Here is a 121,896-nt window from a genome sequence, read left to right on the forward strand (position 1 = left end):
GGCAGGCAGAGGGAGGGGGAGAAGCAGGCTCCCTGCAGAACAGGGAGCTTGACACCAAGCTGGATCCCAGGACCCTGGGATCATGACCTAAGCTGAGTGCAGATGCTTAACCCACTGAGCCACCCAGGTGCCCCATGCCCTTTGGTTTTTACCAAAGATTTTTTTTAAGTATTCACAAAAAACCCAGTGTAGATGGCAATTTCTTTTACATCATAGATCTATTTTCCTACTGTATATTTATCGTATGATCATATCATATGAAATGAAGTATTTCGAATCATTCAAGATTTACAGCAATGGCAATCGACAGATACTTCAAATGCTTCTAATTTGGTTGCGTACTTTTTAAAAAAGTGGTTAAGAAATAAAAAACACCTGAAAATATGCATCTTAGCCTTTAAATGGCATCTAAACCTTAGAGGTCAAATATTATACCCAATATTTAGAAAAGTAATTGCAAAAGGAAGACTAGTGCAACCACAGCATAATGTAACCATGTAACCATGGGCATATGATAACCCTAAATAGCAACTTAACAGCAGAGCCACGAGTTAGAATTACAACAGTTCTTAGATATTGAAAAGAAGGTGCAGTGAGCCAACTCTTAAGCTGGCCCACAATAATCCCCGCCTCCTGGTATTCACAATCTATGACCAAGATGGCAGGCCAACTGCCGCCATCTTGGTCATAGACTAATTTACCTGGACTGAAATGATCACTCCCACGGAGCTGGCAGGACCTGTGATTTACTTCTAACAAACCGCATGTGGCCCAGGTGAGGGGCTATCACTTCCCTGATTAGATTACCAAAGGTGGTGGCTTCCATCTTGCTAGCAACCTCTCTCTCTTGCCGGCTTTGATGAAGCAAGCTGTCCCGCAGGAGAGGTGCCTGGGGCTGGAAATGGAGAGCAGCCTTTAACCGACACTGCCAGAGGAACTGAATCCTGCAAACAACCACGTGAGTTTAAGCTTGGAAGTGGATCCTAAGCCTGGGAGATGCCTGTGGCCCAGACTGATGACACATAGCCTACAGCCTTTAAGAGACGCTGAGTGGAAGACTCAGCCAAGCCTCGCCTTCATGCCTGACTAGAGACGGTAAGATCACAGAGTGCGTTACCATAAGCCACTAAGTCTGGGGGTAATTTGTTACACAGCAATAAAAACCTAAGACAGAAGGGTAATTGCTTTGCATTTTTATTATGCTGGTGAGCCGGGGCTTAACATCCGTTAGTACTGTTTAATGGAATCAACATACAAATTGTTATACCGGGAATTGTTTTCGGTTAAGACTACGTTTTTCAGACTTTGCCAAAATAAGCCTTCCGCCTTGGGGTTGTCGGGCCATTGAAGGATGGAGCTCTTGCAGATCCTCTGCCGCAGCCTCAAATACTGAGAATGCTGTAACACGGGCTCCAGCAGAATAAATACGATCACATCCATGTTCTCTTCCATGAGCCGCTGCAAGGCCAAGTAGAATGCTGTTTTGAAGTTCCAGTTTTGGGCATATTCTTTGGTTAAGACGAATATAGTTTTCTTGCTTTGGTTTATGCTCTGCATGAGGTTATCGATGATGGCTAATCCGGGGTCCCAATCCCTCTCCTCTAAACACAGGAGCACATTTTTCCCTTCGCTCTCCTCTAGGTGGAAACGCAGCTCATTTATCACCCAGTCTGTAACCGACGCATCTTTGGTGTCATAAGAAACATAGGCATCATAGAAAGTTTGGGACGTGGAAAGAGACCTGTAGCCTTTTACCTTAGCTAGACAAACGTGGTAGATAAACCAAACATCCCAGTAAAACCAGTGGTGACCCAAGGCAGCCAACATCACGGTAATGGTGATTAAGGACGTGAAGAAACACAGCACTGCCGCGATGGTATCTGAAATACAGGTTGTTAGCTCCAGACTCATGATGCTCTTCCCTTTCTGATCCCCAGGACTAGAGCAGATCACATCCGTCAGCCGAGGGATGGTGACATCCAGATTTTCATCCATCCATCTTCGAAAATCTCCAATGTCACAGGTACAGTCAAAAGGGTTTCTATCTAGTTTCAAAATGGTTAAACTGGTGTTGGTCTTCGTTTGAAGCGTGGACTTGTTGATCATCTTCAGCAGGTTGGAACTCAAATCGAGGTGGATCAGACTGCTGGCTTCGGAAAGAAAGTTGGAGGGCAGGTGCGAAATCCTGTTTCGACGTAGTAGCAGCGTCCTCAGGGAAGGCGTGAATTTGGAGAGGCTATTAGTTAAAGAGGATAGCCTGTTTCCACTCAAGTCCAGCAAGTGGAGATGTGGAAAGTGTTGGAGTAATGTCCAGTTAAAGAAATTTAACATGTTATTATTTATGTATAGTTGGGTGAGACTCTGGGGCAAGTTCAGGAAAGCTTCATTTGGGATGAGATGAAGGTTATTCAAGGACAAATCGAGCCGTGTCAGGTTCCTGAGACTTGTAAAAATTTTCCAGTACTTGTCACCTTCAGCATTCCACAAAATGTCAAGGTGGTTTCCTCTGAAAACTAATTCTTCTAGGGACATGCTTCTCAGGTCTTGCTCTGTTAAAGTATAAATGCCATTGTGGCTCAAGTTTAAAACTTTCAGTTGTGTTAAATTTTGAATAAATCCCAGGCGGTGCGTCACCCCTGCTATTCGGAAGTAGTGTGCATTGTAGCTGAGATCTAGAACTTCTAACTCGGGTAGATCACTGAGAGCATTGTCATCATCAAAGTCTAATCTATTGTTGGTCAGATCCAAATATTTGATATGCGGCACAGCTGAAAATTCAGTTCCATTTAACACTTGACCATTGCCATTTGAAGACAGATTTAAGCAGGCAATGTCATGAAAAGCTTCAAACTGCTCTCGCCCAATGAAGAAAATACTGTTCAGACTTAAATCTAAGGCTTTGCCATAAACTGTGCATTGCGGCTTTATTAAAGGATGGGTATTATGATAAAAATTTGAATGTGGGTCAAACTCAAATTCTGCTGAGCGTGGCTTAAGGACATGACTTGGAGGGGAGTAACCATTTTCGTCATTTTGCTGGATATCATTTACCAAGGGTGATATTCGGTTTTCTGACAGGTAAATGATCGTCAGATTGGGGAAATCTTGGAAGAGGGTAAAATTAATTTGCTTAATAAAGTTGATGCCCAAGTTGATAGTCCTTAGATGTGGGAGACCCTTCAGGGGATGGAAGTTTTTTGCTGTAAGTTCCTGGAACACGTAACCTCTTAAGTGCAGCGCCTGGAGCAGCTTAAGATTAGAGAAGTTTTGGGAAATATTAATATATTTTGGATATTTTGCCATTTTGTAGTTAAAAGATAAGTCAAGTATTTCCAAGGAGGGCAGTTTCGTTAAAAATTCCCCAGAGGCTATTTCATCCACTAAGTAATTGAATTCCAAGTGCAGAACCTTCAGGTTGGGCATGTTCTCAAACCACGTTACGGGAATCTTCCGGAGAGAAGTGCTAGAGAGGTTTAGGTAGCGAAGTTCCGTCAGGTTTTGAAAAGCAAGAGGATGGATCTGAATTGAAGAGCCTCCTTCACAAGGTGTACAGGGAAATGGGGCGTTGAAACACCTCGGGCAGTTCCCACTTAAATCTAGGACTGTTAACTTTCTCAATCCCTTGAAATCTTCCTGACTGATGATTTTAATCTTGGCATTGCTGAGATAAAGTTCTCTTAGGGAGTCTGGCAGCTTAGGTGGCACATGGACAAGCTTATTAAAAGACAGGGACAGCACCTGCAAATTTGTAAGACTTTCAAACGTTCCGTCTTCTATGTCAAAAGTTTTATTAACACAATTATTGCCGAAATAGCAGTTCCAGCTCAAGTAGAGCCTTTCCAGATTGGTAAGGCCAGAAGTGTTCTTTTTAGTTACCCAAATTATGTTGTTTTTAATGAGACTAAGTTCCTTCAAAGACCCTGGCAAGCCACCAGGTACTTGGTATAACTGGTTGTCTTCAAGCAGTAACTGGTTTAAGTTTTGTAGGTTGAGGAACGCCCCATCTGTGATATTCATGCCTTTTTCGTTTGTATCAGGGTTTTCATTCAGGTGCTGTGGATTGCCATTGTGGTTTAGATTTATTTTAGTAAGATTCTGCAGCCCTTGAAATGATTCATTTGTTATGTGTGTAATGTAATTATCAGAGAGGTCTAGTGCTGTCACATACTTGCCCACGGTTTGGGGAACTTCTCTCAGTCGACGGCTGTTGCATTCTGCAATCACAGAGCCATTTTGTCTTTTCTCGTCACAAGGATAGCTTCTAGAATAATTTGCTTTGCTGAAGAACTCACAGGAATCAGAGATGAGCAGGAAGAGGCAGGTCAGAAACAAAGATGGGAGGGTCATGTTTTCCTAAGGAAAATCAAAAGTGGAGGCACAAGGTTAGAGTAACAGGGTTTACCAGGTAATTCATGACAAAAATAACAGCGCTTCATGACACTGCACATGTATTTTGAAGTATGAATTCTCTTAGCAATTAAACAAATTGTGTGAAGTTAGGTTCAGAACAATTTTAATTTTTATTAATTTTTTTGTCTTTTTCAAATTTGTATTTAAATTGTAGTTAGTTAACATATGTTGCGATATTGGTTTTGGGAGTAGAATTTGGTAATTCATCATTTACACACAATACCCACTGCAAGGTTTGGAACAATTTTAATTTGTCAGCGCATTCAGCTTCATGGTGCTCAAAGAAGCCTGGGAAGCTTTTGCAGAGGCCTTCATTGAGATGCCTCATCACCGTAACGGGTCTGATGCGGGCCTGTGGCTATGGTTCATGCTAGATCTGGAACCCGGCAAGCTATACATTCATAGCTTCGACCTATTAGCAGAACTCGCAATGAAAGTTGGCCCATCCCAAGGAGAGTTCAGGTCCACCTTTCATTATGGTATCATCTGAGATCTCCAAGCTAGAGTCACCTCTACCTTATCGATATAGCCATTGCTTGGCACAACCATATCTCTTATTGGCCTTCCCCACAGATGTTTGTTACCTCTCTAGTGGTACGTATCCGGATCTATTCTCTCCTCCTCTATCAACAGACACCTTCTGTTGATAATGATAACAAAGTATCAGGGAGTGTGCCAACCATAAACATTTTGTCACCCACATTAATGCCCAGAGCAACACAGTGAGATAGGTTCTATGTTATCCGCATTTTATCTTTGATATTCAATTTATCCACTCAAGACCCTTCAGTGGCTTTCGGAAGGATGATACGTCGTAGAGCTGGATTCCAGTCATTCTGATTCCAACAGTAGCCATGATGCTACACAACCTCACTTTGAAGTCTTTGTGTCAGAACAGCACCTCAGACGGCACTCAAAAAAATCTTGCGGATGGGGCGCCTGGGTGGCTCAGTGGGTTAAAGCCTCTGCCTTCGGCTCAGGTCATGATCCCAGGGTCCTGGGATCGAGCCCCATATCAGGCTCTCTGTTTCTCAGGGAGCCTGCTTCCTCCTCTCTCTCTGCCTGCCTCTGCCTTCTTGTGATCTCTGTCTGTCGAATAAATAAATAAAATCTTAAAAAAAAAAAATCTTGCGGAATGGCTACCAGTATTCCTATGTCCCTTATCATAGGAACGTTGGCATTAATAGCTATTCTTTGGCTGATGTTGTAAACTTCTGTAGGGAAGACATGACGTCTTATCTTTTCAAGCAACCTCTGTAACTCAGTAGAGCGCCTCAGTTTCTGCAGCTCCCTCTTAACAGACGGCTGGATGTAGTAGCTTTGGTAGCTGTACGATGCAATAAACACATTAACGTGATTGCGAGATGAGGGCTGTGGTCAGAAGAACTCTCCAAATCTTACTTCACCGAGTCTCAAGACCAACCTTCACGAAATCGTGTTTTTCACTAGAGCCGAACTCCTGTCCTTCTTGTGAGCTAAGCCAGGCAAGTGCCTCCTTTTTAAGTTCTTCTAAAGTTGAGGGTTAATGAACTAACAGTCCCTGTCATACCCTTAGTATGCGGATAGTGATTATGCTGAGGGTCTAGGATCACCGCCAGTTCACAGCAGTCGAGGAAGAGCCAGCTGCTGCTGAGATGAAAACTCAGGTGAAACAGAACTCCCAGGCATTTTCAGTTACTTTCAGTCATTTTCAAGTACAGCACTATCTAGGTGCTGCTGCCTGATGTCTTCCTTCCACAGAAAGCAAGCCCCACTTTACCTGGTTTGGTAGGCAGAATTTCCAGAGGGCCCCTCTGCCCTTTGCTCCCTCGTACTACTCTGTCATCGTGCTAGGTCATGTGACAAAAGGGAGATTATCTAGATGGGCCTCATTCTGTTGTATGAGCCTTTAAAAGCAGAGAGCTTTCTCTGGCTGGCAGCAGAAAGGAGAATCAGAGAGGTTGGAAGCAGGAGAATAATTTGACTCGCTCTTGCTGACTTAAAGGTGGAGGGGGCCACTGGCGAGGAAGGTGGCAGGCCACCTTCAGAAGCGGAGTGGTGCTCTGCTGACAGCTGGCAAGGGAACACCCCGTCCCCCATCCTACAACCACGAAAAACTCAAATTGCCTGGCAACCTGAATGAACTTGGGAATGGATCCTTACTCAGAGCCTGGAGTGAAGAGTTCGGCTTGGCCAATGTATCAATTTTAGCCTTATGCAATCAAGAGCAGAGAACCCCGGCAAGCCCACCTGGACTCTGACCTATAGAAATTTGAGCTGACAAATGGGTATTATTTGAAGCTTCTTGTAATATTAATCCGATGTGTTAAATTTGAGTTTGTGATCTTGCAGTGGAGATGTCCAGTAGGCTGTTACATATATGCCCCTTTGGCTCAGAGGAGAGTGCTCACAGAGGGATGGCCTTGGGGGTCGTGGCAAGGACAGCCTGAGGTATGAATCAGATCATGCAGGGTAGTGGATGCCATAAAGGACATTCCATACTTCAGTTCTATCAACAACGGTTTCCACATCTTTTTTTCTGGTAAATTTATGATTTCATTTTCCTACACTGAAATATCTTATCCCACTGGGATTGTTTTGGCATAAAACATGAGGTGCAGACCCACATTATTTTTTTCTAAATGGAGATCTGCTTGCCCCAACGTCATTCACATATTTATTTTTACTGAAATACGGTTGACACACAATGTTACATTAGTTTTAGCCATATGACATAGTGATTCGACAAGTCCATACATTATGCTGTGTTCCCTGCAAGTGTAGCTCCCATCTGCCATGGTACCACACTATCACAGTACCTCTGACTACATTCACTATGCTGTACCTTTCATCCCTGTGATTTGTTCATTCTGTAACTGGAAACTTGTACCTCCCACTCCCCTTTGCCCATTTTGCTTATCCCCCCCCCACCCTCTCCTCTGGGAACTACTAGTGTGTTCTCTGTGTTTATGGGTCTGTTTATTTGTTCATTTGTCTTTTAGATCTCACATATAAATGAAACCATACGGTATTTCTCTTTGACTCGTTTCATTTAGCATAATACCCTCTTGGTCCATCCATGTCACAAATGGCAAGATACCATTCTTCTTTATAGCTGTGGGTATAGACGCCATCTTCTTTATCTATTCATCTGTCGATGGACATTTAGGTTGCTTCCATATCTCAGCTATTGTAAATAATGCTGTAATGAACATAGAAGAGAGAGAGAGAGAGAGTGTGTGTGTGTGTGTGTGTGTGTGTGTGTGTGTGTGTGTGTGTGTTTGAATCCGTGTTTTCATTTTCTTTGGGTTAATAACCAGTAGTGAAATTACCACATCATGTAGTATTTCTAGTTTTTATTTTTTGAGGAAACTCTAGATTGTTTCTCACAGTGGTTGCACCAACACCAATTTACAGCCCCACCAAGAGGGCATGAGTGTTCTCTTTTCTGCACATCCCATCAACATGGTTTTTGTTTTTGATGTGTGTTTTATTTAGCCATTGTGACGGGTGTGAGGTGAGCTCTCATGGCGGTTGTGATTAGCATGTCCCTGATGATGAGTGATGTGGAGCATCTTTTCATGTGTCTGTTGGCCATCTGGATGTCTTCTTTGGAAAAATGTCTATTCAGGTCCTCTTAATCAGGCTATTTTCTTGGTGTTGAGTTGTATAAGTTCTTTATGTATTTTGACTATCAACCCTTTATCAGACATATCACTGCAAATATCTTCTCCCATGCAGTGGGTTGCTTTTCTGTTTTGATGATGTGCAAACATCACTTGTTGAATAATTTTTTGCTTCCCAACTTTAGGCTCTCTGCTTCATCAATCTGTTCATCATTCGCATGCTGGCACCACATGTTTTAATTATTACAGTTTGGGGGGATGTTAGTATCTGATAGACCAAGTCCTGCTCATTGCTCTCCTTTTGTGGATGGATTACTTGTATTTTACCTTCTAACAGGTCTTTGCTGCTATAAATTAAGACTACTGATTCCCATATATTAATTTTATACCAAATCACTATTCTAAATTTCTCTGGTTATTTAGAATAGTTGTTTCTCCATGTGATATTCTTGGGTAAGCAATTAAACCACCTGCAAATAGTGATTATCTCCCTAATACCATTTATGTAGTCCAATTTATTTTTATTGTCTAATTGCATTGCCTAGTTACTCCAGAACAATGAAAAAATAGATCAGAGGCCCAAAAAAAGCAGAGACTGGTCAGTGCAACCACATGCAAATTAAAATTATGCCTTACAAGGCGTCTGGGTGGCTCAGTGGGTTAAAATTATGCCTTACCAAAGAACATGGCAAACGATGCCAAAAGTGAAACAATAAATTAGGAAAAACTATTTGTAGTCCTTATCACAGATAAGGGAGTAAGAGATTTGACACGTAAAGACATTTTACGGATAAGTGGGAAGATAACCCAACAGAAAAATGGACAAAGACATATTAAAAGGCAGCTCAAAGGAAAAGGAAATACATATAGCTTTTAAACATAGGAAAAGATATTAACTTCACTCAAAAAATTACACAGAGATACCATTATTTTTACCAATTCTACTGTGTAGGTGAGGACATGGAGAAACAGGTGCTGTCGTATTTTGCTGGCAGAAATCTAAATTAATGTCCCCTCTAAGACAGTAAGAAATTCTTAACATTTATCAGAATTGGAGACATAGGGGCACCTGGGTGGCTCAGTCAGTTAGGCCTCTGCCTTCAGCTCAGGTCATGATCCAGGGTTCTGGGATGGAGTCCCCCATCATGCTCCCTGCTTGGCGGGGAGTCTGTTTTTCCCTCTCCCTCTGCCCCTCTGCCTGCTTGTGCGCATGCGTGCTCTCTCTCTAATAAATAAATAAAATCTTTAAAAAAAATTGGAGACATAGACTCGGCAATTCCTAGAAATAGATCCTAAAGATAGACCCTCACATACACAAAGGACTACACCTAAGGATGTTCAACGTAAGGCTGTTAGCAATAGCAAAAGATCGGAAATCGTTCGAATACCTTTGAGTGGTGGCCATACAGGGGAATACTGTGCAGCAATTCAAAAGCTCTATAGCCATTTACTCATTTGTTCAAAACTATTTATTAAGCATATACTTTACTTCAGGAATTACTTCCAAGCTGGGAATACAGCAAGGAACCAAATTGATTAAAATGCCAGCCCATTTGGAGCTTACCCTACAGGACAGTAGGTTAGATGGTGGAAATCACTATGGAGAAAAATAAAGACAGGGAAGAGGATGGTTATGTAGACTGTCCCTCAACTGGGATTTGACTGTTGTTTCTCTCATGATGAAACTGGGGTAATAGGTCTTAGGCAGGAAGACCACAAAAGTCAAGAGCCTTTGCAGCCCCATCACACCAAGGGCACAGAGTAGCAAGGTGACTCACTGTATGTGGCCCGTGATCACCTGGCTGAGGTAGTGCTTATTAATTTCCTGCTCTTGTTTTTTAATTATCCATTAATAAAACATTCCAAATGAATGTTTAAAAAGGCCCAGGAGGAACAGAAGGCCAGGTAAGGCCAGATCGGAGACTCTTCCCTTAGCGTGATGAACAGCTCTGTTGGTAGGAGAAGCATTTTTAGGTGGTTACTTGGGCAGGTCCAGAGGACAGAGCTGTCCTGTGTGGCCTCAAGTTAAGGCCTCCGCGTCTCATCTCAGAGGCAAGGTTCTCTCCTACAACAAGGAACAAGTGAGTGGAAAGGCTTCCAGGGGGCGCTAGAGACCAGGAGGAGAACTTGCTAAATTTCATTGTTTTTTTGTTTGTTTTGTTTTGTGTTTTTTTTCAGGGTGAAAATGGCCTCCCAGAGTCTGGGAGAGTCTGAAGCAACTTAAAGTAAATGTCGGGCCATGGACGGGATCAGCATATTCTGCCCATTTGTGAGTGAGGAGCTTGCGGTTCCTAACTCCACTCTGCCAAGGGTCCTGACATAAGGAGGTGACTTGATGGAGTGCCACATGACCTCGGTTTGAAGAGAAATACATGGCCGGGCAGGGTGGGAAGCAGTGAGCTGGCAGCTAGCCAAGGACTCAAGGAGAAAACCTGGAGCTGCCAAGCCTCTCCATCTGCCTCAGGACCTCATGGTGGTGAATGGCTATAAAGGCCCCGTCATCTTCCCAAGTGCCAGGCTGAGACTAGCTCAATGGTCCGACTGGAGCCAAGGAGAGAGGGGGGAGCCCCTGACAGCCCCGCAGGAGCTGCGCCTCCCTGGCCGAGACCCTCCTCTTGGCCTCCCCCAGGCCTCTGGCTACTAGGAGTCCAGGCTCCGGAAGCACCTCAAGGGCCACCAAGGAGAATTATGTTCACAAGTGTCACCAACGAGTCAAAACCATGGAGTCTGGCAGAAGAGAAATGGCAACTATGCAAATAAAATAGAGAAATGGCCACTCTGGGAATCAGATAAAGGAGGGAAAGGGGCGATTGTGCAAGTAAGACAGAAAGTGCAACTCTGCAAATAAAACCGAACCTGAGACAGAGAGAAGAAAGGACACTTACTTCTGCCACCTGTCCCCCTCCCCCTGGCAGGTCTGGAACCCCCTAAAGTGCGAGTCAAGGATGAGGTATAACAGCTTAAAATCTCTGATGCACTCAATAGTCAACATGTTACATAAACACAGAATCCAACCCCGCTCTCGCGAGGCCCCACGTCACTTGCCTCCCTTTGATCGTGGCTCCGGTGCCAATAAAACTATTCACCGAAAACAGGCAACTAGCCCGCAGGCCAGTTTGATTGTTTTTTCTAACAGAACATTAAAATATTGTTCATCTTAATTACGGGGCAAATTTGGGGCATCCTCCCTTCCTTAAATTTTGCCCCAAATGAGTGCCTCGACTCTCCTCACCCTGGGCTCAGCCTTGCACCGGGGAAAATATCCGCGATCACTCTGGCACACTCTGACCGAAAGCGACTCACGGCCATTCCTTTTGGGCAGAGAGACTCATCTGTTGGGAAGTCCTGTAAAATGAAGCTTCTCATCACTTATATGGACCCCGTTCCCCACCCCCACCCCCACCCTCCTCGCCTTGCGTAATAGAGAGTACCTGTCCCCTGAGCAATTCACCTAGCATGACAGAAATCAACAGAAACAGAAAAAAAAAAAATTCAGAAGCAGAGATGGATAGAATGAGGCCTCCGGCAACCAGGACAGTGGTTTAATACTTAGTCTCTTAAAGCAGGTCCTGTCCTGCACAGATTCTCGGTCTCCTCTCTGCAAGTTTGAAATCCTAAAAAATCCGAGCACCAGAGAACTTTGTTTTTTAGGAATTACTGGCCACCCAAACCGGACCTGAACTGACATAAGGCTACTATAATCTGTATTTAGCTAGTTAGCATGAGATTTCTCGTTTCATGGCAGAAATAGCCACGTGGGTGACTTGTACCTGTTGGAAGTGTTTTGTAACATATCATCTTGCTAAAATATGAATTCTAAACTCTCACGCCATACTGGCCCATGGGTTTCAGGTAAGGGATTGTAGATCAATACTCCTGTCTCCTAGGGGACCTTGGTTAAGCATCCGACTTCATTTCAGCCCAGGTCACGATCTCAGGGTTCTGAGATCGAGCCCCGTGTCAGGCTCTACACTCAGCATAGAGTCTCCTTGTCCCTCTTCCTCTGCTCCTCCCCCTGTGCGCTCTCACTTGCTCTTGCTCTAAAATAAATAAAGACCTTTAAAAAAATACTTCAGTCTCCTTCACTGGGGACATATTAGCAATTCTTGAATTTTCCTCAGCCTCTCTGGTAAATCAGAAAATAGAAGGTGGGGCCAAAACACTTCGGCCTTTGTGCGTTCCTTCGTCCATTAAGATTTAAAAAAAAAAAATAGTCAGAATTCTCTTTTACGACCACATTGGCATAAAGAGAAACACAATCCGGCCTGAATTATATGATTTTCCTGATTTTAAAGAAAATGAAAGCTTTCCTTAAAGTGTCACGGGCCCTAGGCCCTGTGGCTTCTAAGAACAGAAGAGCTCCCTAACGAGAAGCCGGCCCTGGTTGTCCACGGTGTCACTCCGGGGTTCAGATCAGGCGCAGGGGCACAAGGTGGGGAGACAGCCGCAGGCAGGGAGAGAAATATTGCAACGGGAGCAGCAAAGGTGGAGGGCGAGGGTCAGAAAAGGAGAATGTTGCAGGTTCAGTTGTAACCCCCCGAAAGACGAGCTGAACCTCTAACCTCTGTACCGGTGAGTTTGACCTGATTCGGAAGTAGGGTCCTTAGGCACGGAATCCAGTCAAAGCGAGGTCATGCCGAGTGAGGGTGCCCCCCAGTCCAGCGCCTGATGTCCTTAGAAGAAGAGGGAAGTTTGCAAGGAATGCCCAGGGCTGCTGGCCCCCACCAGGAGCCGAGAGAAGGACCTGGAACGTTTCCCTCAGAGCCACCAAGAAGGTGAGAGGATACAGTTCTGTTGTCTTGAGCCATCAAGTTTGTGGAGCCTGAGAATGGGCAGCGGGGACTGAGAGCGGCTGGTGGAACCCAGTGCCTGGACAAAGCCCAGCCGCCCGAGGAAGCCGTTGTTCAGACAGGCTGGTGAGCTCCCTGCCCAGAACGTTCCCTGAGGATGACTGGCTCTGCGTGGTCTGGATCTCTCACTGGGTGTTGCCTTGGAACACCCAGAAAAAGTCAGGACCCATTTCCTTAAAGAAAGCATATGAAACACACACACACATACACACCCCGCTAACTTCCCTCCCCGCCAAATAGCACCATTTCTAGCTACAGAGGAAGAGATTTTGCAACTGTTTTCCTATTTTCCATGCATGCTCTGTCCTTTGGTTGGGTCCATCGCTGACAACAGACCAGGTGTCACCTTTGGGTTAGGAAGGACCCAAACAGCACGAGAACAACTGACCCTAGTCCTACCTCACATCTGCCTTCTCCGCTTGGACACCAATGGACACCAAAACCACAATGACAGAAGACCAGGGAATTCTGAAGATGTGTTCAGAAAAGTCTGCCTTCGCTGAGGAAGCCGTGAGGGGCAACCCCCGGAACCCCTCCCGAGGGGGTGAGGGGCACCGGCAGGACAGAAACAGACGGTGCTGGGTGCAAAGGAAGTGCCCCCACTGGGCGATGCTAACCTCAATCCCGCATGTTTTGCTACACAATTTCACAATCTCAGGCAAAAATCATCTGGGGGTGGGGGGCAGGGGGCGGGGGCATGGGGGACAAACCTGCCTTCCTGAAATGAAACAGGTTTTTGTCTTTCTACATCCCCTTCCTAGGCTGCAAACTTTCTGCAACGAGCCTCCTTCCTTCTCCCTCTTTAAAGGCTTTCTTCGTCTCAGACCATCTCCTAAGCTGTACCCCCTTTCTCAGGATGGGTCCCACGGATAACCCAGGATAACACTAAAGAGTCAAGAGAACCTTCTGGTTCTAAAACATGGTCAGTTGAATTACTAAGCCTTTTGGGCGTGATGTGGTGTTCGACCAGACTTGAATTTTTGCCCAGTGGGACCTATTTATAATTTTTTATGGGTTCTGATTCACTTGCTGTTGAATCTGTTGCCCACGGAGACATTATGAAAGTAAATTAGTAAAGAAATGGTTGACAGGGTTTGTCAGCTTAGGTGAAATTTACAATTAATCAATAGATATTTTATCCTTCCCAAATCTGATGGATTTGCTAACGGCTTTGGGAGAGAAACCACTACCATGTTGAATCCGCATGTCAATGAAGAGATGGATCCCAATTTCCTGGCTTTTACGAGGATTAAATACAAAAACACATGACTTACACTGGTCCCAGGGTTTGCTTCCTGGCAAAGCACTCAAGTGCTCCCTACTGTATTTCGGGGAATTCAAATAGCATGATTGTCAGTATGGCAGGTGCTACTTTAAGACCCCATTTTACAGGGGTGCCTGGGTGGCTCAGTGGGTTAAGCCTCTGCCTTTGGCTCGGGTCATGGTCCCGGGGTCCTGGGATTGAGTGCAGAATCGGGATCTCTGCTCAGTGGGGAGCCTGCTTCCCCCACTCTCTGTGCCTGCCTCTCTGCTTACTTATGATCTCTGTCTGTCAAATAAATAAATAAAATCTTTAAAAAAAAGACCCCATTTTACAGATGGGGAACCTGAGGCCTGAAGAGGCTACTCAAATGGTAGGTGGCAGAGCTGCAGCTGAGCCTAGAGATCCCCGAGGAGTTGGCACTTTGGTAATTCTAGAAGCAAGCAGCTGTTTGGCAATGGTCTGGTTTGGACGGTCCACAGAGAACTCATAGCCACACCTGGAACGTTCAGGATTCAAATGCCGGAGGTGGTTGATAAGAGTTTCAAAAACAACAAATCCCTCAGCTCTGTTTAATAATGGGGCTGAAGTCAACACATTCCTTTGGAATGACAAGCCCCTCGGTGGACTCTGGAACTGACCCTAAGATGCCCTCACAAATAATCGCCAGCGGACTTGCAAAGACAAACCGTGAGTAACGCCATCCTCCCCTGCGCACATACCCTGATGTTGCTGAAGTGTGGGCTTTCCACAAGCCACATCCTGGGCTTTTCAGATGAGGCACACTCAGAGCCTTGACTTTGCTTTCTGAAATCCAACCAAGGGGCTAATGAGTGAGATCTGGGTCTTCCTGGAACCTTCTCACTCCCTACAAAAGCACTGTGCTCTTTAAGCAAATGACCGGAAGGCCCTGTGGGCCACTGTTCTAAGGCCGTGGCTCTTGGGCTCACCTTGAGAAAGCTGCAAGGTTGAGAAGCTATGAACAGACAGGCCCGGTCCCCAACATTCTGATTTCATCAGTCTGGGGGTTCCCCTGTGATTCTAATACGTGACCAAAGCTAACAACCTCTGCTCCGAGGTCAGGGGCCTGCGAGGTCCTTGACCTCTACCCATATCACCATTGGGAGGGAGGGAAGCAGGGCACGTTTCCAAGCTTAGTTTGAGTTTGTTATGATTCCATTTTCATTTCTTATAATACAATTATATTGGCTGTGGCTCGCATAGCAGCTTCACAGGCCAAGTAGAAATCGGATAACTTCAATCCCAGTTCCCCATGTGTCGGCGGCCCTGTTGGGCTGTTGTGGTCCGTGCACAAAGCATCATCAAACTGCGGTACGAACTTAATTCAAGACCTAAAATGGGCATCGCGTGGATTTCAAAATTAACTTCATTCAGCCATCGAAAAGAATGCAATCTTGCCTTTTGCAACCATGTGGATGGATGTAGACAGTATAACACTGAGCGAAATAAGTCAAAGACAAATACCGTGTGATCTCACTCATTTGTGGAACTGAAGAAACAAAACAGATGAGCAAAGGGGGTGAGGAAAGAGAGAGAGGCAAACCAACAAACAGACTCTTAACTCTAGAGAACACACTGATGGTCACCAGAGAGGAGGTGGGGGGGTGGATACAGGAAACAGGTGATGGGGATTAAGGAATGTGCTTGTGATGAGCACTGCGTTTTGTATGGAAGTGTTGAATCACCGTATTGTACCCCCGAAATTAATATTACAATATATGTTAACTAACCAGAAATTAAATTTAAAAATTTTTTTAAAGATTTTATTTACTTATTTGACAGAGAGACAGAGAGCACAAGAAGGGGGAACAGCAGGCAGAGGGAAAAGGAGAAGCAGGCTCTGCGCTGAGCAGGGAACCTGAAGCGGGGCTCGATCCCAAGACCCTGAGATCATGACCTGAGCTGAAGACAGAGGCTTAATCCACCGAGCCGCCCAGGTGCCCCGAAAATACATCACTTGTTCAAATTATAAATTTTGTTTTTCAGCCTGATCTTTCCCGACAGTAGCAATCACCGACCTCCTGACTACAGAATGCAATTGTAGAAACGGTAACAGGTTTACTTAAAAGTCCTGAACAAGAAAAGTAGCAACAAATATTGAACACGCCTTGGAGTATGCTAATTTCAGGCTTTGCAGAGGCCCTAGCAAGTGCCCGGAGCATGTGAGACGAGAATTTATCCTTCGTTTGTAGAGGTAGCGAAGGAAAAACACTTCCACCCCTCACTTTGCTTCCAACCGTTTGGTTCTAGAAGAGACTACTGTTTCTGGCAGGACCAGAGTGTAACAGTCAGCTCCTAACTTGGAATCTGCTTGTTGTCCTGTTCAAATCAGTCAGACCACTGTATTTGATTTTCAATGTCTAGTGCCCATCATTGAGAGGTGTTCTAATACTTGCTGGCCCCATTCATCCCTTTCTGTGTTTGCATCATTTGCCCCCAAGCCGCATTTTGGAGTCAATCAGAAATCATGCATTTCGTGGGAAAGCTTTGTTAAGAGAACAGAAGTGGCTTACCAGGCTCTGTTGTCCTAATTTCTCATCGGTCACCTGCAGCGCCAGGGAGGGCTACCCTCTGTCACTCGGTGTGCTCAGAGCAAAGAAACTGGCCAACTTCCTGAACTCAGCTCCTTTACCACCAGCAGAACCCGGCATGCAGTTTGCAGAAGTTTATGTGGGAAGAAGGGAACTTGTGATTTCTTAACTGTTGCCAAATCATTTCTTGACTCTGCTTTAAAATTTCAAAACTGAAATTCAGGGGCAGAACGTTATTTATAAAATGATTTAAATGAATGATACAAATAGAACACATATGGGGGGAGTTGTGGGTGTGCGTGGTAGGGGGAGGGGGAAGGCTACAAGGAGCCTCACCAAAATGTTAACATCAGTTTGCTCTGGAGAGTGGGATCAGGGGAAAAGGAGGGAGAGAAACTGGGACATTTCTTCGTTGACTTAGAAAACTTTGGTGTGAGGGGCGCCTGGGTGGCTCAGTGGGTTAAAGCCTCTGCTTTCTGCTCAGGTCATGATCCCAGGGTCCTGGGATCAAGCCCCACATCGGATTCTCTGCTCAGCAGGGAGCCTACTCCCCAACCCCCCTGCCTACTTGTGATCTCTGTCAAATAAATAAATAAAATCTTTAAAAAAAAAAAGAAAGAAAGAAAACTTCGGTGTGTTTTTATAAACTTCACCACACATTTGAATTCAGTTTAGGATTGCCCCAACTCATCTTTTGTTATATAAAGCAGAGAAATAACATTTGCATTCCTTCATCTGTGTTCAATGGCTCTCCAAAACAGCACAGAGCGAGGTGGGTGTGGGTCCCCCAGCAGGCTTGTGGTGCAGAGAGGGAGTCTCACCCCCAGTGTCCCTGCACCTCAGCCAGCACCTGGCCCTCGGTAGAAGCTCAGTAAACATCCAGCGGATGAGGGAATGGGTGACTGGAGGCGCACGAGCATTCACGAGGCAGGAAGTGTTAATTTCCTGATTGGGTCTGATGAGCGAACTGGATTCGAGGCTCTCAGAGCACCTCTGAAGGGTTAAGCACAGGAGTCAGCCAACTGCAGCACAAGGGCCAAATCCAGCCGGGGGAAGGGGGACGGGTGTGGGGGATGGGGGTGAAGAATAATTTTTACAAATAAACATTTGTAATCAATCTGATGCTAAGGAACGCTAACCTTGAACTCCAAATACACGAATGTGATTATCCCCAGAGAATGCCATCCTTGTCATTATTAGATCTATATTACAAAAAAGTGCACTCGATTACTATAGTTTGAATTTTATCAATTAAATAAGCATGAGATGTGTTTTTCTCTTATTATGTAAGTACCTACATCATGTCTTTAATGAGCCTCTTGGCCCACAGAGTCTAAAATATTTACTTCCTAGAGAACATTGGCTGACCCCTGGCCAAGAGATTCACTTGGAATGGGATAGGATGTGTTTCTTCTTGCCTGACATTGGGGACAGGGTGGGACCTGGGACATTTTTATGCACGCACGCGCACCCCCCTCCACACACATTGTATCATTACTGTTCCCAAGGGAACACACCCTGTGGCTTCATGGGCCCCCCAGAAGCCTTCATGATAGTGAGCTCAGAGATCTCATCTACCTGCTACCAGTCTCTTGGTTTCCCTCGAACAATTTGGTAAAAAATGAAGTTTAAAAAGTAAGTAAAGGGTCGCCTGAGTGGCTCAGTCAGTTAAGCGCCTGCCTTTGGCTCAGGTCATGATCTCGGGGTCCTGGGATCGAGTACGGCGTCGGGCTCCCTGCTCAGTGGGGAGCCTACTTCTCCCTCTCCCTCTGCCCCCCTCCGCCCCGACTTGTGCACTGTCGCTCACTTCTCTCTCAAATAAATCAATAAAATCTTAAATTAAAAAAAAAAAGAAGAAGAAGTAAAAAGGATTGCCAGTAGGGCTGAACTTCAGGCTGGACTGCTGGCCAGCCTTTCTTTTTTTTTTATTTAAAGATTTTTATTTATTTATTTATTTGACAGAGAGAAATCACAAGTAGACAGAGAGGCAGGCAGAGAGAGGGAGGGAAGCAGGCTCCCTGCCGAGCAGAGAGCCCGATGCGGGACTCGATCCCAGGACCCTGAGATCATGACCTGAGCCGAAGGCAGCGGCTTAACCCACTGAGCCACCCAGGCGCCCCTGGCCAGCCTTTCTAGAAAAGACAGACACACACACCCTGGCTCCCCGGCCACAAAGGGTCAGCCGATCACAGGCCAGTCAGCTGGGCTCCCGCCAAGCCCGGCGCATGGTGGGGCGACGCTCACGGTCTAGTCGGTGCTGTGCCAGGCAAGCTTAGGAACCTGGGCCACTTATTCAAATCAAGTGAACCTTCTCAGGTGTTTCCACGCAACCAGTAACCATGAAAGAGGGCAATGACATTGACACCAAGGCAGGATGATCACTGCAAACCGGAGGCTTAGTCCCATGCAGAAAGTGGCCAGAGTGAGCCGGCCCTCTACTTGAGCCTCACACCTGGCCCTCAGTAGCCAGCCCTGCTCTCCCTGCCCTGCCCCTCTCGCTCCCCTGGGCTGTGGCCCACAGCGGGCCCGGGGAGCCACGGGCAGGGTGCTAGCCGTGCTCCTCTCCTCTGGCCTCAGTGGGCCACCGAGCATTCAAAGGGCAGCGGGGGCTTCTCCCACATCCAGGCCAGCCACACAGGGAAATCCCGAGGAGCCCTGAAGAGGGCTCAAGACCTAGGACAGCCCCAGGAACCTGCCATCAGTTGTGTGTCCAAAAAAAAATTCAACATGGAGAACAGAAAAGCTACAGTGGAAGGAGTCATAGGAAAGATCCGCTTCTTAAGCAATGGATTTAGATGAAGGAATGCATGAGAGGATTCCTCTACACAAAACCATATCAGATGTGAGGTGCAGAGCTCCTGAGGGCATGGCTGCTGCGGGCCCACGTCTGGGAGCCCCAGTCAGCTTCCTAAGGCACCTCCAGGCCCGTGGCCCCTCCCTGGTCAGCACAGATACAGGTGATGTGGGCCACAGGACTCGGCCGCAGGTAGCAGCTGCTGTCCAGCTCATGGTCCTCCCACACCTGTTCCCACAATTCCATAGCTTTTCCCCTACTTCCTACTCCCCATTCCTCCCTCACTCCTGAGCCCCTTAACCCACCCTCCAGAGCACTCTGTTAGCACTCAGACTTACACCTGCCCTGTTAGGCTCATTCCCCACCAGTTCTTCTCCATTTGTACATTATTTCTCCTTTTATTTATTTATTTTTAAAGATTTTATTTATTTGAGAGGGAGCGAGCATGAGAGGGGAAAAGGTCAGAGGGAGAAGCAGACTCCCCATGGAGCTGGGAGCCCGATGTGGGACTCCATCCTGGGATTCCAGGATCATGACCTGAGCCGAAGGCTGTTGCTTAACCAACTGAGCTACCCAGGTGCCCATTATTTCTCATTTTAAACAAAAGCTTAAAGCACTAGTCTATACAATACTTCAATACCCATCAGAAAATGGCAGTCCTCTGGATGAAAAAGTTAGCTGAAGGCATACTTCCTGTGGCTTATGTAGCCCCAGATCAGAGCACAGAGCTAGGTATGAAGAAGGAGGGCTGGATTATAGCCTTACTTGGCAATATGGCCAACTACTCTTGAGCAGTGGATAACCTGTGCAACTGTACATGATGGTTCAGCTAAACAAATTGAAGTCTATTTCAGCATCATGAATAGGACTGTCTCCTTTCAACAGCATGTCTGACTGCACAAGCAGGGCCAAGGCAAGGTCTTGCAGTCCTCTGCAAATTCCCTTCTTGAGGCAGTCCCAGGTTGCAGGAAAACCTGGGTGTTTCCATTCGTTGCAACCCATTCCGATGTTTCCTGAAGCCACTGTCTCAAATAATGGGCCAAGACACCACAAAAAGCCATCGCACTTGAGAGCTGGAAGGGCCACCTTATTTCAGGGATGTGGGAACTGAAGGCCAAGGTCGAGGGCGGTAGTGGTAGAGAAGAGTATGGGAACCCACCACCCCACTTCTGCTCTGTGTGCTTTCAACTTCTCCCTTCGCAAATGCCCTAAGTGAAAAGCCAGACAGGATCAAGCCTCCTGTCCATGTTTTGCGAAGAGGATGAGGGTGAGTTTTCCAGCTCCCACTAACTCTGTGTTCTAATACCTCATCCACATCATAAAACTTCCCCCCCCACTGACGCACTGCGGGTACGCTGACGTTCATTCTGGCTGCTTCTGGTCCGCCAAAGCCAATTTAGGTGCTGACAGGCGTTCCCAGGCCAAAGGAGGTTAGGGAAACAGAAAGGCCTCGTAAGACATTTGCCAGTGAGAGTCCCCTCCCCCAACCCCCAGACCTTCCTCTGGTGGGAAGGGGGCTCTGAGGCAGTCACTGCTTCAGGGAAGGGTCGGTGTCACAGGACCCAAGAAAAGAGAGCAGTTGCAAAAGTTGCAGTCGAGTTCTAGATGTTTGAAATATATACATCTAAAATGGTATTTCCTCTCCCTGGACAAGGTTTAAGAGGAGGAGATGGTCAGAGAGGAGCAAGACAGAGAGGGCCAGAGATGCCAGCTGGATCTCAGACAAGGGCCTGGCCTGTGTGAAGACCAGGAGGAAACTCAGAAGCCCCAGATAAATTCTGGGAATCAGGAACAGGGGGAGCCTCCTCCTGATACCCCAGCTAGAATCAGGGGAAATGGCAGTGTCTAGAATTTTCCTCACTACCCTAGACCCGAGAGCAGTGGGGAGCATGGAGGCAGAGGGGGCTTGACAAGGCTGCCCTGGTTTGCTCTAAACCCCACAGCATCGTGAAGGGAAAGGCTTCTGAGGGGAGTGAAAGCTGGCTGACACAGCAGGGGGCTTTAAGGTCAGGTGGTGGGGACAGAGCAGGGGACGGCAGCCCGCACAGATGGGCCACAGTTGAGGGACTTGAGAGTGATGAAGCGAGACCATCCTGTGTGATTGTTCCATTGAGCCAGCGGTCACATGGGAAGGTGTTTATAGCTTGTAAAACTTCAAGCCTTAGCCATCCTTATCCGTGAGTAAAGAGGGGGGTGGCAAGGGGTTGGGGGGGGGGTGCTCCAGAAAGTTAAGATATAAAGGGGCTCGGTCAAAAATAGAGCTTATGGCGGGCCGAGGGGTGAGGAGGGTTGGGAAGGACAGAAAGGACCACGTGGCCCTGGGTTGCTTAGAGACGTCAGTGGGAACCCATATTTAGCTTAATAGATACTGACGGACAAATGGAAAACTAAGTTCACGGCTAACAGGTCTCCCTGATACGATGCATCAAGAATGGCGCTTGACCTCTGTAGCTCTCCCTCCTCAAAACCCATAAGCCCAGTCTCACCAGGAGAGAAACATCGGAAAAACCCAAACGGAGGGCTACTCTACAAAATCCCTGACCAGTGATCGGCAGAACTGCCAAGGTCATCCAAAACAAGGAAAACAAGGGACTGTCGCAGCTCATAGCAGCCTAAGGAGACAGGCCGACTACATGTCATAAGGTACTCTGAGCACTAGGGGAAAACTAATGGAACCCGAAGAAAGTAAGGGGTTTCACTAATAATAATGTATCAAGAAATGTAGCTTAGTCCTAGAAGAAGCTAACAACAGGGGAACCCGGCGGGGGTGGGGGGTGGGGGGAGGGTTCTCCGGGGACTCTCTGTGCTCTTTTTGCAACTATTATAGAAATTCACAGCCAGTCTAAAGTACAAGATGTATTTAAATACTACAAAGAAAAAGGACTCTATAAACTGAGCTAGGTTCAGCTTCTCTGCATATGCATATGGGCCGTAGAGATAGATCAAATACAAGGTGAGTGTTCCCACTTGAGACAAGGCAACAAAACTTTTTCCAAAGAAAAGCACAGGCAGAAGGTGTGGACATCGACGCTGTGTCGGTTCCCCTCCAAATATGCTAGTCGTGACTTTGTAATTTACAAAAAAAATTAGGACGAACCGAAATGTTGATCAATAGAGCTTCAGTAAGTGAAATGTTGCAGCCGTACAACTTCTACTGCAGAGCCATTGGGGGGGGGGGGGGGGCTGGGGTGCCGAGGGTGGATCCACAGATCCAAAACAGAGGGCTGGGTGGGTTGCCCCTTCCAGCTCCCCAGGGGCAAGCCCCTCCCGACCTAGTCCTTAGTCCTCCGTCTCCCCTCCCAAGTGCCACGCAAACCGCCCCCATGTCACCCGTCCACGCAAACTTGACTCCCTTCTGGGATTCCTCCAAGATTCAGTTTGGACTTCATCAACTCAGAGTGGCCTCCTCTAAACAGCGCCCTCACGCAGCATGTCCACGCCGGGCGAGGCCTCATGCTCTGAACTCCCAAAGGGCCAGACCGTCCTCTGTTTCCCTTTTCAAACTCTTACCTGGCGTTCACTGACCAGTGAGGGGAAAACTCTGATCAGTGTGTCTCTGAGGGCAGAAACGCCATCATTGTACCCTCCTTGCATAGTGGCAAGCTCGGCGGATGTTTCTGGAATAAAGGGAGAGAGGGATGGAGAGTCAGAGAAGAAAGCAAGGGCTCCCCAGCCGCAGCCAACCCTCAGGAGGGCTCACTCTGTGGCAGGATCGGCCCTTCTGGACTTACTTGCTCCTCCCAGGATCCCCTGATGGAGGGACTGTGGTTGTGTTCAGTTTTTATCGGAGGGAACTAAAGCACCAAGAGGTTAAAAAAGTCAGGTGACTCTGGCTCCAGAACTGTGCCCTTGACCACTACTGGATATTCCGACAACAGAAAGGATCCCAGGGACCTATAAAAAGTCGCCTAATGTTGAAACACAAGATGACCAACGACATTCGACAAAGTGGTTTTGAGAGCAGAAGAATCAAAAACCAAGTTAGAAGGGGTTTCTCAGTAGCGGGGGATGCCATTAGACCCTGTCACCTGGCCCACACAGCAAGGAGCCCAGCACACTGCAGAAGCTTCCAGAAGCTCAGCCAGAGCGCCAGCAGCAGCACGGCCCCGGGAGCGGCGATGCGAGCTTCTCTGCCATCTAGAGCCCATCTCTGCCCAATTCTCCCTCTCGGTATTCTCAGACCTGGTGTCCCAGGCACCCCTCCAGGGCCGTCTGCATTTACAGCCCACACTCAGCTGTATTGGGGATTACGGTTTCCGCTTTCGAGGAGGAAGCAGGCTTGCAGAGGTTCAGTAATTTGCCCACATGAACCGAGAGCTCTGGGCACCTGTCACGCCCTGCCCTACACTCCATTTTCCCAGGCCCAGTTTCCACGGTCAACCTTTGGAGGCTGAGCACTGCTTCTTTATCTGCGGATAAACGATGGGGACACCGCAAGGGAAACAGAGCATTAGATCGGTAAAATTAAGGGCAGTTTTTTAAATATATAAATCTTTCTTGATTCTAAGATTCCCACCTACTTCTAAACACTGCAATTCGGGAATGTATACCATAGAGGCTGAATGCCCTCCAAATTCCACCTGTCAGAGAGAACCAGTGTTAACAACAGGGTATATGATCTTAAAGATATTCTGTGTATCCTGACCTGGTGTTACAAGCAATGCTTTTGGAAAAATGGGATCAGACAAGTACCGCTCTGGACCGTTTTTCCACCCAGCCTTGTATTGAATTTGTAGATCCGTCTTATTATGATTTGTAATGGCTCTGCTGTGCACATCGTACAGCTGTAAGGTTTTACTTGATGAACCTCCCATTGATTGACATCTGGGTTAGTCCTCATTTTTTTTTTTTTTTTTTTTTTAATTACAAACAATGCCACGGCAAACATCTTTGGAAGGAAAGTAACAGAACCATGTTCCGGGGAGGTGAAACCCGGAAATGGAAAAGCGTGTTTGTACAACTCACAGGCTATTCCTGATGGAACAGGTTTTCCACGTTGGTAAAAGGCAAGGAGCCCTGAGCAGACTGGGTGGGGTTTTCACTTTCCAAGGGGAAGGAACCCCTAAGGGAGGCCCACCTCTCCTTGAGGAATAAGATAGGGATCTTGGTGGATGGGCTCTTTTGGGGGGGCAGAACCTCGTTTTTGTGCAATGGTGTGAAAGACCGTGACAATAAACATTCTGGTGTGGAGGGGAGGGCCTTGGAACGAGTGCATGTCGGGGAGCCTCCGGTGTCTTTGGGATGCAGGAGTGAGGTGGGATACTTGGGGGCGAGAGCATCTGCTGGGGAAAGGGGTCAATACCAGAGCCTGAAAACATGCGAGGAGATCTGGGGAATAATCCATTAATTCAAATAGGAGGACACGCTGAAAACTGGAGAACAGCCTGTTAGGTTGGAGGCTCAGGTCAGAAATTCTGGAAGATCCAGCCAAGGGCAAAGGTGTTAATAACCATCCTGCCAGCAGGTGGTGCTCCCAGCCCAGTATTTCGGACTTCTGACTAGCCGGACCGGCCGTTTGTGTGTGATAATGTATACAGGAGCATGAAAATTTAAATCGCTGTGAAAGTTCATACAAATCTGCGCGTGTATGTAGTTTTTATTCCTAGTTTGGGGGCAGTTTCCGTGACACCAACCCAAGTTTCTAAATAGAAAGAATTGTGGCTCACGATTTGGCCAATGGGTCTCAAAAGGGTTTAAGATTTAAGAAAAGCAAACGCTACAAAACCATAAACTTTTGTTCCCCCCATGTGAGAGTAGATAGAGGATCTTAACGAAGCGATGAGCTAGAGAAGGCTTAATTTTATACATTTTGAGCGATATGAAATAAAGCTCCGACTTCCCAGTGTATGTTCTAAGTCTACTTACTGAGTTTGATTTTTGAGAAAACAAAACCAGGTTAGGCAGGAAATGCAGCCAGGTGGAAAACGCTTAAGTATTGAACGCGTGGCTAGTGTACAAGGCGTGTCAGTCTGCCCACTGTGACGTGCGGAAAGAAACACTGATTTTCTAGGACTCGGGTTCTTTTCCATCTCCGAGCTTCTCCCTACCTGACTCTCCCAAAGCCTAACTCATCCTTCCAGAAGCCTGGGTGAGCCTTACCTCCCAGGGCTTGTGCACACAGTTCCTGGGTCTGATGTGGTGGTTTCAGAGTTGGGGTGTGTGTGTGTGCACGCATGCATGCTGTCCACTTCATAATCATTTTGCACATAAATTTGGCACATTCCCTCTTTTCTCAGCACCAACAACGGCCCTCCCTGGCCCATCTAGTCCCTTCCCTCTTCAAAAAGGGTGGAGAAGCAGTCTTTTCCCTGCGCCCTTCCTGGAGACCCAGATGTCCTCGCGTCGCTTTACCTCCCCAAACCCCCTTATGATCCCCTAAGACCAGTAGGCCCCTAAAGATAAAATCCAAATAACTTACCCTGCACACGTCCCCCAAGGCAACGTGCACGGAAGCTGAAAGTCACCTTGGATGGGAACAAAGGAAGACGGGTGAAGGGAAAGAAAAGGAGACATTCTCAATGACTCTGTCTCCTGGCGTCGTCATCTCAGTACCTAAAGCAGTAGATATAAACGGTGTCCCGGGGACGGTTTTGCAAAGACTGATCTTTATATCACTCGTTCGGGGATCATCCGGGTCTACTTAAAATGCAGACGTCGGGACTCAAATTATTGACCCAGGAGCCCCGGGTTTTCAAAGTGCGGTTTCCAGCCTGGCAGCATTCCGCATCACGTGGGTCCGGCTTGTTAGAGATGCAAATTTTCGGACTCAGCTCCAGTCCTACTGAATCAGAAACTGATGTGGGACCTGCCAGCAGCGAGTTTTCAGAAGACCCTCAGGTGAATCTGATGCACGTTCAAGTCTGAGAACAGGTTGTTCAACTTCGCCTGCGAAAGCCCTGGCTATGCCCCAGACCGATTCAATCACAATCCGTGTACGTGGGGCCCAGGCATGGGGGTTTTACAAGCTCCCTGGTAATTTCACGGTGCAACCATGGTTAAGAACCTACTGTGACAGGCGGGGGCGTCAGTATCTAAATCTCCCAATAAGTATGTCCTTCCTGCTGAGATATCCTGGTATGGTCCCCAGCCTGAGAATCTCTGTGGTTGCAACTGTCCCGATCGGTGGGACAGAGTCACCTCTCACCTGTGTGTGGGCGTGGACTGAAGACTTCAGCACAGCAACCGAAACCACAAAACTCTTTAAAGGAAACATAGGGGGAAAGCTCCTCGACATTGGTCTTGGCAATGATTTTTTTTTTTTTAACCCAAATCACAGGCAACAAGAGCAAAAATCAAGAAGTAGGAGCCCGTCAAACAAAAAAGCTTCTGCCCAGCAAAGGAAACCGGCAACAAAATTAAAAAGGCAGCCTACAGAATGGGAGAAAACTTCTGTAAACCACAAATCTGATTAGGGGTCAATATTTACAATACTTAGGAACTCATACAGTTCAGTAGCAAAAAAACAAACAAACAAACACAAACACCCACAACAAAACAAAAAAAAACCCCAATTTCAAAAAATGGGCAGGGCGCCTGGGTGGCTCAGTGGGTTAAGCCGCTGCCTTCGGCTCAGGTCATGATCTCAGAGTCCTGGGATCGAGTCCCGCATCGAGCTCTCTGCTCGGCAGGGAGCCTGCTTCCCTCTCTCTCTCTGCCTGCCTCTCTGCCTACTTGTGTCTGTCTGTCAAATAAATTAAAAAAAAAATCTTTAAAAAATGGGCAAAGGAACTGACGAGACATTTTTCCAAAGAGGAAACACAAACAGCCGGCACATATATGAAAAGGTGCTCAGCATCACTAATCATCAGAGAAATGCCAATCAGAAGCGCAGCGAAGGCTGGGGGCATGCGACTTTTTGCCCTTCACCCCTTCCTATGCTTCCCACGACCAACAGAGTGACGTCACGGCGGCCAGAGGGGGGAATGGTCACCGCTCCTGTTTGCTCCTGTCTCCCAGCTCTTCTTCTCTTGGAACCATCTGCCCATAAGGAGAGTGTACCCCGTCTTCGCTTCTGCTGCCCCGAGTTAGCCCTGTATGGTGGGGAGCCCACGCTCTGGACTGAAGGCTTGCATTTCTGTCTTTCCACCTGTATCTGGGTGGGTCGACTCAACGGGGCATCAAATTTGACAAGCGCTGGATCTGAGCCCCACCTGGCACGCGTGTGTCTTGCTCAGCTGCCGAGAGAGATCAATGCCCTGGTCCCTCAGACACCTGTGGTTCTGAAACCTGCAGACTTTCTGGGTGGGATTCGAATCGGCCAAGCGAGCTTCACCGAGGCCGGGCATGGTTCACCGTGGGCGACCAGCCCCTCTTCGGGGGAGATTAAACCCTGCACATCGCATCCTCGGAAGAAAGCACTTTATGCTTTTGGTTATAAACCTTGAAATGGTCTCTCTCAAGAAGGTTTTTTGAATGAAGTTTCATGAGAACAGACGATCAGGAAAAATGTAAACTCCAGTGTGACAATGAAGACGAAATTATGCCCAGAGTTAGGGCACATATCAGAATTCAATTCTGATTCTTACAGATAAGGACCATCACAGGGTTGGGGGATCTGGGTGGCTCAGGCGGTTAAGTGTCTGCCTTTGGTTCAGGTCTTGATCCCAGGGTCCTGGGATCGAACCCCACGTTGGGCTCCCCACTCAATAGGGAGTCTGCTTCTTCCTCTCTCCTTCTGCTTCTGCCCTTCTGGTCCTGCTCTCTCTCTCAAATAAATAAATAAAATCTTTAAAGTGGAAAAAAAGAACCATCACAGGGTTTCTTGCAAACCAACATTTGGAACTACTTCATACGTTTGGATGTTCTTAGTTTTCTTCTTGTAGGATTATAGGAAAAAGCAGAATTGGGGAAATATAAGAACTTGGATCAACAAAAAGGGACTTTCCTCAAATAAATCTTAAGCAGGAAGTGGTCAGCATTCTCATGGTTACATAGAAGATTATGGAAAATGAGAAATTATATTTTAAAAAAGCCCACAGAAATGAGGTCTGTGCATCTGAGACATTTCTGGAAAGTCTGATGGCTTTTACAGCCAAAGAAAACAAGAGTCGACCACACAGTGATTGAGACTAGGTAATGAAGGGAAGGGCGAACAAATTGAGTGTCATTCCTTACATGAAAAAATTTTAAAACAGTATATGAATATAGCACATGAAATGTTGAGCAGAAATGGTTTGTAGGAGAAAATTCTCAGACACTGTGTGTTTTAAAAAAGATTAAAAATATTCACTGTTCGAGGGGCGCTTGGGTGGCTCAGTGGGTTAAAGCCTCTGCCTTTGGCTCAGGTCATGATCCCAGAGTCCTGGGATCGAGCCACGCATAGGGCTCTCTGCTCAGCGAGGAGCCTGCTTCGTCCTCTCTCTCTCTGCCTGCCTCTCTGCCTACGTGTGATCTCTGTCTGTCAAATAAATAAATAAAATCTTTAAAATATATATATATATATATTCACCCATCGAGAATATAAAATCAATCCTATGTCTAAAGTAATAAGATAAAAATAATAATATAAGCTAATATTTATGGAGCACTTGGTAAATATGACACCCCATGATGAGTACTTTTCATGGGTTATATCACTTAGTTTTACAACTAACCTATGTAGTAGTTAGACTTAGCAAATCTAGTAACACACGTATACACACATAAACACAAACATATACGCACAAAACCGCACATACATATGAATGTATATAAACCGTATAGCGATAAGCGTGTAAAGCATTCTATCATCTTTGACTTGGTTAACTTTGCGGGAAGGGGGCATGGGGCACCCAGGGAATGTTCCTGAACTCACGGTTCCGTAGGATGAAAAAGACCACTAACTTTCAAACTATCAGATCTCAGCAGACTTCAAAGCTGCCATTTACGGACCAGTGGGGTGAGCGTGATGGCAGGAGACAATGGTTAGGGGTTAGATTTTCAGGATATGAGTGAGGGGTGTTCAGCAAGGGAAGCTGAGTGGGAGAGCCAGAGACATACTAAGAGGGATTCGATATTTGCTTAAACCCCAGGGTTAACATTAGGGAAATGCATGACCCTCCCATCTTGAGACACTAAGCCAAAGCAATGGAAATACATGCTCAAAACCAAGATTTGATAATCTATGGTCTTCATTTTTTATACTGTCCTCTCACCAATAAACAACATTTAACATATGTCCCGATATATTTCTGTATTAATGCAATGGGTATCTGATGAAATAGCCACATACACACTTTTGAAAAGATGGTATCTGTTTTTGTATTTTCTTCCCACACCTCACTTTGGAGACCCAGCCAAGGGTCTCAGGAAATGAACATCGACAGCCATGAGGTTCCGCTAGGTGGCGCTCTGCACCGTATCCGCAGAACCATGAATTCGGTCAGATACTAGGGAAATTCTAGCAAAGCGCCCTTTAAATTGTGAATATAAGCAGCTCTATTTGTCAGGACTTAAGGGACTGTGAATCCAGTTGGCCACTTACCCGTCTCTACCCAAATATGTCAGTGTTCTTGTCCAAATTGTCTTCACATTTTAGCCTCGAACAGAGCAGCCAATCCCATGTAAATAAAGTATATCCCTCCAAATCCAGTGCCGGGGCGGGGGGGGGGGTGCGCAATTTAAGCGCAGCTCCACTCGCTGGCAGTCGGGTAAGAGCGCGGAGAGTTATACGTGGAAGGAGAAAGAGAAACTGAGCACACCTGGGGGAACCCAGGCTTTCCTTGCTGAAGAGACCCATCTATTAACCGTCCCGGGTATCCCAGAGGAAGCTGAGGTCCTTCCCAAACTCGGCCCTGTGGACCAGCTGAGGAGAGGCACCTGGGCTAGTTCTAGAATGTAGACTCTTGGGCCCCAGAGATGGGGCTCGCTGGTGTGGAGGCCTGGAATGCACATGGTTTCCAAGCTCCTTAGGTGATTGTGGCCCCCAGTAACACTGGGAAACCAATCGAGCTGGTGGGACAGAGCTGGGTCAGTTTGGGCTGGAACCATTTCTGTGCTCTGTGACCTCAGGTAGCTGACCACACCCCTCTGCGTTAACCCATCCATCCTTAAGGCAGAGCTCCTAACACCAGCCTCACAGAGGCGATGTGAAGATTTAATGGAATAAATGAAGCATTAATTGGCATTTGCTGCTTAAGAAATGTGACTTTCTTCCCTCGTGCTCCATAACATTTCATAACAGTGTCCGGGGACCAGGAACTTCATCCTACGCTGTTCTTCCTGAGATCCTCCTCGCTGTCCCCTTGCCCTGTCATTCCCTTTGGGGGCCTTGCCCTTGGGAATGGGAGCCAAACACGAAATTGCTTCAGATTCATTCTCTCCATTTCAGAACATGTTTCCTGTGTTCTGTCGACTTAGGTGGCCGGCTCTGGGGAGCTGATTATCTCACAGATTAATCCATCATGATGCGTTAATAGAGAAGAGCCTTGTGTTAAAAAAAAATACTTGGCAGGGGCGCCTGGGTGGCTCAGTGGGTTAAGCCTCTGCCTTCGGCTCAGGTCATGATCTCAGGGTCCTGGGATCGAGTCCCGCATCGGGCTCTCTGCTCAGCGGAGAACCTGCTTCCTCCTCTATCTCTCTCTCTGCCTGCCTCTCTGCCTACTTGTGATCTCTCTCTCTGTGAAATAAATAAATAAAATCTTAAAAAAAAAAAAAACTTGGCAGGTTATAGGGGCCCCTGGGTGGCTCAGTTGGTTAAGCAACTGCCTTCGGCTCAGGTCATGATCCCAGGATCCTGGGATCGAGTCCCACCTCGGGCTCCCTGCTGCCCGCCTCACCCTGCCCTACTCGGGGGCTCTAAGGCCACGAGGCCACCAGGACTTCCTCTCTCCTTCCAGATCCCACCAGACTGTTGCCGGACCATGCTCCTTGTGAGACACTAGAACTCAGACCTCCTCAGTCAGCGTAAGTCGGGGCTCTTCCAAAACATTTAATTCATATAAATCTCCAGGAGGGAGAAGGGATCCATGTAAGTGTGGAGAAATACGACCCCGGAAGCCTATGGCAAACATGTTAGAAACTGACTACTATCCGAGATGAAGGTAATCTCAAAAGGCAGCGGACCAGATCTTATCTGGTTTCTTAACTCACAGGGTTGAGATTTGAGATAAGGAAGAACAAGGATTTGAATGGGGCAGAGAGTCCCGACGGTGGCCCCCACCCCAGGGGAAGGTCGAAGCAGGTGGGGATTTACTCTGGGTGCGTGGGAGAGGGATCCGTTTGAACGCAAGGGTACACACAAAACCATGGCTTCCAGGCAGGAGAATCCCGCCCGCAGCCGCAGCCACCTCTCCTTCTCTTCATCTGTGCGCACTACGCAAGGCTCGCTGTGGAGTCCAAAGCCAAAGAGGAAACTGAGAGGGAGGCGGAGGCAAAAGAAAAAAGTTCAAACAGGCTGAGCCCGCCGTGCCGTCCCCGCACCCGCCACCCGCGTGGGGCACCCCCAGCCTGTGTCCACATAAGCGCATCGGCACCTGGGGGCCCTTTCTCTCTGTTGGTTGCTGGGGTGGTGACTTGGTCTCCTGTTCTCCTGCATCACGTGAGCTCAGTGAAAGGGGATCATTTTCGGTCCTGGGGCTCCCCTAAGGACAGCCCTTTTTTGACTTCCCCTCCCACACTGCTCTTCGCGCCTCAGAAGCTACAAGTGGTCCCCAGGGTGCCTTAGGGTCAAGGGCTCAATCTTCCAGCAGAGGCGACTGGCGGTGTGTCCCGTGCACTGACCACCGCTTGAGTACTGGCTCACAAAGTTCCAAGGACGGACAGGTTCACACGGCCTGTCCCGTAAACCTACTCACTTCAGCAGGTGCAGAAGAGGCGGTGGGCAAATTGAACCTGATCCCCACCCCCATTCTAAGATTCAGCCAGACGTGCTACCTGTTTCTGCCATTCATCCTGGTTCGGAGGAGAAGGCAGAAGTACATAAAAAGCGTGTTTGGGGGGAGGAGGACAGCCTCCCCCCAAGGAAGGGCATTTGTCCTTGCACAGCAAGGGAATGACATGCCCAGGTTCTCAGGTCACCATCCCTGCCCCAAGTGCTCTATACTTTCTGTTTACATTAAAGAGACCATCTAGACCTAGGGGTGTCCAAACAGAGCAGGAAACAGATGTGAGGATGGGGCCAGGAGACGCTGATGCAGGAACGGAGCTCTGAGCACCTCATCACCCCCCCTTTTCCTCTGCAGAAAGCTTGCTTTGCCTTTTCTCAGCCATAACACTTGCCCTACCAAATGCCCCCCCCCACCCCACCCCTTGGCTTGGATCCTGCAAAGACGTGGATCCCAAGTCTGGTCGAGGCACAGGATGCGTCTGAGGAGAAAGGACACAACCTGGCAAGTCCAGTGGGGAAAGGAGCTGGGGGCCAAGCCCTGACACTGGAGGGGGATTCATGGGCGGTCGGGAGTCCCTTCGGGTGAGCCGAGCAGTGGGACATTCAGAACTATGAAGAGACCCGGCAGTCACGCCCTCCTGGTAGCCTGAATTAGTGGCCTCAGTCATAGAGAACCACATGGAGGGCCCTCTGAAGGTTCACCAAAGAGTGACCACCCAAGATCACAAAGAATTTGGGATGAAAACCGTTTGTCGATGCGCTTCTGGTTGTTTCCTACAACAAAGCCTGGACACAACATCATGTCAAAATATGCTGTGGTTTCAAAGATGCATTATCTTCAGTTTCCCTTCCTCTTAATCCATTTCACAAGACGTTTAAGCTGTCTTCAAGTGCTTTATGGTTTATAAATCACCCAAAGGCTTCAGCCTGATGTGTTGGTGTGTTTTAATCAAAGAAGCTTTATGATGGCCAAGAGCCAAGTTTTATGACATTATGTTTGTTTTCACTGGAGAAGAAGAAAGGTGTCCATTAAGTACAATAAAGGTTAAAAATGTTGTCAAACAGTTGGCTCTAGCAGCTTATGTCTTTATTCATTCCAGAGACTGACTTGGGGATTTGTAACCCTTACCGATTACGAGTCGTTTGGAAGGAATGTATATATACTGTGTATTTACAACTATACTTAAAGTCAAACATTTGGCATTTCATACATACTCGGTGTCTCCCAACGAATGCTCCAAGATTTGAACCCATGCATACTATTTTCTAAAGGCCACAGGCAGCCTCTGTAAATAGTCCCTCTCATGAAATAAAGCCAAGCGATCAGGTTTCAAATGTTGAACTCCTGAGACTTGAGACCCAGCTGGAAGTGTGTGTGTCTTCAGTATGTCTTGGTCCTTTCTGTTGCTACCTTTGAGTAGGAAAGCGGGCGTTTAAGACCTCAGCCTTCTGAACGTTGAGGTCCATAAACGTCGGTCTCTCCTCTCCCTACCTGCTCCCTGCAATTTAAAGGAATCCATAGAAATATCAACCTTGCCCGATAACTGTATTTATTAAGTAAATAAACGTTCCTGGGGTCCTCCTGCAGAGTTTACTATCAAACCCATCTCGTGTTGACGAATCAAGCTGGCAGATAATTACAGATATACGGTATTAGTCAGCAAAGTGGTCTGAAAGGCCATTGCATGAGGCAATGTTACTTTGGACACAGAACTTGGCAAAGCAGATAAAAATATCTGAGTGTGCTCAGGTTTCTATGTAAGGAAACATCATAAACCAGGTGACTTAAACAACACATACTTATTTCTCACAGTTCTGAAGGACAAAAATCCTGGCTCAGAGTGCCAGCAGCGCCTGGCTCTGGGGAGAGTCCTGTTCTGAGCGGCCGGCTGTTGACCTGTCTTTGTATCCTCACACCTGGACAGTGGGAACACAGCAAGGAGGTCTCTGCTATCTTCTTATAAGGCACTGATCGAATCCCTGAGGGCTCCACTCTCATGACCTGATCACCTCCCAAAGGCCGCACCCCCTGATACCATCACACTGTGGGGGTTAGGATTTCACATCTGAATTTGGGAGGGAACAAACGTTCAGTCCGTGACAACTTTAAGCAGTCAGTTATCTTCTAAGGGAAAGAGCCTCACTTTGTGCAAAGCCAGATCACTTTAATTTTCTCATGTGTGAGTGGACTATGTCCATCAGTACGAAAGATGTTTTTTGCTATCTCCCCACAGAACCCAGCAACAGGCCCAAGGGCAAAGAGAGAGGGGCACCTAGGTGACCACTGGTCAGGGGCCAATTCTTGGTCTGCACAGAAGGGGGCGCTGCATGATACAGAAGTCATGGGGCGAGGCATTGACTTGTGTTTTCATTTCACTAACTCTGATACATTGTAATGTCATAGGCGAAGACCCTGAGGACCTTTTACCCTATCTCTAGACATACCAGTACTTGTTATGGGTATAAGTGCAATTCTCTGTATTTTGAGACTGTGTGTTTATTTCATAATCACAAGAGAATAACGGGAGAATCGGAGCCTCGTGTCCTCTCCTTGCCACCATTCTCCCAGTATCATCTATCCAGGAACAGAAAGGTGAGGCTCAAGGGCAAATGGAGTCACAGAGGGATAAGAAAGATGATTGCATGCGTCATATAAAGTCCATTGTTCCAATTCCTTGGTCGCTGTGACTCTCCTCTCTGGTATGGACCATCCTGGTCTTAGAGAATTGGAAAACACCCTTTTAGTGAGCCATCTATCAGAAAATCTAGGCAGTCAAGCTTCTCCTTGGTAAGGTGGGAAGTCCCATTTTGCAAAGAAGGGCTAGACTGTCTCTTTGAACACCTGACTATAGGTCCCATGATTGTCAGTGGCTAGGGCGTTTTTCAGACACTGCCAGAAGTACGGCTGAGCCTGCGGGTTTGTTGGCCACTCAAGGACAGAACTCTTACACAACCTCTTCCGGAGCTGGAGGAACTTGGATTTCTGAAGGGGCTTCTCAAGGAATATCAAGATAATGACGTCCACTTTTTCATCCATGAGCCTCTGATGGGACAAATAAAATGCTATCTTGAAGTTCTCAGTCTTTGCATATTTGTTTGTCATCACAAACACCGTCTTTTTGCTAAGCTGTATGCTCTGGGAAAGGTTTTCCAAAACTGGCTGCCCGGGTAACCAATCCCTTTCCTCCAGACATAAATTGAAATGTTTCTCTCTTGGGTCTTCCAAGTTGGCCACCAGTTCATCCAAAACCCATTCTGTCACCGCAGGATCTTTAGTGTCATACACCACAAAGGCATCATAGCAAGAATCCAGGGATGTTAGACGCTGATACCCCCTTATCTTGGCCTTACAGAAATGGTAGCTATACCACACATCCCAGAAGTAGAGGTGGTTGGCTGTTGTAATCACCATCAGAGAAAGAGCCACTGACAGGGAAAGGGAGAACAGAATCAGGTTAGTCAGGTCTAACTCACAGGTATACAGATCCAGGGAGACTACACTCTGGCCCCTGTGTGCTCCTGGCCCCACACAAGTCACATCTGTGGCCAAGTAAGGAATGGTCACCTCTGTGTGGTTAACCCACCAGACAAACCACACGGCATCACAGGTGCACAGAAACCGATTGTGATGCAGAAGTAACATCTCCAGATTGTTGAGGACGTTTTCCGGAAAGCTGGTCTTTTGGATAATCTGGATTTTATTTGAGCTGAGGTCCAGATACCGCAACTGGAAAGCGTCTTGTAGAAAATACTTTGTCAGTTGCCTGATTTGATTATACTTAAGAATCAGTTTCTTGAGGCTTCTGGAACAGTTGTATAATCTGTTGGGGACAGTCTTCAGCTCATTGTAGCTGAGGTCCAAAGTTTCTAGATTCTTCAGATATTGGAGTCTTTCCCAGTTGAAGGACTTGAGCCCATTTTTGACCAAGGAGAGAGTCTTCAGATTCGGAGGCATGCCATCGAAAACTTCAGAAGGCAAGTAAGTCAGGGAATTTTCCGAGATGTCTAATTCCTCTAGGTTCAGCAGATTCTTAAAGAACTTCAAGTATCTGTTATCACCATCTCTCCATAAAACATCCAAATGATTGCCTCTGAATTCCAGAATTCTAAGAGACTCGCTCTCCATGGTCCTGCTGGTGGAGGTAGCGATGTCATTGTTGTTCATCATCAGTTTCTTCAGAAGTTTTAGGTTCTTGGTAAAGTTTAACATGTGAGTAATTCCTTCTGATTGAAAGTAATGGCTGTTACTGCTAATATCTAGAACTTCCAGGTTGCGCAACTCCTCAAATGCTGTTGAGTAGAGTAAATCAAGCCGGTTGTTCGAGAAGTCCAAATACTTCAGGTCCACTAAAGGCTGAAATTCACTGCCATTGAGAGTTTGGCCAATGGTATTTCCTGACAAATTTAGGCATTTGAGGAAAGAGAGTTGCCGAAAATCGGAGGACTTGATAAAAAATATATTGTTTCTACTTAGGTCCAAAGTCTGCCCATACATGTAACAATCTTTATTAAAAGGCAAGAAAGAAGGAGTCTCTTTGTTTTTGAACCTGCAACTCCTTGCGTATTCATCATATCTGAAATAATGCAATGTTTCGAGGACCTGAGGTGCTTGACCTTCTACAGAAGGTCTGGTGCTAGAGCAGAAGCCAACTTCGCTTGAATCTCCTGAAGGTGATATTTTATTCATTGAAAGATCTATGACTTTCAATGTTTTGAATTGTTCAAATATGCTGAGGTCCGCAATTTTTATGAAGTTAGTGCCGAGATCAAGAACTTCCAGATTGGAAAGACTCCGTAGCGGGGACAGATTATGGCTGCTCAGCTCCTTAAAAACGTATCCTTTGATCCGCAAAACTTTCAGGTGTTTCAGGGACGAAAAGGCATCTGACAGATTCAGAGCTGCACGATAGACCTGAAGTTCATAATTGAAGGACAGATCCAACTGGACAAGGTTGTGAAGAAGATACAAAAACTTGGCATCCCCAATTTCTTTGGCCAAGAAGTTTTGGGAAAGATCTAGCTCCTTCAGCTTTTTAATGTTTTTAAACCATCTTTGGGGCACATGCTGAAGAGAGTTACTGTGCAGACGTAACACTTGTAATTCTGTCAGCCCGTCAAAAGCCGAGGGGTGGATCTGGAGGGGAGAATTATTTTCACAGGGTGTACAAGGAAATGGGACATTGTAACAACGAGGGCAATTTCCACTTAGGTCAAGAAGTTGCAGTTGATGGAGGTTATTAAAATCCTCTTTTTGGATTTTTGCAATGGCGTTGTTATAAAGATAGAGTTCTGTTAACGTAGATGGCAAAGTAGTAGGGACATATGTGATATTGTTAGCTTTTAAGGAGAGCAGTTTTAGATTTTTCAGACTCAGGAAAGCATCTTTTTCAATGAAAAATGAAACGTTACAAGGGTTGCGAAAATAACAGTTTTGGCCCAAGTAGAGCCTTTCTATGTTGGTCAGTTCTGTTAGGTTATTTTTCATGATGGAAAAGATACTGTTGGCCTCAAGGCTCAGCAGCTGCAGGTTGGGAGGAAGACCCGCAGGTATTTCTAGAAGCTGGTTTCCATCCAGATAAAGGGATTTCAAATAAGTGAGTCTAGTAAAGCTTCTGGGTTTAATCTGTGGCCTCCTGGGGCACAGATGGTCTTTGGGCCCTAGTCGAACAGGTATACAGTTGCATCGGAAATCGATCTCTACCAGATAGTCCAGCTGGTGGAAGGAGGCTGGAGAGAGGCTGGGTATGTGGTTAATGGTGAGGGTGAGGTTGGTGACATTGGTGGGAATACCTCCAGGGATTTCTGTCAAATGCTTGTCCGTGCAGTCCACAATCACGTGGGCCTTCGGAGCATCCAGACTGACATCACAGGGCAGGGTTTTAGGAAACCATCTAGCTCCAAGGAGTTCAGAAACTAGGATTATGTTTAGAAGCATAAAGAGCTGTCTCTTCAATGTCCACATTGGAAACACCTGAAAGTATAAGAAAGGCCAAATCACCATCATTCAAAATCATTCTAAAATATAGCAAGAGTCAGATTTAAAATTTCCCATCTGCTGCCTCTGTTTTGCTACAGTTGTAAATAAACAACCCAGGTCTTATTCTCAAAGGCCTAAAGGGCATCTCCCCACCCCTCACGACTGTACTTGCCCCACGACGGGGATTCATCATGATCGAGTTACACGTTCAGCTTTTAGCATGTTAGCTTTTCGATTCCATAGCTTTGAAGATGGTAGAAGCAGTGTTTTCCTGTCCACTGTTATTTAAAATAGTACAACAAAGGAGCTATCAAATAGCTACCCAAGTCTGAAATTGGTGGATGAAGGAATATTAAAACGAAAATATATTGGGAAGAATGACACATTAAGAGTTTAGTGCAGGGGCGCCTGGGTGGCTCAGTCAGTTAAGCATCTGTCTTCTGCTCAGGTCAGATCCCAGGGTCCTGGGATCAAGCCCCACATCAGGCTCCCTTTTCAGCTGGGTGCCTGTTTCTCCTTCTCCCTCTGCCCCTCCCCCTGCTTGTGCTCTCTCTCTCAAATAAATAAAATCTTTAAAAAAAGACTTTATGCAGTTACTGTTTGCTCACTAATAAGCCTGCTCTAGCACACATTGCAAGAGGCTTTCACAATATTCAAGCTTCTTAATATTGTAAGTAGAAAAATTAAGAGAGCCATTATCCCCATTTTACAGATGAAGACCTAGCTCAGCGACAGTAGCTGATTTGACCAAGGACACTCAGTTGTCATTTTGGTGCTGCCATTCTATGAGCTGGCTTTCCTCTTGGACTGTTTTTGGAAATCCAAGATGATCTGGGGATGAACGTTTAACCTACATGTTGGCTTTACATTACGTGAATTTGGAAAAGAAGAGAGCAGAGTCGGGCATTGCCTGGGTGAGTTCTGACTGATCAAAGACGATACTTATGGGAGTGAAACGAAGCGGGTACCTAGTAATAATTATGCTAAAGCTATAGGCAGAAAACCAAGACTCTCACAGGCAAACTGGGACATATGGAAACCTAGCTGTAATGGTGATTCTTTGGCAACCAGGTTTAGCATGAGAGACAGTAGGACCGTGGGGAGAAAGACCTTGAAAGGTGGTATGGGAAGTACTGAAGAGCTTTGCTCATCACCATATTAACTTGAACTGGCTCTGCCTTAGAAGGTGGTTTAACCAGGGACATGCCCTCAAGTTTCAGGATTTCTATCAATGTTTTACTCCAGAACACTGGCTTTGATTTAACTGGTGCTAATCCATTGAATGATCTAGTGTGTATCTCTACAACAGGCTTCTAGATCAGTGAATGCTTTTGTCCTCCCAATTGACTGAATCAGCCAATTGTATTGAAATCTCATAAACCAACAGGATCCTCTAATAGAAAGTTAAGTAAGCAGGTTTCCCCTCAGCTTTCCTTTTCTCTAATTCTATTTAGGAATTCTAATTCCTTTAAGGCTTTACCTCCCAATCTGGAGTATTTAGATCCCTGGGAAGATATGGTACTAGGCCAGGGTATGCAGGAAACCCTTAGATAAATATGGTCTATCTCCCTGGAGCAGCGATCTACTCAAAGATTTAGGAGAAATGTTCATCACTCAGGAAAGAGGGGTTGAGTTAAGATGGACAAAGGAGAGAAGCAGAGCGAGCTATCTTTATGGTCCCTGATAATAGGATCCCCAGACCCTGGACCCCATCTCCAGCTATGCTTCTGTCAGAAAACATGATGGGTGCATGAACCCCAGTATCAGAAGGTGACAAGTACTGCTGCAAAGGGGGCCAGAATGAATAAAGGACAAAGTGTGAACCAGGTGCCCTCTTCTGATCCCACTCTCACCAACCTAGATGAGCTCCTGGGAGGAACTGGGAGGATCCCTGAATTAGCAGAGTTAAAAACAGGAAGTGATACCAATCACCACCACAGAGTTTCCAGAATACGCCTAGTTTAAGTATTTCTGTGATGGGGGGAAGTGGATGCTCTAAGATGAAGACAGTTCAGTTATAGAAAAATGAACAGTGGTGAGTTTGGAAATATTTAACAACCAGCTGTCCTCTCCTAACCCACATCTCTGATTTGTGAAGTCCTGATTTATAGCATCGGCCAGTTCCCATAGTGTGAGCTGCCATTGTGATATCACTGAATGCGAAGTTGGGGAGAGATGTGCAGAACCCTGCCCTTAACACATCTGCAACAATGACTGCGACATTTTTATTTTATTTTTTAATTTTTTAAAGATTTTTTTTTAATTTATGTAGTTGACAGAGAGAAAGAGAGAGACAGCTAGAGAGGGAACAACAAGCAGGGGGATTGGGAGAGGGAGAAGCAGGCTTTCCACCGAGCAGGGAACCCCATGCGGGGCTTGATCCCAGGACCCCAGGATCATGATCTGAGCCCAAGGCAGATGGTTAACGACCGAGCCACCCAGGCGCCCTGACTGTGACGTTTTTAGCCTCTACATATGGACATAGTATGAACTAGAAGGAAAAATTAATCAGAAAGTCTTTTTTTCTCCCTTATCTCTAAACTTTTTCTTGCACCTGTCCATTTCTCTCCTTGTCTACTACCACCTCCTTCCTGCCATTAGCCATTAGGTCTTACCTGGACTACCTCAACATGCTCCAAAACGGTCCCCTAATTCTCCTTGTCCTCTACAGTCCATTCATCAAATGGCATGAGAGTAGTCTTTATAAACATGAAACTCATGAACTACAATGACTTCCTATTATACTTTAAATCCTTATTATTGCTTATATCATGCATGTTCTGACTCCAGCCTATGTCCATGACCTTGAACCCTCCTTCCCCTTCTTTGACCACATGCCAGACATCTGGCCTGTTTTCTGTTCTGCATTCGATCCGGTCTTGGCACTTGCTGTTCCCTCTTCCTGAAATTATCTTTCTCCTCCTCTTCCCACAGCCAGGTCATTCTCATCCCTTAGGTGTCTGCACAGATAGCACATATTCGGACAGACCTCTGGCCAACTCACCCAGTACCCTTCCATGCAGTACTAGTGATAGTGACAGTAACCTTTGTTAGCTTAGGTAGCACTTACTATATTCTTAATATCATTTTCAGTGTTTAAATACATTAACCCATGAAATCCTCTTAATAACCACACGTAAGTGGTACTACAGATCCTCAGTCCTTCCCCAAAACCTTTGGGGCTAGATGTGTTTTGGAACTAAGAACTTTTCAGATCATAGAAGGTAATGTGATATATGTATCTACATATTATATAATTACAGGGTCCCAGGGCAACATCCCATAATCAAACACACAAACATTTGTGCAGTGAGACAAAGAATTCTCCACACTAAGTGGGGAAGGAAGGAAGGGAGGGAAATCAAGAAAAGCCAGTGAGCAAGCCCACAAGGACTCAAGCAAGGAAAGAACTAGCTTGTTCCGTTCTGATCAAGATTCACCTCCAAATGAATTCAGGTCATGTGTTTGCCATTGACTGAGTTACAACAAAGCTTTCATTCTGGGGATTTTGCAACTGTGGACCTCTATTATTAATTTCCATTTTAAGATGAGTCCACTAGATCTAGTAGAGTACCTACTAGATCACCCTGCTTTATTTCCTTCATGGCCCTTAACACCGTCAGAAATTACCTTGCTGATAGCTTATCTGCTTATAACTTGTGTGCTATTTGCTTAATGTCTACCCTGCATGAGAAGGTAAGCTGTAAGAGAGCAAGGCTTTGTGTATCCTTGTGTAAAACAGTGCCTGGCATTAATTCATGCTGCATTGTGTTTGCTAAATACATGAATAGAAGAATGAATGCATGCATGAATGAAATAAAGCAAAATACTTCCAACAGATTTCTCCTTGGAGTAGATTGTTTTAGGCTACAGCCCCAGACTTGCCAAGAGATCACATTCTATCTCTTCTATTCGCCTGAGGATTCCCTGGGGAAAGAGGTTTCAGGAGCTCTGCTTTCTACTGCCCAGTTCGAACCCGCCTTCTTCAAGACACTCTCTGGGATCGATCTAGACAGAAGTATTCACTCCCTCTTCTCATCTGCTACTGCCCTGATTATACATGATGTGAAACAACACTTCGGACTGAGGGCTGGAAGAATGGGCTCCCAGTCCTGGCTTGGTACTCTACTACCCACGTCCCCTCATGAGGCAGCCACTGTGCTCAGCAAAAGAGCCCCTCCAAGAGAATGGCAGACCCGGAAACAATAATACGAGCACATCAAGGACCAAGACAACTGTCCAGGACCAAGACAGTGGACCTGGACCAGAAAATTCCCCCAAAATTCCTTAGCTAGGAATCATACCAAGTAACTGGTGAGAAAGAATTTATTTAAAAAAAAATCAGAATTCCACTGACATATTCTTTCTTTGATTTGACAAATATTTATTGAATACCTACTAGGGGCAATAAACACACAGCCCCTCCCCTTAAAGAGCTCAAAACACAGAGGAGGAGAGACAAAAAAATGTATGGATTTAAACTGAAAACATGGAAAGACCATTAGTTCTTTCTGGACAAGATGTTGATGCTTGTGTATGTGCAGATTAACTATATACATTGTTCTTACTCCACATGGTATTTTCTGATACTTTAGTTATTTTTATCATCCTCATCAAATTAAATCTCTCTCCATATCTTTGTCCCCTTACTTTCATCTCATAGTGATAGAGTCTCCCTTATTAGAGTCTATTTCCCAGACTCCCTTGCAGCTAAGCATGGCCTCATGACTAAGTTAAAGCCAATGTGATGGGAGAGGAAGGGAGATGTGCAAATTCTGGGATATGTCCTTAAATGGAGGGGCTCTTCCCCTTCTTTCTGTCTACTTCCATCTGGCTTCTTGTAATATGGGTGTTGTAGCCACCTATGTTGAATTTTGCAAATAAGGAAAATGTGCTATAGGGATGATGAAGCAACAAGGTAAATGAGCCAGAGTGCCCAGATCCTTGCATGATCTCATAGAGGAGAGTATAAATAATGGCTCAGAACTGCTGACCTTTAGGGGTTTATGAGAAATCACAAAGTTGTTATACTAAGCCAGGGTTAATTGGACTTTCTATTGTACAAATGTAAACCTACTTTCAGCCAGTGTAGAATTTAGAACTTAGAAGTAAACTGCTGCTCATGAAAGAATGGAAAATATGTGACACTGATGTTATTAGGTTATGGGCAAGACAGATTCAGACGTCAGAGCCTGGAAAGCTAGCAACCCATGTCACACCATTGCAAAGTAACTATCACCCATGCCATCTTGGAAGGCAGAACATGCATCAACTGTGACTTTTGTTTTATTTTCCCAGTTTTATGGAGATACAATTAACATATAACATCATATTGGCTTAAGGTGTTCAACATGATAATTTGATAAACACATATCTGGCAAAATGATCAGAGTAAGTCTAGTTAACATCCATCACCTCACATCGTTACAACTGTTTTTTGTTGTGGTGAAAACTTCTAAGATCTACTCCCTTAGCAACTTTCAAATACACAATATTGTTAACTACAGTCACTGGGCTGCACAGCCTTGGAATGCCAACTGTGACTCGTGACTTTACTCTTAGGGGAAATGGTTTGGCAAGATTCAGAACGATGATGCATGTCGAGGGCTTCTGACTGTCTTTGGCCATCTCAGGAGAGGCATGAGCCGTGGCTGCAGTCAGCCATCTGCAAGCAGGGATGGAAGAAAGTGCAGCTCTGCCAAGTGAGGTTTTGTCTGCCTACCACCAGAACTCTAAAGTTGATTAAGACTTCCTTAATCTGAAGCCTTGCAGGGCTGAAAAAGCCTCCTGCTTTACCCCAGATGAAAGCAGATGAATGGACAGAGTCAATAGCCTTAACAGCCTTAAGAGGACGTAAGTGTGGGCTCACATGCATTTTTCAAACATTTTTCCATTAAGTATTTTCCAGCAGACAATGGAAACCAGTCTAGGGCAAAGAATCTGCTTAGGAATGCTGTCTTCCCCTTGATTCATACAACCTCTGGGGAGCTGATTACATTGAGACTGAGGGACATTGACAAAATACAGAATCTTTACACTTAAAATGGTCTGGAGCTGCTCTGTCTAATATGATAGCCACCAGTCACATGTGGCTATTTAAATTTAAATTAATTAAAATTAAATGTTAATTTTAAAATGCAGTTTCATTCTAAATGGTAATTTAAATACCCAACGTTCTTTAGACCAAAGGATGGCGAACTTTTTCTGCGAAAAGCAGAGAGAAAATATTCTAGGCAAAATTGAGATGATTACGTGGGTATTTAAATTACCATTTAGAACATAACTCATTAAAGTTGTAAAAACCATCCTTGGCTCATGAGCCATACAAACACAGGCAGTAGTTTGCAAATCCCTGGTCTAGACAAAAATCTTAGGCTGTATTAAACTTGCACATAGAATTAATGCTAAGAAATTCAACCCAAGATCACCAAATATGAGAAGAAATCATATTGCCTACAAAGCCTGTAAGTCTGTTCACTGGCACCAATTTCAAGCAACGGCATTTAACAAATGATTTCATCATCATTGCAATTCTAAAACATAGGTTTGTTTGCAACAAGGAGAGTGAAATGCAGAGCCTACAGAACCGGCTTAAGGTAAGACTCAAATAATTCAGACACAGAGCTGGTACCTTTGGCTGCTCTGTTATACCACCTTTCTGGAAGGCTTCATGTCAGTGCACCATCCCTCCCTCTAGATGGTGAATGCTCTTAGGTCCAGAACCTTGCTTGTCTTTATACGTACTCTATCGTTATGATGCCTGCCACATAGCAGGCATATTATTCAATAGCTACTGAATAAATCAAGGCTTTGAACTTTCTTAAGATCCCACAGAAGACACATATTGAATGATCATGAATAGCAAAGTACTTCAAAGGTCAGAAACGAGGCAAGGAAGTGAGGAGACAACAGGAGGACTTGGGACCTCTAAAAGGAAGGGGTAAAGTGGGAAAGTGCCACAGAAGGAAAGGCAACAGTGTCAGAGGAAGGCCATGGGAAGTGAAACTGCACAAGGTCTTCTACTCAATTCTTTCTCAGTTCTGTTCCCTTGAACCTGAAACCCCAGTGAGAGCGCAGAGCTCACATGTCTCTCTTGGGAACAAGCACAGCCTATGCTCTATAGCTGAGCCCCAGCTCAGCTGGCCCTTGTGATGCTCTATGGCAGGCAGGAGATCTCCCGGCTTTCCATGCCTGCTGCACCAGGAGCCTGGAACTCAGAGGTACCAGCGAGTTCGAGTTCGCATTCTCCCATCGGTGCCAAAGGGAAATTGAACCGCAATGAGAGGCTGGATTCTGATCAGGCAAAGGAGGAAAGGAAAATGGACTCAATGAACAAAACCTTTCTAAATGTTTTAAAGAGAAATAATACCCTTGGAGGCTTCCAAATTTAAAAGATATTCTTGAGAAGATGATTGAAAGATGTGAAGTTCTGCAGTGGCCGGGTGGCTCCGTCAGTTGAGTGTCTGACTCTTGGTTTCGGCTTAGGTCATGATCTCAGGGTTATGGGAGCAAGCCCTGCACTGGGATCCACATTCAACTCAGAGTCTGCTAGAGATTCTCTCCCTCTCCCTCCCCCTCTGCTCCTCCCCCTGCTCGTTCTCATTCTCATGCTCATGCTCGTGCTTTTGCTTTCTCTCTAAAATAAATAAAGAGATTAATTAAAATATATGAACAAAAAAAAAGTCTTGAAAAAGAGTTCACTCGGTGTTGAGGCAGACCTATTTTTTCATCTGATACAAATAATCCATTTTGTTTTGCTTGCTTTTTTGGCAACAACTGCCTAAAGACACGTGCCCTTCAGTCATTTGTAAAGTAACCGAATACACCATGACATAAGCTCAGCGTTGGCTACAAATCACAGCTAATCACACAGGCAAATACGCTGGAAAATTTTAACATGGTTAAAATGGGAATGTTTGACTCTGTATGCACAGGTGTCCTCCTCTCTCACCAGTTACCTCTTTTTGTTAAAATGGAAAATGTGGAATTGACACTGAACAGTCATCAGCCATTCTTGTTTGTTTGTTTGTTTGTTTGTTTTTATAACGGCTGCCTTTTATCACATGCTTATTACATGCCGGATGCTGAAGAAGACACGGTGCTGATACTACATCACTGAGCCCTGGCAGTGAAATTGAAAGGACATAGAAATATTCCCATTTCCCTGAGGAAGAGGTAGTGATCGGAGAGGCAACTGAACCAAGAGCCCATGCCACGCTGACCCATCCTCTTCAAGGTCCCTCATACAGTTACAGCCAATGCACTTGGCATGTGAGCCGGGGTCTCGCTTTACTTCCATTTCAGCTCAAGGATTCTGAGCATTGTAAGGTTTCCGTATTGTGTTATTTAGAGGTTTTTTTTTTTTTAAAGATTTTATTTATTTATTTGAAAGACAGAGAGAACACAAGTAGGCAGAGAGGCAGGCAGAGAGAGACGGAGAAGCAGGCTCCCTACTGAGCAGAGAGTCCGATGCGGGGCTTGATGCCAGGACCCTGAGATCATGGCTTAAGCCAAAGGCAGCCACTTAATTGACTGAACCACCCAGGCACCCCCTAGAGTTTTTTTTTTTTTTTTTTTTTTTTTTAGGATTTATTAGAGAGAGAGAGGAAAAAAAAAAAAACTAGCAGGGAGGAGGGGCAGAGGGAGAGAGAGAAGCAGACTCCCCGCTGAGCACAGAGCCCCACATGGAGCTCCATCCCAGGACCCTGAGATCATGACCTGAGCTGAAGGCAGGTGCTTAACCGACTAAGCCACCCGGGTGCCCCTAGAGTTTTTTTTTTTTTTTTTTTAAATATTTTATTTATTTATTTGACAGAGAGAGATCACAAGTAGACAGAGAGGCAGGGAGAGAGACAGAGAGAGGGGAGCAGGCTCCCTGCTGAGCAGAGAGCCCGATGCGGGACTCGATCCCAGGACCCTGAGATTATGACCTGAGCCGAAGGCAGAGGCTTAACCCACTGAGCCACCCAGGCGCCCGAGTTTTTTTTTTTTTAAAGATTTACTTAACTGAGAGAGAGAGCAAGAACATGCGATATCCTCTATTCCTTGAGGTTTTTTTTTTTCATAAAGAACATGTGTTGCTTTTATCTTAAAAACATTTTAGACAATCCAGAGCAAGTAATAAAACCTTAGCATAACAATAGAAGGAAATAAGAAAAATGAACATTTCAACAAGTTTTGATTGATTCCCGCAACATGCCAGGTACCCACTTCTAAGTGTTGGGTCATATCAGTGGACCAAACAGAAGAGATTCCTGCTCTTTCCGAAGCTTACGTTCTCCAAATAATAAACTGAAAAATATAGAACAGTAACCGTCCCATGGATGTCAGTTGGTAAGGGTTAGAAAGAAAGCGCAGGGCAGGGGGACGGGGGTCAGACATGTGCAGCGGGCTTGTGACCATAAATGGGGTGGCTTGGGGAGACATCATTGAGAAGCCGACATGTGAGCAAGGATCTTGAGGGAAGGAGGAAGTTGACCAGGCAGCTCTGTCCAGGGAAAAAGCATTCCAGAGGGACGAGCCTCATGCAAAGATGGAAAATTGTGCCGAAATATTTGCAAGAATGGCCACAAGACGGGTGTGCCCGGAACAAGGGGAGGAGAAGAAGGATAGGAGATGATCAAAGAGTGGGGTCTGTAGCCCCTCACCAAGCATGCCAGGCCCGGCCGACTGTTCCAAGGAAGGATGGTGGTTTTTACTGAGTGGAATGCTGAAGAGCGACACGGCCTGACCTATATTTTATAAGGCTCATGCTGGTTGCCGTGTGGAGAACAGATAATGAGGGGCAAAGGCAGAAGGACAGAGGCCAGTCAAGAGCCTATTGCAGGATTTCATGCAACAGACCCAGCTGGCAAGGATGTAGGTGATGAGAACTTGCCAGATACTGGATATATTTTGAAGGTGAAGCCAAAGAAAATAAGACTTCAAAGTTCTTGGAAGAATGAGGGATTGGAAATAGCAAACATTTCTGGGAAATTTCCTGTAAAGGGGAACAATGACACTGGCAGGCGTTCACAGGGCCAGTAGGGTCAAAAGAATTTATTTTAGGGTGAGAGAAAGAACAGCATGTTATAAGGCTGGTGAAAATGAAACAAAACAAAACACCAAAAAGCATTCACGATGATGATGAGGATGACAATGACAAGGATGACGACTTGGAGAGAAAGGACAGAAAATGGAATGTTGACCCTGAGCAGGAGAGCAGGGAGGAGACCTGCCTGTGACGGAGGGGTTTTCAGGGGAGCCCAGCCGCAGAGAGAGCACGCGAGGAAACCCGTGATTACCCAGTGGCAACAAGGAACCACCCCCCTCCCAAGCCCCTCACCCTTCTGTAGGTAATTTGCCCTCCCCTTGGGCTCTTTCTCTCACAGGCTTTGCAGAACTACACTCTGCTTTGATTTCATTCCTCTCAGTCACATCTGTCACGGAGGGGGAAATCCATCTTGATATGGGGATACTGGCAGCCTGGGAACAATGACCGCCGTGCGCACTGCCATTCCTTTACCCAGCCAGCCGGTCAGGAGGCCAACAGACGGGGTGCCCCCTGGGGCTACTGTTTGCCAGGCTTCAGGGGACAACAGCTCCAGGATCACACAGCGGGGCGGGGGTGGGGAAGCCAAGTCGCCCTAGAGTTGAAAAGGGTATCAGAAAATGCATTTCTGGTGGCGGGAGCTTTAGGCCAGCCGGGGAAGCCAGGGGTCTCATCTCCCCGTGGGGGATCCTGAGACTGGCTGGGCTGGGTTGAACCAGAGGTGAGGCCTGGCTGGAAAATAATCAGAAAGGGCCATGGAAGAGGCTAGGAGTTGGGGAACATTTGCTGGAAACCCGTGAATTTGAATTCACTCACCTTTTGCCATGCTGATATTGAAACTATGCCCCTAGGGGGTTAATGAGGTTGAAACTGCCAGAAAGCTGAAAGTTCATTTTTCAGACAACTGTTTCTCCCCTCAAGGTCAACTCATGTGGTTCCAGCCAGCAAACCAGCGAGGCCCTAGATTTCCGTGCAAGATCAGGAGCCCAACACCCCACCCTGCGGAAACAGGTTCTCCTCCCGGGCAACCTCTGTAGCTCCTTCCCCTGGTCCCACAAGGCCGTTCCGCTCCAGCCTAGGAGCCGAGCAGGCTTTGTCAACACAATGTGTGTCTCGGTCGTTAAGCGTCTGCCTTCAGCTCAGGTCGTGATCCCAGAGTCCTGGGATCAAGCCCCGCATCGGGCTCCTTGCTCCAAGCCCCAAGAATAAGGAAGTTAAACTTAACTTTGGTGAATCATTTTACCGCAGGAGCCTCTGATTTCCTTTTTTTTTCTATTTGCCTTATAGACTGAGACCCCCCCCCCCCCTTGGAATTACCCTCATAAATTTTTGACAAAATAACCACCACTTTTTATTGCAAATTTTGAAAGATTTCTAATTATAGGCTAATCTCTGTAAAGTATAATTACCATAAATGTCAAAGTCTCATTATATAACCAAAAAAAAAGTATGAGGATATAACCGACTTATTCTAAAAATAGAGACTTTTGATCATTTATTTCCTACCATTTAGCCCAACAGACCTAGTTTTCTAGTTATAGAATAAAAGAATAAAATGATATAAAGTAGTCTTAGATAAATTAGCCACTTGATGGCTATTACGCATCACAACAAGCACCAAAGACCAGAAGATATTAAATCTTATTTGACCTTACATCCAGTCCGCTTGCTTCCCTTAAACTGCCACCAAACCGTTGGCACATGTTTCTGTAAGGGGCCAGTTAGAATTTATGTTTTGCTGGCCATCCAGTGTCTGTCACGACTCCACCAGCAAGGAGATTGCCATGTTGTGCGAAGGCGGTTAGAGACAACATTTGAACAAACAATAAAACTGTGGGCACTAAAGTTTGAATTTAAAGTAACTGGGATGGGTCATGAAATAGTATTCTTCTTCTGACTCTTTTTTTTTAAAGTTTATTTATTTGAGAGAGAGAGTGCACGAAAGAGGGGAAGGGGCAGAGGGAGAGGGAGAAGCAGGCTCCCCACTGAGCAGGGAGCCCGATGCAGGACTCACTCAATCCCCAGACCCTGGGATCATGACCTGAGCCGAAGGCAGATGCTTAACCGACTGAGCCACATGGGTGCCTTCTTTCCTCTGCCTTTTTCAATCACTTAAGAACATAAAAGATTTCTTAGCTTGTAAGCTGTGCAAACATAGGTGGCAAGGAGGGTATGAGCTGTGGCCACAACACGCCACTCAGCACTAAGCTTTGGCAAGCTTCGGAGACACAAGGGATCCGGTCTTGGTGTGCAAAGACACTGCTGGGTCCATCTGTCATGACTGTGTTAATTTTAGCACAATTTTTCCAATGTTGAAATGATCAGGCTTGCTTAATTTAGTAAATAAATTTCTCATTACCTCTTTGCTTGGCCACAGAGAAATTTGCTATAGTTAAGAGGAACAGAATGTTTTTACTTTTAAAATTGCTTAGCCGCAGCTACATACTGACATGTTTCTTTCTAATACTGATCTCCGTACTGCTGTCTATTTCACATAGTGCAAAGCATTCCAGCCTTAGCTAGGGTTTTGTTGGGGGAAAGATTTCATTTTTTAAAAAAGATTTATTTATTTTAGAAAGAGAAAGAAAGCACGAACAGGAGGAAGAGAGGGGCACAGGCAGAGGGAAAGAGAGAGACTCTCCCGCTGAGTGTGGAGCCTGATGTGGGGCTTGATCTCACGACCCTGAGATCATGACCTGAGCAGAAATCAAGAGTCTGACGCTCAACCGACTGAGCCACCCAAGTGTCCCAGAACGATTTGATCTTAAATTCTTATTCTGCCACATAAGAGCTCTCGGACTTTGGTGAATCACTTTACCTCATGAGCACCTTGATTTCTCAATGGTAAAATGGTCAGAATGTGGGGCTCCTTTGCAAAACTACTAAGAAAAATAGGTAACATGTGTGTCCGTGTCAACCGTGCTCCCAGATTAACCAACATTGAGTAAGCGTCTGCTTGAGACCCTTCCCCCCCCTCCCCTCTGCTCACGCCCACCCCCGCACCCCTGTTTGCAAGCTCGTTATAAAATAAATAAAATCTTTAAAAGTTAATTAAAACATGATTTGATGATTGTATAACATACCATTAAACAGGGACCACAATTAAGTAATCCCTCCCTAACATTTGGCATGAGACATTCTCTTTGTCATGCCGCATTGACAACCTTGATAAAAAATTTGCCACATCCTTGATCATGTCTTTAAAAAGAGTTCTAGAAGTGGAGTTTCCATATCAAAGGACAGGGGCTATAACTATTAATAAGGTTGAGTCATTTCCCTGTGCTTCCTGGCCTCTTGTAGCTCTTTTTTTGAAAACCGTTTCCAAGTCTTTTCTTATGAAAGATCTACCAAGTGCCCCTTTACTCATCAGGAATAAGGTATCATTATGGAGTTTCACAGGTTCTGAGTGTCTCCTGGGTAACGCTGTGTGATGGGCTTGGTCTAGGTACACAGAGCAGAAGGGCTCGAGCACGGCTCCCGGAGTTGGGCTTCCCCACTGAGACCACTCAAGCTTCTTAAAACCTCCTGAAGCCTCATCTGGGCCTCACAGGGCTGCTTTGAAGCTGAAACAGAACATTAGACATGAAGCCCTTGGCATGATGCCTGGCCGACACGGCAAGGGGTCAGTAAACCCGACCACTCTGTTATTACCGGCGCCCTCATGCCACCCCTCAAGGGCCAAAGGCAGATGTGGGCATGGGTTTGCATAAAAATAGACATCTGAGTTTCTAGGAAACGAAACTATAAGCAGTTGTTTCCTTTGCAACACAGCCCCCCCCCCACAATGTGGTTAATCCTTCATTCCGCCTCAGGCGCAAAATGAGCCGTGGGGCCCACACTCAGATCTAGAAATCAGCAGGGGTTCCCGCTGGACATACTCCATCATGGCTCATTTGGGTGACAAATAATTTCAGAAAAGGGCCACCGATGTCTTCTTCTGACTAATTTTTGACATCCTTAATAGCTCACACTGCTTGCAAAGAACTTGAACACATATTCTGTGACTTGAGCCTCCTGGTGGCCCTGGAAGGGCACCCAGAGAGGTTCTTAGAATGTTCTGCCTCGACAGAGAAGGTGAGGCTCGGGCCTTGGGCTCCTCGCGGTCACTAGGCCTTGATCTTCGGGTTTCTGGGTCGGTCTTCCCAGTTTCAGTCCGGTCAGGTCAGTGTAGCGAGAATCCCTCACCATTGATCTCTGATCATCCTTGATACCTGCTCACATCTCTCAGCCCCTCCCCTCCTCCAGGTGATCGCTGACCTCCCTGGCCTGCTCACAGCAAGAATCCCGTCCAGTCGGTTTATCCAGAAGCCGCCCCCACCCCTGACATTTTGCCTTTGCCGTTTTCCATCCACCCACAGCCACCCTACTCCTTGGCTATAAATCCCCAGTTCTCTACCAAGGCCTCTCACCCCCGCCCAAAACAGTTCCCAAACAAAGCCTGCTCTTGAAGCCGTCACGACTGTCTACCAACACCCCTGGTCTCTTTGCCAGCACGGGTCTCCTGAGCTGCTGGTCCTAGGTGCCCCCCGCCAACATACATACTCGCTCAGAGGACACCACAGGTTCGAAAAAGCACAAAGTAACTTCAGTGATTTGTATGGTTTCAACGCCTGAAACATCGGATGAACGAATGAAGGCCATAGAAGCGATTTCCCTAATTCGAACATCTGTTCGTCCCACCACAGCTCGCGTTAACTCTTGCCCGAAGTTGGACAGAGCAAGTGTTGATTAATCTGAGTTTACATAATGCCATGATTCATCTTGATTATGAAATATCGATGACGAAGAAGATTCCCCCACCCCCACCCCGCAAATAACTAAAATACAAATTCTTAAATATCTCTCTGGCCAGCTGGTTTCAGTCCTTCCCACCAAGCTGACCGAGAACACTTTTTTAGGGAATCTCTTGGCTGTTCTCACCCTTTTTAGTTTTCTTCCACAGAGAAATAGAGAAGTCTGGTTGTAGAGAGCAGAGCAGGAAAGACGTCAAGTTCAGCCTGCGATGGATCCAACAGCATCAACTAAGATAAAGAGAAAACACTGCATTTTACATTGCTGAGAGGTTAAAGGACTGTAGCTTCAAAATACACTGGGACGTCGCTGGAAAAATGTGCTCTTGGAAACAGCCATTAATAGTATTTACTTCCTCAAAGTTATGTAAACTAGAGGTAGACTCCAGAAAACCAGTTCTAATATTATGAAACTGACATTATCTTCAAAGAATTGACATTTTAGACTACCAAATTTTTCTTCAGATTAAAAAAATTTTTTTTTTGGCATATACCAAATTTTTCTTCAGATTAAAAAAAAATTTTTTTTGGCATATGATTTGGCTTCCCTCTCCTCCCCTCCCCACTCCCTGAGAACGGCTCACACACCTAATTAAACTACCCAAATTTGTCCATGTGTGGAAAAATACCTTTCTGGGTTGCATGGAGTGATTCTATGTCTGGAGTCTTCAGAGATAAGACATGGTACTCAGGGACCACAGGGTCCCAGAAGGTCCACGCTACCAGCCGGAGGGCTTCCCAGTGCGAGGACAAGGTTGGGGGGCGGGCAGGAGCATGACTGTTAAACCACCCCAGACAGGAGGTTTGCAGAAGCACCAGGTTCCTCTTACTTCTACCACCGTAACTGGGGCAATGTCTTATCTAAATGCAAACAACCCTGGAGGCGGACCTTCCTTCTTTGAATGGGCAACCCTCTCAACCTCAGCTCTCTGGACCTTTTTGGGGAGACAATTCTTTGTCGCCTCGTAAGATGTTGAGCAGCGCCCCTGACCCCTCCCCATGAGATGCCAGAAACACTGCCCTTCCAGTTGTGATGACCACAGATGTCTCCAGACATTGCAAAATATCCCCTGGGGGGTCAACGAGCCCCAGGTTGAGAGCCACTGCTCTATAGATGTCAGAGAGACAGGTCTAAATTTACCTTGTTCTGTCTTCACACCCTGCCCCCACCATCAAAAGGGCCCCTTTGGTTTGGAAGCGGGGGCAGGTCTTCTAGCTGCTGACTCACTTCGGTAGAATAGGTCAGCTGCCCCTGTCGCCTGGTGTCATATGAAGCCTTGCTTCTCAAAGTGGGGTCTTCGTGATAACTGTCCCCTTCTTCACCGATGTCCTTTCACCAGGCAGTCAAACTCTCGGTTGTTACCTTTAGAGGTCTTGAGTCTGCCTCGTCCACCTGGAGAGAATTTGAAAAATGCAAGTTGGTGTGGGGAGATCAGCTGATAGTGATCAGGGTTAATATACTGAAAAGTCACCAGATTGGCTGAAAAATGACTAGATGCAATAGAAATAGAGAGCTCTCCGGGGTGGCGGGGGTGGTGGGGGCCGGGGGGAGTTGTTACGAGCCAGACACTGTTTTAACTGCTTTGTATGTATTAACTCGTCAAATACTAAAAATAAGTAAATAAATAAATAAGGAGTAAACATAGTATTATATTTTTACGAGTACTGAAATTGACACGCAAAGCAGGTAAGCAATAGTTACACAGGCAGGAAACATCAACTGTCTTCTTTTCAGGCCAAATTGCTGTGCAAACAACATGTGCAAAAGGATCGTTGTCTCACATGTAAAAAATGATGGATCCCAAGTGGCAACAGGAGGAGAGATCCCACTGAAAACAGTAACAAAAATATGAACTCCTTGGGAAGAAAACCAGCACAGAACGTTTAGGAACGAAGGAGGTAGGAAGAAGGCAGGAGACTAGAATATTCTACCTCATGGGCTATGGGCTTTCCACCTGCCGCCAGGTCCACTCTGCCCGCCTTTCCATCCCGCTCCGTGTCAGGCGACCTTGGACTCCTTGACAGCACTCTTTCCGAATACCGCTGATTGTTCCTTCCCCTTGCCACTGGAGGGGTTGCGAAGACTTGCCCTGATTGCCCTGAATCCTGTCTACACTGTCTTTAAAAGACACTTTGCTAAATTCATCAATTTCTTTCTTTGCACGTGCTGCTGTCGGTGAAGGAGCTGTAAATAAATGAAGAGAAATAGCTCACTGTTAGGGCTAGAGTCCACAACGCTGTAAAAAATGGAAATCTTGCTTAAATTGATTTATAAATGGTGTGCGACCTCAGCCAAATACCACGAGTGACTTAACACACTGACTCAAAACGGGAAGCATTTTGGAAATCAGCTGGGCATTCTTCTTTATCCCAAAGATTATCTCCTAAAATAAGGATGACCCCTAAGAGAATGAACAATAACCCCATCATATCATCTCGTGTTGATTTGGTATTCCAATTTGCCCACTATGTCCCCAGTGTCATCTCCTTTCATAGAGTAAATATTTGTTATAGAAATGAGGTGCTGGATCTGACTGGGTCAAGACCACATGCGAGAACAGGCAGGTAACTTCTAACTAGAAAGGTACCAAAGGGAGGATTTTGCTTCCGGATCTATAAATGCATTATAACTCCGCATCGCTGACAGTACAGTCCCAGCGCGTCAATGAAAGAGAGGAGATGTCAGAATTAAGCAAAGAGGTGCATATGGGACGTTAAAGTCACATCAATGACTAAAGAAATTATTAAAATAATGTTGGGCGGCTGGCTTAATAGTTTACAAACAATTAAGCTATAGTCCTACCTCCGTTTCTTACATCAAAATTAACTTCAGACAATTCAAAAATTTAAATGTAAGACCTTGAACATTAAAAGTACTAAAAAAAAAAAAAACCAGAGAGAGAGATTTTTACAATCTTAAATGAGAAAGTTGTTCCACGTAAGAAGACAACAGCAAACAAACAAAAACCCAAGAGCCGCAACCTCAGAGTCCAAAAAGAAACACTGAAATATTTGACTACGTAAAGGTAAGTCTACTCTCTCATCTGTCAGGGAGGGATGAGGCTTTGTGATCAGCAAAGACAACCCCAGGTTTCATACGGTAAGATCCTGAGAAACGATGATACTGGTGTGTGGTGTATTGATTATGCTTTCTTGTATTGACCTTTGATTTGTATCTCCTAGCCCTCCAAGGATACTATAGACCCCGAGTTAGGGAGGCGTCATCCCCAGCATCCTCTCTATAGTGGGTGCTGAAGAAATCCAGCTTTATGATGATGAAGATGAAAGTGATCGTGAACACAAGAACAATTCAATCAATTAGGTTAATCTTGAGAGGACGATGGTGATACAGATTAATCAACTGAAGTCACCAGTCATCTGTTGAGTTTCACTAGCTGTTTAAATGACCCAGTTTGGTTAAGTTCCACTTGTCTAGTCATCGAGTGTGAAGAAAGCCTATGGTTTTTTTTAATTCAAGAGATCCTAAGTCCTCCTTAAATCAATGTGGTGAATTCAGTAGCAGAGTGATTACTGATTTTCTAACAATGGATATTATTAATAATATCTAATAATGGATATTATTAATAATATCTAATAATGGATGTTATTCTTTAAAATCTTTCTACTTTAACTTCAATTATGTCAGTAGCCTGGTTGTTTAAATAAAATCTTTCTTTTTCTGCCCAACTTGATCTTGCTCTAGAGAAGAGTGGAAGGAATTATACGACCCAGTCTGTGTGTAACAATTAAGCATGGGCCCCTTTGGTTTTCTCTATGTGGATATATATGTATATATGTATATATTTGTTTTCTTAATCATTTGAAAGTTGCAAATAACATGACATTTTACCCTAAGCAGGTAAGCCTGTATCTCCTAAAATAAGGATGACACCTGAGAGTTAACAATAATCCCATAATCCCATCTCATGTTGATTCTATATTCACATGTCCCCAATGTGTTCCCAAACCATCCTCTATAGCTCCCCCCCACCACGATTCAGGAGTCATTCGGGTGTTCACACAGTGAGTTTGGCTGTGTCTCTGTAAATTTTTACACTCTTTCTTTGTACAAAACTTTTTTTTTTTTTTTTGATGTATGCTATCACACCCGAAGGTAACTTTAAGCTCTATGACAAAAATGTTCTCCGGGAAAAACTGAAAGCTTTTCCGCTAAGGTCAGGAACACGGCAGGGATGTCCGTTATCACCACTGCTATTCAACATAGTACTAGAAGTCCTAGCCTCAGCAATCAGACAACAAAAGGAAATTAAAGGCATCCAAATCGGCAAAGAAGAAGTCAAACTATCACTCTTCGCAGATGATATGATACTCTATGTGGAAAACCCAAAAGACTCCACTCCAAAACTGCTAGAACTTGTACAGGAATTCAGTAAAGTGTCAGGATATAAAATCAATGCACAGAAATCAGTTGCATTTCTCTATACCAACAACAAGACAGAAGAAAGAGAAATTAAGGAGTCAATCCCATTTACAATTGCACCCAAAACTATAAGATACCTAGGAATAAACCTAACCAAAGAGACTAAGAACCTATACTCAGAAAACTATAAAGTACTCATGAAAGAAATTGAGGAAGACACAAAGAAATGGAAAAATGTTCCATGCTCCTGGATTGGAAGAATAAATATTGTGAAAATGTCTATGCTACCTAAAGCAATCTACACATTTAATGCAATTCCTATCAAAGTACCATCCATTTTTTTTAAAGAAATGGAACAAATAATCCTAAAATTTATATGGAATCAGAAAAGACCTTGAATAGCCAAAGCAATATTGAAAAAGAAAGCCAAAGTTGGTGGCATCACAATTCTGGACTTCAAGCTCTATTACAAAGCTGTCATCATCAAGACAGCATGGTACTGGCACAAAAACAGACACATAGATCAATGGAACAGAATAGAGAGCCCAGAAATAGACCCTCAACTCTATGGTCAACTAATCTTCGACAAAGCAGGAAAGAATGTCCAATGGAACAAAGACAGCCTCTTCAATAAATGGTGTTGGGAAAATTGGACAGCCACATGCAGAAAAATGAAATTGGATCATTTCCTTACACCACACACGAAAATAGACTCAAAATGGATGAAGGATCTCAATGTGAGAAAGGAATCCATCAAAATCCTTGAGGAGAACACAGGCAGCAACCTCTTGGACCTCAGCCGCAGCAACATCTTCCTAGGAACATCGCCAAAGGCAAGGGAAGCAAGGGCAAAAATGAACTATTGGGATTTTATCAAGATCAAAAGCTTTTGCACAGCAAAGGAAACAGTTAACAAAACCAAAAGACAACTGACAAAATGGGAGAAGATATTTGCAAATGACATATCAGATAAAGGGCTAGTGTCCAAAATCTATAAAGAACTTAGCAAACTCAGCACCCAAAGAACAAATAATCCAATCAAGAAATGGGCAGAGGGGGGCACCTGGGTGGCTCAGTGGTTAAGCCTCTGCCTTCAGCTCAGGTCATGATCTCGGGGTTCTGGGATCGAGTCCCGCGTCGGGCTCTCTGCCTTGCAGGGAGCCTGCTTCCTCCTCTCTCTCTCTCTCTGCCTGCCTCTCCTCCCACTTGTGATCTCTCTCTGTCAAATAAATTAAAAATCTTAAAAAAAAAAAGAATATAAGAAATGGGCAGAGGACATGAACAGACATTTCTGCAAAGAAGACATCCAGATGGCCAACAGACACATGAAAAAGTGCTCCACATCACTCGGCATCAGGGAAATACAAATCAAAACCACAATGAGATATCACCTCACACCAGTCAGAATGGCTAAAATTAACAAGTCAGGAAATGACAGATGCTGGTGAGGATGTGGAGAAAGGGGAACCCTCCTACACTGTTGGTGGGAATGCAAGCTGGTGCAACCACTCTGGAAAACAGCATGGAGGTTCCTCAAAATGTTGAAAATAGAACTACCCTATGACCCAGCAATTGCACTGCTGGGTATTTACCCTAAAGATACAAACGTAGTGATCCGAAGGGGCACGTGCACCCGAATGTTTATAGCAGCAATGTCTACAATAGCCAAACTATGGAAAGAACCTAGATGTCCATCCACAGACGAATGGATAAAGAAGATGTGGTATATATACACAATGGAATACTATGCAGCCATCGAAAGAAATGAAATCTTGCCATTTGCAACGACGTGGATGGAACTAGAGCGTATCATGCTTAGCGAAATAAGTCAATCAGAGAAAGACAACTATCATATGATCTCCCTGATAGGAGGGAGAGGAGATGCAACATGGGGGGTTAAGGGGGTAGGAGAAGAGTAAATGAAACAAGATGGGATTGGGAGGGAGACAAACCATAAGTGACTCTTAATCTCACAAAACAAATGAGGGTTGATGGGGGGAGGAGGGTTGGGAGAGGGGGGTGGGGTTATGGACATTGGGGAGGGTATGTGCTATGGTGAGTGCTGTGAAGTGTGTAAACCTGGCGATTCACAGACCTGTACCCCTGGGGATAAAAATATATGTTTATAAAAAATAAAATTAAAAAAAAAAAGATATGAAAAAAATAATGTTCTCCGGAATAATAGACCCGTATTTCCAGTTATGTGCTGGACAATTTCCTATATACAAAGAAGGAGAAATTCTTCTGGAACAAAGCCCTAAGATTTCGAAACATAAAGGTGTAAAAGCTGGAAAAAAGTGGGGTTTGTTTGTTTTTTGTTCTACAAAAACTAAAAAAAAAAACCCCGAACACTGCTGTTTAAAAGCTACAAGAATTTTCTATCTCCTTAGAGCTCAAGGCAGCAAAATATGTTATATTCCTTCCTTTCAGGTTTCTTCTCTCTTCCCCCAACTCCCAACCCCAGCCCCACCCACTCCTCTCTCTGAAAACATTTTGGGTTTTTTGGTTTGGGTTTTTTTTTTTAAAGGCTTTATTTGAGAGAGAGAGAGAGAGAAAGCAGGGGGAGGGGCAGAGGGAGAAACAGCTCCCTCACTGAGCAGGGATCCTGCTGTGGAGCTAGATCCCAGGACCCCAAGACCATGACCCTGAGACCACCACCCCAGCCAAAATCAAGAGTTGGATGCCCAGTCAACTGAGCCACCCAGGCACCCTTCTCTGAGAACATTCTGAATGGGGCTTTTAGTTGGGCAAATATAAGGCAAGGACTTTAACTTTTTCTTTACTTTTAATAGAAAACACATGATCATAAGGCAAGACCTAATAAACAGAAAACAGAAAAAGAATAAAAGGAAGGAAGGGAGATAGATTGATGGGGCTCTTAGGCAAATATAAAGGACTTCTGTTTTGTATTTTAATAGATAGTATACATTTATGTGGTACAGAACTTTTATAGATAGAGGGGGAGAAATTTGTGCTTGGGATCCCCAAGGTCACCCCCAGGTTTAATGATTCACGAGGAGGATTCATGGGACATAGCATATAGTTTACCCACAGCTACAATTCTTTATAGTGAAAGGACACAAACCAAACACAGCAAAGAGAAAATGTGCATGGGGCAATGACCGGAGAGGAAGCCCGACATAAGCTTCCAGAATCTTCTCCCAGGGGAGGCCCACAGAAAGCACTTAATTCCCTCGGCAACCAGTTGACAAGACACACGTAAAATACTGTCTACCAGGGAAATTCCCTTCAGAGATGCAGTGCCCAGGGTTTTTTTGTGGGGGACTGGTCACGTAGGCACCCTCTACCTAGCACATGCCAACATTCCAGGCTCCTGGACAGCCAGCCAGTGTTCGACATACATCATAGTGTTCACAAAAACAGCTGAGTGGCAGGGAGCCACTCTTACCAGTTCTGGGAATGGTGAGAACTCACTCAAAATCCCAGTCTCCAGATTCCAAAGGCCAAACTTAAAAGTGGGCCTTTCTAGAGCCTGCTGCATTGTCCCCTCTCCTGATGCACCATTAACCCGACTCCAACCCCACCCCAAGCCCCTCTCCACAAGAAGCCACTGTCTGTGGTTTATCCTTACTCATCTTTCCCAAGTTTCCTTCTATCTGCAGACCCCCTGCCTCAGGTAGTGAATGACCAGAACTTTCCCAGCCGTAGAAGCCAGCTCGTCTAACAGCCTTGGCTTTCTGATTAGCCCAGCTACTTTTGTAGCAAAATGTTTTTCTTTTTTAAGTCACGCAAAGGATTTCCCTAACCTCCCTTTTTGTGTCCGCAGACCTTGCCATTCCTTGCAGAAAGAACCAGGTCCTCCGCACATCACGAAGCAGGAACCGGTCACTGCTGGCTCCAGCCCGAGCACCGAGAGAGCGTTTGTAGCTGGTACCATGGATTCTGCACGACATCAAGAAATGTGGCAGGCCACTGCACTCCCTTTGCCAATGAACTACCCTGAGCCTCTTTGAGAACCCTTGGGCCCAGGCAGAAACCCCGGGGTTGGCCTTTGAACAAAGGTCTGCCTTCTCCCCAGGCGGCTGAACTCCTGAATAAAAAAAAAAAAAATAAGGGGCGCCTGGGTGGCTCAGTGGGTTGGGGCCTCTGCCTTCGGCTCAGGTCGTGATCCCAGGATCCTGGGTCCGAGCCCCGCATCAGGCTCTCTGCTCAGCGGGGAGCCTGCTTTCTCCCCTCTCTCTCTCTCTCTGCCTACTTCTCTGCCTACTTGAGATCACCGTCTGTCAAATAAATAAATAAAATCTTAAAAAAAAAATTAAATAAAAAAAAGTAAAACTTCTCCTATTCCTCCCCACTCTAAACCAGTCCCTTGAGTGATGGCCTTTTGGGACGAAGGCCAGCCGAACTTGGGTTGGGTCCCAGTACACTTTGTTATTAGCAAATACTTTATTCCTCTCTTGCTTTTGCCATTCAGAGTTCTTCTATGCCTTCTGCCCCTGGGAATGCATGGGGAGCTTCCTCCTGCTTCTCCCACAGCTAGAAAGCATCCCGTTTCTGGATGTTCCACAAGTTGTCTGAGCATCACTCTATCGATGGACGTGTGGCTTGATTCAGATCTTCGCCATTACGAGCAGCAGTGCAGGGACTAACCTTGAACTATGAAGGACCTTCTGCTGAAGGGTTCACTGTCAACTACCCCAGAGGCTGAGTGATGACATAGAAGATGGCCACGTTGTCAGCCCAGTCCCCTGTGGCTTCGATAGTTCAAAAGAAATTACTGGACGTTGACGATAGACTGCTTCAAGTTGTCCCGTGAAAACAGGCCTCTCATTGGATGCATGCCTCGTACTTGGTTTTCTAAGTCTGACTGCATTTCTTTTCTCCTTTTTGGTGGAAATAAAGAGGATCAGGAGTGGTCCTTGGTGGGTCATTAAGGCTTCGTGCAGGGTTGCTACATTTAGGAAATTGGCACAGGCTTATCCTAAACAATTATTTCTTGTTTATCTGAAATTCAGATTTACTTGGGTATTCCGCATTTTATCTCGCAGCCCTGGTTTAGTGTCGTATTTTAATCTAGCTACTTAAACCTCGCGGAACTCCTGGGATTAGGTCTCTGACATGGAAAGCAAGTGCAGACTCGAGCTAACATCCAGTGCGGCGGGGGAACAGGCCCTCGGCTGCGGACAAGAAGCCCACATTGCAGTCCCTGTCCAGCCATTTGACTCTGACACAGACTTCAAAGTAGTTCCACAGAAACTTTGTCATACATACTCTCCCAAAGTTGAAGGGAACCTAAGTAAGTCCCTTTACACAAATTGCTCCAGTCCTCCGAATGCTGAGTTCCCAGCACGGGGAAGTATGACTTCTTATGTTTCTCTGTGCGAGTTTCTTGATTTGGGTGAGCATGGGAGCAAGGAGTAGGTATTTACCCCACCCCCTCCCCGATTTCTGCTGTTCCCCCTCGCGGATGCTGGCAGTCAGGGGCTGCTTGCAAAAAGGAAGAGAGGACTTTAATGGCAAGAAACATGGTATTTTTGTAACGAGCCTGAACTTTTAACCCCTTCAGTGAGATGCAACCTTGACCATCTCCAAATAATATTCTTTGTTAGAAATTTGCTGATATCATGAGCCCACTGTCTGTGAGAGGTAGAACACAGTCTACAGAATTCATTGCAAAGCCCCAGTATCATTAACCTTGTCTTCTGTTCTCCCTCCCCCACCATAAACCGAAATACCAAGTGTCTCGTTGCTTAGTCCTCTAAGTTTCATTTCACCTTGAAATGAAAGTGTTCTGAAGATGTCCTCGACAGGATATGCAAATTCGTGTAACAAAAACCTTCCCTATAAGTATTAGTGTTCACCAGATGACTCCAAAGGGTCAGATGCTTTGAAAAAAAAAAAAAAAAAAGGCCCAGATGCAAATAATGGGGTAGATGATGTGGTTAAAAGAGAAAAGGCTATTTATGGATGTAATGGCCTCCAACCAGTGGTCTGTCTGGTCATGGGGCTTCCATAGCCCCACGAGTGGATTCATTAGTAGCGAGGCATGATGGAAAAACACTCACTTGGGATTTGCTGATGATTTGGTTGACTTGGAAGCACCATCATTCACAACACCTGAGATGTTGCTGTAAAGGTATTTTGAAGATGTGATTAAACTTTACATAATCAGTTGACTTTAAGCAAAGGAGATTGTCCTTGATAACGTGGGTGGGCCTCGTCCAGTTAGTTGAAGGCCTTAAAAGCAAAAACTGATTTCCCACAGGACAAGGAATTCTGCCCTAAGACTGTAACATAGAAATCCTGCCTGGCTTTCCAGCCTGTGGCCTGCCCTATGGAATTCAGATTTGAAAAACTAACCATGATTTCATTGACTTTTTATTGTTCTCTACCTAACCAATGATACTGAAAAAAACTGGTGTTAAATAAAACTACTTCAATTACTTTTCTCTTGGTTCTAGCTTCCCTCCTTCCATTCTCCTAAAGGAGAGTCTCACACTAATAGAACCATTGGAAATTAATTAGGTATTAGGCACTGTGTGTTGAATCCCTTACTACAAATGATTAAGTACTATTTGTTTAAAAGTTTTTTGGTAATAACTCCATCACCAATGGAATATTAATAATATAAGAGCATCACCTTCTACTTTGTGTTCCTGGAAAACCAGCATTGTCTTTTTCTCTTCATAAAATCAAAACATTAGAGTGGCGTCTAGGTGGCTCAGTAGGTTAAATGTCTGATTTTGGCTCAGGTCATGGTCACAGGGTCCTGGGATTGAGCCCCGCATCGGGCTCCCTGCTCAGCAGGGAGCCTGCTTCTCCCTCTCCCCGATCTGCCCCTTCCTCCCCACTCATGCTCTCTCAAATAAAAAAATAAAAGCATTAAAAGCAACTCAAATACCCCAAGAAACTAAGTATCTGGCAATGACAGTTAAGGTGAACTTCTAGGTACATTCGAATTGTCAAATAAGTCGAAAACGGTTGTTCTCTCCAAATGTTTACAAAGCAGGCCTAACTTTTGAGTCAAATACAAGAGTTCCAATGATGGACAATGAAATGTGACTAATGTACCAGAGTCAGAAGCACGTTTATTAAAGCAGGTGGGGATCTTCCCCTCCATGACACATGGGGATCACTACCTCGGCAAGGGCCAGGCAACAATTTCACTGGTTTTGTTGTTGTTTTGTTTTTTAAAAAGGTTTTTTTTTTTTGTTTATTTGTCAGAGAGAAAGAGCACACAAGCAGGGGGAGTGGCAGGCAGAGGGAGAAGACTCCCCGCTGAGCAGGGAGCCGGATACAGGGCTGGATGGATCCCAGGACCCCGAGATCATGACCTGAGCAAAAGGCAGACGCTTAACCAATGAAGCCACCCAGGTGCCCCCATTTCATTGTTTTTTAAAACTGAGATGTAATTGACATATTACATTATATTAGTTTTAGATGTACAACGTGATGATTTGATATTTGTATATACTGAGAAATGATCACCACAGTAAGTCTACTTAACCTCCACCACCACACACGATGACACATTTTTTTTTTTATCAATTTTGTTTTGACCAGTGTTTTTTGAACTTAGGTGGTTCCAATATGCCACCAAGTTTGCCAGCTACCATCCTAGAAAATTTGGCCTTGCAGAGTAGTTCTCAAACTTTGGTGTACTGAACCCCCATGGCTGCCCACTCCCATGCATGCCACACCCCTCTACCCAGAGTTTCTGATACAATATGGCTGGATGGGGCCCAAGAACTGGCCTTTATCCTAAGGTCCCCTGTGATGGAGATGTTGCTTGTCCAGGACCACACTTGGAGAACCACTGTCCTACAAAATTACCATTATCTGAAAACCATCCATGACCCAGGGCCATTATTTGGAATCTCCCCATGTTGGTATGACGCTGAGAAAGGACCAGGCAAAGGCGGGGGGTACGATGAAGACGTTCTGGAAGGAAGAAGGTGAACCACCAAATCTACGGACACGAGCATTCAGGTTGACGGCAGCTAGCACAGCATAATTTGTGCTTTTCCTCACTGCTCTGAGGCTTCATGATAAAGTGCGCCTTCGTGACACAGTGGTTAGTCATCAGAGGTGGCCTGCGTTTCAGTAAACATCTCCTCTCGGTCAAAGCAGTGAGAGGTCCTGTTTCTTCTAAGGACCTGTGTGGCCTTACTGATCCCATCACTTCAACCCTTTGAGCCTTAGTTTCCTTGCCTGTAAAATGAGAGGGGCTCATTTGGTCTCGAATGTTCCATCTCATTCCAGACTCTGATCAATTCTGTGACATTTCACAAGAGAGGTGACAGACTCTGTGGTTTAAGCACAGAGGGCTTAGGCCATGTCCACGCACAGGAGTTCGATGGCCTTCGGCATGACCATGAGTCTTCATGCTGGCCTCTCACAGCAGCGTGAAAAATCACCAAAGGGCCAGGAAACCCGCCACTTGCCCGGCGCACCAAAAACTGCTCTCCAGAGGTCACTTGAAGTCAGACTAAAATTCAGTCACCTCTTTGAAGGTCGCTCTGTTTTCCTCAGTTTCTTGATTAAAACAAAACTGAAAAAACCCCACCCCTGGTGACCCGTCCTGAGGCTGGAAGCATTCCTAGGGGAAACTGAGAAAATGAATGACTTAGTGGCTTACTGAAATCTCACCTGACTCCTGCCAGACGTAGGGATCCGGGTGCGTAGCCCTGCGTCAAATGGATACTGTGATTATTTCGGTGTTAATTTCAAGTCCTACCGAAACAATGCCGCTTCATTTTCTTAAGTGATCAATGCCATTGCCTTATTCACTTTGTTCCAGAATGCTTTTTTACTTGAAATTGGTCCCAAAGCCAGGATGGATCTACTCCGGAATTCTGGCTTGAATGAATGTCAGGAAAGAGGATCAAGGAAGAAGGTTTTGGTTGGAATCTATCAGTGGTTCTCAACCGGGGCAAGTTTGCACTCCTCCCGCTCCCCGAACATGTGGTGATGTCTGCAGACATACTTTTCATTTGTACAGATGTGTGTGTGTGTGTGTGTGTGTGTGTGTGTGTGTGGTGGGGGGTTGGGGGGTCATTACTACTTACGTCTCTTGGGTAGAGTTCACGGCATGATCCAGCCCAAAATACCAGTAGTGCTCTGAGGTGGAGAAACCCTGACATAATTCTCCTGGGGAAATAAAAGAAAACAGCCACAGGGACAGAGGGACAAAAAGGAGGGAGCAGAGATCTGTCCGTCAGACAAGGAGAGGCATATGAGCCCAGGGAAAGGCTGGTCCTCAGTAACTCATCCAGCTTCCCTCCCCTTCCCTCAGCAACCCCCCCACCCCCCCCATATTCACCCCCCCCCCGTTTTCCTTCCTCACCTCTGGTCTTCCCTGCCCCCATTCCTCCATTCTGAAATGCCTCTGTCAGGGAGGGACCCTGAGGCCCTTCTTGGGGATAAAACTGGCTGTGGGGAAAATATGTGATCAAGAGAAGAAGCTAGTAAACTTAGGAAAAAGTGCTTAACAGCAGAAGCGCAGCATAAATGGCTATTAAAACAATAAAGCATCTTAAAGGCAGTTTTTAACTGTTGTTCTGTTGACGTTTAATGCTGAGTGTGGCTGCCTCGGTGGGCTTAAGATAGAAAGGATTCTGATTTCAGATTTTTTTTAAAGATTTTATTCATTTATTTGACAGACAGAGATCACAAGTAGGCAGAGAGGCAGGCAGAGAGAGAAGGAAGCAGGCTCCCCGCTGAGCAGACAGCCCGATGCGATGCGGGGCTCAATCCCAGGACCCCAAGATCATGGCCTGAGCCAAAGGCAGAGGCTTAACCTGCCGAGCGACCTAGGCGCCCCCCCACTTTTTTGTACACCATCAAACGTACACAAAACCAAAGCAGGATATAGCAACAAATGGGGAGGGAGAGAAAACACTGTGATCAGCTCTTTCTGACCATGCCCCACTACGGCTGCCTTGACCCCAAATAAATGATCGTGTCCAATCAAAATCCATGGAAGCAAGTGCATTTCTCAGATCAACTACAGTGCCGAACTTGTGTGTGTACAACAAAACAGCTTCAAACGACCAGAGGCAGAACCATGTTCATGACTGCTCCGATGCAAAGCCAAATTGTGCCGTCTGGGTTCCCCCCACACACTCTTTAACTTGTAGGACCTTGTCTGTGAGTTTTGTCTTCACCCCATGTTGTCTTTCAAGGGCTCTGAGCGCAGTCAGCAGGGAAATGAGCACACTGTCGCTGAGGACGGGGGTCTGTCCCCTTTGCAGTACTAGGAGAGTGCTCAGTAGCCCTGAGCCCACACAGGATATTCTGGGGCTTAAACAAATTTAGGGTCCGTTCCTTGGCCAGATGAGCACACGTCAGTGGCACTTCCTGAGTTCATTCTATAGCAAATATACACCAAAATGAACATTTGGGACACCCTGCCTTTTCCTTGGACTGTGCCCCGGGGTCTCTAAGGACCACTTAGGGGATTGAGAGCAGCTGTACCAAGGACTGGCCATCCCACCGGGTCTCAAATGCATTTTCTAGAAGTGCCTCCCTTTTTCCTCCTTTATTTGTGACTACAACTCTTTGGCTTCTATAGTGACTTGACAAGGTATTTTGTAATGACCGTGACATCACAGGTCACTGCACCGAGTCAGGCTTTTTGTTGTAACTGGCACAAAATCAGAGCCACGCTTGTGGGATTCCTCAGCTGAGGCAAGCACTGGGGATCCAGAACCATCTACCTTATAAGACAGAATGGGGGTGACCAAGCATGCTGGTTTGCTCAGAACGGAGGGGCTTCTTGGGGTACCAGGTTTATGGCACTAAAATTGAGGAAGTTCTCGGCCAGCCAAAACAAGTGGTTCGCCTGATAGGGGAGTAATCTTCTTTGCCTCTTGGGAACCACAACCTTCAGTTACTAGCTATTTCCACTAAATCTACAATAGATAGCATAGCCTATGAAAACTATGAAAACCCCTATTCCAGGGGACTTCAGCAATCATCTGCCCTCTCATTTTGGCAGATACTCACACTTAAGAGTGGTGTAGACATTTTCCCAAGGTCACACAGCTTGCTAGTGGCATATCAGGAACCAGGCTCTCGATTGCCACGGTCCCCATTTAGGACACTGTCAATAGCATGCCCGCCTTTCGCTTTGCTGGTCTCTTTTTACTGCTCTTTTAAAATGCAAAAAAAAAAAAAAATGTAAAGTGACTTGTGCTGGTTTTCCTTTTGGCCGTGGAACTCTGCCATTAGAACAGTGTGAACTGGGGCAGGGGCGGGGCGGGGGACAAGAAGGAGCAGGTGCAGCCGAGGGTGGTGGCGGCCGAGGCCATGAACTGCATCATGGAGGTCTCCTGTGGCCAAGCAGAAAGCAGCAAGAAGCCCAAAGCCAAGGATACGAAGTCTAAGAAGGATTACTTCATTCCTATGCTCACCTTGGCATTCACGAGATGATGGAAGATAAGGCCCACGCCCGCGGGTACAGAAACTCCGTGTTTCACAACCTGCACCTCTTCAAGGACAAGGTGGTGCCAGATGTGGGCTCCCGCACAGGGATCAAGTGTTCCCGTATCTCTGATTACGCAGCAAGATTGCCAAAGCCAACAACGGAGACCGTGACCATGATCAGCCGAGGCCATTCACAACAATCCGATTCGATTCTCCATCCCAGCACACCACCAACCGAAAGCGGTACCAGTATAAGCGGTAAGGGCGGTTTGTCTCTTTTCCCCCAGCTAAGGATTCACTGGCGTAAATGCAACCAAAAGAGAATGGCAGTTACCGTAGGCCATTCTTCCCTGCCACCTCTACAGCCACCGGGGGGATTTTCAACACACGATCATTTGTTGCCACCGAACGCTGCCATGGACAGAGACGGTCACACGCCAGGACTACGTGCCTCTGGGTGAGGGGCTGGTGCTTGTGACTTGACCACACGCGCACGCAGCTTAACATCTCGAAAATGCATGAAAATCTTGCTGCTTCACACCTACTTATCGTTTCAGAGGGAAGACTTAAGATGCCTGCTCTCAAAGGTGAGATTAATGTATAAAACACTCCATTCTAAGCACCGTACGGAGATCTCATTCAATCCTCATCATCGCCCAATAGAGGTCCTGTTCTCCCATTTTCCATCTATGGAAACTGAGGCACGAGACGTGGAGCAACCCTCCCAAAGAGCTTTCGTTGCTGGTTTCACTGTACTGAGTGGTGAAACCCGCTTCTGAGCATCGCGAGCTTTGCTTTCCAGGGGAGAAAACAGTCCAGAGGCTACAGTAAAACAAAGCAATCGGAACACAGCTCTGGAAAGCAAGGGCAGGGGCAAGGTGGAGGGGGTGTTCTCAGGCTACAGGGAAATAAATCAGGAAGATGAAGATTCCTAGTAAAAAGGAGGGATCCCATTGACTTCTCCACACAATCTACATGAATGATATAGTGACACGTCTCAGCCCTTAACTTCCGTCTCCAAGGGCCATCCTCACTCAAGCACGTCATACAAATGCCCTGTGCCGTCCTGCTCTGGTCGCAGTGGGAATACAGCCATTGGTTGTGGAACATTCGCCACAAATTCTCATCTATACTGGCGGTCCCTTCACAAAGCCCTTTTGGATCTCCTCAGCCCGATTCGGCCTTCTGCCCCCTCGTATTTGCTTTCCCTTCGCCACTCAGCCTGTCCACCCTGGAGGTCAGCCGGCAGATTGGCTATGGACACGCCAAGATGAAATGAAATACTTCGGAAGGGGTGTGACAGCATTACTAGGTGTAATTGTAAAGTTGGTGACGTTTTGGGATCCCACCTCTCCTTTATTTTCTTCCTCCCTTCTAGTATATTCCATCACGTTGGGTCTTAAATGGTGATCTTCTCGGGCAGACTGTTACTACTTTAACGTATAAGTGCATTGTGCCATTTCTGACTTTTATAGGCAACATTGGGAATTATCAACTTGGGGACAAGGAAGGCTGCTGGTCAGTCCCAAAATACCTTCACCATGGAGAAAAGCTGACTTCAATTAACTTCTGGCTTCTCTGTAATTTTATATGCCGGGCTAGCATCATGAAGTGGCAAACACGTTCAGGAACCCCATCAAAACGCAGCACTTTGCAATGAGGACACAAACTATAACAGAAAGAAGTAGCACGATTTTATTGAAATGTGTTAGTACAGTGTTCGACGACCTTAAAATCCTATATCCTAAACCCATGTAAGCACTGCATCCGAACAGAGGCACGTTCTAACAGGAGCATCTGCACGTGGATTAACACACTTTTGGCCGGAGCACGAGCAGCTCTGGGGCACGTGTATTTCTGTGGCTCCCCTGCTCGGCCCTACACACGTGAGTGGGACCCAACTGAGAGATCTGGTGGTTTCGCTTAAGGTCCACACACAAGCAGCAAAGGCTAGCGAGTCTGGGGATGGGGCCGCTCCCGAGGCCCCCTTCATCATCTTTCTTGAACTGAAACCATCACATAGTCGAGGGGGTCTACACTGCCGCTGTGTGTGGCCAAGTCTAGTCGAATTAGTTAATGTATCAGAACTACTTGAAAAACAACAAAGTGAGACTAGAAGAGAGAGGCGGTTGTTAATTCAATCATGATCATGCAAATTTTTATCTGAAGATTATTCTGAAACTAGCTCTTAGACTTGAGAGAAAAGGATATTTAAATCAACTTTTTTCAGTCATGTTAATGTGTCTACGTGTGCGTGTTTGTAACTACATTTTCACTGGTCTAAGCATAGAAATTGCAAGACATAGATATTCCTCATTTATCAAAACTAAAAATTACATACATCTAAGGAGGCTCTTTACATTATCAAGTCAACTCTGCCTAGAGAGTCAATACACATTGCACAGCCAACTCTACCAGGCTAGAATACCACTTTCCTCAAAATCCATTTTAAGGTACAGCAAGATGTTCATCTCCGCAATGACCCAAACGATATTTTTTGACCTCGACCTCTGCTGTAGTGAAGTTTGAAACCTTAAGGATTGCTGTTCAAGTCCGTTACTGACTTCTGGATTTGGTTTTGCCACCTGCAAAATTTAGATCAACTTCCTCTCTTGGAGTTTTAAGATTCAGCAGAAGAGAGGGACTGTTATTATTCCCAGGCTCTGTCTATGCAGGCAAATCTCTCTTCTGCCACACGTGGGGAGGCACCTCACCGAGGAGGATGCTGTCAAGGGCCACGTGTGAGTAAAGCAAGCTTCGCCTCCACCATCGCTCTAGGGCCACCATTGGAACGTTACCGTCACAAAACAATAAACACTTCCTTATCTTTACTTTCTCTGTACGCCTCGTTTACCCACGTTCTTCATGGAACGGTTTTAGTTAAAATCATCAGTAGTCTAGTAGACTTGCTACTTCTGATTACAAAAGGCAAAAGAATATTAAAACAAAGGAGGTCATGTTTAAATATGCATTTGGTGGTACTCAACAGAAATTCACCTTTTTATTATGTCAAAAACAATGAACAGACCAGTAAATCTGAGGAGACTTAGGGGAGTCTTTGTTTTGGCGGCAACCCACAACGTGAAATTATTGGAAAAAAGGCAAAGTAAAAGCCGGAAATAACAAAAGGCCATAAAACAAGATGGCGGGACAGGAAGAGCACAGTGTGAGTGGCCCCAGTGAGCCTGAAGGGTCTATCTTGACACTTCCTCAATCAGATTTACCGCTGCGCATAATTCTGGAATTTTAGAACATGACGTTTCAGGTAAGTGATGGTTATCATGTGTTTTTCAGAAGGGGCAATAAAAAAGAAATACGGATTGACTCTGCTGTCTCATGTTTATCAGAAAGTAAATGTGTCAGTGGCCATCTTGGGCTGCTTAAATTCTGGTCAAATTAAGAATAACCAGAATGGTTTATTTGAATCCTGGTTACTAAAAAGAAAAAAATAAAGTAAAACCAAACTCAGGGTATTATCAATTTTCTAAGGTTCCCTCGGAAGTAAAAGGCTAATTCTGTATACAGGGTTTCACCCCAATGTCCATAGGCATTATCCTTATTTACACAGAAGGCTTTAATCTGAAGTCGCCTTGGGCATCCTCAAAATACATAAACTATGAACTTCGGCGGTAGAATTCCATACTTGAAAGTTGTGGCCTCAAAGTACTGGCAAAACAAAGAAGAGGGTCACCTGTCGGGACAAGTTGGGATGACGAAACATATCTTATTAACAACAGTTCACTCACGAGGATCAAACAACCACCACCCTCCCCGGCCAAAATGGAAAGAAATGGTCTTGAGCTTGAGAAGGGGGGAAACAATGCGTCTTGGAGGATACAAGATGGGATGCTTTTGCGTTATATCCTAGAATTGCTGAGTCCTAAAACTAAGAAGTCAGGCGAGCACGCACAAGTGGGCCGGCCCCACGCTCCCCGTCCGGGGTCTAGAGCGGCACGTGGCTGAACAGGTAGGACACAGATTCACCGTTGTGTGTTCTCCGGATTGCCTCTGCCAAGATCATCGAGATATCAATAACCTGCAGGCCAACAGAAAAGGGGAGAGCACAGTGGGACACCTCAGTCCTATTTAATAGTCGCATTTATTTATACGTATTTATTAAATAAAATAAATAAATAATTTATTTATAGCGAAAAACGTAGAAGGCACAGAACCCAGAAAGGATTTCTCCAGCACACAGAGACATGCGAGCACCAACCGCCCCCTCTGGCCACCCCCACTTCGATCTTCAAGTTACCAACACGAATGGGACTGGGGAAGCGAGAGTTCCAGTGCGAACACTCAAAGGCTTTTCTCGGGGTCCCTGTTAGCCAGAGACGTCCTTTCCTTGGGGTGTCCCTAGTTTAATTTTACTCAATCATGACATGGAAGGCTTTCCTCTCTCGGTTTCCAAAAATGCAGTGACCGCGTCACTTAAGATCACCTCACTCAGGGGTCAGCGTACTAGGTTTTCAGGGTAGACCCAGGGGTAGTATTTTCCGCTTGGCGGGCCAGGCCCAATTCAGCCACTGTAGTGTGAGAACAGCCACGGACAATACATCGACAAATGAGTGCGGCTATGTTCCAATAAAACTTTATTTATAAAACCAGGTGGTGGGCCAGACCGGGCCCGGGGGCTGTATATAGTCTGCAGATTCGCAACTACCGTCAGTCAGGGAGGAAAATCAAAGACAAAGCTATTCTGACCATTTTCCAATGCTGCGCCCCCGGCCCTGTGCCAAATGAACCTCGCTGCCACTGGACGGGTCAGAAATCATGAAGCGGGTTGCCCAGCTCCACCTTCTTGCTCTGCTGGTGACAATGGAGGCTTTTAGCGATGAAATGACTCGCCAAGGTTCCCCGCAGCATAGAGCCAAAACGGGGGCTCAAATCCCTTCGGCACAGTTCCAGGCCGTCGGTACAATCTGAAGTCAGGAAGGGCAGGAAGGGGCAAAGCTCTAAATATCCTTAGCACGGCCTGTTTTTTTGCCTCCATTTTTTAAAAATTGTGGGAACATACCCATAATGTGAGAATTGCCGTTCACCCCGCCATTAACCGCACTCTCAGTGCTGTGCGGCCAATCGCTGGTGCCCATTTCCAAAACGTTTCCAGCATCCCAGCCAGCACCTCTGTCCGTGTCAAGCGCCAGCTTCCCCTCCTCACCCCCCAGCCCCTGGCGACCACCAGTCTCGTTTCCGTCCCTCGACTGGACTGCTCTGGGCCCCTCAGAGAAGGGGGATCGTACACCACCTGTCCTTCTGTGGCCCGCCGCTTGCGCTGAGCGCCATGTTTTCAAGTTCACCCATGTTGTCACCTATGCCAGACTATCCTTCCTCTTTAAGGCTGAGTGATGCTCCATTGGCTGGACCCCACCTTGGCGGTCTACTCCCCTGTGGAAGGACTCCTGGCCGCTTCCACCTTCTGGCTACTGCGAAGAGCACGGCTATGGATAGACATGCGCAAGCTTTCATCCGCACACCTGTTTTCAGGTCTGGGGGTACAGAGCCAGAGGTGGACTCCTGGGGCATATGGTCACGCTGTTCAGCTTTAGCCTGGCCTGTTTTCATCTGCTTTCCTGGTGTGGTTTGATCGGCTTAGTGTTTCTAACTTGGACCTCCGCTGGCCCCAGCCTCGCTCGGACCCAGCGGGGATCGCGCCCTTGGTTAGGAGAGGCCACAGGCCCCCATGGAAGACTCGGGGCTGTTTTCAGGATTGGATGGATGTTCCGCGCTGCTTGGTTCTGCCTGCCATATAGGAGTACCTGAATCTTGGGACAGTGTCTCATTTTGTCCTCTTGCGGAATGGTGTTTGTGACGACAACAGCCTCAAAGGCGGCATTATTTATTCGGGAAATAGCTGGTCCTGAGAAGATCCCGTGTGTCAGGATAGCATAAACTTTGGTGGCTCCAGCCGAGAGCAGCCTGTAAAACAGAAGGGGGGAAAAAAAAAAAAGAATACCCTTGAAACATTCTCCCCTTAGTGTGATTTAAAAAGCAAAAAGTGTATTCCATAAAGAAAATCAGAAAACCTATTTCTCTCGCATTTATTAACTTAAAGAGAATCTTTTGAGGTATGCAGTGGCAAAACTCTTTGTGTCAACCTTGGCCTTGGGCCTCCGTAATTCTTTCCTGAGCAGCATCCCTGGCCTCTCCCTCCCACTCCCCCCTCACTGGTGACAACCAAAAAACGTTTCCAGATGCTGTCAAATGTCTCCAGGGGACCAAAACGGCCCTTGGGTGAGAAGCACAGGGTTAAACTAAGAAAGTCAGACTATCATCATCTTGAGCTACAGTCCATACAGAACAATTAGTGACACAGTTTGCATATTTTTTGTTTCATACTATGTTGGAAACCCGGTGTGCATGGTTTGCCCCCCACACATCTCAAGTCAGGCCGGCCCCTTCGCAGGTGCTCCGCGGCCATGCCTGGCGGGGTGGCGGCTCCCACTCCCCACTCTCCTTCTGTGCTGTTTTAGGGGAAGCACCTTCTCTGACCCTTTATTTTAAATACACAGAAAGCTCGTCCTTGAAAATGGAAACCAGGCCATAAAGGTCCGTGGGGTTTTTTCCTACTGAGAGAAAAGAAATGGGCCTAGACGGTCCTTCGGTCTGAAAGACCTTCTGCAAGCAGCCAGTGATAACTTGGAAACACCGGCCCGATTTTTAAAAGCTGCCATTTCTCCTTTCCTAATGAGATGCCCTCACGCTTGCCCACACCATCCCTCATACTTGTCTGCGGCATGACAGATGGTGCCACATGTGTCAGCCATGTCGTCCACGAGGATGGCCACACGGTCCTTCACGTCTCCCACCAGAACCATCCGGTCCACTTCGTTCGCTTTCTTCCTCTCTTTGTGAATCAAGGCAAATTCCACATTCAGCCTGTCTGCGATTGAGGTGACCCTGTTCGAAGACACAGAGAGACGTGTCAAATCTTGTCATTATGAAGAAAAGCGCTTGTCATTCAGTGCTGTATTCCAGGAAGGCAGTTAACCGACCACACTCAAGACAGCGAGGTCATCGGGTCTCACCTGGGATGCGCATTAAGCAAGGCACAGGGAGAGACTCCTGCTGACATGGCCTTGCGCTCATGGCAGCCGGTGACGACTGCCGGGCACCTGGATAAAACTGGCTAAAACCGCACACTGAGAAATCCATAAGCCACCTGTTAGTGTTCGTGCGACTTTTTAAAAAAATGAGAGACACGTGTTGAATCACCATACTATCCACCCGAAACTAGTGTAACGCCGCATGTTAGCCAGCTGAAATTTAAATAGAAACATAAAAAAGGGGGCGCTTGGGTGGCTCAGTGGGTTAAGCCGCTGCCTTAGGCTCAGGTCATGATCTCAGGGTCCTGGGATCGAGTCCCACATCGGGCTCTCGGCTCAGCGAGGAGCCTGCTTCCGTCTCTCTCTCTCTCTCTCTGCCTGCCTCTCTGCCTACTTGTGATCTCTGTCAAATAAATAAATAAAAGCTTTAAAAAAAAAAAGTAAAAAAGAAGCACAAGGAAACAGCTATATGTTTAACAGCATGAAAATACATTGTATATGAAAAACCAATAAGGAAAAAAGATCACGAAGAGACAATTTAAATCAAGTTATTTAGAAACCGCGACTCGCTCAGTTTGTGGCGTAGCCAGCGGGGACAAAAGTCCCGGCTCACAAATCCACATAACATGACAGCGAAGGAGAACAGGCTTCCCTGCACCAGGGACCTTGGGACTAGTAAACCGTGAGTTTCTCTGCTCATCTGCGGCAAATGCTCCAAAGTGGCCCACGCAGGAAGGGCCGGGCTGGCAAAAAATGGAGAAGGGGGCAGGCCAGACGTGTCAGTGCGCCCGTGGCATCTGGCCACAGCTCTTCTCTTCCACGTACGCGAGACTCAATATATGTTCCTACCAAATGATGGTGATCCAGGGTATCAGTCAGGATCTTACCCAGAAAAACCTAGAACAAAATATACAGTTTCCTTGCCATTTCTTCTCAACATGTATTTCCACTGTTTCCAGAAGAAAACAACAGAAGTTCAATCTGAATCCATTTCACCAAGTTCCCAGCCTGGTTCCGTGTCTACACCAAGGGTGAGCTCCCTTCTAAGGGTTCACTTGCCCTTCAGCAGTCAGCCCCACTGAGCTTCGGAGACTACCCAAGAGTGCCCTCTTGTGGCAATCCTTTTACCTGCAGCAAGTCAAGCTTCAAAGCTTTTAACTAAGGCAGCGGGTTCCAATGGGTCTGATACCCATCATCTTTGGTGAGAGAGAGGACTTTCATTGAATGGAGCAAAGATGCCATTGACCACGTCCACTGCATGTATCACGGGGCACCTGTGCAGCGGTTCTCTCGGTTGGGGACCAGCTTACCCCAAATGAGGAAGAAGCTAATGACATGTAGCAGAAACCTTGTGGAAAAAATCCACAAGAGCCTAAAACGCTTGGCTTTGCTGGCTGAGCGGGGCAGCCTGGAAGGGGATCTGCAAAAAAAACAGCAACTCAGCACTGGCCACTAACTCTGGTTAGTTGATTCTGCACTTTTATTTTTTTTTTAAGATTTTATTTATTTATTGGACACAGAGAGAGATCACAAGTAGGTAGAACAACAGGCAGAGAGAGGGGGAAGCAGGCTCCCTGCGGAGCAGAGAGCCCGATGTGGGGCTCGATCCCAGGACCCTGAGATCATGACCTGAGCTGAAGGCAGACGCTTAACCCACTGAGCCAGCCAGGCGCCCCTGATTCTACACTTTTAAAATCAAGGCTTGGGGCGCCTGGGTGGCTCAGTGGGTTAAAGCCTCTGCCTTCGGCTCAGGTCATGATCCCAGGGTCCTGGGATCGAGCCCCACATCGGGCTCTCTGCTCCGCAGGGAGCCTGCTTCCTCCTCCCTCTCTCTCTGCCTGCCTCTCTGCCTACTTATGATCTCGGTCTGTCAAATAAATAACTAAAATCTTTAAAAAAAAAAAAAAAGGCATCTGACTCTGGGTTTTGGCTCAGGTCATCATCTCAGGGTCCTGCTCATGGGGAGTCAGCTTAGGATTCTCTTTTCTCTATCTTCCTCTGTCCCTCCCCTCCCCCACCCCCTCCACATAAATAAATCTTAAAAAAAAAAAACCTCACACACAAGGGTTGGCAAGTAAATGGGGGAATTTGGTATATAAGATGGTGTTTCAAATCAAAAGGGAAAAGATAGATTATTTAATAAATAGTTTTGGAACAACTAGATGGCTGGGGGGAGAAAAAGCTGGATTCTTCTTCACTCTTTAATCCAAAACAACTATCAGATGGAAGAAAAATTGGAACATTAAAGAGGAAAAAGGCAATTTGTCTTGAAATAGATGAAATCATGGAAGAAAAATTGAGAGACGGGTGAACCCTTCCTAAACCCAGAAGCCAGACCACGAAGAGGTAAATGACAACAGAAGAAATGTTCCAAAAGTCCTGCAGAGCATAAAAATACACAAAGAAACGAAGAACTTGGGGAAGTATCCGCACTACACCTGCACGGAACAAAGGCACAGCCTCCTGTCTTCTAAGAATTTGTAATGATCCATAGCACCTGGGTGACTCAGTTGGTTAAGCATCTGCCTTTGGGTCAGGTCATAATCTCAGGGTCCTGGGATCGAGCCCCGTGTCGGGCTGTCTGCTCAGCGGGGAGTCTGCTTCTCCCTGTCCCTACTGCTCCCCCTGCTTGTGCTGTTGAATAAATAAAATCATTAAAAAAAAAAAAGCAAATAAATCCCTAATGATCCAAAGGAAAAGGCCTCTAGCCAACATGACAGCAGGCAAAGGCATGGCCAGGCCCTCGTGGAAAAGACATGCTAGACCTTGTCCGTAGTAACCAGAATAAACAGGAAAAGATACCACGCCATCACTATCTGGTTCATAAAGTAAAAAAGGTCCGCCCAACTGCTATGGCAGCAGGCCTGGGGAGAAAGTCACAGGCATTCATGCTTGGGACAGTCAACCTGTCTACCTTTTCCAAAAGACCTAATTTTGTCGCTGTTCATGCAAACCAAAATAGCCCTTGCCCTAGGACTGGGCAACTGCCCTTCTAGGACTAGCTCATGTGTGCAAACATCCTCCAGACACAGTCAGGCCAGTGCTGCGGGACCGTGCTTAGGAGTACACACCACAGGAGCTCCCGGCGGGGAACGAGGGGACTCGGTCAAGGAGTCCGGATGTATGCGTACCGTGGAATTATCGCTCAGCCGTAAAGAGCACGGAAGTGGATTTACCGCATAGGTGCAAAGACGGAACGAGGATGGTTCTTAAAAAGCACAGGGAAGAGGTGTGTGCGGCAGATTACCACTTGTGTCAACTAAAAAGGGGGACGTGTCTGAACAACAGAATTCTGACGCTGGGAAGAACGGACGTGTCTAAACAGGGAGATGGGGAACATGACCCAATTTGAAGTTCCGCGAACAGGACGCGTAGGCTGAGACTATGTAATAAAAAAACAGGGTCAGGACAGAAAAAGAAAAGGCAACAAGAGTCTGCGGCATCTATTATTCTTTTGGCTTATTAGCTGCCGGAGTAGTTTTTCCCGGTTAAAAACGAGGGACCGGGACGCCTGGGTGGCTCAGTTGGTTGAGCAACTGCCTTCGGCTCGGGTCATGATCCTGGAGTGTCAGGATCGAGTCCCACATCGGGCTCCCTGCTCGGTGGGGTGTCTGCTTCTCCTGCTGACCTCTCTCCTTCATGCTCTCTCTCTCTCAAATAAATAAATATTTTAAAAAAAATAAAAAAAAACAACAACGAGGGACCGCGTATTGCACGAGCCGTGCACACGCGATGTCTGCAGAGACAGGGAGGAGAGCAGCGGCGGCTGGGGGAACGGGGAGCGCCTGGCGAGCAGGCACGGGTCTGCTCTGCGGTGAGGAAAACGTCCGGGAACGGGGCAGTGCTGCTGCAGGCACAGCTCCGGGACGGCGCCGAACTCCGCGGAGCTGCAGAACAGCAGGGTCGGATGCGAATCATGTCTCACGAGCACCGTCACTAACAACAAGCTCCGTCTTGGGCTCACCTACCTCTGACCTGCTCGTCGGCCTCTACCCTCCAATCGGGCCACTGGAGTCACCGTTTGTGAATGCAGAGTCCACCGCGTGACTTACTAAAGTGTCCAAGTAAATGGCAAGCATTTCCAATAGACGGACAGACAGATGACACTCCGCACGCTTGGACCTGGAGGTCCCGGGTGAGGGTTTTGCCACTGCCCGGCTTGGGTCTTCGCCTCCCAACTTTGTGCTACTGCCTTTGATGCAGTTGTGTCTCCTTCCTGGCAACAGCCACTTCCTGCCACTGTCCGGGGGGCTGGGCCCCACCTCTTCGTCCCCAGCAAGCCCCCCAGAAGGCACCTTAGCGTCAGGGCTCTTCTAAGAATCAGGACCTCCACTTCCCTGCGTGGGCTCAGTGACAGCTTTCTGGGCTACTCCTGAGCTTTTACGTTCGATTCTAAGCCCCTTAGCCAGGCTATAGGCAGACAGGGGAGCCAAAGAGGCAGGTGCATTTTAAAGACATCCCGAAGCCCGATGGTCACTGGATACTCTCACGGCCCATTTATCAGCTTCTCTGCGCCTGCGCTCGACTGACAGCCAGAGGTGTCTTGTCCGTCTCCCCTCCTGATGAAGACCCCTACACCTGGGCACTAAAGCGCCACGCCACCCAGTCTTCCTTTCCCAGATGGCCGCTGCCCAGGTCTACAAGATCATGGGGAGTCTGCAAGCGTCCGGCCCGTATGGAAGCCACCTTCTACCGTCCTCACCCTGCATTCTGAACTCTCGGTACTGACCACTCCTTCACTCCCCAAGTCCGCGAAGCCCACTTGATTGGTGGCTCGGCACGGCTTCCTGGTGCTAGTCCGAGCGCCCGCAGTCTGATGCTTCTGGTACCATGTCAGTTTCTGTCCAAGTCAGTCATCTGAGAGTCCGGTGACTGTTCTAGAGACCTCTATGTGGGCAGTTAACACCAAAACATCGGCCTCTTCCTGAATCTCATACCCGACCCAGGCCTCGGAAGCAGGGTTTTCAGCTCTTCTTTATTTCTTGGCTCTGGATCTTTTCCCCCCTTTTCTCGTGCTCTATGGACACAGATTTCTTTTTGAAAGCTCTGTTCTATTTTGGCTTTCCCTGTCAAGGGTTTGTAGTAGGAAGGACTGGCTTAGTCCGTTGCGTTGTTAATGAAAAGACTTCTTTTCTAGTTAGGCTCATTGCTCTTATCATCAGAAAAAAATTAACTTAAAGTAACACCTCGAGTAAAACACGTCCACTGAAAACAAACACATGCTTGTGTTTCTTGCATGAACGATGACATGCTAACCTAGAGAACTGCTCTCTACTCTGCTGGCGAAAGCTGCAGTCCCCGTCCTCGTCCATTTACACAATAGAGCATTAAGTAATTTAAAACATGCTTCTTTAGTTAACTCATTAAAAAAAAAATAGAACAAAAAGAAAAATCACTGTGCATTTGGGCTACCTTTTGGCTCCCCCGGCGTCAGGTGAAACGATGATACAGTTCCTCCACTCGGCGATGTTCTCCCGAATCCATTGCAGGACCGCAGGCTCCGCATACAAATTATCCACCGGGATGTCAAAGAATCCCTAAGGGGAGAAGTCAGTGTCACACTGCAGAGTTTTTTGGTTTTTTGTTTTTTGTTTTTTTGTTTTTTTTTTTTTTTTTACAAGATACCCTCTTTCATTATGTAAAATTCGGATTTTCTATTCGAAAGAAGCCTTTTCAACAGACTCCCTTTTCTGAATTTTAATAGAATTAAATCAAAAGACAGGTATGTTCCGGGCACCTAGGTCAGTCCAATCCATTATCTTTGCAGACATGTTCTAAAGTTTACTACCAAGAAGCCATTCCCCCTCCTCCATAACTATTTGGACGCATTGGTGGAAGACAGCAGAAACAACTGTTAAACTCTGTTTCCAAGCCCAGTAAAGATGAAAATCCAAGACAGCAACCACATACAAACTCAAACACGAGTCATGTTACCCACTTCGAAAATAATTTAACTTAACGCAGTAAGTATTTAACCACTCCCATTAAGCCCCTGGTCACAAGGGCAAGAAAGAAAATGCTGGAACCTGGATCTGAGAGGCATGCAGGTCCATGGTGATGATGTGATCGGCCCCGGCGACCGAGAGCATGTTGGCCACTAGTTTCGCCGAAATCGGAGCACGACTCTAAAAAATAAAGACACAGATTTTATAACAGGAAAAGAGAAGGGAAGAGATAACATTAATAAAATTAACCTAAGTCATTTAAAACTTTAATACTTCAAATTATTATTATTATTTTTTTAAAGATTTTATTTATTTACTTGTCAGAGAGAGAGAGAGAGAGAGAGAGATCACAAGTAGGCAGAGACAGAGGGAGAAGCAGGTTCCCTGCCGAGCAAGGAGCCCGATGTGGGACTCGATCCCAGGATGCTGGGATCATGACCTGAGCCGAAGGCAGCCGCTTAACCAACTGAGCCAGGCGTCCCTCAAATTATTATTAATAACAAGAAAATTACATTATTAACCAAAGATAGTCGTTCCATTTTATTCGCCCAACATTTACCATTTCCATATATTGTTGCAAGACAATGTGCTTGACGCTGGGTAGAAAGAACAAATATCCAAGAAGCAAACCAAACACACACAGGTAACATCGCGATCTGTATTACGCAAAGAGTGATGAGGGTGAGGAATAAGAGGTCCCAGAGAAGAGGAGAGCATGGAGGGCATGGAGTTTAAAGAGACGGGTCATCAGAGGCCCCTTTAAGGAAACTGCTTTTTTTTTTTTTTTTTTTTAAAGATTTTATTCATTTTTTGACAGATAGAGATCATAAGTAGGCAGACAGGCAGGCAGAGAGAGAGGAGGAAGCAGGCTCCCTGCTGAGCAGAGAGCCTGATGCGGGGCTCGATCCCAGAACCCCGAGATCATGACCTGAGCCGAAGGCAGAGGCTTAATCCACTGAGCCACCCAGGCGCCCCCAAGGAAACTGCTTTTAAGGTGTGGTCAGCAGAGGGGAGACCAGTGTTCAGAAAGAGCAGCACGTGTGACATCACTGAGGCCAACAGGTCACATCCGGGGACCTAAAGAAGCCCAGTGTGGCCACGGGCACTGGTCTGAGACCGGGGGTGGAGGGGTGGGGCGGGGAATGCTGGGAAGGGACGCAGAGGCCAGCCCCTCCTCAGGAAGAGGTGATGTGCTGCAGCTAGAAGCGTGTGCCGTCACAAATTAAACAAAAACCAAACTGAAGAAAGAACACTGTACCAGGATAAAGAATTTGGTGTTTCGAGAAGGGATACGAGGGGATTTATTGACGCTGTCTCCTCTTTAGCATTACGTAACTTCTCTGCAGCTTTAGCTTCTACATCATAAACCCTGGACAATAACGGTCTAACTCAAAAAAACAAAAATTAAGAGACAACACAGACATAGATGAAACCTGGGAAAAGAGGTCAGCATTTTACTGTGAACAGTAATATTCTCATACACTAACCCAAAAATATATACATATAAGCTGAAAAGATTTCATTCAGACTCACAGAATGTCATCAATTGCATCTCAAAAGTGAAACAAAAGACATTTCATTCACAATAGTAAGAAATAACGTGATCCCTATTAAATACACGCGTATATTCATGTAAAAACATACACGGGAAGGAATTACGCCATAATGTTAACGGATCATTTGTATCTTAACACACCATACTTTAGAAAAAAAACAAACAGAAACCTACTGCTTTATAATCTACTGTGAACATTAGCAATGGGAACCCTCACTAGTGGGAGTCTGAAGGTTTTGGGAGGGGAAGTTTTCATGCCCTCCCAACTCCTCATCCACTGCAGACCCAAGAGGAAGAGGCGTCCTTGACCTTGCGCAGGGATACTACTCTGCCTTTCCAGCAGGAGGAAGAAGTGGGCCCCAGGGAACAGCTCAGCCAGTGAGAAGCCGCCACACTTTGAACCCCCAGGTTCCTCGGAGAGACTTTTAGTTCCTAAGCGCCCTCCTAACCTCCCCCTTCTCTCCTTCGAAAGCCTACCTCTCCCTGCGGTCCTCCGCCTTGCCTACAGTCTCGCCACACCTTGTTTGTTTGCAATTCTTCCATTCCCAATCAACCCTTCGATTGCTGGGAAAGTAACCGGCAGAGTCTATTTTCAAGATCTGCATTACTCGGTGATCAGATGTGACCCAGAGAGGCCCCGGGGCTGGTGAGCAAACAGGTGTGGTACCCCCGGAGCTGCTGGGGCTCACTGCCTTATCTATGACCCTGGAGTTTTCAGGGGAAGCTTTCTCCTAGGATTTTGAGCTTCATGCCTTGTGTCTAAGCTCTCCAGGCTTTACTTGGGATCTGTGTAAGCCCTCGGTTTTGGAGTTTTCTGTTTTTGTCTGTATCTCTGGCCCCTCCTTTGACCTTCAGGACAATTCAGACTGTTCCTGATGGAACCGTTCAAGCTTCCGGTTTGCTTCCTGTCAGGAATGGGACTGTTCCTAATGAAACCGTAGCTGGTGTCCCAGGGGTCCCACATAAACCAGCTTTGGCTACCGGCCACTGACAAGATCCAAAGGCGGAGAAAGGAGTGGTGGTGGAACAGGACAGAACTCATTTCCACCCGGAAGACGGCGGGACCAGTATCTCCAAGATGGTCTCCAAAGTGCCAGAAAAAGGTCTGGTTGTATATAAGGAAAATGTGGGAAAATATAAGGAAATATAAGGAAAATGTAGGGACAGGCAGGTGGGCAGCGAGAAAGTCAGATGGATCCATCATTTGCCTTGAGGTCAACTGTGGGGGGACTCGCCTGCCAGAAGCAGCCCACTGCTCGAGGGGGTAATTCGGTTCCTCTCAGGGGCTGCTGCCGTGCCCTCAGGGTCTTTGGCCTGCGGAAAGAGATAAGCTGGCAAAGGAAACTTAATTAGAAACTACAGACTCAGGCCAGAATGGAGGCAGCTAAAGTCCTCCCGCAGAACCAGGCTGGCCTTCAGTCTGATTCCTTTTCAAAATCGGACTGTTCCTATCGGAATTGTGCTGGCCTTTCATCTCATTCCTTCTGGACCAGGCTGTTCCAGAAAAACCTCTAAGAAACAGGACCCAGTCATCAAAATGCTCTGAGGGCATGCTGCCACCCCCCACCCCTCCACCACTGCACTGGGACTCCAGACGGTTTTATGTTTAAAAACTATGGTCCCTCCACATGCACATTTATAAATAAATGGACTGGCTTAACCAGAAGTCATTTAGAACTTCAATGGCCATTATGGGGAACTGTCAATCTTTCCGAACTTAATTTTCTCCCAAGTTGAACTGGACAACAACCATGGTTCTCAAACTGAATGGGATTTCTACTTTAATTGGTATTTTGAAGCTTCGAAACACTATCAGGAATCTGAAATTGCCTCTTTCCGGGATACACTTTATATACTAAATGAGGCAAACGATTAAAAAGAAAAACCGGCTTCTGAGGCCTCTTCACCCTGCTCCCAGGTCCAAGGCAGCCCCTCCCCCCTAGGCGCCATCTTCTTCCAGCGTCTCTGTTCCCTCTCATCTCCTGTCCTCTCCTTCTAGTCCTTTTGCCAAACCTTCCCTTCCTCAGAAGCTCCTCCACTCTCTCCTCTCCTGAACCAGTTAAAAAGTGCCCCTTTAATGTTAAGTCTTCTGAGGATCTAAACAGACCCTTAAGTTTCTTACGTTATCTGAACTAAGGCTGAACGTCCAGCCATGGTTAAAGAGTTTCCTGAAATGACCGGGACCCCAGAGGTTTGCTGAAGAATTTAACATAGTTATTCCAACTTACCACCCTGGTTTCTCAGATTTTTATCAAGTAGTGCACATGCTTGTTGGTGAGGGCCAGGCCAAACACCGGACGAAACCAGCCCAATGGGAAAATCCTTAGCAGGATTTAGAAACAGACCCCCACCTTTCGGCAAGATGACAGAAAAAACTCACTGGAAATCTCCACTGAACAATTATAATGGCTTTTCGTAAGCCTGTTGATTGGAACAAAATTCAGGCTTACACACAAAAATTTGATGAAATCTTTTCATGATTATTATAATCACCTCCCAACTGTCTTTAAAAATTCTGGTCTTCGTTTGGATGGTGAATCCGTCGAGGTAACATTTAACTCTATGCTTATTAATGACTACTCCAACTTCCCTTTTAGTTAAAAGGACTAGGATGGGATGAGAAACTACATCCACTTCAGATATGAGTAACCTGGCTTGCTCGCACCCTGGATAACGCAACTAAGGGAAAGATGGCTAAAATTTTTGATGTTTAGCTCCAGCAAATGAAGTCCCCTAAACAAAACCGGAAGAGTAGTTTCTGCTATTATTTCAAAGAACCAGGACACTGGGAAAAGACTGTTACAAATATAAGAGCTTCAGGCGTCTTACAATGTCCTAATTCCCAAGGACAGGGGTAGAGAGCAAGATGGAGTCACTCATGTCAAGCAATGACACAAGCAGATCAGGGCACTACAGCCACAAGGTATCACCAAGCCCACCATCAGCTAAAACCCCAGAAACCATAACACGCAGAAGCAGAGGAGGTCTGCTAGTAACACCCCCTAGGAGTTATCAGAGTCTCCAGGGTCCTCAAGATGGGTGTCCTGGGCCCCTGCTTGACATGAGTGACTCCATCTTGCTCTCTACGACGGGGCTACAGGAAACTACAGGGGCTTTTCCCAATCCTCCCTCTAAGCAGCCTGCAGAAACTACTATCCAGGTTGGGCTAAGTCTGTGTCTGCCCTTACTGACACTCTGGCTATAAAGCAGGCCCCGCCTTGGAGTACTAAAATGGCTCATAGAGTGGGGGGCCTCTGATCGATCTCGACAGGCTCCTGTCTCTGAACCTGCTTCCATCTGTCCAGGCCCTTTAAGAGACGCACCTGCTTTCTTCCCTGGCTCTTCTGTGCCTATTCATCGACTGGGCCCAGATTTCTTAGAAAAATATGCCGGAAGCTGCTTTCTCGCAAAAGAGGAAAATAATTCTAGAATTTGACAGTAGTGACCAAAATAGCCAACTGGGGAAAATAAATGAGCCGTCGGCATCTTTTTTAAGCGGTCTCTGATGGCACTTTGACTGACACCCATTCCCACCGACAGCAAAGGCTTCACTGTAACTGACCTATGTGGTGCATTTCATAGCGCCCCGGTTGGTAAGGACAACCAGTATCTTTACACCTCGGAAAGAAAGGCAACGCACCTGGCCGGTGATGCCCCAGGGCTACACAGAGCCCTTCCTAACTTTCCCCAAACCTTAAAAGCGGATTGGGGGGATGCAGAGTTTTCGGCAGGTTCTACTTTGTCACAATACGCAGTTTGCTTCTGTCCTCCTTCTCAAGCCTCTACACAGAAGACAGCACCCACCTGCTAAAACTTTTGGCCTTAAAGGGACATCAAAGTCTCCAAAGAAAAACTGTCCTTTGTCCAAACTCCGATTTGGTATTTAGGGTCTGTGATCTCAGAACACAGGCCAGAATTGGATCTGGGCAGACTCTGAGGGAACCTAAATGTCCCAGAACCTAGAACTAAGAGGCTTTCTCGGACCGGCTGGCTCTTGTGGAAACTGGGATTCCAAACCTCTCTCTCCCTGCCCAGCCTCTACACCCTTTACTCAAACCTGACAAACCCAACCCTATTATTGGGAAATAAGGGCATAACACAGGCTTTGGGGCTTGAAAGCTAAGCCTAACAAAAGCCCCTGCCCCCAGACATCCTAATTACCGACCTGCCTTTTTCCTCTTCTTATACAAGAGCTTCAGGAATGCCCCCGAACGCTCACCCACAAACATCAGGCCAGAGGTGACCCGGCCATCAACCAGTGGCTCCTCAGGGACCCGCCCTTGGCCTCAGAGCCACTCCTGCCACTGCCCTCACAGTTAAGGCCACTGCAGATGTAAGTCACACGGGTCCCACGAACCATCCCCCTGTTCCACGCCACCAGGCGCCTCACCCCAGGGACACCCTCCTATTCCCTGTTCCTCTGAGAGTCACTCTTTCTCACTGCGATGGCCCTAACTCTGCCAGCCTCCCCCCTTCCGCTGACGAACCCCCCCACGCTGCCTCACGCTGAAGGCCGCCTTCTGACTGCCCACGACTCCCAGGAGACTCCTCCGACCCACGCAGACTTTCCACGGTTTATTGACGGTTCTTACAGGACCAAACCGGCAACCAGCACGCTGGGCGTGCCCTTTCCCACTCCCTCTGAAGTCACTGAGTCTTGTCCCTTTACCTTTAGCTACTTTCGCTACAACAAGGCTGGGTTATACACTCTTACTCGAGCTTCTATTTTTGCCAAAGGCAAAACCACACACACCTATATGGACAGTCCGTGTGCCTCTGGGGCAGCTCAAGACTCTGGAATGTTACGGCAGCAACCGGGTCTCCTTACTTCTAATGGGGATAAGATTAAAAATGGCTCCCATTGGGACGCCTGGGTGGCTCAGTTGGTTGGACGACTGCCTTCGGCTCAGGTCATGATCCCGGAGTGCTAGGATCGAGTCCCGCATCGGGCTCCCAGCTCCACGGGGAGTCTGCTTCTCTCTCTGACCTCCTCGCTCATGCTCTCTCTGTCTCTCTCTCTCTCTCTCAAATAAATAAATAAAATCTTTAAAAAAAAAAAATGGCTCCCGTGTCCAAAATTTATTGGGTGCCGTGCTTTTGCCGGCAGCTCTGGCTCTGAAAGTTCCCAGACATTCCAGACTCAAGGACATCGCCTTGCTGATACTTCCACCAAAAAATGCTCCTTTCAAGGAGAATGACAGCCAGAGCCCTGGTGTGTTCCAAAGGCAGGATGTTCTTTCAAAGAACAAATTAGAAAAATTGACCAGAGGTGCGCAACAATTAGCCCCAGAAAAAATACTGGAAATCTAGTAACTGTTGCTTTGATGAAGAAAGCGAGCTCGGGTTTAGACCCAATAACCATCCGGTCCTACCAGAAATTCCACTATTCGCACTACTTCCAACTGTACACGCATTAAACCATGGGTCTACTGACAGAATGAGAGCATTCATGAACCAATATTGACAGGAAATTTTACAAAGGCTGAGAAAATGTCTACTTTGCCTGCTCCACTTGTCCAAAATACAATCCTGGGAAACCTCTCCACACCATATCTTAATCTGCCTGGCAAATTAAATTGCCCAATGGACCACTGGAGGTTTGGCAACTAGATTTCACGGATACAAGCATATTTTCACCATGGTTTGTCAGTTTTCTCACTGGACTGAAGCTTCCCATGTAAATACGCCAGTGCGTCTTCTGTGGCTAAAATTCCAGCAGAAAAAATGATTTCCTTCCCGGGGAACCCCTCTTGAACTACACAGTGACTGGGGTCTCCACTTTACTGGTCAGGTGCTTCCCCAAGTCTAGGCACTGTGGCTAGCTTCACATAAATGTTTTCCACATCGTCCTTAATCCTCAAGGCTGTTCGAATGCACTAAGGACACTGTTAAGACTCAAGTGGCAAAATGTGTACAGTCCAAATGCCGGGGCCAAAGGCATGGCCATGAGTTCTTCTAGATCGCAGATCTTCCTGCTTTTGGAACTCAGGCACTCTCACGCTTGGAGATAGTCCCAGGACCACTGTGCATTTGGCCCTGCCTCTTTGGACCCACACCTGATGCAAAGAGAGCTCTTCAATATCATAAAGGTGTAGTTGCTTCTGTTTAAAAAAAAAAATCACCATTCTCTGGTAGAGCCAAGTCTTCACTGTGTACTACTCCCAGCAGACAAACAGTCTTACATCATCACCCTTCACAACCTGGAGAATTTGTCTCTCAGAAAGGACACCTCCAAAAAGATCCTTCAGCCTCGCCAGAAAAGCCCCAATCGGGAACGGCTCACCGACCCCTGTGTCGCCCAACTCGAGAACAGACTCCTGGATCCACGTGGTCCCTCTAAACCAAACACCACCCCCTGACCGGACCTGCTCGCCCTCGGAGGACGTGAGAGTCAAGATCCCCGGGACTGAAACGCACAACACCTGGAGAGACCGCTTTCCCCAGCTCTCCGGACCCCGCCTGTAGACCTTCTTCCTCACGGTCACTGCTTCTATCCCTTTGGTGGCAAGAAAACACCCTTGATCTGCATTGCCCAAACTCTTGCCGAAAGGGGGAAACCTTTTCAAACAGGAACAGCCTCATTAGGACCCTGTGAGCCTTTCCGAAGGGCGACAAGGTTCTGAATTCACAAGTCTTTCTTTTATCTCAACTAGGAATGGGCCCTGGATTCTTATCCAAATTCATAGTTTCTGAATTGGCAGCTTTACAGACTATTAGTGATAACAAACAGTGGTTCTAAATAGTGCTTTTGAGATAACACTGTTTTAAAATGTGCTTGCCAAAAGGGTCTGTTTTAACTATTCCTTCACATTTCTCCGTGTACCGTGGCTTCCCAAACACGCTTGGTTATTCCGTGCACCGCGCTCTCGAGCTAGTTTGCTATTTTATCTCCTAGCCATTTCAGGAGGCAAACGTGACTCTGGTGACATTCAGAGGGAGAAACCTTTCTTCCCTAAATCCAAGTAAGAGCCAATAAATATTTTCAGACGTAGGGTTCTGGCTGAGAACTAACATACGGTTGGTTCTGTCCTGTTGGTTTGGACTGGGTGTTGTCTCTCCATCTTTTGCAGAAAGGACATGCCCAGCAAGACGACGCTGGCTCCATGCTCACGGCCCGGAGAACAGACAGACTTCCGAGGGGAGATGCCTGCGCCTTACTCTAATGCTCCTGGGATTCGCTGTGGCTTAAACGCTTTCCAACTGCTGCGCACTTTCCCTCCCACATGAGACGCGACAACCAGGAAAGGTCCTCGCTGGCACCGAGAGAGAGAAAACCACTACATATAAAGAACCTGACTGCTGATCAGTGATGCTTCCAAGGAAAGCTGTTGATCTAAAGGGGGAGATGAGAACATTAGTGAGGCAATTCTCACTACAATGGAGTCAGGAGATTCCAGGAGGGGGAGCTCTCACGCCCTTCCACTCCTAGTCAACTGCAGACCCAACAGGAAGAGGGAAACTTGGCCTTGCATGTGGACACGACTCTAGTACTTCGCTACTCCAGCAGGAGGAAGAAACATTTTCCTCATTCCTGGCAACAGCTCTGCTGATGGAAAGCCACTATAATAGCTTCAAATTCCCAGTTTCCTCCAATGGCCTTTTAGTTCCTAACAGCCCTCCTAACTTCCCCCTTTGCTCCTCTCCTTCGTCCTTCAGACCTGCGGATGCTTTTTTTAAATTCTCAAATAAGCCTACCTTTTGCTGGTAAAATAACTGGCGGTTCTACTTTTAAGGTTAGTGACACATATGTAACACACACGCACACGTTTTTTCCAGCCCACAAGGAATAAGAAGAAACACCCCAAAATGTTAACGGTACCTGTTTCCAAAAAGTGAAATTGTGGGAAAAAAAATTTTTTTTCCAACTCTTTCAACTAACCACAAACTATAATTCATGTTTTCATTGTTTAACTCCCTGTTCTGTTCCACACTGCCTTTGGGATAAAAAAAGACCCCGACTTTGGGACACCTGGGTGGCTTAGTGGGTTAAGCATCTGCCTTTGGCTCAGGTCATGATCCAGGAGTCCTGGGATGGAGGCCCACACTGGGCTCCCTGCTCAGCGGGGAATCTGCTTCTCCCTCTACCCTTCACCCCACTTGTGCTCTCTCTCTCAAATAAATAACTAAATCTTAAAAAAAAAAAAAAAAGAACACCCCAACCAGCCTGGCTCCAAGGGTCTTCCCTGCCATCTGCACTGGGCTCGCTCTCTCCCTCTTCTAGAGAATAATTTAAGCCTTGCCGTCTACACCCACATGCCGGTCTCACTCCCATGCCTCTGCTGGGCCACACTGCATTTGATCCTCCCGGTCTGGTTCAAATCTCCAAACGTTGTGACACTCTAAGAACTCCCGAGAGAAATGGTCTGTTCTAAAGGGACGCTGCATAGGCTGAGCACTTGGCCACTATTGCTGGGGACCACCTCAGGCCATCTGCTGAAAGACTGACATTAGAAGACGTGAAGTGTATGGACGTTATAGTTCACAACTGGACCAGGCATCCCTCAAGGGCAAACGACTGGTTCTGGAGATTTTCACATCCTCTGGAGCACACGGCTTGGTACCCTACGCACCATAGCTCTTCAGTAAATACTCAACAACAGATTCTCAATCCCACCGCATTTTCAAGGCTTAGTGATTTGCCTCGGTGACTGCGAGAATTATTCAGTCTAACACGATTTCAGGATAATTAAAAGAACAAACTGATCACGGAGACTTCTTTGTAATACAATCTGATTCTCAACGCTCATCAAACTGGGGCTCTTCCTCTGATTTTATAACTGGCCAAAATATTCCTCTGTGGCATCCAGCAGGTCCCGCTTCTGAGATCCAAACCCCAGGTAATGTCTAAACTCATACTTTCTGATTTCCTTCTCCAGACCTTGTTTATGAATTTGCGTTCTGTACCATGACTTTGGCTCAAGACCTAACCGACTCCTGCAGGAAAGAGGATCTGCAAATTAATGGACTTTACAGCCACCAGGATAATAATTTGTATGACATTTCCACAAAGGTGGCATCCAGGTACAGTAACCAAAAGTAAAATGTTCAACTCCCCTGATGAAACGCGGAAAAAGGTCAAACATTTGGTGAGCCAGCCCAATCATGAAAAGACTCTCTGGATATTCTAGATCTTATTCGATGTATCGGGTGCCATCCTGCTAGAAATGTACATTGGATGAGCTTTACAAATTTATAATATTGGAGAAAGCAACGTCAGGACAAATGTTCTCAAGGTTTCCAGTTAAAAACCCAAATGAAACAATTGGATAATTGTTTGAAATAACTGAAATTGAAATTTCCATAAATAATATTTTGATGAAACTGAAATAATTGAAAAGAACATAACCTTGAAAACGATCGGGGAAAAAAAGCTGCAAGTCCTGTACCCTCTCAGAACTAACGCTTTCCAGCTTTGCCCACGTCATACTGTCTGTACCAGGGAAGGGAACTGGCAATTACTGACCGCCAACCAACGCGGGCATCAGCCAGCCGCGGCCGGTGAGACAAACCCAGCCTGTGGTCTGTTTTTGTACAACCTGTGAGCTACGAATGGCTTTTACATTTTTCAAGGGCTGAAAAACAAATGAAGAACGTTTTGTGACATTTGAAAAGCATATGAAATTCCTACACCAGGGGCACCCGGGTGGCGCAGTCGGTGAAGCGTCTGCCTTCGGCTCAGGTCATGATCCCAGGGTCCTAGGATCAAACCCCAGCATGGAAACCTGCTCCGCGGAGGGCCTGCCTCTCCCCTCTCTCTCTCTTCTCTTTCTCTCTTTCTGTCGAATAAATAAGAAAAATCTTTAAAAAAAAATTAAGGAAAAAAAAAGTAATTCCCATTTCTGCGTCCATAAACAAAACTTTACTGGAACACAAACAGATACCCCTTCGCTTACGTATGGCTGCTTTTGTGCCGGAATGGTGGAGCTGACCTAGTTGAAGAGATCTGGTGGTCCACCAAGTCTTAAAATTTGACACCTGGCTCTTTTTGGAAAAAAGTCTGCCTACCTATGTATTTGTTGTAGGCACAGCATGTCAGAAATAGTAGCAAATGCTATCCTTACATTTACAGATGAGAAAACTAAACACACACAGAGTTTAAGCTACCATTACAAAGAAAGGACGAGCTGAGTGGATCATGATGCTGAAATTCAAACCTGAGTCCGCCTGTTTCCAAAGCTGTAACCCCGGAACTCAGGCAATGTGACACGATGCGTTTTACGATTCATAGTACGTCACCTTCCCCTCTCCGGGACGGCACCGCATGTGCTGACGCGTCATGATTTATGAAACCGTTCCTTCACTGCCGGAACTAGGCCCTGGTTTCTTGCACGTACCGATGAAGCCAAAAATAAAATTTTACAGATGTGCAGGGCTTGCTTAAAAAAAGAAGCAGTAAGATTCAAAATAAAGGTTGTTTTTTTTTTTTTAAAGATTTATTTATCTGACAGAGAGACAGAGCGAGAGAGGGAACACAAGCCGGCGGAGTGAGAGAGGCAGAAGCAGGCTTCCACTGAGCAGGGAGCCCAATGCGGGGCTCGATCCCAGGACCCTAGGATCATGACCTGAGCTGAAGGCAGACGCCCAACGACTGAGCCACCCAGATGCCCCAAAGAAGCAGGTTTTAAATATGAATAAAAGCCTCTAGCTTTTTCTGGGCTTCTCTGCACATAACTCCGAAAAGGTCAATTACCCTGGATTTCCTTGTGTCTCAGACATCACAGGCTGCACTGTCCTGCGGGAAAGAACAGGACAAGAGAAACCCGGGTTTGGGGCGTGCGGGGGCCGCGGGGGATGCAAGTGTGGCCCATGCCATCCTGTCACATTCTAACACTGCACGGCCTTCAGCCTACCTGAGCAGAGCACAAAGGGGGAAGAAGGGTTTCCCCCTCATTCTGGGTCTCAGCTCAGCCCAGTTACTGATAAACACAGTTTGCTCACAGGCTCGGGCCATTTCTCTTAAGCATTAGCCTAGACCCCTGGTTATGCGCACTTCAAGAGGGAGATTTCACGGAGGTAAGAAGCCAAGTGAAGACACAAACAGGCTGGAGGGATGTGGCCTCAAGGGAAGGAACCAGGCAGCCTCTCCAAGCCACAGAGACCAGAAGGATCCTCCCCTAGGCCTCCAGACACACCTGGCTCTGCCACACCGTGATTTTTGACCTCTGGCCCCCCCGAATGGTGAGACAACATTTCTGTCGTTCTAAGTGCCCCCCCACCCCACCCCCCCATTTAGTCATTTACTACAACAGCAACACAAACTGAACACAGCCCTCCACCGTTCCTTCTCTCCTCACCAGTTTTCTCCGACAATAAGCCACACAATTTCTGCCCTCAGGGCTCCCTCTGCTGCTATCTGTGTGGCCTCTCAACCCTGCGTCCACCTCCCTGCGTGGTTGACAATGAACGTCTTATCTCCTCCATCAGCAGTTAAGCTCGGAAGTCTGGAACTGTCTGATGCGGGTTAAACACAAAAACAGCTACCAGGTTGTTTCCAAGAAACACACTTAGAGCAAAGTGATTCACAAAGAGGGAAAGGAAAGAAAGGTGTTCACAAGGGCCCTGAAAGGAATACCCGCCCCAATGACGGCCAGTGGGAACCAGGACAAAGAGCTGGTGAGAAGCTGTGGCCGCACTGCTGGCTCGTGGAAGAACTGCGTAGGGTGGCAGGGAACACTGCTGGCCAGCAGTGGCCACATTCCCCCTAAGGTGGGAGACAGGTCCCCATCAAGGGCCAGGGCCAAGCAGGGCTAGTTTCTCTGCAGGACGAAGACTTCATTAGGAAAAAACATGAGCAACAAAGTTTGAAAATGCCACCCTGGAAACAGACTGGATACTTACAAACAAAAACCATAAGAGTGTCCACTGGTATCGGTTAAGGAGAAGTTAGGGCTCCCCTCCCCGGGGCAGTGGGCCCAGAATAGGGGCCATGGAACAGTAAAAGGAATCAATACTCGAGAAGATACAATCCCCTATCTGAGCACCAAATGCAAAAGTCACTAGAAGTGAAAGGAGAACCTGATGGCAAATGACAGAATACAGAACTCACTAAGCCTCTTGCTACACGAAAGAGAAAGTGCAGAGTATCACTGGCTCCTTTAGGACGTGGACAAAAGTGAAGATGTACTACAAGGCTACGACATACACCAACGGAACAACAGACTGTGCTGATGGGACAAAAATCAATAGAAATTCTGGAGATAAAAATGCACAGAAAACTTTCCAATCAAGTTAGAATAAAAAATGCTTCCTAAATAACAAGGGGGAGGTTATGTGCTTCACGGCCACCGATGTGACCTAAAGGTTTTGGGGGCCCTTAGCTAAAGCTCCATCGCCGAGTGACACACACAGTCACAAAGTCACACGCTCACGCGCATACTGCTCATGAACCAATAATGGTTTTTACATGACTGAACAGCCAGGGGGGAAAATAATCAAAAGAACATTTCACGGCATGTGTCAATTACATGAAATTCACGTTTCACTGTCCAGACATACAAGTTTCATTGGAATACAGCCACACCCACGATTTATACATCATCTGTGTCTCTGAGATACACCAGAGTTCAGCTGCTACCAGAGACCGTACACCCCTTTATAGAAAGTTTGCCGACCCGGCCTAATCCATGCAGGGTAAATCATAACTCAATTGCAGAATGGAGTTCTGGAGACCAATTTCTAGGGAGAAATTAGCTGACAGCTGTGTTCAGCATGGGGTCTGGGAACCATACTGGAAGAGGCATTAAAATGTAGGGGGATCTTGGTATAGGAATTCAAATCTATAAAGGGATTTTTTTTCCATATAGGAGGGAATATTGTGTGCTGTTTGGAAATGTGTGTCGTTTCATAAAATGAATTAGGGAGATAAACAGAGGTGTATTGGGGAAAACGTCTGGCATGATTAGTCACATCACAGAACAGCCATGTGTCTTGTCCATTGGAAGGATTCGTGGAGAACCTGATGAGCCTCTAGCCATCCGTAAGAGAGAAAGCACGTTAACAGTTTAAGAGCCGATGGCTATCGTGCTTTGAGTGATAGCCCCCCAAAACGCATCTACCCAGAACCTTGGCATGTGACCTCATTTAAAAAGAGGGTGCCTACAGATAGGACTAGAGTAAAGATCAAAATGGGTAAAGGGTTAAGGGTAAGGATCAAAATGAGATTACTCCAGATAAGGGTGGGTCCTAATCCAATGACCACCCTTTTAAAAAAGAGGGAAGGACACAGGGAAACAGGGAAGAAAGCTGCGAGATGGGAGTGATGCCACCAGAAGCCAAGGAATGCGAGGAGCCACCAGAAACCAGAAGAAGCAAAGGTAGCTCCCCCTACCCCCGCCTGAGTCTTCACAAGGAGCGCAACCCTGATGCGACCCTGTTTTCTGATGCCTGGCCCCCAAATCGTGACAGAACAGGTTTCTGTTGTTTTAGGCCACCCAGTTTATGGTGATTTGCTGCACCAGCCCTGGCAAACCAAGACAATCCCCTCCAAAGTGCCCCTCCAATCCCAACTTCTCTGATGTTCTGCAAAGGCAAGGACTATTTTAATTTCTTCTAGAAACTCACACAGCTTCCTATAGTGCTAATGTTGCTAAAAGAAAAAGTCAACAATACTAACTTCGTTCTTTGTGAAAGGTTAAAAAGAGGTGTATTTTTTATTTTTTATTTTTTTTAAAGATTTTATTTATTTATTTGACAGAGAGAGAGAGGTCACAAGTAGACAGAGAGGCAGGCAGAGAGAGAGGGAGAAGCAGGCTCCCTGCCAAGCACAGAGTCCAATGTGGGGCTTGATCCCAGGACCTTGAGATCATGACCTGAGCCGAAGGCAGAGGCTTAACCCACTGAGCCACCCAGGAGCCACCCCCCCCCCCAAAAAAGAGGTGTATTTTTTATTTTTTATTTTTTTTAGATTTTATTTATTTGTCAGAGAGAGAGGGAGAGAGAGCAAGCACAGGCAGACAGAATGGCAGGCAGAGGCAGAGGGAGAAGCAGGCTCCCCGCCGAGCAAGGAGCCCGATGTGGGACTCGATCCCAGGACGCTAGGATCATGACCCGAGCCGAAGGCAGCTGCTTAACCAACTGAGCCACCCAGGCGTCCCAAGAGGTGTATTTTTTAAATGAATGTTTTTCTTTTCCAAGACCTGTAGATTCATACGCAATTGTAAGAAACAATTCAGAGATCTGGTTGGGCCCTTTACCCATTTTCTCCCCATAGCAACATATGCAAAACTAGAGTACAGAATCCCAACCAAAATACTGGCATTGATTCAGCCCAGTAATGGGATTCCACTTCCCCAGATTAACGTACTCACGCAGGGGTGGGGGGTGGGGGTCCAGTTCCATCCACCACCATTAAAGATACACAACAATTTCATCACCAGGGCTATATGCTATCATAATGCCTGGAAACACATGCCTTGTCTGTATCTCTATCTATAAATATGAACATGATGGCTGGTTCAAAGACAGACCTTTGAAAAGCCCAGATGAGAAGGCTTATGTACTCGATCATTAAAATAGAAAGCAAACATCTTCCCAGATGTTATAAGGTAATATGTAAGGGGGAAAAACGCAGATGTTACCACAGAATAGGTTCTGCCAACGGACGCAAGCCTCCTACCTTGTCCTTTTTATCCTGTCGGGCGTATGGAAAACATGGGATCACGGCGGTCACCCTGGACGACGACGCGATCTTGCACGCGTTGATCATGATGAGGAGCTCCATGAGGTTGTCGTTGATCTCCCCGCAGCCACTCTGGATGATGTAGACATCTTCACCCCTCACGCTTTCACCGATCTCCACGCTAGGAAAAGAAAAAGCGCTAACGGTGAAGCAGGCTTGCGTCTCGGAGGTCCCCTGGAGCACAACTGTGGGGCAAGGATTCCTCGTACAGTGGTACTCGTGGCTAGGACCTCCCACGGCCAAAGGATGCAGAACAAAAGAAACGAAGGGAAAGGGGTGAGGAGCAAACTCCACGGGCAAGTAGGTGCAAGCTTCACCCCCCAAGCGACGCGTGGTGACAATATGCCCCAAGTGCTGTCTGCCACGGAAGCTCATCAGTGCCCAGGCTCGTACCAGGGGGAGGGGCGAGGGGGTGCAGCTGGGGGGGGTCCCATGGGCTCCATCTGCCTGGCCCGGACCAAGATCCCAGACCCCCAGGGGTTCCACATTAAGCACATCGCTCGCACAGTTGGGCAGAGCAAGCTGTTCCTATCTGGGAAGGGCGGGAACCGTGGCGAAAACAAGGTTCCCAAAGGCCCTCTGAGGACCCCAGGCAAGCCGCGCTTTCTCACATAGCAGAGGATCTTCTACACTCGCCGGAAATATGTCTCAGTCCTGCCATATTTACCTCTTTCTGCTAAACAGTATCCTGAGCTTTGCTTTTATTAAAGTTACATAAAGGCATTGCTTAAAAAGTTCTCGTCATTCTGTAAGGCTCGTAGCAAACATCTCAGAGGCAACCCACGTCAACTCCGGCTGCGGCTCTCAGGCATTTATCGTCAAGTCTCCATCAGTTCGTTTCTCTGGCTTCATCTTGAGTTTGCACGTCCGGCGTCACGTGCTGACGTCTGGCTATGCAGACGAGGAGCGAACTAACCCCCTTACCCCGCACCCGCGTCACCCGCAGCCCCGGCAGCAACCTTCCAACCAAACAGGACGGCTACTTGGAACTCTGTAAGGGCTATTCCGAGTTGAGCCATAAAGCAAACTTCAATCCAAGGTTAGATTTCCCTCTTACACATAGCTTTTGCTGATCTGTCTTCCCTGGAGTCTATTGCCCTACGTTTTCACCTGCTAAGTTTTCTAAGTAGTGAAGACAAATTCTAGCGGAAACACTGGCCTGACCATCTACATTCCCACCACGTCGGTTGCAAGCGCCATCTCCAGCTCACTGTCCTGCCGTGTCTTCTCCCACCACTGGCTGCCCCGGGTTCTCCTTCTGCCTCTGCACAGGTGCCGCCCCCCAGGGGGGTGCGAGGAATCCCACCATCCCTCCCCCCACACTCAATCCCCCACTTCCTGTATCCTCTTTCTTGCTGTACTTCTTCGTTTGGCTGGTTAGCATCCTCCAGTACCTTCTGGAGAAAGAGTAAACAGGAGCTTCAAAAAGTCTCTGAAAACTGCATGTTGGAAAACCTGTGTTTTGGGCAGAGAATGGTGAGTGTTCAAGACAACAGCGAGCCAGCCCATCCCTGGCACGCACCTTCCCGTGGGAAGAAAAGGGAAATAGCGCTGTGTGCTGGGGCAGGTCCTTCCCAGAGCAGTGTCAGGAACCAAGGAGACCCTCGGCTGTGCTACATTTTTCCACAATTGATACCTGGAGCATAATACGAATTCTGCATTTGCTTCCACACCACCTTTCATCCTGAGATGAGAAGGCAGAAAACCGCACTGCCCCCAGCTGAATGGAACCACTGAGAAATACTTGGCACATGTGCGCGCGCACCCTCCCCACGAGGATCACAGCCACACCCATCCACATCTGGTATCACCATTCCCCACATGCCTTCGATCACCCTCCCCCCATCGCCTCACAAGAACCCCAAAGCTATGACCCTTCAGAGACCCGCTTCCACAAGGAAGCTGTAGGTCTTCTTCAGTGGAAAGTGTCATACTTACTACAGTATTTTTTTTAAACAATTATTTATTGGGGGGAGCACAACCAGGGGGCAGGGGCAGAGGGAGAGGGAGAAGCAGGCTTCCTGCTGAGCAGGGAGCCTGATGTGGGCCTTGATCCTAGGACCCTGGGATCATGACCTGAACCAAAGGCAGACACTTAACCAACTGAGCCACCCAGGCATCCCACTACTGTTTAAACCTTCAGTATGTGTAGCGTTTTCACCATTTCTGTTGTATCCCATCTTCTTAAAGCCAAGTTACTGAAGAAGTTTGAGTGCTGGTCCAACCCCAGTTTTCCCATAAACCCTGTGCTTTTTATTGTATGATTTTGCCTAGCATGATGATTAGGAAAGCATGTCACAGTACAGTAAGATGGTCTGCAAATGGGCTCACCCTGAGAAGAAATAGAAAGACTCTTACTTAAATTATAAGTGAGGCACATAAATAATTACCCTTATCTCTTCTACTATCAGAAGCCAATTATACCCAATGATACTGCTTTATCAACAAAGCCAACTGTTTCTAAAACTTTTAAAATGAGTCGACATTTCCGACACCATGCAGCAGTATGTTGAATCCACAGACGCTTCTACCCGACTTCAACTAGAATTAATTGGAACACAAAAATGAAGTCTTTCAAGTCGAACTGATCTGCAAGTCAGTCCTGATAACAGGGGTCCTGTTTTTCTACGTTCTCTGCTATGAATGGAAAGAGTATGAAGAGAGAGACAGAATTCTATATGCCCCCTCCTATTTTGAGTTCTAAGGAGCTAACCGTAATTCCCTTGTGAATATCCTGTCAACTGCGGAATAAGGCCAATTTGGAAATCGCGGAATTATATAGCTAGAATTAAGGTTATTGACCAGCTGACCTTAAAATAGGGAGATTTCCCGGAGATTATTCAAGTTGGCACAATGCAATCACAAGGGTCCTCTAAATGGGACAGGAAGACAGAAAAGGTTAGAGAGACAGGAGGTCTGAGGCAGGGGGAGAAAGGTGCTGCATGGTTGGCTCTGAAGACGGAAGAAACCAAGGGCTGCTGGCAGCCTCTCCAGGCTGAGAAAGGCAAGCGAATGGCTTCTCCCCAGAGCCTCCAGAAGGGAATGCAGCAACCCATAACAGACTTCTAACCTACACAGCCACGAGATGCAGCGGCGACAGAGGGGACATGGGCCTGCCAAGCCCGAAGTATTTACTACCTGACCTGTTACAGAACAAATCTGCCAGTGTCTGGTGTTAGGACTGTTTATCCCCTAAGACCTGTTTCTCTGGCCTATTTTTCTTCAGGAACTTCAGTCCCCTTATGATTAGCAGTCCAGCAGAGGATGGAAAGTCCTATCACCATGGCAACTCTTCTCCCCAAAGCTATTCCTGCTTCTACTCATAAAGATGATCACGACTGATCTTTCTTGTAGGGTCTTTTAAAAATTGTGGCCAGAAGGCAGCATCCTTTTGCTGTTCAGATGAAGAATCGTCACAGATTCCGAAATAAGAAGGCAGGTGAGTTTATGTGACTCAACAATGAATGGGTGTGGTGATTAAAAGATGGCTGCAGATGCTTTAAAAACTTTTCCCACCAAGAAGTGGAGTCTAGGGGCGCCTGGGTGGCTCAGTCGGTGAAGCGTCTGCCTTTGGCTCAGGTCATGATTCCAGGATCATGGGACTGAGCCCCACATCAGGCTCCCTGCTCAGTATGGAGCCTGCTTCTCCCTCTCCTCCTTCACGTGCGTTCTCTCTCAAGTAAATAAATAAAATCATATTAAAAAAAAAGTAGTGGAGTCTAGGGGCACCTGGGTGGCTCAGTCAGTTAAGCATCCAACTCTTGGTTTCAGCTCAGATCATGACCTCAGGGTTGTGAGATCAAGCCCCACGTCAGGCTCCACACTCAGAAGGAAGTCTGCTTGAGATGCTCTTGCCCTCTGCCTCTCCCCTTCCCTTGCTTTGCACACTCACCTTGCAAGCACACATGCTCTCTAAAATAGAAAAAATAAAAAGTGGAGTCTATGTTCCCCTTCCCTCGGATTTGGGAAGACTCTGTAGTGACAATGCCCCAACTTCAGGGCCCAGAGCTTACCAGACCAGCAGGTCCACTGCCTGTCTTCCATGCTGTAAGGAAGCTCAAGCAGCCCCGGGGCGGGGGGGGGGGAGCGGGGGGAGGTCCTGAGGTTCCTGACCAAGCTGCCAGGCAGGAGCAGGCACGGACTTACTGGCCATGTGAGCAGGCCACCTTCGAAGTAGACCCTCTAGCCCCAGGTAACCGTCCCAGACGCCATCACACAGGGCACTGCCCAAACTGTACGTCTGTGAGTCAAATACACAATCGCTGTTTTAAACAGTTAAATTCTGGGGTGATTTGTTACACAAGAGAAAACCAAAACTCTGGGTGTTTCAGTACAGCTAACCACTCTGGGCAGGTTAACTGACCAGGATAAAATGTTACAACAGACCTTCAGACACCTTCATTGTGGAATTTCAGCCATCTCTACGGAAGCCCGTGCAGAAACATCTCTCTGCATATTTCAAATGATTCAGAGGGGCTCCTCGGTGGCTCAGGTCATGATCTCAGGGTCCCGGGATATGGCCCTGTGCTGGGTTCCGTGCTCAGAGATGAGTCTATTTGTCCCTCTCCCCCTACTCATGCTCACTCACGCTCCCTCTCTCTCAAACGAATAAATATCATCTTTAAAACTAAACAAAAAAATCAGTAAAGTGATTCAGAGATGAGAAGGGAAATTCAGGAGGCCCCGTGTCTGATTAAGTGGTATTTTAAAGGTGGGGAAAGAGGGGCACTTGGGTGGCTCAGGCGGTTAAGTGTCTGCCTTCAGCTCAGGTCATGGTCCCAGGGTCCTGGGAGTGAATCCTGCAATCAGCTCCTTGCGTTGGGGGGGGGCTGAGTCTGCCTCCCTACTTGTGCTTTCTCGCTCTCTCTCTCTCTCTGACAAATAAATAAATATATAAAACATTTTTTAAAAGATTATGTATTTATTTATTTGACAGAGATCACAGGTAGGCAGAGAAGCAGGCAGAAAGAGAGGAGGAAGCAGGCTCCCTGACGAGCAGAGATCCCGATGCAGGGCTCAATCCCAGGACCCTGGGATCATGACCTGAGCCACCCAGGTGCCCCTAAATACATAAAACATTAAAAAAAAAGTGGGGAACAACAGGGAACAGGTGCCTGGCTGGCTCAGCTGGATAAGTGTGCTACTTTTGATTCTTGGAATTCTCAGTTTGAGCCTCACGTTGGGTATAGAGATTACAAAAAAAAAAAAAAAAAAAAATCAAAACTTAAAAAAAAGTGGGGAATGGAAGGAGTGATGACCAGGAGACATTAAAGCACATTTCTGGTTCTGGCTCTTGGGAGACGTTCAGGAAGCTTACACGAACTAAATCAATTTTCTCTTCTTTTTACCCCGTTTCTCATCTCTAGGACTACACAGTAAAAACCAGATCACTAGTACAATACCTAGTACAGAGAGGACTGTTTGTAAAAATCAACCTCTGGACCTACAAAGTTCATGGGAAAGAGAAACGTCAGGAAGCTAACCTGTTATATTCCAAAAATAAAAACATACAGGGGTGCTGGGGTGGCTGTCATTAAGTGCCTGCCTTTGGCTCAGGTCATGAGCCCAGGGTCCTGGGATGGAGCCCCACACCGGGCTCCCTGCTCAGCAGGAAGCCTGCTTCTCCCTCTCCCTCTCCCCCTGCTTGTGTTCCCTCTCTTGCTGTTTCCCTTTGTCAAATAAATAAAATCTTTAAAAAATATATATATAATGTTGGGGCGCCTGGCTGGCTCAGTTGGGAGCACTGGAGTCTTGATCTCAGGGTAGTGAGTTCAAGCCCTTCCTTGGGCACAGAGATTACTTAAAAAACAAAATAGGGGCGCCCGGGTGGCTCAGTCACTTAAGCGTCCGACCCTTAATTTTGGCTCAGGTCCCGATCTCAGGGAACGGGGATGGAGCCCCGTGTCGGGAACGGGGATGGAGCCCCGTGTCGGGAACGGGGATGGAGCCCCGTGTCGGGCTCTGGGCTCAGCTCAGAGTTGGCTTGAGATTCTTTCTCCTTCTGCCCCTCCCCCTGCTCACGTGAGCTCCGGAGCACGGCCTTGCTCTCTCTAAATAACTAAATAAAATCTTTGAAGAATGGTTAAAAAAACAAAAAAACCAAACACAAAATAAAAAAATACATAATATAACTATACAAGCAATTCCCAGACGTCACGTTGAGTGGTTTGAGACCTCATGATTTCTAGTTAGCAGGTGGTCATTATAAATACTCAAAAAACAAATAAAACTGAGTTAAACATACAATCGTACTTCAAGGTCCAAATGAGTTTCCCCCAAAGGTACACACAGTATTTTGAGCAGAAATCCAACAATGACTTTGCAATGGACTTCTGAGATTGACTATGCTCCAGCAACAAAGGAGGGCGCTGCATGGAGAGAACAGGGAAGGGCAACGTATTTGCTTTCAAAACCCACTTCCCGCAAAAATTTCTCCTTTACTTACACGACGCCACCTCCCGAACAAAAACTAGTAGCCCACTCTTGTTACGGCTACTGCAACTTGAATAGGACTGGCAAGATATTACAACATTCAAGCCCCGCTACACTAGCCTTTTCCGGAGCCCGCCACCATGCTTCCAGACTTATCTACTAAACTCCGCGAAGCGGAAACGTTGGGCTCAAGGACTCCCAGCAGGTAGAGCACCTGTTACTCGTTCGCAAACGTTTCTTCACTTACATTATCAACGGGACTATGTATGTATAGTGATTTCCCACTGGGAAGAAGGGTTTCCCAGATCCTATAAAGCTGACTCCACAAACACCACCGTCCCCATATTTCTGACTCTAATTCCTTAGCATCTAAGACATTTTTGACTAATCCAAAAGTCACCCAGGTTTTCTTCTACAAATGTTTCGCTCTAGGCTTCACATTTAGGTACACGATCCATTTCAAGTTCATTTCTGAAACGGTGGGAAGTAGAGATGTTGTTTGCTGCGTTTTGGCAGCTCACACCAATTGTTCCCTCACCACTTGTTCAAAGTGTTGGTTGCTTTGGACCTCTGCCAGACATAAAAATGATCAGTAACTGCGTACAGTGCTGGACGCTTGAGGGAGAGAGCTAAAAAGGAGACCCACTTGAAACCGGTCAAAGAGCTTTGTGGACTCAGGCAGGTGGAAAACGGAGCCCCTGTCCCGTTTCGTGGTGGGGGAGGGGAGCGGGGGGTGAGAGCGGGGGCGGGGGGGGGCACCGGTCTGACCTCACTGAATGGAGGCGACCACGGCTCCTGGACCTGAGACACGGGTAGCGGTTACGCGGGGCCAGGGCCTTGCCGCTGGACACAGCAGAGTCCCACATCTACCAACGCGACCAAAAGTCTATCACCTTTGAGGCAGAAAAATGAGAGGAAGCCCACGGGAACCAGCACGTGCGCTCGGGCGCTCTTGAAACCCGCCGCACAAACACCCCCTCGGCTCAACCCAGAGGTCGGCGCCCGGGACCAGGAGTCACCTGCGAGCTTCTGAAAACGCAGACTCCCACCCAGCCGTGGGGCTCCGAAGCCGCGGGGCAGGCAGGGGAAGCGGCTTTCCGAACGACCCCAGGTGAAGGCAGGGCGCAGCAGGGGCTGGGGACGTGGGCGGAGCCGTCCCTCGCACGCCCGGGGTTTGGGACCAGCCTGGAGGGGACGGGGAAACCGGACGGGCACAGCCGGGGACGTCCCTCGCCGCGTGCCCGGCACCGAGGCGGTTCCCGCCGGCCTGCGCCCACCTCTCCTCGACGCTGTGACCGCCCCGAGGTCGCCCTTCCGGGCCAGGGGCCGCCCTCCTCCGCGTCTCCCGGGCGCCGCAGCGGTGGCGCGGAGGCCGCGTCGTGGCCGTCCCGCCCCGGAAGGGGGAGCGGGCGGCCGCGGAGTGGTCCCGGGCGGACGACGGTCCCCGCCCGGCCCCGCAGCCGCGCGCCCTGCGCCTTCCCCGGCCCGGCCCGGCCGCCGGCGCGGCCCCCACCTGGTCTCCTGGTTGCTGAACTTCTTCGTGACCACCTTGCCCAGCTCCAGGCCCAGCCGGTCGGCCACGCGCTGGGACAGGTCCTGGTGCGAGCTGCCGCTGAAGAGCACGATGTTGGGCATGGCGGAGGCGGCGGTGGCACCGGAGGCTGCGACGCGAGCGGGAAAGCGCGGCTGTCGACCAAAGGAGGAGCGGAGTGGAAGGGAGCTGCAGGGGGCGGAGTCGGGGCGGGGCTCGAGGGGGCGGAGGCGCGGGAAAGCGCCGCGGCGAGACCGGGAGGAGGAGCTGGAGGGGGCGGAGCCGGGGGAGGAGGGGCTGAAGAGGGAGCGCTCTGGGCCCCGTTTTTGACCTTTCTGCCCTGCCTGGAGAGGGAGGGCCGATGTGCCAGCTTAACTGGGCACCGAGGGAGGGTGCAGGAAGAGGCGACGGACGTGCCTAGCAACCAGGAGCAGCCCCCCCCAATACCCCCAAACCCACTGCAGACGACTGTATGCCACTACAAGGGTCTCTAAAACTGTGGCCCGTGGGGTCACAGCCACGGCGCTGTTTGTACCAGAGACCTAAACATTGTTCTTACACGTGAACATTTGCAATCTGTGTGATCTACAGCTGTACCACGTTCGCAACTCAACTAAGAAAAATAGTATCCCCTTCAAAAAGCAAAACAAAACAACAACAACAAAAAACCCCTTTCCTCTAATTAGTAGTGTGTACTGCAAAATGTTGTACTAAATTCTTATATTTTGTCAATAAAAATATTGTGAAAATTTGTTTTCTCTCGTTCCGTAAGGACCTACATAATAACCTCTCCATTTTGCTTGGTGGCCCACAAAACCTAAATTATTGACTATCTAGTCCTTAATCAAAATTCGCTGATGCCTGAATTACAGAACGGCGCTGTGTCCTTGAAAAAGCCATGAAACCCATGGCCCTCTGAGCCCTGACCGCAGATGGAGGGGCAAGGTTGCTCTCCATGGTGATGGTGAAACTTGATCAAATCAAGGCCCCTCCAGATTCCTCATTTTTAGGTAATCAGGTCAGTTTTGCAACTTCTTGCCTGACCCCGGGAACCTCACCCCCAGCGGCCCCAGTCCCGCCAGGTGGTGTCATGTCATCCCCCCTCCCCGTCCCTGCCAGGGCTCTCCATAGCCCTGGAATCTGCTGCCTTTCGCTCCCTCCCTGCATACTGGACCAAAAAAGGTTTTCTCAAGCAGATACAGTCCTGGAGCCAAGCCCTGTGCACAAATCAAATGTAGGGGAAAGGAACGTATTACGTGGGAACAGAGGACCCGCATGTTAGTGATGCTGGCAAGTTTCATGCTTCTCAATGACAACAGATTAAACAGGTCAGATAAATGGCTGGTCTTTACCTACCGTGGCCAAGAATTGGCCCTCCGTCCACACCGACGTCCTCCTGCGGGCGGGTTGTAGCCCACTGTAACCTGATTTCGTATAACTGGGATTTGGGGGATTCCTGGGATTATTCATATAATTGGGACTTTTCATCTGGGTCCATGCACTTTTCAAACTTGCCTACCTAGCACATCGAGTATTTCTTTAAACTCCTGAATCTGTCTGCTTACCAAAAAGCTGTCCCAAACCACCAATTCTGGCAGCATTTCTGCCCCGTTTCGTTCTTCCTGGGAACACGTATGTGCTCCATTATTAAAAAAGAAAAAAAGGGGGCGCCTGGGTGGCTCAGTGGGTTAAGCCGCTGCCTTCGGCTCGGGTCATGATCCCAGGTCCTGGGTTCGAGCCCCACATCGGGCTTTCTGCTCAGCAGGGAGCCTGCTTCCTCCTCTCTCTCTGCCTGCCTCTCTGCTTACTTGTGATTTCTCTCTGTCAAATAAATAAATAAAATCTTTAAAAAAAAAAAAAGAAAAGAAAAAAAAACAACACTACTTGCAATGATTTATTACCTATGTGTTTTACGGTTAATTACCATAGCAATGAGATTTATACTGATACTCAACCATATGTCTAAAATTTGTATTGAGTCTGCTAATGTAATTATTATTTTTAAACTCTCCTAATAAAATTTTCTACTAACAATATTTACTGTAATTTTTATGTCCTTAAAATTTTTCTCATAGACAAGCTATACACATGTTCTTTTCAGGGGGAAAGTGGCTTCTGGATAGCATGGCAGGCCATGGTAACTGGGTAACAAAACTGACAGACTCTACCTTACAGTAGAAGTTAAAGCCCCTGGTCTCTGAGTATGTTAATGGTCAGGGGCTGGGAAGCTAGGGTTGAATCCTCACAAACCATGATGTCAATACTACCAAGGAGAAGCAAGATCTAGATGGGGAAAACTTACCAAATGGTTGTTGGTTCAACTCTTTGATGAGGTACTAGGCTTGAACGCTGAGGGTAAACTGGGATCATCCAAAATCATCATGAGAGGGGTGCCTAGGTGGCTCAGTGGGTTAAGCCTCTGCCTTAGGCTCAGGTCATGATCTCAGGGTCCTGGGATGGAGCCTCGCATAGAGCTCTCTGCTCGGCAGGGAGCCTGCTTCCCACCCCCCCCCCCCACGCCTCTCCTGCCTCTCTGCCTGTGGTATCTCTCTCTGTCAAATAAAAAAATAAAAAAATCTTTTAAAAAATCAAATCAAATCACCAAGAGTAGCAGACTGTCCAGAAACCTGTTCTTGGTATATCTATGGGGGCCTTAAAGAACCACTGTAGGTGAGTTCATTCAAGAGCAGACATTTTCTCTCCAAAGCCCTTTATCTTTGACCCAAAGGACCCAGCTTGTGGTGACAAAACCCTGGTCTAGAGCAGGTTTCTCAACCTTGGCACTACTGACACGTGGGCTGGGTAATTCCTTGCGATGGTGCTGTCCTGTTCATTGGAGGATGTTTAGCGACATCCTTGGCCTCTACCCACGAGATGCCAATAGCACCTTCTGACCGGCTATGACAATCGGGTCTCTGCAGACATTGCCAAATATTCCCCAAGGAGTAAAATCCTGCCAGCTTGATAACCACTTGTCTGAATGCACTCCTGCCCTTTCCTCCACTCGGATGAGCAAATACTCACCGAGCCTCTGGTATTATCAATTTGCCAATGTCCCATTGGTCAAAGCAAGTTATGTGGCAAAACCAGCATCAGGATGGTATGCGGCCACATATGGGCATCGATACCAGGTCCGCCAGTCCACCAGAGATGTACCACAGCACGCTTCTTGGATGGAATGTGGAGTTGAGAGAGCCTCCAGGAAAATGGACCACACATACAAAGAAAGACTCAAGACTCAGGATGGAGAGAACATGTGCCATGTGTATATGTGATCTCAGATTTTGGCCATATTGTAAAATAGTCATTATTTTAAGACATTATTTTAATGTTAGTGGAGAAAATAAGATATTTCCACTGTTGGCCTCTCACTTCACTGACTCATCAATAGGACTACTATGAGAAACACTGATTTGAGTTTACGAACAGTTTCATGTTGTATATTCCCCACATCATTTAGCCAAGATCTTTGTATATAGTAAGAGCTCTCAACATTTGCAGGATGAATTTATTCCCAACTACCCTAGGGCTGAGAAATGGAAGAAATGGCCCAAAGTTACATGGCTAGTAAAAGGCAGCAAGGTAATCAGAATGCAGGCCTTTGAACTCAGTCCTTTCTCTCCAGAACAGTGATGCCCAAAAGTAGTATAATGCAAGCCACATATGTAATTTACATTTTTTCGTAGCCATATTTAAAAAGAGCAAAAACAGGGGCGCCTAGGTGGCTCAGTTGGTTAAGCATCTGCCTTCAGCTCAGGTCATGATCCCAGAGTCTTGGGATCGAGCCCCACATCGGGCTCCCTGCTCAGCAGAAGCCTGCTTCTCCTTCTTCCTCTCCCCCTACTTGTGTTCCCTCTTTCGCTGTATCTCTGTCAAATAAATAAAATCTTTTAAAAATAAATAAATAAGATAAAATATTAAAAAATAAGTAAAAAGAGTAAAAACAGTGACATTATTTTAATGACACACTTTATTTAACCTAATATGTCCCAAATGTTATCACTCCTACATGTAATCACTATAAAAAAATTAATGAGATATTTTGCATTTCTTTTTTTATTTTTGCTCACATGAAGTCTTTGAAATATACTTTACAACTACAGCACACCTCAATTTGGACTATTTTTCCAGGGCTCAACAGTCACCTGTGGCTGGTAGTTGCTTTAAGAGCAAGAAGCTCTAGAACATTGGTTCTTAAGAGCAGTGTCAAGACACCCGGCTGCACTCATTCAATTGTGTGTATTTCTTAGGAGTGTGGCGAATAATTTCTAACTAATTATAAACTGCTAGAGTTTATAAATAATTTGCTTTAAGATGCAAGTTAAAATAAATACAAGTTTATTCCTCTATTAGTGATATTTTCACTCATAATCAAGTTTTTTTTCCTGATTCTTATTTCTATATCATCTCCTTTTACTTTCTATCATTTAAAGAAAAAAATTTTAATAGAAAAGAGTAGAATTAACATCCATAAACCCATCACCTAGATTTAGCAACTACCAAAATTTTGCTAGAGGAGCACCTGGGTGGTTCAGTTATTAAGCGTCTGCCTTCGGCACAGGTCATGATCCTGGGGTCCTGGGATTGAACCCTGCATTGGGCTCCCTGCTCAGCAGGAGGCCTGATTCTCCGTCTCCCATTCCCCCTGCTATGTTCCCTCTCCCGCTGTGTCTCTGTCCAATAAATAAATACAATCTTAAAAAAAATTTGTTTTTCCAGATTTGGGGTGTCTGGGTGGCTCAGTTAGTCAAGCTCCCGACTCTTGATTTCGGCTCAGGTCATGATCTCAGGGTAGTGAGCTCCACGTGTCCAGCCCTGCATTGACCCCCACATGGACCCCCCCCACTTCCAGCCCTGCTTTGCTCCGTCAGCACTCAGTGGAGAGTCTGCTTCCCCTCTCCCTCCCCTGCTGCCCCTCTCCCCACTTGCATTCTCTCTCTTAAATAAATAAAATAAATATAAGAACAAATTGCCATATTTGCCTCATCTGCTTTGTCTGATGTAAACTACAGTCATTGTATAGTCACCTCTAAATTGTTCCATCTGTGTCTATAAAAAGATAAAGAAATCACACCATATAGAAAAATTAACTCAAAATGGACCAAAGCCCTAAATGTAAGAGTTACAGTTGTGAAATTCTCGGAAGACAACGTAACTGTTCATGACCTTGCGTTAAACAATGATCTCTTTAATATGACACAAGCAACAGCAACAACATAAACAGATGAACTAGATATCAAAATTGTAAACTTTTGTGTTTCAAAGGAGACCATCAAGAAAGTGAGGACAGGGGCGCCTGGGTGGCTCAGTGGGTTAAAGCCTCTGCCTTCGGCTCAGGTCATGATCCCAGCGTCCTGGGATCGAGCCCCTTATCGGGCTCTCTGCTCAGCGGGGAGCCTGCTTCTTCCTCTCTCTCTGCCTGCCTCTCTGCCTACTTGTGATCTCTGTGTGTCAAATAAATAAATAAAATCTCAAAAAAAAAAAAAAAAAAAAGAAAGAAAGTGAGGACAGCCCAAAGCGTAGGAGAAAATGTTTGCAGCCAATCTCTCTGATGAGGGAACTGTATCTAGAATGTATAAAAAATGGCCACAACCCAGTGAAAGACAATTTTTAAAAATGGGCAAAGGAGCATGCACAAGGATATTTATAGCATCTTTATCCATAATTGGCAAAACTTGGGAGCAACCAAGATGTCCTTCAGTAGGTGAATGGATAAACAGTGGTCCATCCAGACAATGGAATATTATTCAGTGCTCAGACAAAATGTGCCATCAGGCCATAAAAAGACACACAGGAACCTCCAATGTATATTACTAAGTAAAAGAAGCCAATCTGAAAAGTCTGCATAATGTATAATTCCAGGTATGGGAATGTTCTAGAAAAGGCAAGACTAAGGAAACAATTAACAACAACAATAAAAAGGATTAGCCTTGCCAGGGGTTTGGAGGAGGGAGGAAGGAAGAGATAGAGCACAGGGTTTCCAGCACAGGGAAACTACCCCGCATGACCTACAGTGGAGGCTACATGTTGTTACACATTTGTCTAAACCCTTGGAAGTTACGTCAAGAGTGAACCCTAATGTCAGCCAGGGATCTGGGTTGATAATAATGTGTCCCTGTTGGTTCATCATTTGTAACAAATGTACTGCTCTGGTACAGGGTGGTGATGCTCAGGGAGCCTGGGCTGTGTGGGGAGGCAGGAGGTATCTGGATGGGAACTCGCTGTACTTTCCACTCGATTTTGCTGTGAACCCAAAACTGCTCTTGAAAAAAAAAAAATACCAACAAAGTACATCTAGAAATGGAAAAAAAAAAAAAAAAAGGAAGGAAGAAAAGAAGCAAAGGATCTGAACAGCTATTTCTCCACAGAAAATATACAAAAGGTTAATAAACACACAAAAAAGATGATCGGCGTCATTAGTCGTTGGAAGAAAAGCAAATGAAAACCACAGTGAGATACCACTTCACATCCGTTAGGATGGCCATGCGCAAAAAGACAGGTATGACAAATGGTGGTGAGGATGTGGAGAAACTGGAACCCTCGAACACTGCCGGCGGGAATTCAAAATGGCGCCACTGCGCTGGAAAACAGTCTGGCTGTTTGTTCCTCAGTTAAACACAGAATTACCATACGACCCAGCCATCTCCCTCTTGGGTGGATAGCCAAAAACTGGGAAAACAGGCGCTCAAATAAACAGTCGACGTGAATGTTCATAGCAGTACTATTCAAAGATAAAAGCCACCCAGATGTCCAAGAACTGAAGAGTAGCCAAACAAAAGGCCATACCTCCACACAATAGAATATCATTCAGCCGTCAAAAGGAATGAAGTCCTGATACAGGCGATGACGTGGGTGAACCTTACGAAGGGCATGCTAAGTGGAAGAAGCTGGTTACCACAGAGGACCGCATGGGGCTTGACTCCAAGTTCAGAATAGGCCCAGTCTATAGACACAGAGTAAGTGAGGTGGTGCCAGGCGCTGGGGGCTGGGGACACTAGCGTGTGATGGTTAAGGGGGGGGTGGGGTTTCTTTTGGGGGTAATGAAAATATTCTAAAATTCTAAAATGGACTGTGGAGATAGAGGCCCTACTCTGTGAATATATTCAGAGCCACTGAATTTTGCACTTTAAATGGGTGAACGGAATGGTACATAAATTATACCACAGTAAGAGCAGTTCAAAAGAAAGATAAGGACATTTTTTTTTCATGATTCCAACACCATAATCCCATCTAATGTATTACCATGTCATTGTCCTGCTCTCAGTGACACTGAGATTGATCACTGGTTTGAGGTGGTGACAGATTTTTCCACAGTAAAGCTTTCTGCTCTGCAAAATGCTAGTTTTCTAGTTCTACCATTCCTCCTGGTCTGCAAACACTAGCTGGAATTCCTCAGTAAAGAAGAACTTAAAAACAAAAACAAAAACAGAAGAGCTTCCCTTCATCTTCTGGGGCTCCTTGGTTATCCCAAAGTAGAGTTTGTACCAGAAAAGCAAGACAAAAAGTTTCTTTTTCTTCCCTTTGATTATCAGTCTTCAGGGAAAGGAGTTTGGTATGTAAATGTTGCCTCCCCCTAACAGGAAGCAGAGATCCTTGTGGATTTGGCAGATCCAAGGTCTGGGGCAGGAACAATGCAAGTCAGGACGTCTTGCCTCGGCTCTGTCAAAGACAAGGAGGAATATGTCTAGAGGATAAAGAAACCAGCTTGAAGGAGTGGGTGCTGATCAGTGTGGACGTCAAAACTTCATGGAATGATAATTGCCTGAAATGCACCAGTATGTTAAAATCAATGAGTCTACAATGACACTCAATTAAATGAAAACCAGAACAAAACAAAGTAACCCTCACTTGAACCCAGTAAGGTGAATGTTAGACTAACTCCTTTCCATGAAAATTGGCCAGTAAAGAGTCAGCTTTCTGGAGAGGCAAGGTGAAGATGGTATTAACTGATTTCTCGGGTGATTACGTATCCTCTGATGCTGTCCAGGGGAACGTCCTTTCCATGTAGGTCGGATCAGTCACTTTTGGAAATTAGATCAAAGATAAAGGCTGGTGCCATGAGTAGGCTTAAGGGAGCTAGACACAGCATACATAATTCAAGCCAAAGAGTCAAATGGCATGGGATTCCCGTACCAGGGGGTAGATGGGTGTATAAGGAGGTCTTATAGTGGTGGAACTAGAAGGTTTTTAAATGGGGTACCCCATTCGCATTGTCGTGAGAAGGTGGGGTAGTGTTCTGATGACAAGAGCAACAGAGTCAGGTAAGTAAAACCGAGCTTCATTTTAGCGTGAGCCAAACCAACAGAGAAGTGGAGGATTTATATTTTGGGACCAATAAGAGCGAGTAGCTGCAAATTCTTTCTAGAATAAGGTAGCCATTGAGAGAAGGAGTAATGATACTGGAACTGTATATAACACTACACGGCAGACCTTCACAGCAAACCTATGTAATCAATCTTATGACTGTTTTCACAGGTGGAGAAACTAAGGAACAGAGAGGTTAGGTAACTTACCTGAGGTCACACAGTTACACAGTGGAGCCAGGCAGCTTTAACTACTGCTTCTTACTTTACTCCATTATGGAAGTGGGAGCCGTTGAAGAAGGCTGTCCATTTTGGATCAACGCAGTGTATAAAAAGAGTACTTCTTCCTTGTGATAGTGTTTCCTGTTCCTAAAGAATCCCAGGAAGACAATTTTGATAAACATTATCCCATCCACCCAACATTTTTTTAGAATGTTGTTGGAATACCTCCAAGCATGATCCTGGGCTTTCTTGTCTTCTTTGCTCTTTTGATAAGCTCTCCTTACCGGTCATCTAGGCCCATGACTGAATCCCAAGGACTTCCACATTTGTATCTCGAGCTCCGTGCTCGCTCTCTCTCTCTCTGTCTCTCTCTCTCTCGTAGACTTGAACATCCAACTCTATGACAGGGGTCCTGGCAAACTAAGGTTTTACCCATTCACGCACTTACCCATTGCCTCTGGCTGTCATTGCCTATGGCCACAAGAACAGAATTGAGCAGTTGGGGCAGAGGTCATGGGGTTTTAAAGCCTAAATATTTACTGTTTGGTCCCTTACAGAAGAAGCTGGACCTCTCCACTGAGAAGTCTTTTTTTTTTTTTTCCCTCCAGCTTTACTGAGATATAATTGACATAAAACTTACAAAAAAAACAAACAAAAAAACTTACGTACACTTAAGGTGTAAAAAGTGTTGATCTGATACCCTTACGTATTGCAAAATGATGATTACCATGGCATTAGCTAATGCCTCTGTCATGTCCCATAATTACCATTTCTGTTTTGTGGGAAGAACAATTAAGATCTACTCTCTTAGTGACTTTCAAGTAGTTAATACAGTATTATTAACTGTAATCACCGTGCTACCTGAGCTCCCCAGAGCTGGTTAATCTTGTAACTAGGAGTTTGTACCCTTTGACCAACACGTCCCCATTTCTGCCACCACATGGCCCCTGGTAACCACCACTCTGCTCTGGGTTGTTCTGAGTTTGGCTTATTTATTTTTAAAAATTTTTTAGATTTTTATTTATTTATTTGACAGAGAAAGAGAGATCACAAGAAGGCAGAGCAGCAGGCAGAGAGAGAGGAGGAAGTAGGCTCCCCGCTGAGCAAAGAGCCCGATGCGGGGCTCGATCCCAAGACCCTGGGATCATGACCTGAGCTGAAGGCAGAGGCTTTAACCCACTGAGCCACCCAGATGCCCCTTATTTTTAATTTTTTTTTTTTTTAGTAATCCCTATATCCATCGTGGGGCTTGAACTCACAACCCTGAGATCACGAGTTGCATGTCCCACTGACTGAGCCAGCCAGGGACTCCTTTGGCTTTTTTTGAGATTCCACCTATAATTGAGATCATACAGTATTTGTCTTTCTCAATCTGGCTTATTTCACTTAGCATAATGCCCTCAAGGTCCATCCATGTTGCTGAAAACAACAGGATTTCCTTATTATTCATGGCTGAATATTCCGCTGTACACACATGCACACACACCCATCCCTTTTTAAAGATTTTATTTATCTGAGAGAGAGAGAGAGAGAAAGCACATGAGCAGGGGTGGGGGAGTGGCAGAGGGAGAAGCAGGCTCCCCGCTGAGGAGGGAGCCCAATGTGGGGCTCAATCCCAGGACCTTGGGATCATGACCTGAGCCGAAGGCAGATGCTTAACCAACTGAGCCACCCAGGTGTCCCGCACATCTTTTTTCATTCATCTGCTGACTTGATGCTTCTCTCCTCAACAACGAATTCTTCCCTCATTACATAACACCACTAACCATCCAGTTGCTTGAGTCAAAAATATGTGCAGCATCCTTGATCCTTGATCCTTCCCACTGCTTTCCATGGGCTGAGACCGTCGGTTCTGTTTGCAAAGTCTCGATCCAAGCCTGTTCACTTCTCTCCATGTCTGTGGCCAGCAGCCATCCCCAGCATGGACCTCCTCCACAGTATTTTCATAGCTTAATCTCCTCCAGCCCCTTTCCACATGACAATTGGAATGATTTTTTAAAATCAAAGCTAATTGTTTCACATCACCCTCCTGCTTAAAACCCATCTATGGCTTTCCATGCTACTTGGAATTGGGCTGTGCCTGAACTGCCGGCTCCATGTACCCTTCCGTCACCGACCTTCAGCTTCCCTAGTCTCCTGCCTGAAACACATACAAATCTTCTGGCCACAGGACCTTTGCATATGTGCCTTCCTCTCTCACAGAGCTCTTTCCACTGGCTCCTCCATCACAGGCTTGGCTCCTTTGATCTCCTGATTTCAGTTTATAAATGTCATTTCTTTAACCTCCCCTCAAACCACAGGTCTCCTTCCTCTCCCACCCCGACTCCAGTTTCTCTTCTTCTCATTGCTGCTGTGCTGGCTGCCGCCACAGCGTTTATCTTAATCTGTAATTATCGTCTTGTTGCTTTTATGTGCACATTACCTCTCTGTTCCATTAGTAACTAGACTGTAAGTAGCACAAAATCAGAGATTGGGTCAGTCTTGGTCACAACTTTATCCTCCGAGTCCAACACAGGATTTGGCCAAAGAGTATTTTCAGCTTTGCCAGCTATAGGGTCCCTGTCGCAAATACTCAACTCTGCTGTTGCCGCACAAAAACAGCCACGCGGGGAACCCAGTGCACATGGCTGTGTTTCAATAAAACTTTATTTATGGGTACTGCAATGTAACTGTCATTTTATTTAATGTGTCATGAAATATTATTTTTTGGGGTGGCTTTTTTTTTTCTGCCTCCAACCACTTAAAAGTGTAAAAACCATTCTTAGCTCAAAGGCTGTACAGAAGCATTTGGCCATGAGAAGTTTGCCAGCCCCTCATCTAGCACATTGCCTGGCAGATTCTCACAATTTTTTCTTTCTTTTCTTTTTTTGGAAATAAAGAAGACATGCAGGGAAGAACTTAAAAATGAGAAACGTTCTCCAAACAATACTCCTGAAATGTGCATTCAGAGAGGATACAAGGCATGGTCAGATGTAAATGTGATTATTTTGCAATTGACATGATCCATATAGACAGCAACCAAAAGTCCCTTCATTGTTCGGCGGCTTCTGAAAGATCCACTTCCTTCTGGGCTGTGCAGACATGGCCACTCTCCTAAATACTCCAGTGATAAAATAGGAATTAATATCAAGTGATCCCCTAGAAACTTCTTAGAGAGATGTTGAAGAAGTCAACAAAACATGTCTATCTGATCATTATATGAGGGACACACCCACCCCCTCCACACACATACCCCAAAGCTTTCCAATTCTACCACTGGCTTTTTGGCCCTCTGGATTCTGAATTGCCTCAACCACCCCTTCTGTTTTACCAGAGCACTGAGACCCTTGTCCTTGGAGGAGTGGGTCATGACCACAAGAACAGCCCTCAAGTCAGCAACACGCATGCTCCCCTCTCTTTCCTCTGTTCTTTACACCACCATCCTCGGTTCCCACCGCTGTTCAAGTCATCAGGGTTGTGATGGTGAAACCATTTCTCTTTATTCCTCTGTGCTAAAACTCTTTTGTTCCTCAGGCTTAGAGGTGTCAGTTAAAAAGAAACTGTTTATGCCACCTAATTAATTTAGCGAAGGTAGTGGGGAAATGTTGAGCCCAATGACTCCCTGTATTTATTTAAAAAAAAAAACACCTTTATTTAAAAAAAAATAGTTCATTTCTTTTTATAAGGAAAATGAATAATTTTTTAAAAAAGGAAAATGGATAATTTTTGAAGACTTTTTTTTCTGTCCAACATAGAATGTTCAAGAGGGTAAAAGAGTTCAGAACGTACTTTCTGAAGTTTTATCATATAGAAGAATCTGATTTACAAGCACAGCTTTTCAGCAAAAAAAAAAAAGTTCATGTTTCTGAATGCCAACTTAGGACAATTATCTCCATATCAATTGTCAAAAGCATGATGTGATTTTCTTGATCTTCTGAAAGAAGAATAATGTGACCTTATTCAGGCTTGAAAAAGTCTCAGCTCAAGTATCTTTGGGGAAAAAGCCAGGCTTAGTAAATCATTAACTCCACTGGCACTCCTTCAAGGTTACCCTATCATAGGTAAGAGAGGGACTGTAGCCAAGTTCAGGAATTTTAGTTCAAACACTCTCCTCTGGAATATTTAGACCCTTAAATTTCGGGTGCTTTAAATTCAGGCAGTAGAATAGGTTTAATGAACACCACTACTGAGTGAAATACAAAGCACTGGGTATAAATCATCTCAGGTCAATATAGAAAAAGGTTGCTCGTGAATTCCTTCTTTAATGGAAATTCCAGAGGGAACTTGAGTTCCTACTACGTGCCCCACTGCTTCACATACAGACATTCAGTTCTTCCCACAACCCCGTGGGCTATGGAAAACTGAGGCTCAGAAAAGGTTAGTAAGGCATCCAGAGTACGTGGTGGGCAAGCATTTGAACTCCCCTCTTTGTTTCTTTTTTTTTTTTCCAGATTATTTATTTACTTGAGAGTGAGAGAGAGCAGGAGCAGGGGGGGAGGAGCAGAGGCAGAGGGAGAAGCAGACTCCCCCCTGAGCTGGGAGCCCGATGCGGCACTCGATCTCAAGACCCCGAGATCATGACCTGAGCCGAAGGCAAACACTTAACCAACTGAACCACCCAGGAGCCCCTTGCCTCTCTGTTTCTATGTTTCCTTTTTAAAATATATATGTTGAAACACAGAATATAATTGCTCAGTCTTCAATATTGGATTTGGGAACCGGTAGGATTCTAGACACCTGATGATGGCCACCAATGAAGTAAATATATTTACAACTGCAGTGGGAATAAAATGAACATAAAAATCCATATACACATAAAATTATATACATGTGCTCCTTGTATACCCTAAATAAATGAAACTGTACCAACCTCAAACTACTTACCAAGTAGCCTAAGTGGTAGCACATTGCTCACTGGACTTCGTAATAATTTCCAAATCACTCCTGATTTTTTAGAAATTGCTGATCTGATCTTTTGTTTGATGCAGCTAGGATCAGCTAAATGATGCCTCTGTCCGAGCCACGATTTAGCACAAGGAACCACATCTCACTCATCCAATGATGGTCCCCTTAAATGGTTGTGGGCCCCAGTGCCAGATCTTGGATGTGTTGCCGCCCGGGGACCACCAGATTGGGTGTCCCAGATCTCAGGTGGCTGAGCCTGTGAATATCATGACATCCGGCATGGCACGGACCAGAAGAACTACGGCTCTGCAGATCTCGGGGCCACCAACACCTCTTGCTCCAATGCCATCACTAAGTACCCTCCACCAGCACTCCCCCCACACCCCACTGCCTGCCTTTGAAGCTGCCCGCAAGGGGCGCCTGGGTGGCTCAGTGGGTTAAAGCCTCTGCCTTCGGCTCAGGTCATGATCCCAGGGTCCTGGGATCGAGCCCCGCATCGGGCTCTCTGCTCTGCAGGGAGCCTGCTTCCTCCTCTCTCTCTCTCTCTCTGCCTGCCTCTCTGCCTACTTGTGATCTCTCTCTGTCAAATAAATAAATAAAATCTTTAAAAAAAAAAATGAAGCTGCCCGCAAGCTCTAGTATCTGGTGACTTCTTACCTCATCAGCCGAGAGAGAGTATACGGTATGGCAACGCCATTATTCTTGGCACTGAACTTACTCTTGGCCTCTCATGGACCCACAGCAAATTGATGAAAACATTTTTCAGCTGCTTTTCCTAGCTGGGCTATTAATATATTTAATATCTCTATAATCTACTGAGACACACAGCCACTGCAACAGTTGGTTACTGTGACGTTCAATGACGTGGCGGTTATTTTCCACTAACAAGTTTTTTACTACTGCCAGCAGTCACTAGGCTGCTCTATACCAATGAACATAGACATACAGTCATGTCAGGTTGAAATCTCAGAGATTGCTGACAGTCAACCATTTCTGATCGGCCAACACAGCAATTTTGAAATGTGTGGTTACACCTGCCAGTTCTAACAATTTGAATGGCAGTTCTGGGCATACTTGGTCCTCAAGCAGGGGCAATTTAGTCCTCAAGTAGTGCTGAGGCTGAGAAAGCCCGCTCTAGGCTAATCTGTAGACTAGCCCGCCACGCCTGGGTGTGCTGCCCTGGCTTGCATTTCACGACGCTCAGTTTCTTTTGGCCGTCGCTTTGTGCCGAATCTCACCAGGGACACACCTTCTATTGCATTACCTTGGTAAAGACAAAACAATTGAAAGCCAGAAGCTAGGAAACTGGTAGACCACAGAGGAAAAAAGCAGCTCTACCGTGATTATAAAACAACATTTTGGGATGCCTGGCTACTCAGCCAGTAGACCATGTGACTTTTGATTTCGGGGTCATGAGTTCAAGTCCCAGGTTGGGTGTGGAGCCTACATTAAAAAAAAAAAAACAGACTGAAAAACAAAACAAAGAAAAAAGTAAAACAATATTTAAGTCGAGAAAGAACAAATGAGCGATGCCATTGTCTACTGCCTACACAGAATCCAGGTCTATATTTTTTTCAGACTTTCCACCAAAAATGTTCCCTAACAGATGCTCTGCCCCACCCACAGTGGTTTTCCCAGTTGTCTTAAGATACCTTGTTCTTTCTGAGATTTTTGTTTTTACCCATACCCAAACTCAGCTGTGTTTTCACCCTTATTTTCTACTTATTCGCTACTCTTATGGTGATGGTCGTGAACAACCTGCTTGTTCAATATGTGTTTTATGAATTACCTGAGTGAACGTATTTCATGCATTATTTTATATAGTTTCTTTTAAAGTAAACTGTGGCAGGGCACCTGGGTGGTGCAGTCTGTTGAGCATCTACTCTTGATTTCTGCTTAGGTCATGGTCTCAGGGTCGTGAGATCGAGCCCTGCATCAGGCTCCACGCTCAGCGTGATGTCTGCTTGAGATTCTCTCTTTCCCTCTCCCCCTCCCCCTGCTTGTGCACGTGCTCGCTCTCAAATAAATAAATAAAATCTTTTAAAATAAGTAAATAAATAAAACTATATTGTGGGATAATTTTATTTTTTTTAATTTTAGAAAAGATTTTATTTGAGAGAGCGTGTGCGCAAGCAGGCAGAGCGGTAGGTAGAGGGAGATGGACAAGGTGAGCCCCCACTGAGCGGGGAACTCAATGTGGGACTCAATCTCAGGACACTGGGATCATAACCTGAGCCGAAGCAGATGCTTAACTGACTGAGCCACCCAGGCACCCCGAGTTGCTAACTTTTAAAACAGAGACTATTTCCTAGAAAAGCCAGATCTAGGACTTCTCTTGAAGAATCCAAAGATCCGGACACTGGGCCTGCTTTGGCATCGAGCCACACTTGTTTACCCCCGAGTCAAGGCTGTCCCCTTTTGGGGGGGGAGGGGACTCTCTATTTTACCCCATGGAGGT

General features: G+C 46.4%; 3 protein-coding genes across 8 annotated transcripts; all 3 read right to left on the bottom strand.

The window, feature by feature from the left end:
* Positions 1-1,177: 1,177 nt before the first annotated feature.
* Positions 1,178-16,843, bottom strand: TLR8 (toll like receptor 8). Of its 2 annotated transcripts, XM_047715444.1 has the most exons (3): positions 16,661-16,843; positions 4,995-5,050; positions 1,178-4,353 (listed from the first exon to the last, which is right to left on the bottom strand). In XM_047715444.1, exon 3 carries the CDS (start codon positions 4,345-4,347, stop codon positions 1,228-1,230), a length of 3,120 nt encoding a protein of 1,039 aa, XP_047571400.1. In that variant the 5' UTR covers positions 4,348-4,353; positions 4,995-5,050; positions 16,661-16,843; the 3' UTR covers positions 1,178-1,227. The 2 variants fall into 2 exon arrangements, with proteins under 2 accessions (XP_047571400.1, XP_047571401.1); XM_047715445.1 differs by lacking the exon at positions 4,995-5,050 and having other exon boundaries at positions 16,661-16,832.
* A 16,486-nt stretch (positions 16,844-33,329) lies between these two features.
* On the bottom strand, positions 33,330-54,321 carry TLR7 (toll like receptor 7). Of its 4 annotated transcripts, none has more exons than XM_047716362.1 (3): positions 54,303-54,321; positions 53,205-53,305; positions 33,330-38,248 (listed from the first exon to the last, which is right to left on the bottom strand). In XM_047716362.1, exon 3 carries the CDS (start codon positions 38,237-38,239, stop codon positions 35,099-35,101), a length of 3,141 nt encoding a protein of 1,046 aa, XP_047572318.1. In that variant the 5' UTR covers positions 38,240-38,248; positions 53,205-53,305; positions 54,303-54,321; the 3' UTR covers positions 33,330-35,098. The 4 variants fall into 4 exon arrangements, with proteins under 4 accessions (XP_047572318.1, XP_047572321.1, XP_047572317.1 ...); XM_047716365.1 differs by lacking the exon at positions 54,303-54,321 and adding an exon at positions 53,704-53,938 and having other exon boundaries at positions 53,205-53,281; XM_047716361.1 differs by lacking the exon at positions 54,303-54,321 and adding an exon at positions 53,704-53,938.
* Positions 54,322-70,515: 16,194 nt separating this feature from the next.
* PRPS2 (phosphoribosyl pyrophosphate synthetase 2) lies at positions 70,516-106,216 on the bottom strand. 2 transcript variants are annotated; one of them, XM_047715924.1, is made up of 8 exons: positions 106,012-106,216; positions 98,004-98,187; positions 81,916-82,014; positions 81,302-81,426; positions 75,570-75,743; positions 74,603-74,762; positions 72,754-72,879; positions 70,516-70,934 (listed from the first exon to the last, which is right to left on the bottom strand). In XM_047715924.1, the coding sequence occupies exons 1-7, from the start codon at positions 106,131-106,133 to the stop codon at positions 72,787-72,789; spliced, it is 957 nt and encodes a 318-aa protein (XP_047571880.1). In that variant the 5' UTR covers positions 106,134-106,216; the 3' UTR covers positions 70,516-70,934; positions 72,754-72,786. The 2 variants fall into 2 exon arrangements, with proteins under 2 accessions (XP_047571880.1, XP_047571879.1); XM_047715923.1 differs by having other exon boundaries at positions 70,516-72,879; positions 106,012-106,215.
* Positions 106,217-121,896: the final 15,680 nt, after the last annotated feature.

Source organism: Lutra lutra, chromosome X, assembly GCF_902655055.1.
Source record: "Lutra lutra chromosome X, mLutLut1.2, whole genome shotgun sequence".
Lineage (NCBI taxonomy): Eukaryota > Metazoa > Chordata > Mammalia > Carnivora > Mustelidae > Lutra > Lutra lutra.

Bases quoted from the DNA above. Each gene is read 5' to 3' on its own strand.
- PRPS2 (XM_047715924.1), bottom strand. From the start codon at position 106,133: ATGCCCAACATCGTGCTCTTCAGCGGCAGCTCGCACCAGGACCTGTCC. The intron at 81,427-81,915 runs GTTCCAGCATTT...TTCTCCCCTTAG, and splicing joins TGCATGCCTCTCAGATCCAG to GGATTCTTTGACATCCCGGT. The intron at 72,880-74,602 runs GTACTCCTATAT...GTTGGCCTGCAG, and splicing joins GACACTGTCCCAAGATTCAG to GTTATTGATATCTCGATGAT.
- TLR7 (XM_047716362.1), bottom strand. From the start codon at position 38,239: ATGTGGACATTGAAGAGACAGCTCTTTATGCTTCTAAACATAATCCTA.
- TLR8 (XM_047715444.1), bottom strand. From the start codon at position 4,347: ATGACCCTCCCATCTTTGTTTCTGACCTGCCTCTTCCTGCTCATCTCT.